Source organism: Lagopus muta, chromosome 1, assembly GCF_023343835.1.
Source record: "Lagopus muta isolate bLagMut1 chromosome 1, bLagMut1 primary, whole genome shotgun sequence".
Taxonomy (NCBI): domain Eukaryota; kingdom Metazoa; phylum Chordata; class Aves; order Galliformes; family Phasianidae; genus Lagopus; species Lagopus muta.
In genome coordinates this window covers 55,585,143-55,729,321 of record NC_064433.1, presented here as the reverse complement: position 1 = coordinate 55,729,321, position 144,179 = coordinate 55,585,143, and the positions used below count along the sequence as shown (strand labels likewise).

At 40.7% G+C, this 144,179-nt stretch overlaps 3 protein-coding genes across 8 annotated transcripts in view; 1 reads left to right on the top strand and 2 right to left on the bottom strand.

Annotated features, from left to right (window-relative positions):
* The first annotated feature begins 57,073 nt into the window (after positions 1-57,073).
* On the top strand, positions 57,074-114,292 carry TRIM24 (tripartite motif containing 24). Of its 2 annotated transcripts, none has more exons than XM_048946082.1 (19): positions 57,074-57,589; positions 78,044-78,162; positions 83,399-83,546; positions 85,586-85,718; positions 86,991-87,107; positions 89,005-89,119; positions 89,822-89,968; positions 92,566-92,683; positions 97,517-97,782; positions 98,759-98,923; positions 100,447-100,626; positions 102,311-102,449; positions 103,616-103,688; positions 105,436-105,604; positions 106,379-106,692; positions 109,394-109,526; positions 110,473-110,547; positions 111,850-111,999; positions 112,854-114,292. In XM_048946082.1, exons 1-19 carry the CDS (start codon positions 57,223-57,225, stop codon positions 113,061-113,063), a joined length of 3,138 nt encoding a protein of 1,045 aa, XP_048802039.1. In that variant the 5' UTR covers positions 57,074-57,222; the 3' UTR covers positions 113,064-114,292. The 2 variants fall into 2 exon arrangements, with proteins under 2 accessions (XP_048802039.1, XP_048802047.1); XM_048946090.1 differs by lacking the exon at positions 57,074-57,589 and adding an exon at positions 81,935-82,133 and having other exon boundaries at positions 78,064-78,162; positions 112,854-114,281.
* A 1,821-nt stretch (positions 114,293-116,113) lies between these two features.
* On the bottom strand, positions 116,114-136,639 carry SVOPL (SVOP like). 4 transcript variants are annotated; one of them, XM_048946117.1, is made up of 16 exons: positions 136,545-136,639; positions 133,086-133,191; positions 132,203-132,294; positions 130,855-130,953; positions 130,047-130,118; positions 129,528-129,652; positions 127,260-127,323; positions 125,616-125,741; positions 125,240-125,368; positions 124,100-124,173; positions 121,604-121,806; positions 121,411-121,522; positions 120,921-121,002; positions 118,749-118,838; positions 118,264-118,377; positions 116,114-116,428 (listed from the first exon to the last, which is right to left on the bottom strand). In XM_048946117.1, exons 2-16 carry the CDS (start codon positions 133,162-133,164, stop codon positions 116,417-116,419), a joined length of 1,473 nt encoding a protein of 490 aa, XP_048802074.1. In that variant the 5' UTR covers positions 133,165-133,191; positions 136,545-136,639; the 3' UTR covers positions 116,114-116,416. The 4 variants fall into 4 exon arrangements, with proteins under 4 accessions (XP_048802074.1, XP_048802091.1, XP_048802082.1 ...); XM_048946134.1 differs by lacking the exon at positions 133,086-133,191 and having other exon boundaries at positions 132,203-132,289; positions 136,545-136,626; XM_048946125.1 differs by lacking the exon at positions 133,086-133,191 and having other exon boundaries at positions 136,545-136,625.
* Positions 136,640-140,981: 4,342 nt separating this feature from the next.
* The window catches only part of ATP6V0A4 (ATPase H+ transporting V0 subunit a4), a 23,573-nt gene continuing 20,375 nt past the window's right edge, over positions 140,982-144,179 (bottom strand). The window contains exons 20-21 of one of the 2 annotated variants that reach the window (XM_048967417.1): positions 142,736-142,805; positions 140,982-141,941 (exon numbers count right to left, since the gene is read on the bottom strand). In XM_048967417.1, coding sequence (XP_048823374.1) covers positions 141,848-141,941; positions 142,736-142,805 — 164 coding nt within the window. In that variant the 3' untranslated portion in view covers positions 140,982-141,847. Of the gene's footprint in view, positions 141,942-142,735; positions 142,908-144,179 lie in introns of both variants that reach the window. The other variant, XM_048967408.1, reaches the window with a different exon arrangement.

The following is a 144,179-nucleotide window of genomic DNA, read 5'->3' as shown; positions in this document are numbered from 1 at the left end:
TCAGTGAATTTTAAGCAAAGAATGCATATTTTTCTTGCATCCTTTCGGTCTGTAGAAGGATTGAACTTGTTGCAGGGTACCATTTATATAATGCTGAATCAATCACAGGAAATACGCATGGTGACAGGATACCTCTTTTTGAACCTTTGAGATGTACTTAGGGATGTTTATCTGTTAATGTCCCTTGGCATCTTTTCTTACTTTAAAGATGTGAGCAGTCCTCGAGGAAGTGGCAGATTGCTATGGACTGGTCAGTATAGGATCTAGGCAACTAAAAGCCAGTGCGGAACACTAGCTGGGAATAAAGCAAGTTAATTCTCAGCATTCATTTTCCTTAAAGAAGACAGAACTAGTTGATAGCAGACTGGCCACTATAACAAAAGAATCCTCATTTAACTGTTATTCTTGTATCAGCCACTGCTCTTATCGTTCAGAATGGGTTAGGCTGACTTATGAGGACTCTGCTGGAGAGGAACACTTTGCAATACGTTTGTCTGCAAAGGCAGTGGGGGAAAGAGGGAATTAACCAGCAGAACAAATGTAGAAAGAGAAAAACAAACAAAAACCTCTGCAAAGTAGAAAAATGCATGTGTGCATTCAGACAACCTTATCATTGCATATTAAATATTCAGAATTCATTTGTGAATAATTTATGCAAAGGTATTCCAGCACTGACACCACTTCACTGGGTATTTGCTATTCCAGGGCATGTGGTTGCTGGCTTATTTCTGTGTGCTGGTTACCATTCTCTACACATATGACTCTTACGTGTAGCTCTTTGGAGTGAATATATTTATTTGCCAGGCTTTCCCTATGTGCAAATACATTTTGCTTTCAGCTGTGTGCAAAAACCAAACAGAGATAAGAGGCTGCAAATATTGTCAGGGGGAATGTTAGTACCAGAGAAATTGATACCTTTACGGTGGCTTTTGTCATACTGTGCTCTGGTTGTAATAAATTTATTTTCCAGGAGGACAGAGATGAAAACATGATAAAAGCAATGGTTTTCCTGATTTCTTCCCTTCCTTACTCCACCTTGATTTCTATGAGATTGGAGAGAAGGAAAAAGAAAAGATGGTATGGGCATGGCCCCTCATTTCCTCGTCGCATCATGCGCACTCACTGTGTTGGCAGTGAGAGGCTTCTCTGGGGCATCTTCTCATCATCCAGCATAAGGCACTAATGCTCCCTGTTAGGGCGGTGCAGTGCTGCAGATGAAAGGGACATTAATAAGCCTGGTGAATTTTCAGTTTTCTCTGAAGCAGAATTTAGCCATGTTCTCTCCCGCTGTGCAAAATGATAATGAGGCAATCGATTACAAACAGGTGCAGAAGGAGCTGCTTGGAGTACCACGAGCCTTTGCACTCAATTGCTGCACTCAGCATCTGAATCTTAATACCATTCCAGAAAGAGTGACAGAATAATAATTCCCATCTCATGTTAAGGTAGAAAGCTGTTAAATTCAGAACCTTCTGGAATTAACGCTGTTCTTTTCATAGCTCCACTGAATTTGCCAAGATTAATTTCAGGAAATCCTCCAGTAGCTTTTTCAGTATTTGTTTATGATTCTTTTTTTGTTTTTGTTTTTGTCACTGAAAATGGCATGGCACTTTCCTTTTTCCCTTTAAAAAGATTTTGTCTTATCTTTTTTATATGCTTTCTGCCTAGAAGCTTCCACATGTACCTCTTGCACTGAGAAACATATGTACACATGACTTGAAAACCATCTGCTTCTCTGTCACCTAAAAAGCTTTGCACAGGAAGCTAATGTATAATTTATAGTAGAGATATTTGTCACGTTTGAAATATGAACTTTAAAAAAAAAAAAAACCCGGCTACTGAACTAAAGATTCTTTTCTTGATGCACAGATGTTAACATCTCAGTACTGCAGATACTAACTTAAATACCTAACTTGGTCAGTAGTCAATACCTGCTCAGTACCAGTAAGATGATCCTTCTTGATTTGAAGAATATGTCACTCTGTAGCTCCAGCAATGAATGCTCATCTTTGTTACTCTTCTCTTTTTGATGGGGTGAGAGATAATGACCTCAAACTGCGCCAGGTAAGATTCAGGTAGAATATTGGAAAAAATTTCTTCTCTAAAAGAGAGGAGTAGTGATGACTTGGAACAGGCTGCCCAGCGAGGTTGTGGAGTCGCCATCCCTGGAGGTGTTCAAGAAGTGTGTGGATGTGGCACTGAGGGACGTGGTCAGTGGGCATGGTGGGGATGGGCTGGTGTTGGACTGGATGATCTTGGAAATTTTCTCCAACCTTTGTGATTCATTGATTCTTGCCTGCTCCATTTAAGCCCAAAACTTCATGTTTCACCTGCCTTTATGGGGTGCAGGCTAGTCTGCCTGATACCCTCACTGAAGAGCTGGTGGATTCAGAGAATCCACACAGCAAATGCATTCCAGGGGAGAGAGCAGGCTCTTAAAGCAAAAACTCCTGTCTTCTTCCTGGGACAAATACCAGGGATGCTTCTAGGCTCACTCAATATTGAATAAGACAACATGAATAGGAATATAAATTTCCTTTATGCCTGTTTTCAGGAATTCCATAAGCAGCAGTTTAAATGGAGCTCATTGCTGCTGCTCTCCAAGATGGGCTCTTCAAACCAAACACAGATAGTAGACAAGTTGTTGGGGTCATGGTGTGTGGCTTTATCCCTTGCAAGGTGGTCTTAAGAAAGTCCTAATACCATTGTCAAGGTGCTTGGATGCCATATGAGCTGCTTATAGTTTAATAACCACTGAAAATATTACATCTTATTACTTTAGTTACCTTTTTTCGTGCCAGTATAAAAATGATATTGCTCAGTTCTTGCATGAGCATCAAAATACAATGCTTCCTGCCCATGATTCATCATTTCTATTATTGCTCCTTCAGTTCTGTTGTTTACATTGTGTCAGGAAAACCATTTCTGCTTTGGCTATAACTCACACTGTGTTTTACTGAATTTTTCAGGAAGTAGGTTTGACTAGACGCTTTTTTGGTGCTTATTTATGAATGTATTTCTGTGTAAGATGGAACTGCTCTCTGAAGGAGTCGTAACAGGAATCCTGAAGGAGGCACAAAGCAGCTCTTTACCAGGGCTGAGAGCTCTCAGCCCCTTGAGGGCCTGGACACAGCTCATTGCCACAGCAGGGACAGGTTGTTGCTGGAAGAGGAGTGTTGTAACGACACTTGTTTCATTAATATCTTTCCTGCTATCTCCCATTCATTTTTCTTTCTGTGCTATGTGCCCATGTATTTTCTGGTGAAGATAACATGGGATTTTTCTTTCTGAGTAATGAGCCCTAAAATATAAGCTTTCCATATACATTAAAGAGACTGAAACTTTCCTCCTCTCATGCAGCTCCTCCTGATGCTGGCAGCAGCTCACTGGTCCCAGCGGTGGCCTCAGTGGTGGCAGGAACGGCCACAGGAGCTGTGCAAATGGGAGCAGCAGGATGCTGTGCCTGTCTTATGAGCCATCCCATCATGCCACCCATACATAAAGCATTAGAAGTGAGGGTAGACAGTTCTGAAAGGACTTCAGAAAACTTTACAGCTAAAATGACTTATGTCTTTTGAAATGAGGTATGTTGCTGGTTGCTGTGCTACACCAATAAATAACCTGTGAAGGCCAAGACAATATCTGGTGCTAGCAAAAGACAGATGCTGTTTGTCATTGAAGTCAGTTCTTTAAAAGAGTTTCAGGGAGTCTGGTCTGTCCAAGTTACTGTAGACCATTGGTCTGTGTGGCCAAGATCATAGGAAGAAGCAAAGGACAGAAGGACAGAAAACCTCCCGTCTTTGATGTCCAGACTGTACTGCAGAATTCTTTGTGTCTTTCTTACATTTCTGTCAGCAGTCAGCAAGCAGAAAACCAGCTCACAGCTGCTTTGGATTAAATGGATGCTTTAGCATCTTCATTTTGCTGTGATAAAATTATGTTACCTTGGCATAATGTCATTTCATAACCCCAGCAGATCCAGACAAATACTGTTTTGTTGTTAGTTTGGTTTTTTTTTTTTTTTTTTTTTTTTTTTTTTTGTTTCTTTAGAGGCTGAACAAACAAAAAAGAGCAAAATAAAAAATCTTGCTTTGGGTCAGAATATGCTCACATTTTCTTTGGCAAAACAAAACAAACAAACAAAAAATCTATTGTGCCCAAACCTTGAATGAACCAAAATGCCTCACTGGATCTAAGTGGAATGGTCTGCATTTCTGCAAACCAATTCCTTCTTTCTTTTCTTTTCTTTTCTTTTCTTTTCTTTTCTTTTCTTTTCTTTTCTTTTCTTTTCTTTTCTTTTCTTTTCTTTTCTTTTCTTTTCTTTTCTTTTCTTTTCTTTTCTTTTCTTTTCTTTTCTTTCCTTTCCTTTCCTTTCCTTTCCTTTCCTTTCCTTTCCTTTCCTTTCCTTTCCTTTCCTTTCCTTTCCTTTCCTTTCCTTTCCTTTCCTTTCCTTTCCTTTCCTTTCCTTTCCTTCCCTTCCCTTCCCTTCCCTTCCCTTCCCTTCCCTTCCCTTCCCTTCCCTTCCCCTTCCCCTTCCCCTTCCCCTTCCCCTTCCCCTTCCCCTTCCCCTTCCCCTTCCCCTTCCCCTTCCCCTTCCCCTTCCCCTTCCCCTTCCCCTTCCCCTTCCCCTTCCCCTTCCCCTTCCCCTTCCCCTTCCCCTTCCCCTTCCCCTTCCCCTTCCCCTTCCCCTTCCCCTTCCCCTTCCCCTTCCCCTTCCCCTTCCCCTTCCCCTTCCCCTTCCCCTTCCCCTTCCCTTTCCCCTTTCCCCTTTCCCCTTTCCCCTTTCCCCTTTCCCCTTTCCCCTTCCCTTTCCCCTTTCCCCTTTCCCCTTTCCCCTTTCCCCTTTCCCCTTTCCTTTCCTTTTTCCTTTCCTTTCCTTTCCCTTCCCTTCCCCTTCCCCTTCCTCTTCCTCTTCCTCTTCCTCTTCCTCTTCCTCTTCCTCTTCCTCTTCCTCTTCTTTTTTTTCTTTTCTTTTTCCAATTGAATGGCCCTCTGAATGGATAAATTGCAAAATTTGTTTTGTGAAATTTTGGAATAGAAGGCTTTGCCATCTTCAAAAATCTTTCCTGTCTTCAACTTTCAGCCAAGAATTTACTTGAATTGAATCAGAATTTTCTTACTGTTTCCATTTTTTTTTCTGTCAAATTTTACTGTATGTGGAAAAACATCCCTCAGATCTTTTCCTCTTCCCATTGAACTGATTCAGTGTTCTTCTTTGCCGCAGACACGCCACCATTTCAGGATCACTCACTGCAGGGGCTAGTGATCTCTCCTTGCTCTATCCCCAATTTCTCCTCGCTACGACCATTGCAACACAGACACCAACAGGAGGATGCTGCAAAATGGCATTTATTGAAATTCAACAGTATCTTATACACCCTCCAGAGCCCACTTGTCAGAATCTTATTAGTGGGTTTCAGTCGGGGCTGCCCAGCACCAGTCCTACCATTGGCCCTTCATGGTTACATTCCATGGCAGCTATCTCCAGGTGGTGTCCATCTTCTTATTCCTTATCTTCATCCTTGAGTTCCTTCTTCCTTGTTTATTTTCTTCCTCAAGGCCAATGGCTGCACTGTTCCAAGCACGTACCACAGTGCTGCACAACTCCCATATGTGCTTATCATGAGACAGTTCAGCTGCCTGCACCCTGACAGCCCGAATCCCCGGTTAGTCGCCTAACAACAAACCCTACACTTCTTGTCCTATCAATCAAATATTGTCCTATTTTTACACATTTTCTTTTTGTTTTTCTTCTTTTCTGATAAAGAACATTTCAGTTTTGGTCTCTCATAGTTTACAAAGTTCTTGTTGTTTGTTGTTGTTGAGATTCTTGGTTAGCTGTACTTTGGCCTTCCTCTGCTTCCTCTGTAATAAAGTTGTAGGCTAACGAGGAGTGAGACAAATTGTCTTTGTAGAGTGGGTGGTTCTCCCAGTGCACTTTCCTCATACACTTGCTTTGAGTTAATTTTGTAAAATGTGCCCTTTTTCTCCCCAGAAAACCTTTTCTTTTTACTCAGGAACACTCAGAGAAAGCATGAGTATGACTCTGATCAAGAAGAGATGAATCAAGGATTTGTGTTTAGACTGGCATGTTTGATGCTCTTGAAACACATCATGACTTGAGGATGCTTGGTTCTGCCAGGGGAGCCTGGAGTCTTCCAGGCTAGAGTCCATCTTTGTCTGGAAACACTTCTGTTGCTGTTTTTGTTTGTTCCTTGGCCCAGAAGCTTGGTAATCTGAGCTCTTCCCAAAGTAGATGTACTTGTGGGCATAGACTGCTGTAGAGCATCCAGTGCTTGGAAGGTGACTGTTTTCTAGTTTTATTACAGAAATAAGAATTCTCAGAAAGAATTTCCAGTGAACTCTCCAAAGCCAAAATCTGGGGTTGTTCCCTGAGTTCTGTACAGTTGATATCTTTCCATCCATCCATTGCTTGTGCATTGTAAGTATCCAGTAAACACAATTAAAATGAAGTTATTTTGAAAGGTTGAATGTTCTTTCCTTATAATCCTCTCATCTTGAGGAGTGACCTTTTATGCCTGCTTTGTCTACAAAAGTACATTTTAAATATTCCCATAAAAACTCTTCATGTGTCTTGTGCACGGAAAACACACTTCTAGATGAGTCGGTGGAAGTTGAAATATGAAAATAATGCTGTGCTTCTACATAGGGCTAAGTGAACTTGAAAATAATCCTTGCAAAAGTTTTATCTACAAGACTAAATTTAATCAAGACCTGATTGTCCAAAAGCTCCAAAATGACATGTCAATAACCCTTTAACAAGAAAACTGATCAACCATTCCAACTATCACCTAGAAATGATGAAAGAAAAAGATTCTTATTATTTCTACTTTTAAATGTTTAGGAGTCACGCAAATGCTCACTGGAGAGAGCCAAATGGGTCACTCAACAGCAAGAGTACTTTACACTCTTGTTCCTAGTTTGTTGCAAACACTTTCCTCCTAACAGATAGGTTGTCCCCATTGACCCTGTTGGGTACTGTGCACTAAGATTAGAACCAAACTCAGTGCTGCTGGAGATGGAACCTTCCCCTGTGTCTCATTCCAATTATCCGAGCTAGGGGAGATTCTTTGATATAACAGGAGTGATATCAAGACACAAGCACGATCAAATGTCGTCCAACCAGTTTATTATCAATTAAAGTGATGGGAAAGGGAAAGTCTGTCCATTCTTATTGTTGGAAATATCCAAGTAATTTTGTCAGGACGGTATCTCTGATAAAAGCAGATTTTATTCGCGATTGCAATGGCGGGTGTCCTGCAAGCAGAAGCGCAGCTATGGACACATCATGACAGCCTTTATACCCTGTTTTCTCCCCCTTGCCTTCCCCCTCCCCTGTTTCCCCAATGGCTGGGTACTCCAGGTTCACAATCTTATCAGAAGGTTTACATTTGCTATTTACTTGTTAATTTATTTGTTATCTGGTGTCAGTCAGCAGCCATCCTGTTGTTTCCAAGATGTCTGGGTGCTCTTCTTGTTGCATTGATACGGTGATTTTCTTTAAAGTCATTGTTAAACAAAGAGCACTGGGGGGGTGATGCTAGGCCTTCTCTTCAGGGGCTTCCTCGGGCTTGCCATGAATTGTTGTCTGGTTTGATCTTGTGCAGGATATTCTTGCAGTGTGTATGACAAAATATACATATATACACCTATATACAGAGTGTGCGTTCCTGGGAAGGTTCGTCTAGAGGATAAGTGATGTAAACTTATCAGAGATCTTCCCCAAGTTAAGTAGAACGACTCCCAAAAAGAACTGTGATAGTGGAGATCATAATGCAGAAACAACATTTGATTCCCACGTTATGAATAAACCAATGGAGAAGAGCAACAGGAAAGATAGGAAGAGAGCAAAAATTATGTAATGCAGGGATAGTCACCACCAAGGATCCAGCAGTGTCCCACTGTGAGCTTTTCTGATGGTCCAAGGCTGGTGCAGGAGTAAGGATGTAGGGGGAAGTGTGGTAGCAGAATGGCTGGCATTAGGCAGGAAGCAGGTAAACAGTACGCAACCAGCAGTGGATCCAGGAGAAACAGGCAGCAGGCGAATATCACACCACATGATATCAGGCACACCACATTCCTTGATTGTAGGTTCCTTTTTTATCCTCTTCTTCTGCCAATGCAGCATTCCTGGGCACTTAGGGTAGAGTCATATGCAGCTCCTGTGGGCATGCAAGTCCTCTAGATGGTTATCTCCCTCTAGATGTGCTCACAAAAGGATACCACTGGCAATTTCGCAGCTCCTTATCTCTGGTGGCAGCTTATCTCTCATTTCGCTGGGGCCTGCAAGTCTTCAGACAGAAGATACCTTGGACTTGTCCAGGACTTGCCTGGAGTTGTCCATCTGTTGAAGTTGTCCGACAAGAAGCTTTGAGACAAAGGTGCAGAAAGATTCTTACACCCTTGACCAAGGATCTAGGGTTGGGGATTCGTGGAGATTCATGATCGTTGAGGTCCCTTCCAACCCTTGCCATTCTGTGATTCTGTGATCTGGAGCTTGTCTAGAAAAAGGACAGCAGAGCTGTGAAGGATCTGGAGCACAAGCCTTATGGAGAGCAGCTGAGAGAACTGGGATTGCAGTTTGGAGAAGAGGAGGCTCAGGAGGAGCTTATCTCTCTCTACAATGACCAGAAAGGAGGTTGTAGTAAGATGGGGGTCAGCTGCTTCTCCCAAGTAACTAGTGGTAATGGCCTCAAGTTGTGCCAGGGAAGATTCAGGTTGGATATCAGGAAACATTTCTTCTCTGAAAGAACGGTGCTGCAGTGGCACAGGCTGTCCAGGGAGGTGGTGCAGTCACTGTCCCTGGAGGTGTTCAAGAACTGTGTGGATGTGGCACTGAGGGTCGTGGTCTAGAGTAGTCATAGGCATGAATTGATGGCTGGACAAGATGATATCGATAGTCTTTCCAACCTTAGTGATCCTATGATTTGAATGTCCTTTATTACCCTGACAATGAGTGTTCCTGTGCCCTGGTGCCAGAGAGGAGAGAAGGGAGCAGAGATGTACACTGCCAGTCCACTTACATATTATGGATATCTTCCTTATTACTGGTTATTCAAACTTATTGCCAGGGATCAGTAGCAGGGATGCAAGTCATAGTGCAGTCCTGGCAGAAGACAACATGATTCAGGAGGAGCTTTCCCATGTGTCTGGCTGGGATTGTCCTGCTGGGCCTCTCTGAACTCAGTCACTTGGCCAAGTAGGCTCTCTGTTGCAAGAAATCTGCCCCTTTAGCTTAACAAACCTAAAAGTTGCCTCATCTCTGATGCCTTTTGGGTGTAGCTACATCCTTTATGGCTTTTCATGTTTTGTTTTCAGGCAATTTCCTTCCCTCTATGTGTACATCCAGGATAAACGTGTCAGTGCTTTTTGGCAGCATCTTCTGCAAAGCTCAGCTTGGTCCCCCCAGACAGATTGCCAGAACCACTTCTTACAAATCCTCTTATCGAATAACCAGTTTTAAAAAACCTATACTTTAAATCCAAAATTCCCAAAGAATCCTTGAACAGAATCAGAACAGAATCCTTGATCCAGTACAGTTGGGATGATGTTGCAAGAGGGCAAGACAGTGTGAGATGGGCTACTAACTGCCTCTTGGGATCTTAGATCATCAAAACTCACTTCTTTTATTTGAGAAATTAATATTTCTACTTGGCTGCTTCTGTAGACCTTAGATTTGACAAATGAGCAGCCAAAGAAAGAGGTCAAGACCAGATATTATAGCTCAACTTGTGCAGGACCAGGAAAACATTTGGTGCCTGGAGAAAGCTGCTGTCCCTGAGAGTCAGTTGCCTCAGCTGCTTCAGATGCCCTCTTTTGCATTTGCCGTAGCACCATGCATGTTTCAAGCTAAATGTGTGTCTCCATTTGCTGACCTACATATGCTGAAAATGTTGCATTGTATGTCAGGAGCATCCCACGTGGAGAGTGGAGGAAACTGTAGGTGTTGGAGTTGTGCAGCTTCTTGGGTAGATAAGCAGAGCTCTAGCCAAGGTTTAAACAGGAATTGCTGAGGATGACATGACATTAGAAACTCAGTTCACCTCTGCCTTATCTTTCCAGTGTTTATTTGCTTTTCTTGTAATTAAGAAGGGGACCTGGGATGGGTTTGTAGAACAGGATATTTGTTATTGCCAGTCATATGACTGACCTGCTTGGTTTTATCTCATCACATTTCACCAGCTGCATTTACACGTGACTGAGTAGTGTGTTTGCAGTGCGGTTGCCAGATCTGGCATCTTCTGTTCGACTGCCTCTGTGCCATGACTCCTTCCCTTGCATGGGAAAGAACAGCCAATGCCCTGTGCCACACATTTGCTGCCAGTTTCTTGGCTGTCTTCACTAAGCTTGACAACACTTTTTCTACTCCAAGGCTAGCGCAGTACACAACAGCCTGCTAATTTTCAAGTCAGAGATTCACAGTTGTGGTTATTGGCACTGGTGTGTTTGCCCAGGGTTTCTGTGTAATTCTGCCTGTGCTGTATAGAAATACAAGAAGCTCAGAGGACTAGGACCTTTTTCTTCCCTGATGATGCAGTCCACTCTCTTCATCTGCCAGCAAGGTGTGTCTCAAGGCATCTCATAAACAACAAGGTGTATTGGCACAGTGTTGAAAAGGAAAGCATCCCAACTCTGCATCCACATGGTTCAGCATGCTCTGACTCTCTGGTAGCTCCTAGGAGCCATTTTAGTGTAAAAGTTCTATGATAGAGTACCAGTGAAACAAAGCCTGATTTTGTTTCCTCTCTCCTTTATCTTTTCAGGAAATTCACTCAACTGGTTAAACTCAGGGCTTTTTCCTCAAATGTTGCTTCACAGACTGTAGGCTGCCTGCCCAAGGAGAGACCACACAATCATCTGCAAACTCTTGATGTGAGACCATGCTTGAAAATAAATCACAAATGAAGGAAAGAGTACCTTTTTAAAAAAGCACTCCTAAAGTGTTGTAATAGTAATTATTGTGATCATAAAGGAAGCTGCTGAAAGGCTGATAGAGAAGTTCATTGAGATGGTTCATCGGATCAAGCAGTGCAAAGTAAGAAGTGGCAAAACTGAGTTAAAATTCTCTACAACTATCAGAACTATGTTGTATGAAGTTTCAAATCTCTATAAATACACAGCAGAACAGTCTGCTTACCTCACATCTGAAATCCTATAGTGAAAATTGAAGCAGAAATTATTAAAATCCCAGACTTCAAAAGCAAAATGTAGTGGTTTGGGAGAAAACAAAATAGCTATTCCAATCTATTTTCATATCAGCTTATTTGGAATCTGAATCTTTGTAGCCTCACTGATATAATTGGATAGTAAATATGGCTTTCTAGGCTTACCAGCCTGGCTAGCTATGGGCAAACTTTCCTACGTATCAGGTCTTCGCTGTGTAGAATTTTTTAGTTATTTACTTTTGCAAAATAAAACAGATTAATTCAACTTTTCATCTGATGATACATATGGAAAAAGACTAAGCCATGTTGTAATAACCTGAACTTCAGAAGACTGTTCATGTTACACTTTGCCTGGAATCCTCAGGCTGACAGGTCCCAAACTGTCATTAAAAAATAAACTGGTTTTCAGTCAGCTTTGGGAGAAAAGGGGACAATTTATTTCCCAGAAGTGAGACCAAAATTACCTCTGGGAAAACAGTGGCCACCATCTTGTGATTCCTTGATTAGACCAAAATAACTTTTGAAGTCATTGTTTCTATAGTCACTCTCAGGGTTGTAAAAAATAGCTCCAAGTGTTCATTTTAGATCTGAATAACACACAGTTTTTGAATTCTGTATACATTTACTGTGTGTGTGCAGAAATTAGTTGATAGCTGTGGCTATGTAATGCTAGAAAGCTGTTTTAGTATCACAAGTAGTTAAATCGGTGCTAGATTTGTGTAGACAGATCATTTGAGCAGCTGTTACCTAATGTTTACATTTTGTCAACCATTTCATAAGACTGGACCTTCTCCTGAATGTATTACCACAGGCCCTGGACTGCTTAGTTCTAAACCTATTCCATCTTAACAACCGCTATAAAGGACTCCACAGACTGCTACTGGAAGGCAACTCCCCAGGAATTTCTGTGCTAGGCTGTGTCTCCAAGCACCTTCACTTGCTGGTGGTGAGGATTTAAGAAGTTTTACTCTGTAGTTCTTTTTCCCACTATTTTTTTTTGCCAAGATGGTTGTTTGTGCAGTGAACCAGATCAGGGATTTAATTAGTCTGAAAAATAACAATTTAAGGTGTGCTGGACATGTGTAGCTGTTGCCTCAGATTGTTCTACTAATTTTACAGCTCTGCTGTGTAATGGCTTTGAGCAGGATTAACATTCCCATATGAGTCCCTTTGCACTGCTGAAGTGATGCAGAGAAAACAAACCAGCCCCATATTTTTACTTTACTGTTATTTATTTTCTCCCTTTGCCTAGAAAGATGGCAAGGAATAGTTTTACAGTAAAAGATGAGTTGTTAGAAGTAGAAAGTAACTTAATTTTATGTGAATGTTGACTATGTAACCAAGCATGTTTTCTGCAGATAGCCTCATAAAATCCTAGAATCATAAGGACTGGAAAAGACCTCCAAGATTATCCAGTCCAACCGTCCACTTACCACCAATATTTCTCCAATAAACCATGTCCCTCGGTACCACATCTAAATGTTTCTTGAATGGATCCAGGGATGGTGACTCCATCACCTCCCTTGGCAGCCTGTGCCACTGCAGCACCACTCTTTCAGAGAAGAAATGTTTCCTAATGTACAACCTGAACCTCCCCTGATGCAGCTTGAGGCCATTCCCTCTCATCCTATCACTCTTACTTGGCAGAAGGACTTGGAGGTGTTAGTGAATGGAAAACTCATCGTGAGCTGGCAACATGGACTTGAAGTCTGGAAGGCCAACTGCATTCTGGGCTATAGCGGCAGAGTGGTAGCAGCAGCATGTGAAAGGGATTGTTTGCCTCTGCTCTGTCCTTCTAAGGCCCCATCTGGAGTACTGTGACCAGGTCTGGGGCCTCCATCACAGGATGGATGTAGAGCTGTTTGAGTGGGACCAGAGGAGGACCACAAAGGTGGTTAAAGGGCTGGAGTACCTGTCACATGAAGATAGGCTGAGGGATTTGGACTTGTTCAGCAGGGAGACCTCACTGCAGCCTTCTAATAACAAAGGGAGCTTATAAGAAGGTGTAGAGGGACTTTTTTCCAGGGAGTGTAGCGATAGGATAATGAATTAAGTGGGTAGATTTAGATTAGACATGAGGAATAAAATCTTTACCCAGAAGATGCTGAGGCACTGGAACAGTTGCCCAGAGGGCTGTGGGTGCCCCATCCTTCAAGGTATCCAAGGCCAGGTTGGATGGGGCCCTGGGCAGCCAGAGCTGCTGGGTGGCAGCCCAGCCCATGAGATGGGATTGAGGCTAGATAGTCCTTAAGGTCCCTTCCAACCCAAGGCATTCTATGATTCTATATAGACCTAGTCCAAACTGAAAGATCACCTGTAAGGAAAGCAGAGTAGTGTATACAAGAGAATACACTGTGGGATATACTACTTATGTACATGTCAGCGGAGCTTCCTGTTGTGATGGCATGAGATGTAACCTGACTTTATGCTATCAGTACTGCACAGAAATGTAATAGATTTAATTTCTATGCAGCAGCTTCCTCTGCAAAGAGGATTCTTTACAGATTCATGCTTGTTTAGAGTGCTTTGAAAATTCAAATGCTGGCTGTGCTGAAGGTACAAGAATTACAACTTTTTATACACTTACGACATAATTGATATTAATTAAGTTTCTAGAATTAGATACAATTGCTTGCAAAATATTTTAGTGCTCTACCATGAATGATGAATGGGTGACTACCACAAGCTCGTAAAACATGTAAAGATGTGTACTCTGTCTGTACTCTGTCTATATGCTGTGGAAGTTTGCAAAGCCATTAACAGGCATAGGGGGAGTGACTCAGTTGTAAAGGCTGTGTTAGCTGTGGTATTTAAGATCTCCTCCCTTCTCTGTGAAGTTGAGTGAGGTAGGAGTGCTTGATAGCCTAAAACAGCCTTCTCTTGCAACAGAAGGGCGTGTAGCAGTGTAGATAGATAGCACCCTTCTATAGACAGCAGACACAGCTTCTTTGTGCTTACAGAGGACTGTGCCAGTGGGACAGTGGACAGGTGAGATCCTTTTCAGCAATCTGTGTAGTATTCCTACTGCAGTGCTCCAGTGCTGTACTCCAGAGGGCAGAGTACACTCAGTCCCTTGGTGAGAGCCAGTCACATTCGCCCTCAAAGCCTGTGCTGTGTGCTGCCCCTCATCAACTGGGGCTTAGAACTGATTTTCACCAGGAAATCACACCTGGGAACACGTGCTGCTTCTTGGCCAGCACAGCTGACCTGCAAGTAGAGGCCAAGAGCATGCAGGGGCCTGGCAGGAAAAGCTTTACTAACCTGGTGGGAGTATTGTCCAAAAGATGGATTCCTTGCCTGGTATGCGATGAGCCAGTCTCAAACACAGAGATGAAATACTGATTTATTGCAAAGTTGCACAAATTTATGTTCTAGGGATTTTCTGTGATGCTTTTAATACATACCCATATAACTTGACCACTGCTTGATACAGGCTCTGGCTCTATGAATGGTTACATAGTCTGCATGTTATAATACTCTTAGATATCGTGCATGCTCACTGGGGAGGATCTCCAGGTGGGATGGAGGCTTCAAGCCAATGGGTGTGATTTTTAGTATTATAATGAGGACAGTTCTATTAAATATAGGGGCTAATCTCCCTTTCTCCTGACTACTCTAGTCATACCGATTAAATTCATATTCACATACTCCCAAGATGTTCCCATCTTCAAGGGCAAGCTTAGTAGTCAAACTGTGATTAAGAATTCCCTTACTTAATCACTTTTAACAGTTTCAAAATGGACTTCTGTTGTAGATAAAAACACGTTTGCTGTATCTAAGAGTAGCCATATATCTTGTATGTAAGACTTGTAGAGAGATTAATTCTTACTTGATTGACAACAGGAGCAGTCCAACACCCAGAACTGTTCAGCCAAGCTCAAGTAGTGGAGCAAATCTCAGCAAGAGACAGTGTGGGAGGGAAAGGTGATTTTATTTTGTATTTTAACTCGATCACAGTCATTCTCTGATCGATTTTGCTCACTCACTCATACTAAGATTCTCAAAGATTTACTTGTGTATGGTCTGTCCACGATCCTTTATTGTGACACAGAGAATGAGTGAACGTTGTTACTTTGTTCTCACAGTGCCTTCTGGATTGTTGTCATTGATGATAACCATGTTGCTTTTCAAATGTGGGGGATTTTCTTGCACCTTTTGTACCAGTAGTCACAGACTGAGAATCATTTGTCTCTACAGCTGTCCTACCTTTGTGAGTCAAGCAAAAATAACTGATTAACTCATTGCTCTTTTGTCTCTCTTTCTGGGTGTAGGCTGTCCTATTTAGGTTGCCCTTTGTTTTGTCAATCTGGATGTTTAGAGAGATTAAAGGTAGTTATGCTGGGAACTTTACAACCTACTAACTTAAGTGCCATTACAATACTATCCTTTTTAACTCTTCTTCTACTTCTTCCTTTTCTTTCACGCAGAGGCATTCCTACTCAACTCCATCCATATCAAAGTTGAAAATTTTACTACAGTTTTTCACAAAAGTGGAGGAAATAAGTATAATGCTTCTACTTCTGATCATCCTCTGTTGATCTAGAACACTAAAGAATGGCATGGAGCTGCATCAGGGGAGAGTCAAGTTGAACAAGAGGTAAAGGTTCTTCACCAGAGGGCAATAGGCATGGAACAGACTTTCCAGGGCAGTGGCCATGGCCCCAAGTGCTGGAGTTCAAGGAGAGTTTGGACAACACTCTCAGACATAGTGTTGTCTATGAAGTGGATTCGTTACCAGTGTGCAATGAGCCAATTCCCACATGCTCAGGAGAGATGCCTGTTATTCAGGCCCGAGTGCTTGGTGGAAGTTTCCACAAAATAAGAACACCAATGCAAATTTCTTCACCATATTTAAACATTAAATTCGCAAGTACTCCACCCATCTAATACCTATTTATCCTCATCTACACTGCAGAATCATCTATCTTGGCCTCTTCAAGCAGTTAAGTGCATCTCCTCCTTTCTCTGGGGGGGTCTTCAGTGGTCTCTAGTGGTCCTTTTGAGTGGAGCACCCTTTCTCCTCTTATTCAAATATGGTCACACATTACCTAAGTACAAGCTGAAAGTTCTCCTTTTGTCAACTTCCCTCTATCCTTTCCATGAAGAACAATATTACTTGATTAATCAGATAACATCAGTGGCCAAGACATCCATGCTTCAGTATAAACAGTACTTGATCAAAGAATTCTACCTTCATGTTGATTAAACATAACCAATGCCCCTTATTTTTCAGTGGAAGATTAAACATTTAATCTGTTTCCATTAAAATGATGTTTGAATTTTGGGTAGTCCTGTGTGGAGCCAAGAGTTGATCCTTGATCAAAGCTGAGAGATGATCCAGAGATCTGTGCTCCTTGTGGATCTCTTCCAAGCTGGGATTCTCTGTGATTCCATGATCTTCCTAGGTTACAATCTATTGGGGCTGGGTAGGCAGAGGACATAGGAATGTGGCTGATGCCATTTCCTACAGGAATAACTTCCTATTGGCTACGGAAATAACTCATGTTTGTAACTCATTTACAGGGAATAAAGCCAGTATAAACTTGTAAATTTAAAGATAGCTTGTGTGAATTCACAGGACCTCAGTACACCTGTCTCTTTTGGGGTATTTGTGGTGAGGAGTCCATCAAAACAACTAGAGCTTCACATCTCTGTAATATCCAGGACAGCATTATAAGTTTTATGAGCTTGTACATACAGGCACTGGCGTGGCCAGGAATGTTAAAATGAGAGCCATGGGAGAGATCAAACTCTTTTCTGTGTACTGCTGCTTGTATTTCTAGAAGTGTGGGGAAATCAGATGGATTACCTGCATCTCTCCATGTCACAGGCAATATCCCAGTGAATACATCGGTATTGGTACTCTACCAGATTGGTGAAAGCCATAGTAAAGCCAGGAAAGCCATAGTAAACAGTCACTGCTGGAGGGACACGTTTTCCTTGGCACAGAGGTAAGTTTCCTTCTTAGCAGCAAGTTCAGTGCTAGGGCTATAAGCGCATGCCAAGTAAGCACAAGAGGCTTATTTCACTAGAAGGATGAGAATACTATTATGGCTACATGCAGCAGTCGTGCTCCATGCATGGAGAAAAGTGGGAAACTGGAGGAGCTGTGAGAGTGGCATCTCCCATGGCGCTGCTGGTTCATTTTGAAGGACCGCTTCACTGATGTTTGTCACAATGTGGTCCTCTCTCCTTCAAGCAGTAGGTTTGGATAGGTTGTTGTTGGCTGCCTATCCCCACTGCCCAGTGAAATATCAGAGTTCATACTGCAGGTAGCCCAGCATGATAGACTGGAGATTCAGTGGCATGTCAAAAAAGCCAGCATGGTATTCCTGCAGAATATATGGAAGGGACATGAGGACAGAAAGGGAAAATGGTGAACAATCCTTTCTTCAAGGAGATACACAGAGATGCAAGTTTCCTGAAAAAAACTTTACCCAAAGACTTTGTCATTTCATACTGTTCCCAACCATAAAACTAAGAAAAATGACCTGTCTGTGCCAGGAGTTTGGAGACATTAATTAACGTTTTGAAGCACTAAGTACTATAGCAATAAATTACATGGGAGATCCTGTGAGGATATTACTAATTGTGTATTCAGGGCAGAGGTTGAATACCATGTAGTAAATAAGGCATGAGGCCACACACTTAACAATGAGGATAAAACAAAGTAATAAATAGTTGCTCATTATTGTATGCCCTCTGTGCACAGACAAAGGCCAAAGGTCTTGTGTAAAAAGGTATATGTGATCCTGCAATTAAAGATTGTACAGTGCCTACATGAGTTACAAGTTTTAGTTGTTTGGGAAACTTTAAATCAGGCATTTTCCGTCTTCTGAGCTCTTAACTTTGCAACTCTAACACTTTTAAGGTAGGCTTTTCATGTAATTCAATAGAAATGATTTAAATATTATATATCTCCCACTTGTCTCACCACAGTTGGCAGTAAGCTCCTTCTCTCATGCTGCCTGGAGCAAACTAAATGGCTTCTTGAGTTACTTTCAGTTTCATCTCCAAATCCTGTCTCTTGGGCCTATAATTCCTGTCCACTTTTCTAATAAAAGAATTAGTACTTTTCTTAGTGCTTCTTCTTGACAACCTTGATTCTCTTAAACTTATGCTCCCGCTTGGTCTTGCCTTTCCTTCTCTTTTTTTATTTTCTGTTTTCACATCACAGAGGTGAATCTGTAACATACCAGTACATTGCTTCCATTTACTAGTGTAAAATGAGACCATGACAGATTTAATATTCTTCAATTTTCCATGTCATACTAATTAGTTCAGAGAAGTGTTTAGTTCAATTTAAATTAGGTTTTAATGAAATAGTAGCAAACTAACTTACTATATATAGAAACTCATAGTGACTGTTCTCTTCCTCAAGAAATCTGAAACTCGGCATGTTCTGTTTGAGACAAAAAATGTAAAGACTGGAAGAAAAAAGAGAACAAAACAGTATTGCAATTTACCTCTCTAGTCAGTATTTTGTATAATCACTTTTTAATGTGTAGGAGAAGTAACAAGTAGTGCAGGAGAAGTTTTGTCATGGGCATCAGTTGAATGTAAAGAAAGCATTGGGTATCTTTTGTCTCTTGCTCTTGCATCACAAAATATATGTAATTACACGTGTTGGTTGTTTTGGCCTCACTGAATTTTCCAGGTTGCCACCAACATGATATCTCTTTGTTTTGAATAGGAGTGCCATAGAGATGCCAGTATCTCTGCTATCCTGAGCCTTCATGGCTCTGCGGAGATCACAGATCAAATGCTCATATCCTTCTGTTCTTCTTGGGACCAGCGCACTACTGATTCTCCAGCCACAGTGAGCTCTCCTAATTGTGTTGCAGATGAGATTCTCAGCCTGAAAAAGGAGAGTCGCTCATGCATCATGCAAATTCAAAATTCAGCTGTATAGTATTCACTGTGTTCTGCAAAATCTTTTAAAAAGAAAACAACATTAAGACAGCATACAGATGAAATTTAAAGAAACCAACCCTTCCCTGCTGACAAACTAATTTGCATTGCTCCAAGAAATACAAAATGAAGTAAAATAATTTTATTGCCTTCTTTCCTCATTATGTCACAGTACTAATTATGCTTCTGGTTTTCTGAAGTCTGTAATGCTATTTCCTGCCACTGAGTTCTTATTTTTTTATTAACTTAATTCTCTAAACACGTTTTATGCCCCTCGTAAGGACTTGATAACAGTCTATCATGTTGCAGTGACACCAGTGGGTAAGTCTTCATCCACTGTGAAGATAGAAATGGCAGAACAATGACTCCTTAGAATTGAAACTGTAGAAAAATGATTAATATTTTCCAAGAGATCAGCATATGCTGCCACAGAGTGAACATGAAATCATTACATTTTAATATGGGAAACTGATGAGGTCTAAGAGCATAAATAATACAAGCCATGCAAGCGTATGTCTGCATGCATATAAGATGCTGGTGTTGCTTGGTATATGGAAGGTGCTTATGATATGAGGGATTTTATTTTGCAGCAATCACTGTTTCCTTTAGACTTCAGTAAGACTGAGCTCTCACTGCAGACACTATCTCCAGCACTCCTCAGAAAAAAGTAGGGAATTTCAACTAAGGAACAAGCACACATGCAATGGACTCATTACCATAGCTCTGACAAGCTCAAGGCTTAGCTTGAAACAAAAGGGTCTTTGCTGTCTGGTCTGAAAGGTGATAGCAAACAGGCAATACGGCACATAAGCACAGGCCTAATAGCCGCCAGCTTGAAGGTGCTTCCTAATCTCAGTTAGAAGGCTATATATACATATAAATAAAATATTACAGACATAGAGAGTACACCATCAAAGAATTAACAGCTACAGAGGATCAGTTCCTCACAGGTATCAAGTTTATGCTAGTAAACAGGGTGCCTTATGGCACTCCAGATCTCTGGCTCACTGCAACATGACTTCAGAAAAATGTTCATCTCATCTTTAAAATAATATTGTACCTTTGATAGAATGAGAGGAGATGGCTCTAAGTTGTGCCATGGGAAGTTCAGGTTGGATATTAGGAAACATTTATTCTCAGAGAGTGCTGCTGCAGTGCAGTGGCACAGGCTGCCCAGGGAGGTGGTGCAGTCCCCGTCCTGGAGGTGTTCCAGAGCCGTGTGGATGTGGCACTGAGGGACGTGGGCAGTGGGCATGGTGGGGATGGACTGACAGTTGGACTAGATGACCTTTATGGTCTTTTCCAATATTAATGATTCTATTTTTTTCTGCATGTAGCTGAGGACTTCTGTATAGATGCTGTCCCTGAAGTACTCCTTGGACAGGACTACAAAAAGTGATGGTAAATGATTTGGTACTACACTGAGTGTAATGCTTCTGGAGATGTGTTGGAGAGCAATTCTTGGCCATGGAGAAGTGCAGCCCATTTATTCTGTTTGAATGAAGGGAGACAATCTTGGGACCAGGTCTGGAGCCTAACAGATGCCAAACTGATAAGAAATGAAAACATTAAGACTAAAGCCTTCATATTAATAAATATTTATATGCCTTGAAGAAATCTCCAAACACAGGATGCTTGTCACCAGTACACTTGCATGGTAAAATTTAGTGGTGTGGTTTCCAGTCACACTTCAGCATTTGCCACAGGCTTACTTGAAGATGCTGAAAGACATGACTATGGAATTTCTATTTGCTATTGACATATTTTTCTCTCTATTAAATGATTACAGGTGTAATTCCCAATAAAACCATTGGAAATCATTCCCAAATATTTGGCAACAGAAACTCAGCCTTCTGTTCCCTTGAAGCCAATGCAGCAATTTCTCCATTGTCTTTTAATTGACTTATAACCAGGAAGTTGCTGCTTACATTCTCAATAAGTTGATAGTAGACACTTCTATTTTTAGGAAAAAAAATATTTCCTCTGTAAAATGTAGGACTTAGATATTGCTTCAGGCAGTACCAGAGGTGAGGAGGCACATCTCGGGGACATTTTGTTTGAAGGGCTTTGGCACCATCCTTCCTGTCCTAACTGACACCTGTGCAAGTGCTCAGCCTCTCCTGCCTGAAGATCACAACGTTAGATTAATTCTTGCAGTGATTTTGTCATTTGAGCGGATGATTTAGAAAGGTTAACTTAGAACATCTGAATATTTTCCCATTTTTCCTATATTTTGTATTTTACTTTGTCCCGTTGCTAATTATTTTAAAAGGGGCTTTGTGATAGAAAAAAGAGATCTGTCACTGAGGCAGTCATTTTTCTGGCAGACTGCTCTGCAAGTAATGCAATTGCTTAAATAAAAATGGCGCAGCTTTAATGTCATAATCTAATCACTCATTTCTCTGCCTTTCATTCTGATAAAGTAAGACATAATGAACTCTTGGTAGATATAGTAATACCCTATAAGTATTTCTGTAAGATTTATGTTATTATTGAATATTATTACAAAGAAAGCAGGACAAAACGTAATTCTTGCCTTTTTACTCAGTTACTCATTTTGTGATTTTAGGTTCTCCCACCGTCTCTGAAAAGAAAGGATCAAATTAACCATTTTAACAAGCACTGTCTAGTTGCACATATGTACCATTCATTTAAATGACTTGTGAAATCAAACAGAGCCTTTCAAATAATGGGGCCTGTCTCCTTTCCCTGAATAATAAATTCAAGGAAGATCCACCTCCCTCTCAGGGCAAGAATGGATGGCTGGCAATGCTCAGGGGAATGAAAGGGCTTAAAGCACAGCACATAAAAGGCTGAGTAGAGAAGTCTTTGAAAATAAATGCAGGCTTCAACAAAAGGTGAGAAAGAAAAGGATGTAAAGAGCATGGCAGACTTCGTTGTAGTTTTGGGTAGTACATGCAGAAGAGGTTGCTGAGGCAATGTGTAATACCCTGATTCGAAGGTGAATATACTGCAGGTGTGGGGTGGCACGAAGAGAAAATTGCATTTTGATGAGGGGCAAGATGTGCAGAGGTTGGCTGAGGTAAAAGGGAAATGAAGAGCCCTGAAAAGGAATCAGGCTGGGAAATGGCACTAATTTTCTCAGAGTGAAGTGTTTATATTTCCACTCATTCATAATCACAAAATGATAAAGGTGAGAGAAAGGCAGAGGAGGGACATATTAATATTCTTAAAATGTCACAAATGATAAACAAAAACCTCTTTTTCCTTTTCAAATGTCTCAGATTCTGATCTAGCTGAAAAATATCAATCTTCAGGAAAACAAAAATTGTCATTTTGCCTCAGTTACACATCTTCTGTGTATGTTGTTTGTATTTGTAGTAGCAGTTGAACTGGAAGGTTCACCTGAAGCGGGGCTGGAGTAGAGTGTAGCCTTTCCAGTGAATGTACACATCCATTTCTCCAGAGAAAGAAGCCACAAACAGATATAGAAGTGATCAAAGAAGACATTTGGTAAGCTGCTGTGTGCTGTCTTCTTAAATCAGCATCATCTGAGTTCAAAAGGCAAAAAATTAAAAAGCTTTAATGTAGCCATTTTCTCAGATTTTGTTAACAGTAAGCAGCTGATGGGTTAAATGTAATTAAAAAGGAAAACAGCAGAGCTTCAGTGCAATAACAGATTTGAGCTGTTGTAGCTGAAAGAATGATTTGGCATAACGTTGTTAATACTTTTAACTGTGTCAGAGCTAACAAGTTTACAGATGTGCGCTAAAACATCATTGCTGCCTGATTAATTTCCAAACATTATTCACCCACCTCCAGTTATCTAAGCGGCAGCTGAGTCACAAGACTCGCTCATGCATATTTGAACTCTCAGACCTACTGGACCAGATCAGTCATGGGTCTGATCCTGTCTTGTAATGACATCATTTTAAGTTCTATTTTTCTCAGAGAGTTTGTCTTGAGATCTCATTTGAACATTTGATCTGGAAAAATATAAAAATGTCTCTTTCCTTCCATGGTGCATTCTTGAGGACCAAATATTGCAGCATTTTATAAATTTAGGATAGGAATCTTCAAGTAAATTTAGCATGAGGGACTATGTTGACTGGCAGGTAGGATAACCAGTGGCATATGCAAGACCTTTGGATGCTGAAGGACAAGGCCCTCTTCTGCAAGTTGGTGCACCATATGAACCATCTCCACATGACAAGCCCATCGCCTTGCCCAAATGAGCAGCTGCCACTGACTCTTACTGCTTGCTCACTTTTTTCTTTGGGTAGGGCAAGTCCTCCACGGGCAAAGAGATGATGGAGATTTTATCTTCCAGACCTTCCCAAGATTCCAGATCTTTCCAAGCCTTTGGTTTTCTTGATTCCTAGACTGAGGGGTGACTGACAAATTTCATATTCTCCTTTTTCCAGCCTATTGCATATGCAAATACATACACTGTAAGGCTTTGATTGAGCTCTGAATACGTTTTATAGATTTCTCAGCAGAATTCAGCAAGTGGACTCATGATGTGGCATGTGGCATGGTGGGCATATGGTTACCTTGTTACCAAAAAGGGAAAGTTCACGGTGTTTGTTCTCTGTCGGAAAAAGCCCTACACTGTTTGATCATAAAGACATCATAAAGACATACTTTAATAGAAAGAGTGCTCCTTCAAGGTTTAACTTTGCTTTTTCTGCCCATAGACTGGAATTAGGTGGTGCTTTTGGGGACCTTGCTACCAGGTGATGAGCTTTGCACACCAAACAGATTTGATGCCATCACTCCTAATAATCTCCAGTTATGGCTGCTTTCTGAGCCTTGTATGAACTTCAGGTGAGTACAGGTGAGCCCTTCCATCTGAGCTGACCAGTGGAGACCAGTTTCCATGGTGGCTACATGCATGCCCCTTACATCCTGCATCTGTGATTACTGATCCACACTGCTCCAGGAAAGCAGTGGTGCCCTGGATATTCTTTTGCACTAGGCATGAGGAGACATAGAGTGGAACAAAGAGTGATCAAACAGTAAATCCTTTTTGCAATGCCTGTAATGAGAAGAATGAAAAAGAAAAGTTTCCCAAGACATTAACGTGCCATCTTACCCTCTTCTAAGGAGAGGGATGGAGAGCTACCCTGTTGTTGTGAAGCCAATTGCTAAGGTAGGCAGAATGATTGTGACTTAAAAGTGCATGAGCAGTATCTGCTCTTGAGTACGATCAAGAAATTTTATCAGAAGATGATTTTTTTTCCTTAATTAAAGGTATATCTTTAAGAAGGAACAACGTGATACTGCTTCTAGTGTTACATTTCTGGCTTTCTGCAAAATAGTGAAAAGGAAAAAACTGTTTTTGAAGGAGGGCGGTTTTGTGATAACATAACAAACTCCACTCATACTTAGCTTTTCTGCTGTGTTGTAAATATTTCAGGCTCAAATAAGTTTGTGTAGTAGCTGACAGATAAATTGATTTTGCAAATATAAATCTTTGAACAATGTCACTTGCTTTTTTATTTTTGAAAGACCAAACAATTTCAAAGATCTGCAGGTCTGAGGAAGGGAAGAAATGGTAACCATCTGTGAAATTTAATTTCCATAGATGCACCACAGTACTGAATTATTTGAATGTCTATTGCCTGAAGGTTAACTCCTGTTCATTTCCTAAACTCTAAAGAACAGAGTCTAAACCTTCAACTTTACTGATAGCTCAGGCTCTGCAGAACTGGTAGTCATGAATTCACTTTTTTGTAAACAAGCACTTTTGTAGCTTTCATAGAAGTTATTTTCTTTTGTGTTCCAACCTTGTAAAATTTATCTAGTGGTTGAATATCTCAAACCATGGTCTCATGGGCAGTTATGGGCAGAAGCAAGCTTCTCTGACCTTGCTCTGCACTCCATTCTGTACTCCAGACACGGTCTGGAGCCGTGTGACTGTTTAAGTGAAAACTAGTGAGTATCAGCAGCAATGAAGAGCAACTCTTACACATCTGTAGCTGCCAGTCTGGCCTGAATCCTGAGTGCACGCAGTTGAGTTTGGTTCTGTCAGTCCTTATCTATGTAGCTGAGTCTTTTGTTATGAAACTCCATCATGAAAGCTTCAAACATCATCTGCAGTGGATATCCTTCCATTTGTCAGGCATCTTAACTACTAGCCATATGGTAAAAATAAACAGAACAGATCTGGTTTAGTTCCACCTGTGATGTAGTACTCAGGAAGCCCCAGAATGCAGCAACATCAATCTCCCTTGCTAATCATCAGGAAGTTAACCTTCAAATTCAGAATTTGGATTGCTTGTTGATAATTACACCTATTTGCTAACTCATTCATAGAAAGTAGAGATGAGAAAGATGCATTAATATCTTTTGCTCCCTGAGTGCAGAACTATTATCTCTATTTGAATCTGAGCCTGGCTCAGTTTTCAGTGCTTTTCAAATTGTCCATATAAAAACGGCTCCAGTCTGGAAAGTTAACTGAATAAGTATTCTTTGTTGCAATATTTCATCACTGTATAATGGCTGAATCTATAGCTCATAGAATTATTTGGCTGTTAACAGGGCTGACTAAAGCAGAGCACAGGGACGAAATGAACATGCAAGACCTTACGTTTCCATTTTAAAATCTTTTGCCCTATACTGTTCCACAGCTGAACTTTTCTGAAAAGCTTCTAAGTTACTCAGTTATAGAGTAGTGTTTGTGATTTGGAGTCTTATCCAGCAGGGAAAGAGATAAGGCTACTACATTTATTCCACTTATTACCTTGTAATGGGTCAATAGAGTATGTGACTATAGATCTTTCAAGCTAGATATGATCCCAGAAGTCCATTCCTCTGCTGGCTATGACAGCTGGAAAAAGAGAGAGAACTATGCCCTGGAAAAATGACTGCAAGGTAAATTAAAAAAAGAAGAAAAAAAAACGAACACCAAAGCCCCAACAGCTATGTGGCTGAAGACCAAGGATTTAGACCTGTGTGTAAGAAACAAAGGATAAAGAGTGACAGAAAATGGTGGCATTTATGAAATATTCAAGGTATGGTCTCTAAAGTCCAGAACAATATTGAATAAAAACTATTTACATAATTGTTTTGGAAAGGGAATTATACCAGCCTAACATACTTTTGGGAGAATAAATTTAATCTACAAGATCTATAGTTTGCTACATCTTCTCAAAGCGTTTAATGTATCTGCTCGCTTTCTTTTTTCCCCTAGTGAGGAAATGGCTTTGTAACATATCCAGCAGAACTTCTTCCTTTTGTGGTATGACACCAGTCTGAATTTTTTTTCTAAGAACTCAAACATGAACACTACTAACTGGTAAAGATAACATAGCAAAACTGTAGACTGCGGAACAATGCTGTCATAATAAGATATCAACAGGAACAGAGTTTTGTTAGCAAGGTCCCTGACACACCAAGATAAGATGCGTTTTGGGGTACCTCTGAACCTCAGCTGCGTTTATCCCACAAGTTGGTACCAACATGGTTGTGTTGAGGCTGTGAAGATGTGCAAAGCCTGGTTGATACAGCTGTGCTGGTAGAAACTCTTAGTGTAACATCACTGCATCAGCAAAACTTCATGAAGTATATAGATATCACATACCTGTGTCACTTCACCCCTCTGCTGAAGAAATGCCTTGAACATTCAGCTTCTCTCAGCAGTCCTTTAGGCAGAGTCATGGGTGCTGGGAACAATTCTTGTACCAAGAAAGGGCAAGAGATGGAGGGTTATTGAATTAGAGTGATCTTCCATTTAGTGGGAAGCTTTCCCCAGCAAACCAGCAGTGAACTGTGCAAATTGCCAATGCCTCATTAGGCTGCCATAGTCTCCTTCCCCTGCCAGCTGTAAATTAACAAAAGATGAAGCCTGCTCTGACTGGTTGTACTTTAGTGGGCAAGGAAATAGAGTGGTATGAAGGAAGGAGAGGTGATAGAGAAGTATCCTTTGCTCCTGGGAAAGACATAGAAAGGGGCTGAGGAGGTGATCTGCAAAAGAGGTTCCCTACTGGTACAGTACTACATCTCTCTTCCTCCATGAGTCAGTTCCTCTCTATGTTACTGCTTCAATTATTTTCTATCCCACTAGGCTTAAATTCTGCATCTCAGCAGCCAAAATGTGTGGCTAATAAATCCCAAACACCGACAAAGGGTGTGTAGGATTGGGAATCTCAGCCCACAGGATGAACTGAGAAGTGGAAGGTGGAGATGGTGGCTGAAGTCTGCCAAGATTCAGAGGAGCACAGCAGCATGCCAGACCCTCTCTGGATGTGAGCGTATCAGCCTGGTAAGCATCCAGTAAGGGGCCCAACCAGGTCTGTAGTGCTGTTTCCATGCTGTAGTCTCACCAGTTATGTGACTTCTACTGCAGAACTCAGAAGCATATTGGTCTTCTGAGCCAACACAGGGCAGGGCCTTGGGGATAAATAGTAGTGTTTATGTACTGCACTTTTTTCCAGCAAGCGTGGAAAAAAAGCAGAGTGATTCCAGATCACGATGTCAGAGGTACACGAAGAGCATCTGTCACTATGACAGAATCGTAAATCATTGTGCTGAAATCCCAACGTGCCCTTTTTTCATTGGCAAAGTAGTTCTTTAAAATGAGACATAATTAAGTTGCTTAGGGCGCATTTTATCTATTTTAAAACTTTTTTTTTTTTTTTTTGTGAGTGAAAAGTGTAGGCAAAATGTACTCGTTTGTTTGCTTGTTTGTTTGTTTTGTTTTTTTTTCCTTAAAAGTTTTAAGACATCATTTAAAAAATAATGTCCATGATTTAACACAGTCATTGAGGGTGCTGCTAGGAATTGTCCCAAGTGAAGATGTTATTAGGAAAATAAATCTCTTTAGGGGAACTGTTGTTAATAACGGAAACAGTGCTGAAGGCACAACAGCAAACCATCCTGATGTGGAAGGAAGATAAGTGGTAAGAGGCCAGGATGCCTGCCTCGAGAATTCTCCAGTGACCTGAATATCAAAAAGGAAATCCTACAAAGAGTGAAAGCAAGGGCATACAAGTGAGATGAGTAATAAAGCAGTAGTATAAGCATCTAGGGATGAAACCGAGAAGACTAAGTCACAAAATGAGATACATCTCTCCTCCGGCATAAAATGGAAGAAAAAAAGGTTTTATAAATACCAAGAATTTAGAGGAAGAGAAGGGCAGAGGCACGAGTAATGGATACCCAGACTAGAGTAAAAATTTTTACTATTTATTTTGCTACGTTCTTTACATGCAAATAAACATTAATGATAAATGTTTAACAACACTGCTTTTTTGTTTTGTTTTGTTTTTCATGAGCACAATGCCAGAATGAAAAAAAAAACCAAACAAAAAACAAGTAAAAGGATTTTTGAATAAATGAGATATATGCAAGTCTCTAGAGCTTGTTGAAATTCATTCAATACATTCTGAACTCTCACTTATCTCTGAGAGTTCCTGGAAGAGCAGTGAAGTCACAGGAGCCTGCAGCAACAAAATAGCCCAATATGGCAATGTGCTTGTGATCACACTTGTGATTTTTTGGTAATGATGAGAGATCTGATATTGCAACACATGTTTTGCAAATTATGTTAAAGAAAACACCCATTCAGTTTAAAGCTTTGCTTTTCCTTATGTTTTTCTCCATTGTGGCACAAATTAATTAAAAAAGAAAAAGAGAAAAGTCTAATGGAAATTGTTCAATAAGGTTTCTTCAGTGTGACGCTCATTGCAGGCTCAGATTTGGGCACTATTGAGAGTCATTGGCTGCGGGCCATGGACTGCATGGTTATAACCATTTCTGCTTTTAAAAATGAGGAATGAGAAACCTAGGGAATTACAGAGAAGTCTACCTAATTTCAATACCTAGAAAAATAGTGAGATGAATTACCTAAAAATGAAAACGTACATGAGAATAATACAGTGATAAGAAACAGCCAATATGAATTTGTCAAAATAATCTAATTTTCTTCTTGAAAAAGACAACCAGTTCAGTAGATAAGGAAAAGCAAAAAGAAGTGACTGCATCTTGACTCCAGATGTATCTTGACCCAAGTAAAACTTTTGGTAGTGATTGGTGTGCTCATAAATGGACTGGAGAAAACTGTCCCGTTTATAATCACCTCTAAATCAGTCCACAGTTAAAGAGGAACCTGCACTCAATTGTTGGTACTTGCACTAGGAGGGTGTTGAAGAGAAGTCTTGTACTAATCCTAAAATAGGAAGACAGGAAATTAAAAGTTCCAATAAAAACCAAGAATATACCAGATTCCATCATTTAAGCCTCTAGATGACATCATGTAAAGATTTGTAAAATATGCTGGACAGAATTAAAGTTAAATTTTTTAAAAATATATTTAGAAAGGTTCTTGACATCCAGCATTGAAAAATTGAACAAAGACAGTTGCAGAGTACTACACTGAGGAGGACAAAAACAGAAGCACAACCACAAAATGCCACTGCAGATAAAGATCTAGTGATTAATGAGGGCCATGCATGAGTCAACAGTGTGATGTTGAGGAAAAGAGATAAATGTAATCCTAGCTTCTCTTGAGTTGTCTGCTAGCAACACTGTATGTAAGACAGGAGATAATTAACATGCTCTTTTTGTCACTGGACTCAGCTAGGATACTGTATTTTAATCTGAGGCAGCATAATTTAACAAGGATGTCGATACACTGGAAACAGAGAAAATCAACAGGGAAAATCAACAAGGACATCGTTTGGGATAACTGGATTCCTAAAGAAAAACTGAAAGATTATTTGTTTTAATATAGAAAGTTAAAGATTATGTGGGATTCAACAGTTTTCAAGTACATGAAAGACTATTAGAAAGGGAGTGATAATATCGTTTTCCACATTAAATATGTGGACAGAATATGAAGAGTATTTTTTTATATGCCATGATGTGTAGTAACTAGAAGAAAAGATTAGTACCAAAATATATTGCCCAAGAAGGTGTACATTCCATGTCACTAATGCATTTAAGTATAAATCAGAGGGACTGCCAACTACCATTATCAAGATAATTGTGGTTTTTTTTCATAAAGAGAAAATGGATGAGATGAATATTTCAGTTGGTGGGTGAGATACCTAGAACTACAATGGAGTGTTCAAGTTATTACAAGGTAATCCATAACAAGATTGGGCTTAGACAGCATTTGAAAATTCCACATTTAGTGCCAGATAGGATCATTAGGTGACTGCACAGATTGTTCTCCAGACTTTTTTTTCCTTAGATTTTTTGTTGCTGTTGATGTGTTCTAACTAACCTCAGGATGGATAGTTACAGTGTTGATTAAAAATTCTGAGGAATAACAGACTACACAGTCTCTTGAGTTCCCATCCAACTCTATATTTCTATGATTCATGTGTAATCTACAGTATTTTTTTCAGCTGCTGAAGAGCTTTGCAAGCACAAGTTAATTATTAATCTAGCTCTTTTCCCAGGGCAGTTATGACCTAATAATTTATGATAGTGGTAAAATGAGGAATTAAACAAACATATCCAATATAAACAGAGATTAAATTGTCTTTGCCAATGGAAAAGGACAAAATCTTGTTTTTGTGCCAGTGGGTCTGCAAAACAACAGCACAGATATAGAGCTCAGTAGAACTATCAAATGAGGACCTCTAAATATGTGAGAAATTCTGAATTTCAGTAATTGTTTTTATTCAAAATTTTAGAATTTCTTTTAATTTGAAAAATTAGACAAATGAGAATGAGAAAAAAAAATCTGAGCATTTTGGAAAGGTTGAGAATTGTGAAGTCTTGAATTGCGGCTAAACCCTTCAACATTCAAAAACCAAAATGTTGCAGCACACCACACATAAATCTTAGGCAGGGGAACATGATGAACATTATGTAAGCCACAGCCCTCCAAGGACCCTAGTATACACAGGAAAATGCCAAACAGAATTACAATGCAAATAAAGTAGCATCCTGCAGTATGATACATTTTGTGTTACCTCAAAATAAATCTGAAGATCGTACTCCCAGAGGAAAACTACATAGAACAAAGGCCTGCAGAAAATATGCAGAAAGCCAAACCCATGTAAAACTTCTGATAAACTCTAGTTACTGCTTCGTATTAAAACAAAAGCCACAAAAACAAGCAAACAAACAAAAAGGACAAAAAATCCCAACCACAAACAAACAAAAAAAACTACCAGAAAAGTGTTTTTCCAATGTACTATGGTGCTGATCCAAACATGGCTGTGAAAGCCCATAGCGCTTGCAGTTTTCATTGTTTTCATTGCTTCTGTCTAGTAGAAAGGCAGTCATTATCTCCAAATATAAGGTCAAGGTCTGGACAAACGCAACCTTCCAGACATTCAGAAATATTTGGGTTTAGTGTTCACTGGTTAGGCCATGCTTCAGCATATGTCTGCTTGCCCTTTTGTTCTTTGAAAAATAGATACGACTTTCAGACATCAGAATAACAATTTTACAGTGCACAAGAAGGTTATCTCTTAAGACAAACAGCAGAACTTGTGAATTTTGCTGTGTGAATGGGTAAATGCTGATCTAACAAATTTGGCTAGCTTCAGGTCTACCATTGCATCACGTGTGGAAGAGCAAAATTTTGCAGTAGTTCAAAGGTCCTCGGGCAAGCCTGTCAGGTGTCAAGGGCAGGCTAAGTCCTGAAGTGAAGAGAGACAAACAGACCTAAGTGAACCAATCTCATCTCAGCTGAGCATGCTTATGGCAGCCTCAGTGAAGTGGCCTCATTGCTCAGGCCTGAAAAACCAAAGCCAAATGGGCTGGTTAGTAGGCCAGGATGCTGTATTCAGTCCAAAGCACATGCCAGCAGCCTGAAGTGTCTTAAGCAGCTTAAATAGCTTTAAGCAGATTTGAAGACTTAGACACTTTAAGCTTATAAAGCAGTTTAAGCTGCTTAAACTGCTCTAGGAGTTTAACGAGTGCCCCATGGTACTGCTCCCTGCCAGCTGAGCAAAAAGGCTGTGTGCTGTGCCTCCTTCACCATTGCTGGGAAGGAAGGAGCTACAGGGCCACGGCAGGTCTTGCTGAGAATCTGCGTAAATACAGACAACTGATATTGACATGTTTTGGCAACAGTGTTGAATAAAATAATGGAAAGTGTACTCTCCCCTGATTAGTTCATTGTTTCTCTCTCTTCTGCTGCTATTTGTCTTCCCCAGCCACCTCCATCTCTTTTCCCATCAGGTAACCAAATGGGCTAGAATTGGATCTCCTGGCATTTCATAGTTTTCAGGAAGGCCATAGGAGAATGTCTGGGGATAGCTATCCAGAAAAGTGGGCAAATGTGTCTTCCTATGTTGGTGATCTCTCAGGGCTGAAATAACTATAGTACAGTAGCGTAGCAGTGAAGGGCTGCTCAATGTCTTCAGAGCTGTCACTATTTAGCGGTAATTCACTACCATCTTAATAACTAAGGCTGTGATGATGACATACTCAAGTACCTGTGCTGATGTGATGCTTGCTGCTGAGGATTCTGCTGAGGGATCTGAGCATGCGCCATCTTGTTTTCCTTATGCTGTAGTTCCCTTGTGAGCTTCTTCTCTAGGAACATTCTGCTTTTCTCTTTCATATCTTTCACTTGCACATCTCACTTTCTGGGGTCATACACTAATTTCTCCAGGGTTATCTGCCCAGAATCCTCAGTTTAACTGGTCCCATGTTTTTTCAAGGTCATGAAGTACCATTACGTGACTTATCACACACACACTAAACACAATTTAGCTGTGAAACGTAACTGTAAAACTTATACCCAAACAATATGTTCTACGGACTTGAGGACTTAAGCAGGAAGAGGGACCACAGTCAGTGTTACTCACTGGCCTATTTTTTGCTGGTTGTCTATGTCATACATTCCCAAATAATGATGTGTATTGCATTCATAGCATGTATTGCATTCATAGCATGACCAGTGTGCCATATTTATGCAAGCACCCTTTAATGTTTTCATTAAGGGTTGATGTACACCACCTGCTATTTTTTTTTCAAGCAACCTGAAATCACGTTTGTCTCCATTTTTTATCAAAGAAAGCAGTCTCCAACATGAGCTATTTTTAAATCATCAATGTATTAAAATCTCATTTTCCATTTATCTATCTTTGAGTTATTGCTTCCTTCAACACATCTTCTAGTACTCTAAATATGATGCCGGTGGGGCTCATTAGCTTGTGAGTGATAGAATTACTTCTGCTTCTTATGTATTGGTCTGAAATGTTCCTATCAGGTGACATTGCTGGCAGTCAATTTAACAGTTTATTAATCAGTTGGTTTGGGAGTAGCGGTCATGTTGGAGGGTGGTTTCCCTGAGTCCTTACCCTGTCTACAGCATCCTGTGTGAGTGATTTGAGACGCACTCTTCTCTAGACAAGCCACTCATTTGCATCAATGATTAATGATGGGAATTAATTAGGTTAATTAAGGTTAACGATGAGCACAGAAAAGTCATCTTGTTTGGATTCTGAAACACTATAGTGAATTCTGAAAAGCTGCACCTATTCATAACTCACACATTTTGTTCAGAAGACTTTTTTTAGCATCTGAGAAGATAAAAGTCCCCTTTGTGTTATGAGAGTTTGGGTAGCTTAGGTAGATCTGAAAGAATGTTTTAGTGGTTGAAAACAAGAAAACATGCAACACCAGGCATCAAGTCATGTGTACAAGTTCAGATTCACCGAAGACTTAAGCTTAATTTTCAATTGGAACATAGTTTCCTTTGACTTGATGATCTTGAGAGTCTTTTCCAACCTGAGAAATTCTATGATTCTATGACTTCTAGGAAACTTTCATGTGTATTAAAATTAACTTTGCTGATGTAAGGTAATAGTGGCATCGCACATTTTTATGCCTTGATAAGCAACTGTGCACATGCCAATAGAATATCCACTGATTTTGGATTAAGCTTAAATGAGCCCTCCCTTCCCCCCCCCATGCACGCATCTGTATAGATTCATCAGTGGAAGAAGACATTTTTCAGAAATGTGCTTGGGCTGAATCACCAAGTGCTGGCAAGCTGCTGGGGTCCTGTTACTGGACAGCTCACAAGTCACCAGGTGCTGGCCCATCACTGAGGGCTGCTGCTCCCATTACCAGCTGCTCACACAGTAAAAACGTGCAGGCCAGAGAGCTCATCTTTCCTTCCTTCCTTCCTTCCCCATACTCAGTATGACAGTCTCCTTGATGAGTATTTCAGTATTATAGCTGTGCTCACCATAGGAACCATAGGGTTTCATAAGCCAAGTGCCTCTTTCACTCTTCTTATCCCAAACCTTGACATTCCCAACCCTGTTTACATTCTTTCAATAATCTTGCTTATCTTAAATGAAATGGTAGTTTATTTCAACTTCAAAAACAAACTTTTATTTATGATTTTTCCTATTTCCTGTTTCCTGCTCAGCTTCAGTGACTAGCTTCTTTGGATGACACAGTGAGCTGCCTGAATCTGTTATATTTATGTGAAGAGTGTTTCCCTATAGAGCAATGTGAGCCCAGTTCTTTGCTCTGCTGCAAGGTGTCCTAAGGGGTGAGCAGAGTTTAAGATTTTAGGAAGAAATACAGCATTTGCACTCTACCAACATTAATTTCAGACATTCTCTCTTGCATTCTCGATTCTGTAATTGGGCTTCATTTCCATCACCGCCCATATCCTGCCTTTACACACATTCGTGTGCAGAGGACAGGGGAATGCAAGGTGAGCCAGCCTGACTGCAGGCTGAGTCATCCTGAGAAGGCAGATGTCATACGCCAATTAGGTTAGTAAAGAAGGAAGTGTGCCAGCAAAACAGGTGATCTAAGCAATGCATGGCACTCCACGTGCCAAAATGGATACTGCACAGTGCTGTGCTATAGCAAAGAAATGCAGAGAAGAGTACAAATATGCATATTCACAGTGGACTTCAAAACAAAAATTAAAGAGAGAACAAAACTCAGCCCATTTCTTTTCATGGATCCCTTTAACACCAAAGATGAATATATAATGACTCAGTAATGGATTCAGTGGTGGTATAGTATAAACCTCTCAGCATTTTGGTCACTTTTATTTGTGTGTCATTTCTTACGCATGGAGGCTTGAACGAAGGATCACAAACACAATTTATGAGTATGCAACAATTAATGCTGTTTGTTGGGTTATACATGCAGTAAATGTCAGGGACTAATATGCTATTAGCCTAAACACTAATGCACTTACTATCTCTGATGCAGGTACCTGCTGAGTTTCTGCCGGTCAGGCAGATGGTAATCGCATGGAGAAGTGTCAGTCTCCACGGCTCCTTGTAATAAGCTGATCCTCAGTTTTGCTGAGTTGTCTTCTGCATTTTTTTTCTTCTCAAGGTCTTATAGCTTTTTCAATTAATAATTTTTCTTCAGTCCCTGAGTGATTTCTACTGACTCAACAGTTTCACTACTATCCTCATTTCAGATCTTTTTTTAAATGTGATCTTGCTTGGTTTGAATTTATGTGCACTATCACTCAACGCTTAGCAACCATTTTGCTACTAATGCAGAGATAGGGTCATAAGGTTGATCTAGAATTCATGTTAAAATAGTTTGTGTGGGAAAGATCCGCCAGACTGGTGGGAAAGAGACTGGAGTGTTCTTGTTGTTTGACATGCTTCTAAGCACCTTGTTGGTTAAAAAATGTAGGCCTTATCAGATGGCAAAAAGACTTGGAGAAATAGATGCTGACATGAGCACCACCTGAGGTTAGGGTGTGCTGCACTGCTGGTAGTATCAGCGGCGGTCTTTGAAATGTCAAGCAGAAAAGTCAGAAAGTATGGACTTCAAAAGGAAAACAATTTCAAAATCAATGCTGTAGAGCTGAAAACCAAACAGTGCTGTGCAATATTCTGACTTTAGCCATGCACGGACTTATATGGAAAAAAAATTCACCATGAGGATAATTCACCACTGGCGCAGGTTGCTCAGAGCATTTTTGTCTGTCTCCATCCTTGGCAGTTTTCAAGATGCAACTGAGTGAAGCCCTGAGCAGCATGGCCTGCATGGCCTGTGGGTCCATGCTCTGCACTGACACTGTTTTGAGTAGGAGTTGTTGGACTGGAGACCTCCTAAGGCCCCGTGCATCTTACATGATTTGGTGATTCTGTGATTTAAGTTGCCCTTGGAGCCCAAGGAAGTGGAGAAATGATGTTGAGAGAATAGCCTGTGTAACATTTCCCACAACTTAGTCTCTATAAGATCTAGCTGCTGTTGCAAGGTGACCTTGCCCCTCAACCAGCCCTGTTCTGGCGGTGTTAACTTCTCTTCTGAGCTAGTAATGTTGGCCCTCATCCAGTCACCCTGTGAGCTGTTTCAGCTCAATAACCTGACAGAAGCTGATAAGTTTCTTTGGAACTGCTGGCTTTTTGCTGATTTAGTTAGCTGAATGATTTCACTGAGACAGATGAGCATCATAGCACAAGGAGGAGGTGGGAACGTGTGGCTAAGATTGGAAGGAGTTTAGGTTGGGCAGGGCCCTTTCAGTGGGAATGAGCCATTAAATTTTCCTTGCTGCCTCATGAGACAATGTGATATATCTGCAGCAGCTTCAGTTCAGGCATAACAACAAATTGAGTAAGTCCAAACAGGGATGTATCATCAAGTAAAGAACTCAGAAATGAAAACTCTTTAATTCTAAGATGGTGAAAAGTGTGGAACTGTGCAAAATGGAGCATGGAAACATAGCAATCAGTGAAAAATAATGTTCAAGGAAAGACGAACAGAAATATATGGGACCTAGCTCTTGAAGCTGAATCTTATGCCATGTTAGGAAACCACAGATCTTGTTTACCGAGTTACAAAAATCCTGTGTGGCTAGTTTAAACAGGAAATGGTCTGATCAGAAGCAAAGATAGGGAAATGCATACAACAGAGATAAAACAGGTGGGCAAAAAGTCTTCAATGGGACTCAGCCCAACCTTGACACTAGATTCTGCTGAAATGTGATTTCAAAGAACAGGAGATTGCTACTGGCTCAGCAGTAGTGTCAGTAAAGCAAGTCATAGTCCAATAGGTAGCAGAAACAATGCAATGACAGATTATGTGCTTGTAGCAGAAATGCTAAAAGCCCACAGTGTCACTGTCAAAATAAATTTTGTAAAAGATGTTGAATAAAATCTGAAGGAAAGACAATATTTGATGTGGGAGAACATGAAGTTTTTAGAATATTAAAAAAAAAAAAAAAAGACTGGAAAACTCTTTCTCTTCCCTATGCTATAGGGGAGGTCTATCACAGTGAAATGCCATACATGATGATGCAGATAATAGACGTAAAACTGGAGAACAGTCTCTGGACTTGGGCCCAGAAAACTGAACAATCACACAAAAGAGTATCCTCAAAGAATACATGCAAGGAGAGGCTTTGCTCATCACCAGTTTCATTGATTTTCTGAGGTTACTTAACAGTGGCCTTCAGAACACCGCATGGAACTAGAGCACTCAGCTCATTCTCCATCTTCACGCCCTTGTAGGGAGGGATGGATGGTTTGTTTGGGAGTTCAGCTAGGTGATAGACAGTTTCACTTTGAGGGCTGCACTTGCTTTCTGTTGTTGTTAAGCTTTTATGATACATAGCTAACATGTAGGCAGCAGAAGTAGCAGCAAACCATGGGCGGATTACACATATCTTGGAAGGATAAATTGTGCTAATAATGTTTTGTTACTGAGACATAGACCTAGGAAAAAGAAAAAAAAGAAGAAAAACAGCTGTGAAGATGTATAACCTAGCAAAAAGATAGTAAGCCAGGCAGGATTAAAAATCAGTTATCAAAGCAAGCATTCCTGGAAGCTTAGTTCTAAGCATCAAAGTCATATTAGAAAAATACAGATCCAGGAAAGTAGAACAGCTTGCCTGCCTTGTCCATATCCTACTCATGAATAATAAGGAAGGAACTGACAGCAAGGCTAGGAAGATCCTACACTGTTCACCTCGTTTCAACATGTGGAAGTCAAAGATACTGAGAACCAGAACAAAACCAAGACGTTTAGAATTATTACCTACATGTAATTCTAATGCTAAAATAGACCTTGAAAGGTGAAGACATCGTAAGTGCTAGGAAAATAGATGTCTCGAGACAAAAAGTGCCTATGCGAAAGTCTAAATATTGGGCTCTATTATCAGCTTAGGGAATTGAACAGCCTAACATCTTTCATTAGTCAGCAGGGAACACAGAATGTATTTGGTGTCCAGTCTCTGAATGGCAGTCCCCAAGAATGCCTCATAAAAAGATCAGCTGGAGACCAGTGTGTGTGAAGAAGACACTCATAAGAGATCTTAAAAAGTCCCACATTGCAGGAAGAACAGTGATCAATCATCTCAACTGCGTCCATTAGAAACACCAACAAGTGATAGATAGCAATGGAAGACACTAGCTTTCACTGTGTATTACAGTCTTGCTGTAGAAAGAAGACAGTAAGAGTAAGGTAAGAGCTGCTAGAAAATCAAATACATTCCCTCTAATTGCTTTGTTTTCTCCATGAAACTACTTGCGTTAGCTACCTTGTTTTATTAGCTGCCACTGTGGGTAGTAGTTGCAAACCTTACTGAAAGGAAGGAAAATAAAACTCTCACTCCAGAGAAGCAGAGGGCAGCTGACGTCCAGGCTGAAGCACTCTGCCAGGAGCCTGTTGTGTGATTGCTAGATCCATAATAATCTGGGGAGAAAGTCTACATGCCAAGAGGAGCTGGCAGGAGTAGGACTCAGGTAAGTCATACCACAGTGGAGATTACATGATGCTCAATTAAAGGGTTTTTTACTTTCATGTATCTTCAAGGGTACCTGATTCTTGCTGGCATCATAAGCATTGATGGTTGTTTTCTATTAAATAGGCTGAATGAGGGATCTTTAATCAAACTACCTTGCATCTCTCTATATTACCTGTTTTAGAGACAGTTCTGCTGTTTAATCATTAGTGTTTGGGTGTACAATCTGCTGCTTATCTAAAAGGTCACTAACATCTATAAAACAAGTAGTTCTTTTTTATTCGAGTTATCAGTCAGGTTGTATCAGTTGTTCCAGCTTCAGTTCAAGCTGAGATCTGAATATGTTTTTTGAGGTGTTGTCAGTGTAAGAGGGCACACAGATTCACCCAGAATCACACACAAAATGGACCAGGTTGGAAGGGACCTCAAGTATCATGAATCTCCAACCCCCCCACTACAGGCAGTGCCACCAACCTCCCTTTTAATACTAGACCAGGCTGCACAGAGCCCGATCCAACCTGGTCCTGAATACCTCCAGGGACAGGGGCTCCTGTTGCCCTGAATACAGGAAGATTCCAAAGTCAGAATATGCTACAATTCCTAGCCACATTCTAGCTAAGGTTTAACAGAAAAACACAATTTCAGTGCTCTTTTTCTTTTCTTTTCTTTTCTTTTTTTTTTTTAAAGCCAAACTTGGCAGTCTGTTCATGGCTTTTTAAATCTTTTCTCATAAAATCAGACCCACATATAGCCCAGATGCCTGAATTAGATCTGGGGAAATTTTTCCATTTTCTTGTACTATACATATATTTATGTCCTGAGCAGCAGCATGTGCTTATGTTTTGAGCACAGACTGCTGTTATATTAGGTATCTGCCTCCATAAAGGAGAATCAATGTTTCTTATATGTATTCATAAGGAGAATTTATTCACTATTTTCATAGAGGTTTAACCTCATTTTCAAAATGAAGTTGTTCATGTTCTCCAAGTTTAACAACTAAATATATGTATACACATATATATGTAAGTCTGGGAATCTGCCCACTAAAGCTCTTATGTATTTATACATATACAACAGTAGAAGTAAAGAGCCTTATGCCGGAGTGGCTTATAAATGTGCATCGTCCTTTGAAGCTCTTACCAAACTAAGTGTGCATTTAAAATCATAGAATCATTAAAGTTGGAAAAAACCTCCAAGATCATTCAGTCCAACCACCAGCCCATCCCACCATGCCCAGTGACCACATCCCTCAGTGCCACATCGACATGGTTCTGGAACACCTCTAGGGATGGTGACTCCACCACCACCATGTTTAGCCAATTCCAACTCCTCACTGCTCTTTTGGAGGAGATTTTCCTAATATCCAACACATTTTTCTGAATGGGAATGCCTGAAGAACAGGCTTCTAGAATCAAAGCCCTCTCTGAAATGTTACTGCCTGGATCTCTTGCTGCTAGCAAGGTTGACAGCAGCACTGAGGCATAAACCATAGCTCACACTTGCCTCACCTGTAATAAGCGTGCACTTCATCAGACAGCATTTGCACAGGTGAGATCATGCCATAAAGTACCCTGCCCTTCATACAGTGGAAATGTCAAGATGAAAGCTGCAGGTCAAAGAACACAGTGATGATGAGGCAGTATTTACATGATGGCTTTCAGTTTTGTTATATAATCAGAGAACTCCATAATAGACTAGAATACACACACTCTACTAGAACCTCCTCTGCTGCAAATGAGGTTGAGCTAATTCCCTAACAGCCCCAGCAGATAATAGTAGGAGATAAGAATCCCAGCAGTGGTTGGGGCTGCCTGCCCAGCCAGCCTCACTAACATGGCTCCCGTGTGGGGTGGAACAATAGACAGTTGGGCTTTTTGTTATTTCTTGTCAATAAACGCATCCTCCTTTGGATTCCCTCTGCTGCCCTGCTTTTGTGCCAGGTATTGACTGGGAGGAGTGGCTGCAGGCATTGGGAATGGATAAGGCTCTTCAACAGTTTCAGTCATTTTTTTGGGTTGATATTGGATTAATTTTATTTCTGGGAAAACAAAGAGTTTTGACACTAGACTCATCTCTCTAGGCTAATCTGGAAGGTTCAGCCATAGCTCATGAAAACTCACATTAAGGGTTATTTTGAAGAAAGAGAGAATGTGAGCCAAGGCACAAATATGGGCTCCTATTTTCTTTTGAAAAATATTATTAGTTTTTTATTTTCCTCTCAGGCAGTGTTAGGCTAATCCCCAGAGTGAGCAAAGGATCCTTTCTATTTTGTAGATATTTGGGGAAATTACTTCAATGTTATTGGTCCATAAGTCACTTTCAAAATGTTCTAGATACCTCACCACCAGGGAAAGACCCTGTTAGCAGAGCACAAAGCCTAGAAACAGCCAAGATTCAGTGCAAGGGCAGAGCCATGCTGCACACAACAGATAAATCAGGATGACGGCAGAGCTGCATTCTTATTTTTTGGCTGTGCTAACTCATAGAGAGCATGAAACAAGCCTGCTTAGTGTAGTGAAGACATATGAAAGAAGGCGTGCTGGAAGAAATATTTATGTTGTATTAGCATATTCTCTGCTGTAAATGAGCTTGAGCTAATTACTTATCAGACCACACAGGGATAAGAAGGGGCGATAAGCTCCTAACATCACATTAGGAAAAATTAATTAAACAGAATAAACATAATTTTTTTGATTCTGCTATTTCCTTATTTCAATTGCTTGACTTAGCAATCTTAGTAATGTTCTTTAGCAAATTATTTATTTTCTTAAGCAGAAAAAAAGCTGGAAGAATGACAACAAGCTGGAAAGGGACAAATTCCATCTCAATAACTCTTTTTCCTCAGCAGAATGAGAACTGCATAATAGCACAGATTTCTGCTAATGGAATTAATGGAGTGCCACTCCCAGTCATGGGTTGTCATCCTCTGAGTGAAACACTCCCAGAAGAGGTTTGCTGATGAGCACTGGTGAGAAACATGAACTGACGCTTTACTTCTTGGCTGGTGTGACAAGTAATCAGGTAGATGAATACTTCAGACATAAGTTCATCTGCCATGTCTCCTCCAGCCTCTAACCATCCGTGTTCTTCATCTCAGACCCAGTCTCTTCATGTAGCAAGTCACAGTGGATCGTAGTTTCTGATGTCGCAATCCAATTGTCTCTTCGCTCACTTCAAGTGTGAAATCCTTTGCTCTCAGTCTTTTTGGTTGGACCATCCGAACTCCTCAGTTTTTCCTCCATGCCTTATTCCTCATTCAACACAGCTCTGAGATACAGCATATCTGTGCGAGATTTTCTTTATGGTGTATTTGAACAACACCCTCCTCTGCAGTCTGGATTCCAACAGTGGGGCTGCTCACACCCAAGGAACAGCAGCCCCCAAGCTTTGTGCTTGTGTGCCTAGAGCTCATACGGCTCATGGTAGCAAATACTTATTCATAGTAAATGGAATCTTTGCGAAAGTTTGTTGTTAAACCCTAAATCTTTGTTAAACATGCAATATGCCTTCCTGTACACTTATTTAATGAGGATAAAATCAGCACACCCCTGACACAAATGCTATCTTTTGTCACTTTTTAAGTCCTAGCACCAAAGTAGAGAGATCTAGGTTTTGTCAAAGTAGTCACCAGAATGTTTAAGCATAGCATATTTTCCTCTACGGCCTGTCAGACATGTCAGATGTGTCTGAATTGTTTTGCACTAGCTCCCCTGAGAATATGTGTCAAACAGCAAGTCCTGAATTATACAGTTTTATATTATTTAGATAGGACAATAGAGTTGATACATTTAATCTTCTAAAAAAAGCATTCCAATATCTTTAATGACCACTATACAATCTTCTGTTCTATAGAGAAGATAAGAAATGTACTTGCAAACAAGAAAAATGAGATTCTGCTGTGCCAAGGTTTATGCTCTGCATAGTTCAAGGTTACCAGTGTACAGCTCTGCTTCAAACAAAGCATCTTCCCATCCTCTGCAGTCAGTACACCATGGCTCTTATGTACTGTGAAGTTATTGATACAAAAGATGGACAGACCTGACCATCAGGGGGAAAGAGGAATCCAAGCTGCCTCATACCTCCGCTTGTATTGGCTAAATCCTGAGCAATGCCTGGAATGGGATTAGGGTTTCGCTGTCACAGTCTCCCCACAGCAGTGTTTCTGCATTTCTTTCCCTATCTTGCTCTCTTTTTCACCTATACTTCATTTTATTTTCTATCTAAGAAGAGTCTGCTTGATATTCTGACATCTCTGACATTTGGAGAGCTGCCCTGAGCCCCCTAGTAGACAGTCTCAGAAAACCATAATAGCTGGGTGCTACTACAATTTCCTTGTTTCCATGTGACCAACAGACAGCTGGCTGTGCTTGAGGTTTTCTAGCAATGAACGTGTTATTTAGAGCAAACACCAGAACGAGATGATAAGTTCCCTTCCCTTGCAGCTCTTGTACCTTCTAGTTTGTAGGTCTGTCTGTTACGGGAAGGACTAGACTTTAACAGCATCTCCAGCAACAGTTCCAGCCCACCACAGTGAACTTAATAACCCTATTTTCCAAAGCAGCAACAACAGTAGATTTTCTTACTGTCTGTTTAACTGCCTGTTAAACAGTGGTGTTTCCTAGATTTTTTTCAATTGAAACCCTTAATGTTTGCATTCCAAATATTTCTATTCTTTGCTGTTGGTGGTTTTTTTTTTTTATCCTTTTGTATCCTTATTAAAGGATTTAGAAGATTGGTGCGGTTCGCATGAACCACATTGTGGTTCACATCATATTCATAGGAATAAATAAAGATTTATGCATCTGAAACCCCAAACACTATCCCAAAGCATGTTTAGCAATACAGTTTTGTACAGTGACACAGTTGCTCTAATACCACTGACGCTCCATTTATTTTACTGAAATTTGACTCAGCAAAGTTGAATCCCCCTACATTGTGCTTCAAGACAACTCATTTCATGTCTGGGTTATCATTTTCTTTTTCTCTTCTTTCCATTCATCTAAACCTATTCAGCCCCAAATACAGCAACCTTATTAGCTGAACATCTTACAGACAGAGCCCCAAAGCTCTCAAGATTCTTTGGTTCCAACACACCAGCTCTTGAGGTACATAAGACAGAGCTGCCCACCTACCGTGCTTCCCTCACACTGCCCTACTATAGGATTTCTATGCTGCATCAGGCTTGTGATGCTCACAGGACTGCAGCCTGAACAAGGAATGACTGAAATATTGCCTTTATGAAGACTGATATATGAGAGGTAATTGTTGGTTACTTGTAAGTCTGAATCACTGAACTGTCAGTGGCTTGCAATATCACTAACAACATTTATTTCTTCCTCTACCTTGTTGAAGAGGAGGAGAGTCTTCCCTTTTATTTGAAACATTGCTTTTTTTTCTGGCTTCTTACATTTTCTCTGAAATTCCTTAGGCATTTTTCTTAATATAACCCTGTGCCTTGGCTACAGTACATCACAAATAATTGTATCAGAACAGTGTGGTATATCTGATATGACTACTGCATGACTGTGATCTGACATGATCTTGCTGTAATGCTGTTGGGACTTGATTGCTATATTACAGTCAGTACAGGGCTGGCACGGTGTTAGCGGGAAAGCACAAAGACTGCTGTAGGATTGCACTAAATTGGAAAGAATGCAGTGAAGTGTGGCAAAAAAAAAGAAATGGAAGACTAAAATGGAAGGGAGTATTGACACTAAATACATTTAAGAAAAAATACTGATGGATGAAGACTGGTAATCTCTGGAACTACTAGAAATTAAGATATGACAAAGAGACAGTATATGTATTTTTTCCTATTAGAGAAGAATGTACGTAGGGAAAATGAGAAAAGAAAACAAAAGAAAAATATTAAAGAATTGAATCTAAAACTATGGAAGTAGTTGGACTGTGGCATCATATTCCAGGGGTGAAAAGTAGTAATTGTAACATCAGATATTTAGCATCTACATCTGGGCAAACCTGTAGAAAACTGCTGAAGGGAAAAATTCTTTACCGCCTTATTGGATAAGTATCAATAATTCAAAGCAAATTCTATCTTGCCCCCTATAATTGAGTGGACAGGTATCTCTGGCTTTATGTCATCTTTTTCATAGCTACCTTCTTTTACTAGATTTTCTTTTTTTTTTTAAGATAATACACATGCATCTTATTTAAGCACTCCTATTTTGTTTGTTTACTTATCTCAAAGGAAAAAGAGTTGTCATGCTTCCATACCAAGACTGATTCCACACAGGCATATTTTCACATTAATCCTTCTCAGATTGGCACTGTCCTGTGATTAGTCAAGTAGAAGCTAAGAAATAATATATTTTATACAGATGAACTAACATTTCAGTCTCTCTACAAAACCATGACCAGGGACATAAGGACAGACTGTCACGAAGCAACATGATCTAGTTCTGGCTACTTCAGTGGAGCTGTGATAGAATGAATTTTATATATTCTTATGTTCTTTTTAATATAGTATAATCTCTCAAATACATATAACTTGGAATAATTTTGATTTGGACTGTATTTGAAATGAAAATCATGTCATTAAGCTGTGAGGTTTTTTTTCCCAAGATGTAGTAAAATGCACACAATCATTATTTGAGAGCAAAAGCAAATTAGCAATATTCTTCCTTGCTTTAATCTTCTACTGAATGACAATAATGGCAAATTAGATATTACTTCTGAGTTCTAACTTCCCTTTATCATTTTGGATATCTGCCTGTGGAACATTTTACATGACTTCTAATTACAATGGTATGTGAGTCTTTGAGGTCCCTCACAACATGCCCATGGGACAGGAAAATTTTATTTTTGTGCAAATGCAAATGGAACTGCAGATTCACTAATTCGCTCAGAGAAGTAGGTGTTATATGAAAAAGTCTATCTGGTTGTCTTTAATTCCAGAGTATAATTGAGGAACCAACATCTTTGATCTGAGTTGTAAAATCAAATGGTATCTTCAAAAATACATTAACATTCAAGATACTATAGATTACTAAGATATTCCTTTGTGAGTTGGCTTGTTTAAAAAGAAGCCAAAGAAATAAATTAGACATGTAGATAGTTACATACTGCCCATGGTTCTATAGAACTGTACATCTGTGAAGAAAACTGATCCAAAGTGCTGCATTGCATAACTTCACAACACTGCAGTTAGATTTCTCCTTGTATTTACAGACTGGATTTATTTTAAAATCTATTGAAGCGTTGTAAAGTTATAAATATGCAGCTCCACAGATCTGGAGGTCAGATTTCTATGACTGTAATAGATAGCTTCTGCTTACAAAGCTCTTCAATTTATAGTCAAACTCTGCTATCTTTTTACTTGTATGTATGATCTACAATGAAATATGCATGTGAGTGAACAAGCAGTTTTTGTCGCAATATTATATGGCTTCACAGTACTGACAGTATTCCAAATTAAAAACATATATATGGACTGAAGTACTAATCTAAAAGGGACAAAATATGACAGTGTTCGGTAGGAACAATTCTAAGAGGTGTAACAGCACTTGCTTGGTTTCACAGGAAATATAATTGAATCAAGGCATAATGCTATTTTTCTCTCCTTGTCAGTATTTCTGAAGGTTTATATCAATATAAGTGAAATCTCATTTTGACTCCTCCATTAATATTATGAATGCTGATTAAAACAAGTCAACAAACACAAAAGCAGGCATTGGTCTTAACATCTTCAATTTTGCCAATATGTGAGCACGCAGCATCTTGGATTATTAAGCTTCCAGTTGTAATCTTCACCTCCTGAAAAGGAGCAGAAAATATGACTTTTTAGCATAGAGTCATACAATCATAGAATGGCCTGGGTTGAAAAGAACCATAATGGTCATCTAGTTTCAACCCCTCTGCCACGGCCAGGGTTGCCAACCATCAGACCAGGCTGCCCAGAGCCACATCCAGCATGTAAACTTTGCCCTCAGATCTGCCAGAAGGGCCTGCCTCAGAGTCATGTAACACTTAGATTCTAGTCTTGCACAAATCCATGTGAATCACAGGGCTTCTGATCCTGTGGCTGGTGCTTCATTAACTAGGTGGGACACTGCAGATCCCCTCCTGCAACAGCCACTCTATTGGGGTATTTAATAAGAGCAAGGCTAGGTGGAACCAGGATACACAGGTGGGCATTTGGAGCTTGTAATAATTAGGGGAATATTTCCATTACCGTATGAATTATTTTTTTTTATTTTGTAAAATACTGTTTGTAAGTATTAGTAAGAATAACTTATTTACATTAAAGCAAAAGCAGACTCACTTAGAAGCTGAAACAGTAGGCAGTAAGATATCATTAGCACTCCATAACTGTTGTAATGGAACAGTACAATTGCTGCTGGCATAGTCAATCAGAAAATCAATCACATAATCATTAGGGTTGGAAAAGACCTCCAAGATCTAGTCCAGTCATCAGCCCATCCCCCACAAGGTTGCCCACTAACCTTGTCCCTCAGTGTCACATCCACACGGTTCTTGAACACTTCCAGGGACTGTGACTCTACCACAGGGTAGCCTGTTTCAACACCTCACCACTATTTCTGAGAAGTTTTTCTTAACATCCAACCCGAACCTCCCCTGGTGCAACTTAAGGCCATTACCTCTTTTCCTATCACTGCTACCTGGGAGAAGAAGCTGGCCCCCGCCTCACTACAATCTCCTTTCAAGTAGCTGTAGAGAGCAATATACTCTCCCCTGAGCATCCTGTTCTTTATACTGAACAATCCCAGTTTCCTCAGCCACTCCTCATACAACTTGTGCTCCAGACCCCTCACCAGCTTCTTTGCCCTTTGTTGGACACAGTCCAGGGTCTTCAATCTCTTGGCATCCCTTGATTTCATATTGTAATGAGGAGAAATAAAGAATATTCTATATTTTAGTGCATGTTCTGACAGCACATTTGGAACATCCACTCTGGATTGATGAACTTTCTTGATTTTCTTTCCAGTTGTCAACAAAAGGAAAGAAAATTGGAAGACAAAAGGTTTCATAGTTCTCATTTAACATTCTATGTCTCTGCAGCCTCAGGTTGAACATTCGAGCAGCTATGGTGGCATCACTCAACAGCTGATACTACTGCCAAAAGAGATGTATATCAAACGCTAACCCAAGGAAGGAATTTGCCTATAGATGGAAATCTTGTGAGGAAATGTGAAGCAAAATCTATTTTCCATCCTTCTTCCTCAGATCCTAAGTATACACAAAAACTTTGAAAATGAAATAATCTTAGATTTTCAGTATTTGCCAAAGTCTATCAATGCCTCATGCTAGTCGAGAGTAAAATGTGTGAGTTTTAGATATTGTCTATATAAAGTTCCTATCTATACAATCTATGCCTTTAATTTCATTGCCATATAATCTTCTCACAATTAACACAATAACTCAGTGACAATAGAAAAAAAAAAATTGTACAGAGGACTGGGATTAGTCCTAGGACTTACACAAGTCAGACTGCAGTGTTTCCCCTAGCAAAGACAGCTTTCAGAGCCAAGAGGCCAGGTGAGAGCCTTGACCTACGCATGCAGCAGCACTGACTTCAGTCCAGATGGCTGAAGAGCTTAGAAGAGATTATTCCGAGGCTGACAATCTTGTGTCTATCTGCTGTGGCTTTTAGCCAGGTTTGTGACATGCTTATCCTGTATTTCATTGACCTGCCATCTATCCAGGGTTGTTCAGAGAAGTTGCGTAATAAAACCAATGAGCTGGCTCAGCTCCAGCTGATCCTGATGCTTTTCCAGTGCAGGTTGTGTTAGTTGTGTGAATGAGACCTGAGACACAATGAGAGGGAAACTAAGTAGCTCAGAAGCTTTTTAAGAAGTAAATTTTATTTGGTAGCTAATTGCTACTGCAAATAAAATTTTCAGTAAATGAGATAAGGTTGGCAATATCTGCTAGGAAATTTGCAACATGCTTCTTAGGCTTAAATTAACTGATTCTGCATTTTCTAATGAGCTTGGCTTCATTGAAAATCAACTCTGTGAGTAACAGCATGTATAAACCATCCAACCATTCTTACTTTCCCTGTGTGTGTATTCAGAACTCTATCTTCAAATAACCTTAGAGAAAGTTTTTGTTGCCTTTTTCTTCTTGTTAGTTCAGCACAGCTAACAGTAAGGGCCTTATTTCATAAAGCAAACGTGCAATGATGCAGCAAAATCAATTTAGTCACACTGATGCAAATTCCTCATACAGATATGATGGTTGTGTGCAAAGCAGGATGTTGCTGAATACACACAGTATTTAAAGCAAAGTAAAAGACAGAGATTTCAGTCTTTTCAACAGACTCCTCAGCATGATGGATACAGATGGTCCTGGAAGCCCATGATAAAAGAAAAGAGACTCACGGGTCAAAATAAGGGCTCAGTTTGACCAAGAGTGTTCATTAGCAATATCAGTGATGAGGAAGGAATATCTTTAGATTACATATTGCTGTAGATTAGCAGATTAATATTAAAACGAAAACAACCAGCACAAAACAAACAAACAAACAGACCACTCAACTTTTATATTTAAAAAGAGCACAATTGATCTTAAAATCATTGAGAAAATAAATATGAGATTGCATAGCTCCATTTTACAGTTACTTTTCAGAACCAAAGTGAAAATGGATGTATTTTTGGTGCTGTGCTGTTCTTAGTAATTTAGCATGATCTGTTTCCAACAAAAAGAACAAACCTCTCACACTCAGTGAGAATAAGAAGAGAACAAAATGTACCTTACTGAGGGTATTCAGCCAAAGATCTATGGGAAAAAAATCACACAGCTTGTGAAAGTATGCTGAAAATCAGGTGTGTCAGAAAGTGAGGTGATAATATGAGTACCAGTAATAAGAGTGAGCATTTTCCTTTGCAGTCTGCAAGGATGCGGGGAATTTGTTTTTTATTGTTATTACTATTACTTCAACTTTTTAATAGAAATGCTCCAGAAAATTGTGAAGTTGCTAAAAATTAACTTCAGCACAAAATTTCTGGAAATTTGATAAATGACTCTTAGGAACTTTTGAAACAAAAAGATTCCAAAGATTTTCCATTGCGATATAATGTTTACTTAACGTAATAATAAATGAAAGACCGAAATTCAAACCAAATTATTTCAGTGAAAGCGTAGCTTTTTAATTGATTCCAAATTATGTCTCAAAATCTTTTCTTTAGTAAGTATTTCAAAACTGGGAAAACTTCTTTTTCCTAATTAAAATGGAAGCATATTCTGATATTTAGGAATCTAGTGTTAAACAAAATATTTGTTCTCTGCATAAAGATGGCAGTACTGGAGGTGCTGCTTTCATTCTTCACATTAGAGTAGTGGAAAAAAGATTGTGCATGGAGTTCCCCTTCCACACACATTCACCCACTACTGTTGTTACTGATGTTAAAATGGTAGCTAAAGCAATGTTTTTTTCCTCCTTCTACCTCCTAAGAAAGAAATTTAGAATTTTCCATTTTAGGAATGAAATCAAGACAGTATCTCAACCTGGTAGATTGCAGTGTCCCAGTGGAATCAGATGACTTGAGATATATAACTGTGTTGTTGATCCAAATTCTCTTTGGAATGAATGCGCTTACACTTATTTATACTTACAGTAGGAAGTTAACAAAAGTTTACAACACTTTCTATCTTTCTAGCAACAAAAATAATGCTAACAAGAATCCTAGTAGGAATCCTCATCAGAGAAAGAGATGAAGACAAGGGAAGAGCTTAGACAGGTATGAAGCTAAGCACTCAATTATCACTGCATTTTGAATCCACAGGCACTACAACTATATATACCCCCTACCCTATAATTCCTGAGATTACGGAAATTTAATAAACAGAAGCTGTGGCCCCCACTGGATAATTCCCAAGTTCCTTGAAATGAGTCTTATACCCAACAGGATTACTTGTGCTGCAGCAGAAAGCTATTTCTGGCATTTTATGTGTCAGAAAAGAAACTGGATGTGATGGATTTGGAGCTGCCCTGTGATAATTTAGGAATGAGGTCTGTTGGCCTGATTATTTAGACGAATATCTAAAAACTCATTCGGGATGGACTTGCAAGTGAATTCTTAAATTCTCTCTGGGACAGTCTGTACTGGCAATGCTGGGATGCCCCATTTATGTAGAGGCTGCACAGACAGGGAGCACAGGGGCTTTAAGCAAGGGACAGATTTAGTTCTGTGCCACCACATCTCTGCACAGGCAATCCTAGCATCCTACTCATACCTCCAGAGGGCCACTGGGATTTAGAGATGGGACATGTCACTGGTTGATAAAGTAATTGCCTAAAGAGTTGCTAGGAGACATTAAACGGGTGTCTTCATGGTTAGCCAAGTTCATTCCATGTGTTCATGGAATTGTCATGGAAGGGGAGGTTAACCCTAAAAACACATTTTAGTGATTTTTACCTACTGGACATTCAGAATTGTCACATTGCCTTTCCTTTAGGAAAGAACCTTTTCTGTGAAGGGGATCATAATACCTAATCAGATGATCCAAGGGTTAATTTACAAAAGCACTGCAACATCTCTGAACATTAAACTAATATTAAACTGTGCAGTGACATCATTAATCCACAGCTTATGCTTACAGGATGTTGAATCGAGTGCTGGGAACATCTGGTTGGTGGTTGAACCCAGGTATGGAGAGCTTCCAACTGAGATGAAGTTGGACAAGCAATTCTTGAGTGCTGGTGCTTATTTTTCACACGCAAATTTGACTCAGGTAAATGGTGTATATAATAGGATGCAAAGAAGATTTCTAAGAAATCATTCCTTAACTAAGGGAAAAACATTTTTTGTGCGTGTGTACATTGGGTAATTGTAGTATGGAATATATAAAACTGAAAATCCTTAGAAAAAACACTGAGCCAGGTTTTTCAATGTTTTCTCATTTGTTCCTGATGGAGAGGACAAGTACATAGTTTACCGTAGCTTTATGGTTTTGTGATTGTGGAATTCAAAAAAGCAACCTACAGGCCTAAGCCGTTTTGTAGACGGATATCTAATTCAGCCATCTTAGCTAGTGAGGAATTATATTCATTCACTGCTTATTCTAGCTGCTCTGGTAAGTAAAGTTCTCCTTGATCACTGTTGCTGGGAAGACTATTATATTACATCTTCCTAAATTAATTTCTAATGTACTTATCTTGCCTCCAGTGAACATTTTTTTATATTTTGTGCTTTTCATTCATCAGTGAAAACAGCCATATATTAAAACACTCATTTACCACGAGAAGCTGGAATAGAAAATGCTGTATATTCTGAAGTAGGACTCCCCACCAACTGCTTTGTATTGCTATTTGTGGATTCTGGCCAAAAAGTTGCTATGTCCACCTCCTGGATGACCAGAATGGCAGAAGCATTTTTTAATGACATAGATTGAGTGCTGAGTCTTCTCTGCCACTTCCTTCCCTGTTGCCACAAAAAGGATGGAATTGTACTGATCACATTGCCAGCATCAGAGCTTTATTTTGGGCTATGAGAAAACTTTGGAAAGAGATTATTTACTGTCACATGGCTGTCTCAAGAGGAGGAAATGTACATGCCAACACTTGGTGGTAATCCAGGAAGGATTCATGACTGCTAGAAAATCTAGAAATGCAAGAAAGCAAACAGTGAACCAAAGACAAAAGGAAGAAACCAAAGTCAACAAATAAATTGTTTTTGTCTAAAAATAGTGAATGGAGCTCCTAATGATGAGCCCTTTCTTGAGAAGTCCTGATGGGTAGTCAATGGCTACGACATTCTGTAGCTGAAGCTCCAGAATATACTTTTTGTACAGTAATTTGCAGGAACCTACACTGAAAATGGCAAAGGCCTAGGCTATGGTGACAAAGTCTACATCTAAAGAGAAGACAAGATGCTGAGGGAATAACAGCTATTCTAAAATTTGCTTTAACTGGGGTGTCTGGAACAAGCAAAGGATATAACGAAACACTGTGAACAGAATAAGCAGCATAGCAAATTCTCAAATTCTTCTTTGAGTACGGAAGGTGGTACAAGAGATGAAGTAATCTGTTTCTGGATGTTTCCTCCACCTAGTCAGCATGACTTACACATTTTCTAAGCTGATTCTGTATCAGCTTGTCACAGTCCTCATTTTATCTCTATTGATTTGTCATCCCGGTGAAGCACTGAGGAGCCAAATGAGTCATGGCCTGCTCCTAGCAATGACTAGATCAAATTGTTCACTGCTTTAAGACCAAAGACATTTTTCAGACTTTTTCAAAGCAACACCAAGCAGCTCAGTCTGGGACATCTGTGTCACGGGAAAAAATACTGAAATGTGAAGTTCTGCATCAATTAAAAATTTTACTAGTTATATTTGGGGCCTGGCTGGGACAGAAATGTGAAAGCCATTTGTATTATCTCACTGACAAACTTCAGTTTTCCAGAAGGACAGCACAGCAGCCATTCAGGATTTCCTCCTTTTTTTTTTTTTTTTTTCCTGCAAAGTTGGGCATTCCTCCATAAGAGAGGTAAAAGGATTACTTGTGGGGCATTTCAGAGCAGAGGATTATTTGATTTTCTCTGAATTTTCCGGTAACCCTTGTTTATGAAAAGTATGGATTAGACTAAGTATAGTTCCAGGTGATCAGCCCTATACATCTATCTGAGGTAGGCTCGATGATAAGGATTTTCTCTACAGTTCACTACATCTATCCTAGAAATCCATTATTCTATTAGAGGATTTTTGAGATAGGATGCTGGGGATTCTGAGGAGTCTGTTGTACTTGTTTAGCCTATCTGCTGTCTACTTCAGTATGGGGTCGCCCAATTGAAGTGTTTTCCTATCACATTTCTCAACCATAATTAGCAGTGTTGTGCTTCAGTTCTGCCCAGGTCAGGGTTGGGTCAAAGGCAAGGCTAGTCGTTCCTGCATGTCACATGCTATGTTTTTCTTTATCTCATCTCTTTTTGCAATGATGTATAGTTTCAGGACAGTAGTGACTCCTCTTATTAGTGGTTTAATGTCTTAAAGGTCTGTAGGGTAATTGCCATGTGCACCTCTGTTGTTCATAACCTGGAAGCAGGTTGCCTTTGTCATGGCAGCAGATAATTTGCTTAATGATTGTATTTGTATACTGGTGGGCTCCTTTCATTCCTTATAATCTGTGCCCCCTGCTCAACATACCATCTATAGCACATGATCTAGTGTTAGGGCCTGATCCCTTGCTTAAAAACACTCCCGGTGCCCAGAAGCCATCTACCTCTTTTTGCTCTAACACAATACAATCTCCTCTGGTTAGACAGACATGCCACAGATATTTAATCACTTCTTCACCAGGCTTATGCCTACATTTTCTGCACAAATTAGCCAGCTGAAGGGAATCCCAAGGAATGGCCCTTTTGGTCACCTCCTTGGCGTCTGGCAGATAACTCAGTTTTAGTAATAGGAACTACCATAAATTCACTCAACACAAATGAGTTACATGAATTAGAGGCTGCTGAAAAATTCTGAAACATCCAATTCATCCTTGTCATTTTCTTGATCAGAGTCATCCCAAATATCCTCATCCTAACCTCCCAGGAACAGGATCTTTAAAGGATCTGACGGGTTGTGAATGCAAGTTATCATTATTTCTACCCTGCCCTCTACAGTTTGTTTTTCCTTTTCTTCCCTATTTGTTTCTGTAATTGTTCTATTTGCAGGAATAGTAGGATTTTTGTGTTGCTTTCTTTGTTCAACCTTATAGCATAACATTCTCACTTCATTTTCTTTACATTCCTTACCTGACTTGCTGTTTCCAAATGTGTTCCCAATATCTTGCATATGATTCCCTTTTTGTTAATGTCTTTCATTTTCCTTCTTGTGAGTTTTGTCCATTCCTCTACTTTATTCTAGCTATCCCAATGTTTATGTGCCCATTCTTCCAAGAATTTTGACAAAGGGTTAGCTCCATGCATCCCTAAGTGCTCAGCGACTGAATGTGCCATCTTGCCAGCTACACTGATCTTTGTCACAGGTGAATTATTGAAACAACTTCTCCTTGTGAAGTTAACCAGAAGAATTTATTAGCCACTATTTAAACAGAATTACTGATTAAACAAAAGTGGCAGTCAAACACTCTATGATGGATGGTTAATTGGCATTGAAATTTCTACTACTTACTACAGGCCTAATAATTAAGCTAGCCTGAAGTGTATGCAATGCCACTTAGGCTTGATATAAATGAATGTTGTATCGCATAGAAATGTCTCTTGCTTCACTGTAAGGATCAGATATGGGGTCTCTCAACACTGAGGAGTAACCTTGAAAGGTGTCTGTACTCAAGGAGAGATTGCCACCATGCAGCCCGTTGCCATGTGGGAGAGCTCCACCAACTCTATCAGCTGCAAATATTTATAATGTAAAATAGTTGGCTGGTAGTCCAACTTCTTCCTTTAATGGTCATACAGTATGTGCCACTTTTCTTTCTTATCAGTAGATTTCCAGCTACAACTCTTCTGCATTCACGTTCTTGGGCACTTGGTGTAGTTCCTGATATGGCACGTCTCTTCATGCTGACATAGAATGATTATGCACTATTTTGCAAATTTTCCATACTCGTTTAACTCCAATTAGGTCTGCTTATCAGCAGTACCTGAACCAAAAACCTGCCAGCATGAGGTAGAAAGAGTGTATCTCATACCCTGATGGCCAGAGGCAGTGTAGTGTGGCTGTGGTCTGAAAACCATGCAGCCAGGTTGGCATAAAGGGGTGCAGCATCTTAATAACTGCTCCCAGATTTTGTTTGAGAAATGCAGTTCTACACTCCAAGGCTTTTCTCTTCACTCTGTTGTCTTCCTATAGCGAATGGCTGCATATATTGGGATGCCTTTTCTTACCGCTTTTTGCTCCTGCCCTGAGTACTCCTAGTAAAATTCCCTCACTAACAGCAAAGAGAGCAGGGCTCTACATTCAAATCATAAAAGTTCAAACATTTATTTTATAACAGATGCTATTTGGATGTCATGAGATTACAGATTTTACAGCAGAGTTCAAGTGTGCTTTGCAAACATTCCAAGCAAACAAATTTTGCAGGAAACAAAATTGTATATATATTACTAATCACTGGGACACAAGTGGTTTGTGGGGATATGATTTCCAACAAAGCACCTGCTCAAATCCTCTGCAGGTGGCCTTTGTACCTTTAGATAATCTCTATTTTGCTGTCCAGCCTTCTACTGGATAAACAGCTAATTCTAGTTGCAGAAATGTTTGATTAACTTATGGCTTCCTGTCACTCATTAGAAATATATTATTCATTGACTTTCCAATCGTTTGCCATTAAAACTAATCAAATGCACTTCAGTGATCACCTGCCTATCCCAGTGGCAATTTTGTTGTTTTTCTTCACCTAACAGAACTCATGCTGTCATCATTAGTTTTACTTCCTGAACCTGTTTCATCATTCAGCATTTACACACTCTTGGCACATTAGCTCCTGTCACAAGGACCTAGCAGAACACCATCATACAGTGCTGGACAGCAAAGATGGCAGTGAGGAGAGGAGGACAGGATTTGAGCTGGGTCGGGAGGCAGAAGGTGCTCTGGAGAAGTGCTGCTGGTGTTGTGTGTTGGCAAGATAAGAGCTGAGAGGGTATAGCTGTATTGGTATTTGGAAGCAGGAATGACATTTATCTCTGATCTAGAAGGGATTGCCAGGAAGTGGGCTACTGAGTCATCTGGCATGAGCTTGAATCAGCCCATGACTGACCCATGACCAATATGTAGGTGATGTTTTATGTCTGCATGTGTACTTAAGTTCAAGGATTTGATTCAGCAAAACGGTGCGTCCAAACTAGAACTGTACTTTTAAAGTTTTACTGATTGCCTATTCAGTTGGGTGATGTGCCTGTGAACAGCGGCATTGATGCCATGGGCCAAACTGAACACAGGCTAAAATTTCCACAAGCATCCACACATCGACTGGGGTTGAAGTATGACCACCACAAGAATCTCTCTGATTGGACTGAGGCCCCTCTGGCCCGACCACTTGCCCCACATGAGCAGGCAGCCATTTGATCAGTAGCCGAGGAGACGTGGGCTGCAGCAGTCGAAAGTCTTTAACAAAGTGCACGTGGGCCGCTGGGGTGCAGGGCTTCTTTTGGGCGGCGAGGACCGCGCACAGAGCCGAGCCCCGGGGCAAAGCGGATGAGAGACATTGGGGGCGGGCCTACAGCGGGCGGGGCTTATGGGGGCGTGGCTTATGTGGCGCGGGGGGGGGGCTGTGGGGGCGGGGCCTGCGTGAGGGTGGGGGCTGGTTCGTGCGAGGGCGGGCCGGGAAAGCTCCAGCCGCACGTAGCCGGCGGGTGTGGCCTGGGGAGGGGCGTGTCGCGGAGGGGGAGAGGAGCGGGGCGGGGCGCGGGCGGCCGTTGGCCGTGTGGCGCGGCGGGGCAGCCTCCTCCCGGGGCAGGCACACAAACAGCGCGGGCCGCGCGCGGGTGGGGTGTCGGCGCGGGAAGGCGGGCGAACGGCGGCGGACAGCGGGGCCGCCCCGCATCTCTTCGGCGCTCCAGCGACCGGCTCGGGACAATGGAAGAAGCGACGGCTACGGTAGCGGCGACGGCGGCGACGGCGGCGGCGGCGGCCGGGGGGGGGCCGTGCCCGGTAGATCGGACGGGGGCGGCGACGCTGAGCGGGGAGAACGAGGCCGAGAGCCGCCAGGGCCCGGCGGAGCGGGGCGGGGAGGCGGCCCCGCTCAACCTGTTGGACACTTGCGGCGTGTGCGGGCAGCCCATCCAGAGCCGGCAGCCCAAGCTGCTGCCCTGCCTCCACTCCGTGTGCCAGCGCTGCCTGCCGCAGCCCGACCGCTACCTCATGCTGCCTCCCGCCGCCCCAACCAAGGAGCCGCCGCCTCCCCCTTCCTCGCCCGGCCCCTCGCCCCTGCACTGCACGCCAGGTAAGGCCGCTGGGGACGCGCGTGTCGCGATAGGCGACGGGGTGGTGCGAGGGGAGCATGGTGGGCGGGGAAGGAGGGGGGAGGGGGCTGGGGCGGCGTTCCTTTTCTTTCGTTCGAATTTCCCACCTCGACCCGGGGAAGTCCTGCGGATGTCAACCTTGTTGCGCCGCGCTCCGCCGGGCGGCGGGGTGGCACCTGTCCGCACCGCGCCGCGGGCGGCTCCCCCCGGCCGTAGGAAACTTGATTCGTGTCTCAGTGGACAGTGAATAAGTTTTGGGGAGCTCCTCTCCCGTTGTGGGAGCTCGTGTTACGAGTGCATTTGGAATGGTTGAGGAGCGCTCCGACCTGCGGCTGTATCCTAGGGAAGGGTACCCGCAAGCGTCCTCTAATCAGAGCGGGGAAGGTCCTGGAGAATGCTGCGTGCAGAGGGGGGGGCAGAAAGAAGCTTGGTTTTCATTATAGGAGTTAATAGGATAGATGTGGCTGTGCTTTTTGGGATATGCACTGTGAGCTCAAGTATAAAATTCTACCTGCAGAAGGCAGCAGGAACTCCAGACTGCTGTTATTAAGAAAGTATTGGCCTATTGTCCTTTTAAGTACCTGTACTTAAAGGCACAGTGGCTTCTGTCTCTACTATCCCGCTAGCACATCTGATACAAAGGAGTACAGCTTGAACCATTTCCGGTTGTATGCAAAAAAAAAACCTCTGAATGCTTGGGACAATTGGAGCCTTGCTCGAGTTTACTTGAGAAAGTCAGGCCTGGGATGTTTGTTAGCAGGGTGCGCTGAGCCTCTTCCTCGACGTGGATGTCTGCGTTAGTATGTTCATTCAACCTTTAATTTTAACATTTAATTTAGGTAAGAGTCAGGCTGTCTCATCAGAACTTCCAGAATTGGGGAAGTCGGTGAGACTCAAAGCTGGTGTATTTAAACTTGTCGGATCCAGGAGGTGCCGTTGCTTGTACATCTCAGAGCAGAGCCGTGAACTCCTGCATAGGAGGAACGTGAAAAGCTCAAACTTTGGTGGATGATGGAATATTTCAAGATGGGACTTGGAAATGAGAAATGGGGGCAGAGATGCTGCCAGTTCAGGAGTTGCAACATAGGTTGTGGGAGCGTGTAATCATCCTAGGAGTTTCGAGGTCATGAACAGCATAGCTCAATTCCCAGATGTTATGCTTAAATATAGCAGAAATTAAAGTATGTCGTTGAGCATAAAGTGAGCTGCATCTTAAGAATAAAAAGATGAGTGCCGTTCAAACGTCTGCTTACAGGAGGACAAAGAACAGCTAAAACAATGAATCGTAGCAGCAGTGAACTGATACCTCCATTCACTCTTTGATTATGTGAGTTGGTTCTGTGTGAATGAATAGCGCAATGTATACTCTCTGTTCTTCAAGTATACAGCCATACCGCATTTTTATCCTACTTTCTTTCTAGTTATTTATGTGCTTCCACCCTACTGTTAGTTGTCCAATGGGAAAAAGAAACCTGTATAGATCTCGCAGTCTTTGTCACATTCCTTAGGTCTTGTTGCTGTTTTGGTTACGTTAAAGTGAATGTATACCAGCTAATTACGTGTGTATTGGCTGCTTTGTTTTCCAACTGATGTAAAGCAGCTGTAAATTTATTTTAGGTTCTGAAAAAATAGTGTCACCTTAAAGCTGATTATGGTGAGGAATAATGTGTTATGGAGGAAGTCCTAGAGTCTCAGAATACAGAAGAAGGGACAAAACAGTGTAAATCTGTTACAACCAGTAGTATGTTGCACAAAATGTGTATGAGAAGTGATCTCGAGTAATAAACAGAAGAGTATAAGCTTAGAAAGCTGGAAGATAAATTCCTCATGTTATGTAAATTATAAGATACTGTGACTACACTGAAGAAATAAGCAGCAAGGAAGCTGTTCGCTAGAAGCAGTGTCCCATGTAAGAGCCACAACAGAATAACAAACTATGAAAAACTCCTGAAAGGTAAACAGAAAGGCTGCTTATGCACGTGTGCCGAGTAGTACCAGGCACAAAAAGATGCCTGGAGAAAGACTGGCAGGAGGGAGTCAGGCTTGAACAAAGGAAAGGCTCTGATTTGACAAATGCCTCAGTGCGCCAGCTCTGGGAAGGCGCGTCATGCTGTGCTAATATCCACATCAACTGAGAAACTGGGAGCTAAAAACAAACTGATTTTCGAGTATAGTCTGGATGTGTGGGCTCCTGTTTATCAGCGTTTTGTCTTCAGTTTACCACTTCCAAGCAGAAACACTCTTTTGCTTTACTAAAACTGGTCTTGAAAAACAACCTGGGAGATTGTTGGCTCACTCCCTGCAAAGGTATTAACAGCTAACAAGGGCGTGCTGAGGAAAAATCTTTCAAACCTGAGACTCTTGAGTGAGTTGAGTGCTGTGGTGTTGCACACTTGACGCACAGGTCAGTGTGCACAGCGGCAATGCCAGGTGTCGAGACACAAGGGGTTTTCTGTGGTATATGTAAGTCAGTGTTCCTCCTACAGGGGTAGCCTGGTGGTGAGGCCACCTGCAGCATAGATATGCTCTGTACTGTCACATGTGTTCCATTTGGAAATAAAATATTTTTTTTCTATAGAAAAGAATACTTGGGAGTTTCTGGTCTCTGGTATTTCTGAGGTATAGAGTGTTGCAAAGACAACTGTGTGATTTCAGGAATGTTAGTACCGGAAAACTCTCAGCTTGCTTTCTGAATTGCCACTGGCAACTTATTTGATGTAGTTGATGTATTTTGTGGTTGCACTGCCAAACTACAGGCTGCTGGGCACAAACATGAAGCAGGAGGAATGCTGCAAGAGTGAGTCTGCAAATGTGATGCTTGTCTGCTGTTAAGAGTCTTGGCTAACTTCTTGTATGTTTCCCTTTTGTTTCTCAAATGGCCCTTCTTCATTGTTTGATGGTGCAAATAATAATCAGTGTATACAAGGAAGCTGTGATTAGGAATCCACCATTTACCCAAATTTTGTGCTGAGTGGTGCTTAATGACTGGCCAAGTAGTAGAGTGTTCATAATGGAGTGTGTGAACAGCACTGGGCTTCTGTGGAACTTTTTGTGTGAGGGCTTGTCTCACTCCAGTTGTTGGAGTAAATGATTTGATACACACATATATACACGCATACCTGGAGCGAGATAAAGACATAAGCAGGGTCAAATGTTAACCAACTAGATAACTACAAAGTCTGAAGAGTTAAGGAATGTGGGGAAGATGGGGAAGTTAGCAATAGTGAAGAGAGGAATTCTAGTGAAGGGATCATGAGTTGGGGAGAGTCAGTACCATGGGTCCCGGAATGTCCTGATAGCCCCTGGGGGCTGCGGGTTGATCAGTGACGTCTTGTTGATCTTAACGGCTGGGTTGGGTGGCGAGAGACTACCTGTTCTACCTCTGAACTCTATGGGTTTTTGTGCTCTCTGTTCTGCTCTTGTGCACCTCTGGTTGGGGCAATGGCATGTGCTCCCCCATTAGGTGATCTGCCGTTGGGTGATTGCAGATCATGCGACAATCACACGCCTACCATCACCTGGCAGGCTGTTGAGCATGCATACTGGCTGCATGGTGGTCACTTACTACAAAGCAACTGCAGAAATCAGCGTGACTTGCAAATGTTAACTAAGAGCAGATTCTTTCTGGTCACTCAACCAGACAACTTCCTCTTGTTGTCTTGATCATAGCCTTGGGCAGGTCCTGCTGAACAAATCCTTGAGACAAGGATGCTTTCTTCCAAATTCTCTCAGAGGTCCATAATAAGCAAAGTTTGGTTGAGATTGTTTTTATTTAAGCCTATTAGTTTTGCTTCATGCTGTAAATACGTTTTGGTGTTTGTTTCTTGTTGTTGGCTCAGCCTGTACAAAAAAAAAAAAAAAAAAAAATCAAGACCTAATGTGTAGAAGAACTTGTGCATGGAAATACATATGAAATTTTATGTAGGTATTAAATTGTACTAATTAAATCTGCCTAGTGTCAATAACCAGAATAATAGAGGGGAGTGTTTCTTCTTTGCCTTATCTGTAGACAAACCAACTAGCAAACTAATCTAATGAAGCTGTTAAAGCATGTAATGCTTGGGCACTCCTAGGATATAAATTCTTGAGGAGTGTCCAGACTAACAACTCAAATACATTCAATGCTTGCTCTTAATTAAGGAATAAATACTTCAGGTAGTAAACAAGGATTTCAGTGTTGTTCGTGTTTTGTATTTTAGCTGATTAATGCCTAGAGATACTTGGTTACCGATACAAGTTGCAAGGTGTGGAATGAAGACCTAACCCTTGATATCCCATCATGTATGCAGATGGCATCCCATGTTCTGGTATGTGCCATGCTCAGTCTTTCTCTGGATAGATGTAAACCCTCAGACTCTCAGCTGATCTTGGCATCTGCTGTCATCTGGACTTTGAGATGCCATCACTTCATTTTATAATGAAGACATAGCTTTTGAAATATATTTTCTTAATTTTCTGTATGTAACATGATCTTTCCCTTTTTAGGTTTGATAGTTAGGATCCTTATTAGTGAGTTTGAAGGACATAATAGCTTCATTTGAGCTTTCTTATGGTGAAGCTCTATTGTTCTTCCAGCTCTTGATAGTCTAGGAAGACTTAAGACGTCTTGATCTGCCTGCTACATATGTTTATTTCCATTTCATCTCACATATTGCTGCTTGATTAAAGTGAATTCTCTCCATCTTTAGTGCTACAGAGAATACATATTTTATTTATATATACACATACTCCCACAGACATACACATATGTGGTTGCCTCTATGCATTCTTTTACAAGTGTTACTTCCATTGTGGCACCATCAGGAAATAAATTCTTTAACTCATAACAAAATTAAGGAGATTTAGGAGTAAGTCTTTTTGAAAAGAACATGTGTTATAGATGTGCATTTATACTCTTGCTTTTTTTCCTTAGCTATCCAATGGGTGACAGGAACACTGAAGCCACCAGATACATCAGAGGAGCATCAAAACCTCTGTAGTCGTGTAGCCACTCCAGTGGAGTTGGAAGTTGTCTAGAAGTTACTGTACCAAGTTCTGAATAGTCCAATTTGAGACACTTTTTTAAAAAAAGGTTTAAATCCTCAGGGACAAACCTAATTCAGTTCAGTTTATTCTTTACAGAAGCATACTGAAGAGCTGGCAGGTTGTGCAGTGGGTTTTTGAATTGGCCTGCTGACTTGCATCTATGCCATAGAACGGCCTTGTTCACTCCATTTTAACCAGCTTGTTACATGTAAGGAAGAAATTTCAGGGAAACTCTTCTGAATGTCGTATTGTCAAAGAAGACATTCTTCTGTGCAGGGAAAGCCAGTGGTGTCAAGCTTGTATTAAAATGCTCTATAAGGAATTTCCATGCTATTGAATGGAATTTCCCATCTCTAGTAAACTTGAGAGGCCGGTACTTTCCCTGTTATGCCTAATCTAAAAATGAGGCAGGGGAAAACCAAGACCAATTGAATTTCAAAGTAAGTTTCAATGTGACTGTATTTTTAATTTGGGCCCTGTAGTGTATATGCTGAACCTATGATCCAGCTGAATTATGAATAATACCATCATTTCTTAATGTTAATGAAGATTTGGTTACTGTGTAATTAATGGAAAAAGAAGTCAAAATGTAGAGTTCTAGTAGCTGCTTAGGCTTTGGTTATCAGCACTGTTGAATGAAGTGGGTTTGACAATGCAGCTGGAATTCCCGTGAAAATACAGAATAATGTGCAGGGAAGGAGGGAACAAGCCAAAGATTGTGTTGTTTCTGAGATCACAGTTATGTTAAAAGGCAGTTCCTCTGTGTAAGTTCTGATTTTAACTTTCCTTCCTGCAGTGTAGTGGTGAACCAAGTCTGCTCCAGTGGTGTGGAAGGAACTGCTGTCTGTGGATTTGGATGAACGAGGGGAGCAGGGAGTTGTTACATCCACTGTTAGTTCAGGAAAAGCAAATGGCAGTGTGATTTCTGCCAGCTTTTTGTGATCTGGAGTGAAAATACTTGCTGTTACTCCCTTGAGTAGTTTCCTACTGATGTTTCCCATAGTACTTAAAGCTGAACATTTGCCTATTAAAAATTCTTAATGGATTTATTGCCTCTTACTTAAATTTCATCTGCTGTAACAGCTTAAATGTGCTTTTGTGTGTATGTGTGCATGTGTGTCTCTTTGGCTAATTTAAAGGTCATAAAAATGTCCCAACGACGCTGTTGAAATTTACCTCAACAATTAGTTAGCTGTGGAGTCATTTACTGCTTAAAATACAAAGACTGCTCTGAAAGTAATGCCTTCTATTTTACGACGCTGGCCTGGGACACCAGAGGCAGATGCCGATGGGACGACAGTAGAGGTTGAACCTTCCCACTAATATCCCATTACATGTTGTACCCTTTGAACCTCACTGTTACAGCTGAGCTGACTGAATTTCTACTTAAACTCCTTTTTCTAAAGGATGGAAAGAGTATAAAACAAATGTTTCTCAACAAAGCAGGAAATAATTGTGTAAAGTAATGGAGAATAGGGATTTATATCAACAGTTATTTGAAGATTTTATGTGGCGAGACTGTATGCTGCCACACATTCATTGTTAACGTGATAGAGGATTGATGACAGACCAACTGTGTAGTTTTTGTTAGTTTGGGGGTCACGTTGTTTCTCAGGGAGCTTTGGAAAAAGCCAGACAGTGAGCATAGTTCAGCAGTTGGAACTGCACTCCTGGATTCTGGGGCCCTTGTTTCTCTGGACTTCGATCACAGGCACATCTTCATTTCAAAAACAGAATTCTGCAACTCCAGAGCTGAACTCTCCTTAAGCACGAGTGCACGGACAGGAGAGCTGAGCCATTTGCTTGATGATTGTAGGAAGATTCCCACTTCTGATAGTGAGTGAGTGGCACTTCACTACTTCTCCTTTTTAATGGTGCATTCCACTTTCTGCCTGGTCTCTTAGGTGAATCTAGTACTATTTAAATAAAATTCAACTGTAGCTGAAATACTATTTGAAATTAAAGGCTTACTTAATTTGAGATGTGGCTGGATGTTTTTCCCAGTGAGCTGAAACACAGCTCTGTACTGTACACAATAAGAATCAGGACTGTTTTTAAATATTTGCTTGGAAAAAACATCTGTATTTTCTAGAATACCTACTTTTAGTTCAGAAAGCACATAATAAACTTAAAAGTTCATTTTATCCTCCTCATTCACTTCTGGACATCTATTAGTGAGCCACTGTGGCTAAGGATATGCAGGGTTGATGTTGAAGCGATGCTGTGAGCCAACCCAACAGAAGATCAGATGACACTGCTGCTAAATTGCAGTACCAATACTTGCGACACTGATGCTCGTTAGGGACTGCTGTCAGCTGGGGAGTGAGTAGGGTGGAAGAAGGAAAAGCAGTAAGCTGTAGAACTGCTGGCAGAGGAAAATTGGGTTTATAAAGTGGGAGTAAGGTTCTGATTTTAAAGATAAGGTACAGTGCTTCTGTCAAACAGTCCAGTGCTGACAGGCCCAATCCTGGAAATGAATAGGGTGCAAGATCAGCCTATACAGCAATACTGTGATTTGAAATATCTGTATGTGTATGCAAATCTATCTATACTGGGATTTGAATCATCTTTATAGTGGACAGTGGGTCAGCTGAGATAAAGACGGCCTGTTTAGCAGACAAGCTCTGCCAAAAGAGCATACAGCTTTGTCACGATATGTAGTATCTAACAGCAAGACCTTGGTAATGTGCTACCTCCAGGCTTCCAGGAACACATTTCAAGGGCAGATACAGTGCTTTGGTGTGTTCATAATCCTGGTTCCAGGAACACCTTTGATTGCTTAAACAATTGAATTTTAGCCCTCAGTAGTTTAATTCCTTACTTCAGGGGGTCTTTCAACGTGTATTAGTAGCTATTGTTCTCACTCATGCCTGTGAACTGTTGGCCATACCAGCTGCCCAGTGCTTGGCCTTAACTACTTTTCTGTTTCCATCAGTGGGACCGTGAGGGTTATAACCCATTGGCTAGAAAGCTGTTCTCTGAACCAACACCCTGCTTGAACTGAATAGTTCAATCAAGTGTTAAAGAAACTTTTTCTCTTTTGAGAAGTTCTCTATTTAACTTTTCCTAAGTCCCTTCTCTATGCAAGAAGTGAAAAATGGATTAGCTTTAAAACTTACCGAGTGTTATCTCAAAAAAAAAAAAAAAAAAAAAAAAAAAAAATCAAAAATCTACATATGTGAAATTCCAGAAATAATTATTCTAGCAGCTCTTTTGGCAACATGGGGAAGACTTTATGGGCATTCCAAATGGCTTGAACTGACTGACTGTCCTCTTCCTTCCATTCCACCTTTTGTACAAGAGCTCTGTGTACTCTGGGTAGTCTTGGAAGTTTCTTTTTTTTTTTTTTTTTTTTTTTTTTTTTTTTTTTTTTTTTTTAAATGGTAATCCAAAATCCTTTTAAAGCTAATTTAACAACACTTAGGATTGTATTGTGTTCCAGTTTGTTGGTTTTTCTTGTGTTTTTTTTTTTTTCCTTGCCCCCAGTTCCATTCAGATGAGACCGGATTTAATAAGGCTTTTATTTGGCTGCCTTTCTACTGATTTAAATTACTGAGAATACAGTATAGGTGCTATCATTTGTATGATGTCTGACTTCAGATCTTTAACAGAATAGCTGTTCTGCTTTGTAAAGTATTTTGTTCATTTGCCATTATTCTTGTCAGGTAGGTTAAGGATCACAAAACTGTGGTGGAACTCTTGTGATTGTTAAAAACAGGAATAGTAGTGTATATACATACTCGTCATTCATTCCCAAACTGGTTTTGGAGGCAAAACTCTTATTTCCAGAACTTTATTGTTTAAACTAATAGGTGATGATTCCTATCAGGCAACACTGCATTAGAGGGTGGAAATAGATCAGGCTAAAGAATAGGTAAGTGATGTTTGTGAAGGCCACTTATGGTAGGAGATTCATTTCCCTAAGCTTTGTTCTTTGTACAGAGAGAACAATACGAAGGCTAGATTTCTGTAATGGCAATAGATGTTAACATCTGTCAGCACAATTTAGTTCATGCTTCAGTTCTGCATGGCAGGTTGCACCAAGAGAGGATATCAGGAGGTATGAAACAAGACCACAAGTAGTACCATGGGCTCTGAAGTCACTGTTCTTCCTTGATCAGTCAAGAGTGCCTCTGACTCAGAAGGGATCACTTTTATTAGTTCTTTCAATAACTTTCATATTAACGCACTATCCAAGTAGCAGGAGCATTGGTGCGTCATAATGCTGGTTCTTGGAGACTGCGTAGTCTGCATGAGGCTCTCAATGTATACACGTTATTTTTAGCTTCATCATTTTGAAGTGATGAGGGTGTGGGAAAAGGTGGTCATCTTGTTTTCTGAAGCCTTGAAGCAGTGCCATGGGACACTGCACACAAAGAAGTTAGCTTAGATTGAGTTGACTTTTTTTCCCCCTGTACATCTGCACCTGGAGAAGCAATGCTTAGTAAATATGCATAGTATTTTCCTCTATAGTTCCTGTTGGAGGGATTCTTGCTATTCATCTGGGTGCTCCATAGTGGATGGCTGTATTAGTATGCTTTGAGCCTGCTTTAACGGAGAGTTGGATTAGATGATCCCTAGAGGTCACTTCCAACCCTATGATACTGTAATTTTGTGATTATTTGAAAGAGGTAGAGCATTTCTAAGATACAATTCACTTGGCCGTATGTAGATACCTGCTTTTAGGATGAGACAAGTCATGACCTAACTACGTGCATTACTTAGGTCTACACTGACTACGAAGGGCTCTTCACGTAAACTGACACACAGATGGGTGAATCTCACCCAAGGTATTAAAATGTTGGCAACACTCTGAAGAAATGTTACACCTCTCTCAAGTGCAAAGCTAAACTTCATGAACTTAATCTGGTATAGTGAATTGATATTATTTCTGTGCTGCTATTAAGAGTTATTTTGTCATAGATGCAAAAATCCTGCTTGTGGCATTCAAGCTTTAATATGAAAAAGCTTTTGAATATGGGGAGTAGTCACAATAGACAGAAATTAGGAATCATAGTCATTTTGCTCTAATAAATAAATGGCTTGAATGTTTACTTTTTTATTCCAATACTGACTTCCTGCTGAGCTCTAATACCTCCCTGATGGTAACAACAGGAAGTAGCAAGTACCTTCTTTTTTCCTCTTACTAACTAAAATTGTCAGTGGGAATTTTCATCAGATGCTGTTTGTGTTTTCCATTGCCTCTGTCAACAGCAAGATTTTTTTGTTTTAAATTAATTTAGAAATCCTTAAAAGATTACCAGGTTAATAATGGCAGTGCTTGTTACATAATAGCATTAATTCCAGTGCAGGCTGGAAGTGTGCCTTTGTAAATACTCAGGATTTATTGGTAAGTACGTATTAAATCCTTCTTTTTCTCTGTTAGGAATCTGCTTCCTGGGCTTTGTGCTTTGGTGATAAGGAAGGAAACACAACGGAGAGGTGTTGAGGAGTTTTTGGACTGAGCAGAACTTTGCAACAGCTTTCAGTTTAGCAGAATACTACTGGATGCAGCAAGCACTGCAATGAAGTTGATAGCTCTGTGTTTTGAAATTAAAGTTATTTGAATTGTGTTTTGTTTTGGAGCTGCAGACTGCAGTTTGTTCGGAGCTATCTTCTGTATGCCTCGTGGCAGCCTTTTGTACTGGTGATTTGAAATGGGCTGCAGAAGCTGTAATAGCAAAGCAGTGTGAAATAGAGCAGACAGGGTGAGGTCCAGCTGTCCAAACTAGAATCACTTCTGCCACTTGTGAATTTCTAGAATCTCTGTAATATTCAAACCAGGGCCAGCAGATGTACTGCACAATCCACAGGAGGCTGGTTTCCTTTTGGAAGAGTATCTGGAAGCCAGGCAGGATATCCTTCCTCCTCGATCAGGTTACATCTGTTCAGGCACCTGAATTGCTTGCCGTAGGCTACTGGCTCAGAAAGTGAGGGCCGGGGAGCCTGGTCTCTCAAGTCTTGATCAGCAGCTTCCTGTTATTTGATGGTGATCCTATCCTGTTGAGATGGGGGGAAAGCTGTGAAAGAAAGAAGTGCATGGTTTCATCTGAGCATTCAAGAGAAAGTAAGATGAACTTGCTGAAGATCCCTAATTGTGTTAGTGTTTTTGCTTTTGATGACATTTCTCGCAAGTACTCTGACTGAAGACTTATATATTGTCCTCAGTACAGCTTCCAGCTTGGTTCCCTTAATTTGGTTCAGATTCTTCAAAGTTATTTTTAGGCTTACTTTTTAAAAAACATATCTGCTTAGCGTTTATGAGAATATTATGGTATTTTCTAAAACAGTAAATCAATGTTGGGACTAAATGGGGGAACTGAATGGAATAAGTTATGTCCTGTAATGAAGTAAAAGCTTTATCTTTTCAACAAAGGGTTAAAAGAGCCAATTTCTTCAGCGTCTTCCAAAAGGGCTTTGTGTGACTGGTTTCAACTGCCCAAATGATCATCTGTTTGTGCCTCCTTCTTTCTTAGTATTCTCTCTGATAGTAGAGGCATTGTTGTGCATCTACTGAACTGTCAACCAGTAGTAGATGAAAAATCTAAAAGATAAGATCAGACTGTATGAAATTTCTCTGTAAAAGCGAATGACTACTAGCAGTGTCACGCTCACAACTGCAGTGAGAGATACATCTTCTTTTCTGGCATTTACATTTTCTGGCAAAACAATTTTTCTTATTCCAATGTTTTTTTCTTTTTTGGATAGTAAAGGTATTTCAGTAGAATGTACCTATCTGGACTGCATTGAAGCCTCTTTCAACATGTTACTGTTAAGCTGCTGCGCTGCTCAGAGAGAGTGATAGGAGAATGTCTGAATATTAAAAATCCTTGCTTATAGCTTCATCTTGTGTACTTAGATTTAGGAGATACGTAATGAATTCAAGTTGGAAATACTTGACAATTTCAGAACTGGAAGGAATGTATTTTAATTTTGATGAAAGAAATGCTCGCCACAGCCAGCAATGAAAATTGGCATAATTGCTGGAAGCTTCTGCATCATTTAAGCGTGTTCATTGCAAGGCAGTGAGGTGTTTTTTGTTAATAATCTAGTACTTAAATACTGCCTATCCTGCAATAGCAGTATTTCCCTTTGTTACCATTATGACGCTTCTTATAATTACAATGTTGAAGAAAATGCGTTGGACAGCGTTGGATGTGAATGTGAACTCTCCATGCAGAATTTGTGAAGGTATTTTAAATTTGTGAAGGCTGATGTCCACTTCTACAATGAGATGAAATCCAGTATGTGATATCTGAAATGTTCGAAGCTTGGGCATGTACGGCAAAAACAATGAGCCATTTCACAGAGCAGCTGAAATATTTTAATTCAGCTCTGCAGTGCTTTCCAAGAAAGTCAATGCACTGCAGCATAAAAACTGGCCTGTAACACTTTCAGAGGGGGGATTACAGATAGTATTCTTCATCTGTTTTTCACTTATTTACATTTTAGAAGGTGGCATATAGAGCATTTGGATTTTGATAAACTCGCCTGCTAGATTTGTGGTTGCTTGGAATGTTTCTGTTTTGGCAGTAGGTGCTTGTTTCCCCTTGAGGACTGTTTGCTTGTTGGTTTAACCTACCTCCCTCCACTAGCAGCAGCAGGCTGTCACAACTAGATAGGAGCAGCTTTTTCTGGAACAAACTGGTTTGAAGAAGTTGCCAATTTTGCAGCACCAGGATTGGCTTAATGAGAAACAAGAGGAAAGCAGCAATTACCTTTAAAATTGATTCAGACGTTATTGCAAATGATACCGTCTCTCAAGTTTTAAATGCTTGTTTTTAACAGCAGAATCTAACCTGTGTATGTATATCCAGTTTCACCTCAACCCTGTGCATTTCTAATGAAAAACCTTGCAAATATGAATGGTGTGCATCCACACAATGAGAGGATAAGAAATCTGTGGGTTGTAACTGAAATGCCCAAATGTTTTGTGTGGTTATACAGTAAATCTTCTATCTGGCACTGTTTTCAGTCTCTAAAATACCTTAATATTAACTATTCTGCATGCTTGGGGGGGAAAAAAAAAAAAACAAACAAAAAACACCAAAACAAAAACCAACACAAAACTGCAAGTCACACTTAGTATTTTCTGTTCTAAAATCTCAGTAGTTAATATTTCAATAAAGACTTCTATACAATTGAGGAAAAACTGCCTTATGCAAACTTAATTAATTTATTCTGTAATGACTATGTCATTTTAGGCAAAACTAGCAACCAGTTGCTTGCAGGTCTTCTATTTATTACAGGGAGCTTCATGTCAAAAATTTGTATGCATTTGAGTAGGACTGATCAGTATTGAATAAAGGGAACTGTTAATTTTGCTCTACTTTTTGCTAAACACTTTGCATCTACAACCAAAACTACAGTTTTGTATCTGCAGCTGATTGTCCAGTGGCTTTATGAAATTGGCTCTGAAAACTGTTTGTTGCAGTAGAGATACAAACGAGCTGAAACTGGGTCAGAGCAGACCCGTCTCCTCCTATTGTCTCTGAATGCTTCGGTAGTCTCGAATTACTCCCAGGAAATTGAGAGTTGAGTTGGAAATAATGCAATGTATGTCTTAAATCCATTTTGCTGAATGGCTTGGGGTGGCTTTCCTATGGATGCAGTATACAGTTTGTGAAGAAGCACAAGAATGCTTTGCCTTACATGCATAAAACGTAGGCTAGTATTCCTTGAAGAGGCACACTGCACCAGGAATCTGTAGAGAGTGAGGGCTGGTACACTGGAAACTAACTTCTCTCCCCAAACGCCCAAATGAATCCATGTTGTATTCCCCAGTCCACCCATGTCAACATGAATCTCAGTGGTTGCTCAAGAGGGGTTGGTGTAGGGTAGAAATAAATGAGCAGGGCAGCCATTATTGTTACTTGTGTTAGGAGTGTGGTGTCCAGGCCTGGTTCAAGCAGGGTCTGAGTGTAAGGTTCCACAGTTTTAGTGGATGCTGCTACTAAAGAGTGCTCATCTCTACTTCACCACCTTGAAGAGTCATGTGCTCTTGATCCAGATCGCCGTGTAGCTGCACGAGCACCTCCTGGCACAGAGGACTGGATGGAAAATGCAGGTTATGATCACTTAACGTGATCCTCATAATAATCATAGTGGTGATTATGGAGCACCTCCCAAGTTAAGTAATATGCTTCCACCTGCCCATTTGAGCACTCTGCAAATGCTTGTTCCATTCAGTAAAAAAGATCACTGCCAACAAAAATCTTACAGGATTACTTTGACAAAAATAAAATCTGTCATGGGGCAACTTAATTTCTCCAAGCAAGAATAAACATGCATGTAGGTTTTAAACATCTTTCTCCCTGCAAAAATGTCATGGTAGACACAAGCAAATGAGTGCATTGAAAATAGTTTAGTTTGCCTCAATTCTCAGTGGCCTGCCTGTCTCCTTTTAGGATCTCCCTCTGCTTGTATTAATGTAAGGAGACAAGTGAAGAATCAGTTTGAAGCTTTTCTTTCCTGATAGGCAGTGAATTTCTTTGGTTTGCTTTCTATCTTTGACTATTCAATTCAGTCACAAGTATCTCAAAGCTCTTTAGAACTGGTTGGGTCAAGAATTAGTTTAGCATCAGAACTTCTGTATGGAATTTAAAAGATTTCTTCCTATCTCAAGTTTAATCAAGATAAATGGTAAAGCTGCACCATTCAGGAATGTGAGTTTCCACTTATCTGAAAAATTCTATTCCATGTTATGTGAGTTAATAATATGTAATGCTCCAGCTCTCCAGATTTTCCCTCTTTTGCCCTCATTGCCTTAATGAAAATTATGGGACTTTTAAAGCGAGAAGGAGCAGCAAAATAATTTGGGATTTTTTCCTTTAAAGCAGTGAAGTAGTTCCCATTTTTGTGGCGTAGTCTATTTCTCCTCTAGTTTCAATAGAGTTATTTTTCTTACTAATTTATAGAAGAAAATCAACTAAATAACTTTTAATATCCTACTACTCAGAACTTGAATCTTCTTGAACAGATTGTTGTATAAAGCTAGAGTTCCTGGCCTGAAAGTAATGAAGTAACTTATGGCACAGTTTAGGAAGTGTCTTGAAACAAGAGGAAGGAAGAATTGACACTAAAACTAAGCATGATTAGAAATCTGTTGTGTGATTACCTCAAAATGTTAACCCCCACACAAAAAAAATTGAATGGATTCACTTTAGTACTAGGAGAGTATCTTGCAGAGGGACTCAATGGAGGAAATGTTAATTATTTCAGAGGTTAATTTAGAAGTAGCATTCTGTGCAGCTTAAGAAAAAGCTTAAAATGTAATTAAATGCTTATGGGAAAATGATGCACCAATGACTGTGCATATGTGGAATGTGGCTTAAAAAAAAAAGGTTGGACTGTATCGGTGTGTCTTTATTTACTTTATTCCTTCTTAATGTATGTTATTGTGACTGATGAAATACAAGGCAGAGAGTCTCTGGAAAATGTCATTGCCTGTTTGCTTGTTCAGAAAGGCATTAGCTGCTTGGCACACCACCTGTTGGATTGTTAGCAAAGGGCTTGCATGGGCAATCCTATGTTTACTTCAGCCATCTGACTTAACACTGTTAAATTAATCTGCCTCTTTTTCATACACTAAAGTATGGCAGCAGGTGTATTAGTAGATGAAAGCAAGAATCATTGTCTGTGATGTCCTATTTTGTTCCTACTGTCAGGACTGGAAGGGAATACCTGTCCATCTTTTTAGTTAAGCCTCCATACTTGAAAGCTGGGTGAGGAAGGTGGTTTTCAAAGCATGTTTCCAATTTCTTCTATGGATCCTCGCTGTACATGCAGTATATATTATAATTTATAGAACAGAATCACAGAATGGTTTGGATTGGAAGGGACATTAAAGACTATCTCATTTCAATTCCCCTGCTGTTTGTGGGGACATCTTTCGTAGACCAAGTTGACCAAAGCTGCAGCCAACCTCACCTTGAATACTTTTCTGTGTAACGTGTTCCAGTGTCTCAGCAGCCTCTGTGAAGAATTTGTTCCTAATACCTAATCTAAGCCTACCCTCTTCTATCTTAAAGCCATTGCCACTTGTCCTGTGGCTATACTCCTGTAAAAAGTCACTCACCTTTTTTGTAAGTACTTTTTAAGTATTGAAAAGCAGCAATAAGGTCTCTCTAGAGCCTTCTCCAGGCTGAACAACCCCGGCTCTTTCAGCCTGTTTTTGTAGGAGAGGTGTCTCAGCCCTCTCATTGTCCTTGTGGCCCTCCTCTGCACCCCTTCTAACCTAATATGCACCTAATGAAGTTCAGCAAGGCCAAGTGCAAGGTGTTATACTTGGATCAGGGCAATTTCAGATGTGTCTACAGATTGGAGGCAGTCCTGCAGAGTACAACCTGAGGGTCCTGGTGGGTGAAAAGCTGGATGAGAGCCAGCAGCGTGCTCTTGCAGCCAGAAGGCCAACTGTATCCTAGGCTGCAACAAAAGAGGGATGGCAGTAGGGTTTGCCCTTGTGAAGCCACGTGACTGTTGTAATAGGCATGTTGTGTATTTTCCAAATCTCTGTAGGGCTGTGATAGTGTAAAGCAGTGTCTTCTCCATATAAAATCTGCTAAATTATGTATAGACCAGCATCTTTCTAGGTGCTGCTTCAGATTTCATATAAACTGAATTAGAATTCTAGTTTAAAGCATAAAATCAGCCAACAAGACTGTAAGACTCATGTGCAGTGGGTTAGCTGTGGCTGTCTGCCAAACACCTTGCTAACTACTTCCTCCTCCTCAACAGGATGGGGAAAGAAAATAAGACAAAAAATCTCATGGGTTGAGATGGGAGTAGGGAGATTTCTCACTGTTACCATCACAGGCAAAATGCAACTGACTTTGGGAAGATTAATTTTGTTTATTGCCAGTTAAGATAGCCTTTTTTTTTTCCTCCCTCTTTTAAAGCTGCCCTGCAGTGTTTTTTTGCTTTTTCTAAATTATGCCTACAGCTCGTGGGTTAGACAGCATAAGGGATTCAAGAAAAACTTCTCAGGAGGATTTTGAGAGGTTTGAGCAGTTTTTTTTCTCCTTCTCCCATCTCAGTCTAGTATCTGCACAGTCTCTCAGCCTTACTGTTGCCATATTCAGTCTGTGAAAAGACCAGTGGAATGTTTGGTTTCAGTGCTGAAGTGCATAGCGGGTGTCTCTCTGTGTCAAAAATGACAAATATTATATAGGTTACACTGAAAATAATACCTTATATTTATTTCCATGAGAACTAATACAGATAGAAAAAGCACAGTAACGCTATTTGATAGAGCAAATTCTCAGCTGCAAAACACTTTTTCAGGGTAGTCACCACCATTAGCTGTGCATTTTCACCAGTGATTAACATGGCCTGCATGCCATGCTCATAGAAGTGTGCCAGCGGAGGTGACCCACTGTTGCTGTCACCAGCGCTTAAACACACCACCCCACTGCCTCACTGTGCTCACAGCCACTGTTTGGAGTCTGTAAATGTTCAGTAAACATTGATGAACGTCAGTGGGTGCCCTTTTTCCAAACAGAGGAATGCAGTGGTGCACTTTTGCTTCATACACACGTCAGTGACAGACGCCATTTTGTCACTGTCCTTCTGCTGCTATTCTTTCTGTACCCCGCTCCCAAACACATGTATGGACCAGCTCAGTTGCTTGCGTTTTCCGAGAGAATTGTGTCTTGCTTGGACCAAGAATGAGCAATGAGGGAACACAGGGTTGTTTGTAACCCTCACTGTAATGAAATGTTCTTTTTTACAAAAAGTGTTTTCCAGCAAGTGTGTGGATTGAGTATTATTGTCTGTGGCAAATTGATTTGCTTAATAAGAGAAGAAAATAAGAACTGAAGAGTTGCATTACCTACCTGACATACCTGAATTGGATTTTTTTTTTTATTATCCTTCATGAAAATGGTGTAAAAAAGTTGCAGAAGTTTTAACCAAAATATAGAATGTGTCTATCAAAGGAAGCCGCAGAGATGTGTATTGAAACACAGACTTGCAAAATAGCAATTACAATTGAAGCAGGCTTAGTATCACAGCCTTACAGATGAAAGTGAAATGCCTTGCACACAAGGGGGAAGCTGTTGGCTAAATTTCAGGAATGAAGAGCTAATTGAGTATAATGTGCTTAGATCTCTAGCATGTTATTGGAATAACACTATGGAAAAGTTATCTAAATGTTGTGTGAAACATAAGGAATTCAGGTTTTTTTTTTTTATGGAAAGTAAAATATTTGAATGATTTCTGCACTTCTGCCTTTTAATTAAAAAGTGAAACAGGAACAAAATTAAGCACATACCAATTTAGTTAAATATTCAGGTGCTGAATTATTTACTGATTTTAAATTTGGTGCATTAAACTATACCTATAAGCTTCTCTTAATCCTTAAAATCATGCTTCTTTTGAAATAACAGCTGTAGGTCTAGAATCTGTCTTGGTTTGGTCTTGCATCACTATTGTGCTGTGGGATTTGCATGATCCTACATCCTAGATCAGAGAATGACAATATCCCAAGTTTGGTGGGGCCCACAGAGATCATTGAGTCCAATCCCTGGCTCCACACAGCACCAGCCAGAAAGAAACCTTATGTCTTACAGATTTGTCCGAACACTTCATGAACTCCAGCATCACGGGGCCATGACCATTGCCATGATGAGCCTGTTCCAGAGCCTGACCACCCTTTTGTGAAGAACCTGTTCCTAAAACCCAACCTAACCCTCTCCTGACACAGCTGCCTGCTGTTCTCTCAGACCCTGTTGCTGTCACAGCGAACAGAGCTCAGTGCTGCCCCTCTGTGAAGTGATTATTTCAACCTGACTTAGTTTTTATGCATTTCCTTTTGGTAGCTGTGAGTGTAGATAATTTCCTTAAAGCAATACATTAATGTCAGCATTTCAGAGATTTCTCGGAAGATAAAGAAACCTTGGTGTTAATAAGACATTCTGTTGTTTTGGCATGTAGAAGAGGTGTCTTTAAAAATGTTTCTGCAGGTTTTCTTTGCTTAAACCTGGTCTACTCACTGTTAAGCTCCAAGTCTTGAGAATGACTTTGTCTTTTTTTTTTTTTTTCTTGTGAGGGATAACTCAACTCTTTGTGTTACTGGTTGTCAGCTCTGTGTTCAACCTGGATTATGTTACTGCCGTGATCCAACTGGATCATGATTACCTCAGGCTAAATTAAGGTGAAATGACACCAAAAGATTGGTTAAATATTTATTTGCATCCCACTACAATACCTAGCACATGACATGGAGAATACATATATTTAAATTTCTATACTGCATTGGTGACAAGCCATGAATGTATGCCTTGTGTTACATTCTAATGTAACTTGAAAAGAGAGGAAAAAAAAATAAGAGGGGGAGAGAGAACAGAGGTGGGGAGAGGAAAAGAGGAAGTGGATAGGCATGGAAGGAAAATCCAAATTACCACCCTTGCTTCCAGTGTAGTCTCTGGTCTAGTAATACCCAGGTGGCAGGTGCACACCTGACCATTGTAGTCCTTTTTATTTGTAAGAGAAGTATATTGCATGCATATCTGTAGTTTGCATGTGAGGTGGGAGTAGTTGGAATTCAGCATTGACCCTTTACTCCAGCTGAAATCAGGGTCATTGAGACTCTTTCACATCACATTAGCACCTCTTGCAGCAGGGAACCTTGCCCATATTTGCATGGGAGAGTAGTGCCATCCATCCTCTATACATACTCTGCGTCCTCCTCAGCAGAGCACTTTTGGTTTCTGTTCCGGCTGCAAACTAAACACACTATTTCCCTTTCTTCTTCACTGCTAAGCAATCCTTCAGTGACTGAGACATTCAAACAGTTTTAGAGATTTTCCACAGGACTTTGCAGGTACTACCTTAGAATTGTTCTCCAGTGTGTCTTGCAGAACAGAGGGAGAAGACCTTGCTCATTTATTCCTTAACATATCAAGCAAGGGCTTTTTATGAAGGTAGTTGCTATTTTAATGCAGGTCTGTTCCTTTATACAATTTCTCTTAGAATTTATTGCATTTCAGTTTCTCTCATTACTGTAGTTAGAAGTCAGTCGTGTCATGCTACTGGTGTGTGTAGAACTGTTCACTCTCACTAATGAATACTCCACATTAATAAATGTTTGCTTTAATCAATTGTGTAACAACAATTTGTCAATGGAATACGTTGCTTTTAGAAGAAAAGGAATTTATTTTCTATAAGATTAAAGCAAATCTAAAGTAGGATTGAAACGGAGATACTTGACCTTGGTTAAGGGAACATATCATCAGGGAATAACAGGTAAAAGGTTTCTTCAGTGACGAATGAGAACAAGCTTCTTACTCAGACGTAATGGATAGAACAGTATTAATGTTGACTTTCAAAGTGTTTATCCTTACAAGCTGTCTTTGAAGTTGTTTGATAAATCCTAAGTTGCGCAAGCATAACTAGATTTTTTTCCCCCCCAGTTGGTGTTATCCGCTGTCCAATTTGTGGTCAGGAATGCGCAGAGAGACACATCATAGATAACTTTTTTGTGAAGGATACCACAGAGGTTCCTAGTAGCACAGTAGAAAAATCAAATCAGGTAAGTGCATTAACATGTAATCAAGTTAACGCGTGTTGGATGTGTATGCATGTCCTTGGCTTCTTGCTGCATGGCCTTTTTTGCTATTCATATACAGAAAAAGACCTGAAGTACTTAGTCATCATATGAAGTAGCTACTCTAGAAAATCAGTTGAAATATATGAAAGTGCATGTGAAGAAGAAGGTTGTTTAAGCTATTTTTAATTATCAATTTAAAATTGCATTGTGATAATAAAAACTAAATGCAAGAAATAGATATTAGAATGGAAATTTCTAGACTTTGGACAGGACACTTTCAGCACTCTTTGATCCAGAGACCTAAATGACACCATGTCAGGAGATCCCAATGTAAAATGCAATCCTCTGCTTCAGTCAGCTTTTATTTTTCATTATCACTGGCAAAACACAGCACTAAATAACATGTCTTCACTGTCAACTAATGAGAGAGACCAAGTATCTTTTCAAGATTTTATTAAACTCCAGGAACTTCTTGGAAATGATTCAGCTTCTTTATGTTGCTGCATTCTTGGTAATAACAATAAAAAAAAAGATTACTGTTTCAATGTGATGTCAATTTTAAGCTAATCCAATGTCACTTGTATTGTGGCCTTAAAGAACTTCTTGGAAATTGCCTTTCATCTTGTTCTAGGGAAATGTATTATTGGCTTTCGATCTATTTGTTTTGAGGATGTCTTCTTAGAAGTCCTTTATTGTTTAGTCCGCTTGTTTGAAAGCTTAGCTGGAATTTGTGCTTACCTGTGTGAATGGGTATGTCAAGAGTCAATGGAAGTACCAATCAGGTTTGTAATGCTGACTCACTGGCTACTAAAGGCATATGTTCTGTCCTCATCCCCAAGAAGGAGGACTTAGACTTATGTCTCCAAAAGCCATTTAGCTGTCTTCAGAGAGTTGGACATTTTGCAGCTCTGATTCTTAGAAATTATATACCCTACCTGAAACTGGAATTTAGTTGGAAGTCTCTGAAGTACAAGCAATATGTCAGTGTTCTGTTGATGTAGGATTGTTTGAAGGTGTTTTTTGGGGTTTTTCTTTTTTTTTTTTTCCTTTGGTTTCCTTTGATTACTCTGCCAGTAAAAAAAAATAGTCCTTGTTGCCTCAGTTAGGAAGAAAAGCAAGATAACAAATTGCTTTGCTAGGCAAAAGCAGTCCTGACATTTTCCAGTTTTCCTTTTTTTCTTTTTCTTTTTTACCTTTGGAGCCTGTGTCATAACCTCTGGGTAAGTTATATAACGTGTCCTGTGACGTACTGCTCTGGGGAGTTGGATAGAAACAGAATTCTTTCTACTGGTTTTGATGGCAAAGAAGAGTTTTTGTTTTCATTCTTCTTCCTCTAGATTTTTCTTAAACTTTAAGGTGGGGGGTAATTGAGACCTTTGTGTCTTAGATAAGGAATGGAAAATTCAAGGGTTCGTTATTCTTGGAAGTTGATGGTAACCATGCAAAACTGGGCATACTCCTTTGAGCTATGGGGTATCAACAGCTGGAGTATCCACCAAACTCAGTGCTGTCAGGGTGAAGTCAGGAACTTGTATGATACCAAAGTAGCTACCGTGTATTCTTCCAAAGAAGAACTAGTATGCTAAACACCTTAACAAAGCTGTAGCCATGGTGAAAACATCTTTGAAAGCTGCTAGTTTAGAACAGTGGATAATAGGCTGTCTTGATATAGTTGTGATGTGCTTAGTAGCAAGGTGGCCAGTAATGGAATGTTGCAGAAAGGATATGTTCCTTAGGGTTTGTGATTTAAGATGTCAGGATATGATTCATATTTAGAAGTACAGATGGGTGAGTATCTCCCAAAAGGCAGATGTTGTCCTTGCTGCTTTTGTATGTGCCAAGAAATATCACTTTTGGCACCGGTGTTTTTTAAAATAAAGGTTACTATTACATTTAATTTAGCCTGGAGTAATTTTTATTCAGAATATTAGTTGAACAAATATTTCTCTGGAATGCTACTGAGTTCCTTCAAAACTCAAAAATTTTGCTTATTTAATGTCTCTGATACTTAAAGCTAATTGGAAGAGTAGGTAGTACAGAGTAGCAGCTGAGAAGACAGCTCTATTACCTCAGCTCATGCATACAAATCTGTCTTTAAGTAAACAAACAAGCTTTTAGAACAGAAAATATCGTAACCTTCCTGGAACATGCTGAGTAATTTCAGCTTACATTAAAATTGAATGAAGGCTGAGTGAACACTTCCCAGGGTTATAAATACTAAAACTAGTAACTGAATTAGACATACTTGTAAGGAAAAGTAAATTAAAAATAAATCTATCTAACCAGAATAAAGACTTACAAGTTAACTAGGGAGAATTTTCTTTGAAATTACTAAAGGAATGCTTGTATGAGTCAAAATAAGTGTGACATAGTTTTAGATTTTGTAAGAATATAGCTTATATTTCCGGTAATTATGTTTCCATGTACTTTAGGTATGCAATTTCTTCTAATAAGTCAGAGCTCTAGCAAAATCTAATCTCGATCTGAAAATGCATTTTTCAAATAAGAACTGGGTGGAAGCAAATTTAGTTTTTACCTACAGAGCAGAACTATTTTGACAGCATGAGTTATAATGTCTCTGAAGAAGTTTATAAATCTGTCTGTCTTCTACTTGGTGGATTTGAGGAGTATAAAGTTGCAATACATGTATTTTTGGACTACAAAGAAAGAGTTTCAGTTCATTTCACACCACCTGACTGGTTATTGAATCACAGTCATCTTTCTAACAATAACAGGTCAAAACAGACAGAAAAAAGTTAAAACGCATTGCAAAAAGAAAGTAGACAAAGATCTTGGAATCTAGGAAGAGTGATTACTTTCTGAAATCTTTTGAACTCATTTGAATGGTCTGACACATATCAAGCTTACCTGCCTGAGATTGCTAAAGGTGACCTGGGAAGAGCATAATATATTTATTAATTTTTTAATACTAACTGGGTTTTCACCTTTTCTGTTTTGTTTTGCTTTTTTGATTTAATAATAATAATGAAAAGGCCTGAAAGATTGGTGTTCTTTTTTTTCTGTTTTCTTCTCCTGCTTATCTTCTTTTCACTTCTTTTATCTTTCTAGTTTAAAGAAAAATCTTACTTCTCATTCTGTGTATTTGCAAAACCTCTTCCTAGTCAATCTGGGAGCATAGTATGACAATACTTCTCTGCCAACAAGTTCTTTAAAAGCTTCTTGGCCTGCAGAAGTTCTCTGCTCAGTCAGCAGTGCTCATGTAACTGATCACTGGGCAGCAGTGATGCAATCAATCTGGTTTTACACCAGCCTGGCAAAGGATTGCATCAGTACTTTTACGGAGAAGAAACTGGAAAAGGAGGCAGAGAATTTCCTTCATGGGTTTTGCAGCCAGAGCAAATGTAACACTGAATTGACGCCTCAGCGATGCTTATTTACTTGTTTTACATTCTTATCTAAGGATTCAGTATGGCTTTATGATTCTCCCCCCACCCCCGAAGTGTCATAGAAATTAAAATTTAAGGGCAAGTACAATTTTTAACTTCCTAGTTATAATTAACTTCCTTTAATTGTTTTCATTTTCTTGGACATTTTTTATGCCTTTTATATTTTTCCCTAATTAACTGGTCTAGATAGCAATAGAATTTTTGTTGTTGAAGAGATGATGGGGAAAAAAACATAAAAACAAGCAGAACATATTTTTTAAGAAGGTTTTTTAGTAAGACTTTCAGGCCTCCTTTTTGTAAAGAAACAGAAAAAGGGGCACAAGCCCAGTTTTTGTTTTCCTTTTCAGGTCACCTTTATGAACGTGAACTGCCTCATACTCCAATTGAGAACAAGAAGGGTCTCCCACTCTTGTGTTGTAACATAATTTCTCAGAAGATATTTACAGTGAGAGGCAACACGATCCAGAAGAATAAGCACAGCGTTGGGAATCTGGGACTCGTATTTTCAAATTCCAGTTCTGTCAGTAACTTGCTATGTGGCCTAAGGCAAGTCAGTTCACCTCATCAGCTAATATTCTTCATTTTCTGGAAGGGGCAAACTGGGACGTAGTTGTACATATCTGCTTAGGATAAAAATTGTTGCTTCTGCTTTAATCTCTTTATCTTGTGTGGGTGCAGAAGCTGAATTTTTTAAAAATGAAACTAAAAGGAAAACCAAGATCTAAAGTTTTGTCCCTTGTATCCTGTTAGCATAACTCTGTTGGTGGGATCTCTAGGATAGAGGTGATCATCAGGCAGCTTGAATCTTTTGTTTGCAGCAGTGCTAAACCTTGATAGAAATGGATGATAGTTGCCTAAAAGCTTCAAGGTATGACTGGAGAGGGGAATGTGAAGGATGAGCTATGTGACTGTAAAGGAGGACTTAAAAATGAAATAATTTTATGAGCATGTAAATTGTTGTTGTCTATCACTCTTAGTTTTCAACCTGTTGCTGAAATTGTTGGTCGAAAGGAAAACTTTTTTACGGAGATACTAACTTTATGCAGGGATATTTTGATTGCTATCACAGACTCATAGAATGACCAGGGTTGGAAGGGACCTCAAGGGTCATGAATCTCAAGGATCATGAATTTCCAACCCCCCTGCCACATGCAGGGCCACCAACCTCCTCATTTAATACTAGACCAGGCTGCCCAGGGCTGTCAGGTGTTATCCTAAATTACTTTTTTTTTTCTAGATCTCTTGGGTTTAGTCCAGAGGCCACAGTTTGAAAAATGTTACAGATTCCCTGAAAATATCTTGAAGAGTAGCTTTACTAATAAGCTGTAATCTGTCTCAAAGTAGCAATGCAGAGTTTCTTGAGAGGGACCCTGCTATTTTTTACTTTGTGTGTTTCCTGTAACTTTGTGTAGATGAACAGAAACTAAAACTAAAGCTTCTGTCTTCTAAAATCAGAGCAGTGCTGATTGTGTTCTGTCCTTACAATATGCTCTTGTGAAATATTTACTATATAGTAAACATCATACAACTCCTAAGTGTGCAGTGTCAGGTGGAAAGTAATGGATTGACTTCTGTGATGTCAGGTAAATGTTCTAGAGTAGCACTGATAAAATGACCATTTTCTTTGACAAGTCACATTCAATTACTTTTATATAGTTATTTATAGTGTTCCTGTACCTCAGGCAGTTTTCCGTTCCCATTTTACTCTTGTAGGGAAACTACAGAAGTACATTGATTATATATGAATAATAGCTTGTATGCATATGCTATATTTATTTTCATAGCTGCCATTTTTTTTCTCTTCGTGTCAGGTCTGCACAAGTTGTGAAGACAATGCAGAAGCTCATGGGTTTTGTGTGGAATGTGTGGAATGGTTGTGCAAGACCTGCATCAGAGCTCACCAGAGGGTTAAATTCACAAAGGATCATACTGTAAGACAGAAAGAGGAAGTATCTCCAGGTAACATACTTGATTTGTAATTTTGCAAAGGATGTGTGTTAATCACAAAGAATGCATCAGAAAACCAAATGAAGTCAACACATTTAATTTTTAAAATGATGCATTTCAAAAATACTGTCCCTTAATCTTAGTAAATGTAAAAGGACAGATTCAGTGTGGTGTAAACTCTTGCTACGTATGAATACTAACAAAATAAGTTTTACTTTCTGATTGGAACAGGAAGTGTTGGTTCCTGCCTCCCATTCACTTATTTCAGTTCCATTCTGAAGGCTGCAACCATTTGAACTAATTCTGGTGTTTCTTTGGAAGCACTTTAAACTCTTTAAGAGAATCTCTGAAATGGCTCAGCTAACAAAAGAAAACTGTTGGGTTTTTTTTGTTGTTATTGTTTAGAATTAGAATGAATTAGATTCATTAGAATGTAGCTACTGAAAAGACAAATTTTTGTCATGGCTGCAAGTATAATAGTCAATTTCTTCTATCAGATATGATACATAGTGGTGAGAAAACTTACAGATTAGTATTTAATTACAATTTTTATGTTGAAATGTTTTAAACATTATACATACCAATATGAGTATAAAGCCAGTATAAATATAAAAGTGATGTTTCATCTGGAGTGATTGCACTTTATTGTCTTGGCTTACAGATTAACCACAGAAAATACTTCTTCATGTATTTGGCTCCTCTAGCTTTTCTAGAGATCTACTAAATAGTTATGTTAATTTACTGTAATATCACAGCAAAGGGAGAATTAATAAATTAAATTCTTTCTGCACTGATAATAAGGACATGTTTTTTTAGCAACGGAGTGTGCCAGAATTCACATTTTAGCTAAGTATATTTTAAGTTTGAAATGTTCTGCTTTAGAAACTCAAGGAAAACATGTTATGAATTTAGGAGTTTTTCCTCAGTAGGATCTGGGAAACTTGAGGTTGAAAGGAACATCAGGAGAATATCTAGTCCAGCCTCCTGCCTAAAGCAATTCAGCTGTGAGGTCACATCAGGTTGTTCAGGCTTTATCCTTTTGGGCCTTGAAAACAAGGATTGTTGCAGTGTACAGTACAGCCTATAAGAAATGTTGAGTGTTCTCATTGTGAATGCCTGACTCTTCTCATGGTGAGAAAGGTTGTACTTTTATTTACAGAGAACCATCTTTGTTTCAGTTTATGCTCATTTTGTCTCGTCTTCGAGCAACATTAGGACACTTACAAAAGTAATAGGGTGCTGACAAATGTTCTACTCAGGCTAAGTTCTAGTAAGTCCTTTGGACATAGATGATCTTGTAATTATGTATTTTATTGTGAACTATTTTCTGTTATTATAAATACATGTATGTATTTTTCACTCCTCAATGTCAGTTTCTGTGGATTTTATATGTGGCAGGATTTATCATTTCTGTAATCTACTTCTCAAAGGGTAGTTTCCAATATAGTATATTTTGGGTGCTATATTTACATCCCACTTTCATACTAGTTAATCAGAAGTGACTGCTGAATGTATGTGGAAAGGACAAGAGTAGTGTATGACTTACTTTGAGTGTAATTTGCTGAGAAATATGCCAGAGGAAGGGAATGAATGGGAATATTCAGTCCTCCTCTGAGTGATAGTCATTTTCAAATAATTTTGGTGAAATATAGATCAGAAAATCACGCTGCAGATTTTTTATTAAGATAAGCAAATGTATGGGTACAGGAAAGTGGCCTTCTTGGTCTGCAGTGAAGAAAGGGCTGTGTCATTACAAGCTGTATAATCCTCACAAACTCAGTATACAGCCCAAGTCATAAGAAAAGTATTTTTTCTTCTCGTTACATTGCATAGGAGAACAGGTATCATTTTTAATATGTGATGATGTTTCCTATACTCATTTGTATTTACTTCAAGAACTGAGACTTCCAACCCGTTTAGACTGGGCTCCTGAAGAAACATAAGTAACTTCTGGTTAGCATATAGATGAGGAGCATAATAAGGAAATACATGATAATGCAAATCTATAACAATTTCAAGAGTCTGGACTGACATCTTCCTATAATCAATAGAGGCAGTTGGTGTGACCAGTCAGCGACCTGTGTTTTGCCCTTTCCACAAAAAGGAGCAGCTGAAGCTGTACTGTGAAACGTGTGACAAGTTGACCTGCCGAGATTGTCAGTTACTAGAACACAAAGAGCACAGGTATGAAAACAAAGTCAGTGTTTTATACAGCTTGCGTGCAGGAAGACAACTTGAAGTTAATTGTGGCTGTAGCAGTATACAATTCAATTGGGTGAAAAATTAAATTTTCTGATCAGGGAAAAAAATTGAGATTGTGTCAAAAAGAACGTGGCTGGCAAATGCGTGATAGTTTGGAGTTAAACCTAATTCTTTCAGTTTTTACTCTGGTGGTTTAAGAATAAGACCTTTATTTACTGACAATTTATTTGGATGGAATTTGTTGCTGTGCAGTTTTTCAGAGAGACCTTAGCACAGAGGCTGTTATGTAACTGTATGCTTATGTGTAATTTTTCCATTTGTCCTTCAACAAGATGTTTATATAACCAAACAATACCCAAGAAATTTAGAATGGAGCAAATGGACAATTTTTCTATGAAGAGCTCTTCAGAAAAGAAAAGTAAATCTGAAATTTAACTATACTGTACTTTGAGAATGCTATTTAATAACATTCAAATTTTAGGTTTCTGTTCTTTGGCCATTTCCTACTGGCTGTAGAAGATGAAAAGAGGAATAATATACAACTCCTGGGTACAGGACAGTAATTTTCTGTTAACAAATAACAGTATTGGCCTGGGACAGATGTGCTCATAGGTTAAACATTAATATGTTCACTGTTCTAAATGTAACCACCCAATGAACTTGCTTGGCTGACAAGGCAGACAGACATCAGTAGGTGGAGGAGTGTTGTCCAGTTTTGCTTCTTGGAACCAACTAAATGTTGATCTTGCTGAATTGCTGTCTTCCTCTTAAATTCTCCTTCTCTTACAATTTATATCCTGTTCAGAATGTCTCCTCTTTTTTTTTTCCCACAAATTTTTGCTGATTTCAATTCCTTGATTTAGTGTTACTGACTTTACTGACTCAGCAATCTCTTCTGCTTCTACATCCTTATCTTGCATGAAGTAATAGCTTATGTGCTCTTTCACTTGGAGTAATAGCTACAGCACAACATTAATTTTTCTTTCAATAGAATTGTGACAAGGTCACACAGTATCCCTTCAATTTTATGAAAAACATAATTCTAAAAACTTAAAGTCAAAATTAAAAGGAATAAAGGAATATGCTGTAAATAAAATAGGTCAGCATTTCCTGACGTATACCTCCATAATGGCAGTTAAATTTTTGACCTGAACAGCATCTTTCTTCATGTTACAAAGCCTTTTGTAGGGCAGTCTGCTTTTTATTATATCCTACCTTTGGCGTGTATAAATACTCACCGGTTCTTTACTTCAGGTACCAGTTCATAGAAGAAGCTTTTCAGAACCAGAAAGTGATCATTGAGACTCTAATCACTAAACTGATGGAGAAGACTAAATATATAAAATGTACAGGGAAGCAGATCCAGAACAGGTATGTATTGGATTTTGAGGTTGAAACTGACAGATTGCAACTTTAATATACACTGTAATTTGATGAAATGTTTAGATTAGTAGATTTTGCACCTCAGTCCTTATATGCTTCCAGAAAGAAAAATTGTAAGATTTTCTTGGCCTTCCAAAAGCTTCAGTTTTTTATTTCGTTGGGTGTCTTTCTAATGTGCTTGCTTATGTTAAGTAACTCTTCTGCTCAAACCCGTGGGAACAATAACTTGGGTGCAGTGAAACAAGTTATGCAATAAACTGTGCAGGAGGCGGTCTTATATTCATCATCAGTGTGCTCTTTTTGTTAGTGTAGATCCCTTAGAAAGTGAGAGATAATGACTCATGTTTTCATAATGCTTGTGACACACATTTGAAGATTTATGTAATACTTTTGTTCTTTGGGCTTGAATTCACTCTACTGCAAATCTAGCAGAGGAATAAATCTGTAAAACTCATGCAGCAGTAGTCCTTTGTATCTGCTTCTTCAGCACTTACAGGAAGATTCAACACAGTAGAAGATGCTGAGTGTAACTTGAAGTCTTCCTCTCTTTGCCTGTCTTTAAGATAGCAGAGCAGAAACCATTCTCCTCTATTGCAGCATCTTAGTGTTATTATCCCCTGTCTTTTAGCAGTGCTTTTCACGATGTAAGAGTATGCCCTGTTACCAATTTGAGCATTACTACTGAAATAACTAAATGTAACTAACTAAATAACTATAATAACCCTTGTTTTACCATAGAATCATAGAATGGCCTGGTTGAAAATGACCATAATGATCACTTAGTTTCAACCCCCCTGCTATGTGCAGGGTCACCAACCACCAGACCAGGCTGCCCAGAGCCACATCCAGCCTGGCCTTGAATGCCTCCAGGGATTGGGCATCCACAGCCTCCTTGGGCAACCTGTCACCACCCTCTGTGTGGAAAAACTTCCTCCTAGTATATAACCTAAGCCTTGCCTGTCTCAGTTTAAAACCATTTTTCTTGTCCTATCACTATCCACCCTTGTAAACAATTGTACCCCCTCCTGTTGATACTCATCCTTCAAGTACTGGAAGGCCGCAATGAGGTGTTCCAAGAGCCTTCTTTTCTCCAAGCTAAACAAGCCCAGTTCCCTCAACTTTTCCTCATAGGAGAGGTGCTCTGATCATCTTAGTGGACCCATTCCAAGAGTTCCACGTCTTTCTGGTTCTGGGGGCCCCAGGCCTGGACGCAGTGCTCCAGATGGGCCTCACAAGAGCCAAGTAAAGGGGGACAATCACCTCCCTCTCCCTACTGGCCAGCCCTTTTTTAATGCAGCCCAGGATGTAGTTGGCCTTCTGAACTGCAAACACACACTGCTGGCTCACATCCAGCTTCTCGTCCACCAGGAATGCCAAGTCCTTCTCCGCAGGGCTGCTCTCAAGGAGCTCTTCCCCCACTTGGTATAAATACCTGGGATTGCCCCAACCTAAGTGCAGCACCCTGCACTTGGCCTTATTGAACCTCATTAGGTTTTCATGGGCCCACTTCTCCAGCCTGTCCAGATCCCTCTGCATGGCTTCCCATCCCTCCAGTGTATCGACTGCACTGCTCAGCTTGGTGTTGCCTGCAAACTTGCTGAGGGTGCACTTGATGCCATTATCTGTGTCATTGATAAAGGTTTTACAGACTTAGGTCTTTAGAACTTGTCACCAGTGGATTAATTTTATTGTAGTTCACTGGTACTTGTTCTTTCTGTTTCTTCTAGTAATTTTCCTGACTAAAAGTGTCTGATTGTTTATGTATTAATTGGTGCATATAATCAAGGAATATTCTAGTCCCAGTAGCACAGAAGTATAAAATTCTGTGTTTGAAGGGTGGGTTTGTGACATAAAGAATATAATTTTCTATACTATTTACTTGCAGAATTCTTGAGATGAATCAGAATCAAAAGCAGGTGGAACAGGATATTAAAGTTGCCATATTTACACTGATGGTAGAAATAAACAAAAAGGGAAAAGCTCTGCTGCATCAGTTGGAGGTAATTTCATTTCTGTCACAAGAAAAAAAAAGCCAGTTTTCTTTTTTTTTTTTTTTTTTTTTTCTTCTGGTGATGGTTGAAATCAATTTCTAGCATTACCTGTTTGTACATGTCCTATTGCAGTTCCAAAGCAGAGGGAAGTCCCACACAAGCCATTTGAGCAAGCGTATTTGTTTACTTATTTATTCGTGTTCCTTTTGTAAATCGTGTCTTTTATATATATATACGTGTGTGTGTGTGTGTGTGTGTGTGTATGTATATATGCATATATATATATTAATAATCAAAGTTGTCTCTGAACCTGTTTTTTTTCCTCCGTGCTTTTGTAGGTCATTATTTTGTGCACCGTGCATGAAAAGTCTTTCCATCAGAACTCCATAAATTCTGCAATCTAATAGAAAATCAAAGGAGGTTGTTTGAAATTGATGCCTAGAAAATGAGTTCTTAAAAAACTGTGTATATATAGGCATATATATATATGAAAATGTGTCATAAGAAAAAATGAAAATCTACATGCAAAACCTTGATATCTTGAATAAATATTATGACTTTTTTGACTGATAGCTATAGTCAAGATGTAGGGGAGTATTTTTTTAGAAGAGTTAAGAGAGATCTCTCGATCATTGAGTCACAAACATGTAAGTTAAATGTATCTCAGCTGTAAGTTGAATGCTTTGACTATAACTAATTTTCTGCTTACAGACTCTGGCAAAAGAGCATCGAATGAAACTTATGCAACAACAACTGGAAGTGGCAGGTCTCTCTAAACAGCTGGAACATGCCATGAATTTTTCCAAATGGGCAGTTTCTAGTGGAAGCAGCACAGCTCTACTCTACAGTAAACGCTTGGTAAGACGAGGACGATAGATTTCTTTTTTTCCTTAAATATTATAGTTAGGTCATATGGGTGCACACATTTGTCTTTGACACCAAGGGATTAGGCATTTTAATGACTTCATACTACTTGGAATATTTGTATATCAGTTTTTCTTGGTTTTCTCTCAAAAACATAAGTGTATTTATTATAATTTAGCTTAACTTGTCACGATTCTCTCCTTTTGTGCTACCATAGTATTGTTGTAGATGTTCAGAATTTGCCTTAAACTCCTTTTTTCTGAAGTGAAAACCTTGAAGTCATGAAAGACTGGGCAAAATTACTGTATGTCCTAAATTATTAATGAGATTCTTATTAGTATATTTTACAGCTTCTGAGTTTAGATAAAGAAGGTATTTATATAACTTAAAGCCTGATATCCAGCATTTAATGTAGAGTATTGCTTTGTTATGTTAGAGTCATCTTCTGTGAAAAGTCTTCAAAAATTGATTTGTTAAGCTGATAAAAATGAAGATGTGGCTTGTGCTTTCTTATGCAAACTGCTATGGAACTAAGTATTTCAGTGTTGTAAGGACACGTGTGTGATCTCATTGACTGCTTGTGATGAAGAAGAATCCTGAAAAACAGTAACAACCAACCAGTCAAAGAGAAGATTGCCCATGAAATTAAAAATGAAGAAAAAAGATGACAATCAATCATTTATCCAGGGATTTCTAGATTGTACTTTCCAGATTAAGAAAATATGTGGTAATGTTGAGGAGAGATGACCATCTCCCAATTTCTTATAATTGGAACGCAAGTTTTCTTTTTGTCTTTGTTGCCTCACTGCCTAGTTGAGAATCTGTTGGTGTGTGTATGAGTTTGTTTGTTTGCTTGATACCCATTAAAATGCTGCAGGCTGTTTTCTCAACCTATTTCAAGTGGTTAAATTCACTGAGCCTGTCTTATACAGCCTTAGCAAGTAACTTTTTTTAGCTGAATGGAAAAAAAGGGCAGCACACTAAGTAATGTTGTTTAGAATTGCCTAGTGTTGCCACATAGACTTCTGCTATATGGGTGAGAAAACATTTTATGTTGCAGGTGTCTTAAGATTGTAAATGTTACAAATCCTAAGAAAAAGACCATCCTAGCCCATAAAGCCTCTGCAAATGAGAGTGAATTTTCAAAGGAACAGATGAAACATCAGCTTCAGATTTTTGCTGGAGGTCAGAGTTATTTGGGGTCTGAATAGCTATGTCCATGGACATCTGAAATATGTGTTCCTGAACAGTTACTCATGGAGGAGCGTATGAGGCCTCTACTGAGGGATATCCAACCACATGTAACACATAGGAGCAATATCCAGCAGACTTAAATTCAGCATTATAATTTGGAGATAATACCTGTACTTCAAGGGAATAACACACCTAAACAGTTCAGTAAGGTGTCAATTTCCTTGTCTAGCCCTCTGTCATAAACAAAACATTTTTGACTACTGTCATTACTGATAGGAGATAACCTAACTCTGAGTTTATTTGTAATATATGTTTGCACACAAATAATATATGGAATAAGCTATGATAAAATTTTTCTGCAACTAGTATTTGTGATGAGTGAAGAGAGTAGAAATTTTCAAGCGTATTATAATTGTTTCTGGCAGTGTACAGAAGTACTAGGAGGTCTATATTCAAAGTGCACTTTAAATTTTCCATAGTGATTTAAAAACAAGCATACAGAAAGATGTGTAAGTCTTGCTAAATGTTCTGCATCTGGTCTAAAATCAACCTGCCTAAGTGAAACAAAATGTAGGAGCAAAGTGGAAACTCATATAAAATTCATATGTGAAAGGTAGCTGGTGTCCTTTTAGGTAATATGGTCAAATGTATCTCTTGTAATGATTTCCTGGAAAAGTCCGTAAGAAAAATATTTGAAAGGAAAATGAAATTTTGACAAAAGAAACATGGAACTTGATAAGCTTTTTCTGTATCTGCTGTGTGTTACTCTAACATTTGTGTTAGATATTTCTAGGAAATATCTGCAAAAAAAAAAATCTTCTTTCTAGCAGCTAGATAAACTCAGATTTGTTCCAGCATTCTGCCTGTGTATCCCAATCATAGTCTAGTCTTTTGGAACCAAGAAGTCTGAAGAATGTGAAAATATCTGAGAATTTTCAAAGAAATATATGAAAAAAAATATGATAAGCCTGTAATGGACAAAGCTCTCTGAAAAGACCTTGTATCTGCTACTAAGGAAAATTCTTTTTTGATGATGCTTGTCATCAAGAGGATGGAATACTTTTTTTTTTTTTTTTTTTTTTTAAATGAATGGGTTAGCTTAGATTTGGAGGAAAAAAAGAAGCAATTAATTCATTATTTGTCTGCAAGTAAATTTTATGTAATAGCTGAATTTGTGGAAAGATATGCATTTATGGAGGGGAAAAAAATACTTGCCTTTATGCAGTAATTGATTACTTTGTTTTTTTTTTTAATCCTTTTAAATTTTTGTTTGGACAAACTTCTCTTTTACCTCAGTTCTCTGGGGGATTGTTGAAGATTTTTTTGTTTGCTTGTTTTCAGTAGTTCATATTAATGTTATTTTAACTGAAGAGGAAAATGTTTTGTTCTTGTTCTAGATTACATATCGACTACGCTATCTTCTCCGAGCGAGGTGTGATGCTTCACCAGTGACTAACAATACCATCCAGTTTCATTGTGATCCTAGCTTCTGGGCTCAAAATATTTTCAATCTAGGTGTGATAAAGTTTTGTCAGTTCTTTGTTTTTATTTTATTTTTTTTAGAATCATCTACTTAACTGCAGAAGACATTTAAGATGTTGTGTGGAAAAAGTATTATATATGAATACTTTTGATAAAACGTTAACAAACGTCCCTTGCTTGAATGTGATATGTGATGATGATTGATGCTGAGAATGTCAGTAGGTTAACCTGGCTGTGAGTTGTAGCAAGCAGGTATTTCTTTATTGCATCACTGGGCACCTAGGGGATGGCTCTGACCAATATGTGTACCTTGGCTTATGTGCAGATTACATTCATTGGTCGTGCTCATGCATACTCATATTTATCCCCAGAATTTCATGCATATGCTAAATATTTTCTTATTTAGTCATTGTTTTCTTAGAGCTGATTAACATATGACCCTCTCCCTTAGAGCATTGGGGTCCTTTTGGTGGTTGTCTGAGGACTGAGGGAGGAAGGCTGACAGTCTTCATTGCTCCTAAACTTTTGACCCTAGTCGTGCTCAGTTAGGTGCTTACTTCCTCTCTAAATGTGGTTTCTTTGGTATGACCTGATAGGGCCCATCCATCTTCAATTTAACTTTATTTTCCTGCCTTATCTTCAGGGTAATACATATGGTCCCTCCAAATACTGATGCTTGCAATATTCGAGGTCCTTACTCCATCATTGATGAAAGTAGCAACTTGCAGTTTGTTGGACAGTGCATATGCTATCTAGGTTCTGAAGCCAAAAACGCATTATATAAGCTTGATTTATAACCTAAGGAAGAGTTCCCAAAGACAGTCTCATCCTGCATCTTACAGCACATTCTTTTAATTAAATCCAATCTTCCTAAACTGATACCCTTAGCAGCAGCATAACATGTTCAAAAACCCATATTCCTTGTCATTATAAGCAATAAGCCTTTCAGAAGGGGTGAATGCAACAGAAAAATAGAACAGGAAAGAGGACAATACTTCTGGCAAGTTGTCTATTTTTAAGATATTCTTTCCTGAAGTTAGGAATGCACTTCAGAAGAAAGCATGTTTTTATCAGAATTGCAATGTAGGAATTTAGCATCTGTACTCCTAATACCTTCTGGGAAGTTTTCTCTGATCTCCAAATCAGTATTTTTATTTTTGTCTTATAACCATAAACTGTTAGGGTTTTGTGACTGTACTGAACACCAGAATCTGGAAGCTTTGCAGGTAGTCCATATATGTGATTACCTGAAAGCCTCTATGTTTAATGGAAATAAGCATCCTAGGAACTCATCAGATTGGGAACAGGAATTGAAGCTCAAAGATCTCCCTAGGTTTTTTTTTTTTGTTTTTTTTTTTTACTCCTGTTGTCTGCCATTTCTTTCTCTACTGCTGTCTTAGTGGCCACCTTTTATTTTTCTGTTATGTGTAGAATTCTTTGGGAGATACCTATTGAACCTTTTCTGCCTTTCATCAGCTCTATCAGCTCTACAGATGTATAAAGGTTCAAACAGTAGTGATAGGAAAATTTCTGTTCTGCTCTTTATTCCAATAAGAGACAAAGGAGAGTCTTCAGCTTTCTTTATTCGAATAAAGGGAGAGTCCACTGGGGCAAACCCTTGTGGAGTCTCACAAAGTACTGGGGTACCCTTTTATCTGGGTACCCCAATGCTTGTGAGCCCTTCCCCCATTTCCCATTGGTTAAGGTAATCAAGGTTCACATTTTTCTCCATTTGCCTATCATCCACTCATCCCCCCAGTGTGTAGCCCCTGGATCCAGAGTTTGTTGTTTTGCCCAGCTAGAACTATCTTTGTATCCTATGAAGTATATCTCTCTTTGTTCTGTCCAGAACACAAGATTTAGGTGCTAAGCTAGCATCTCCTGCCATATTCCTGCAAGATAAATTTGTTTAACCAGATCCTTGTGACCAAAACCCTTTTTCTCAACTTTATCTTGTTTTGTGGGGATCCCCTATCCTTCCTTTGTTCTTCTGAAATTTCTCCTTATTTTTCCTTCAGTAGGCAGCTGAGCACCGCATAGCTTCTTACTCACTCCCTCCTAGTGGGATGGGGAGAATCCAAAAGGTGAAAGTGAGGAAACTTGTGGGTTGAGATAAAGACAGTTTACTTGAAGGCAAATTTAGATAATGGCTACTAAAGAAAAGCGAGTAAAAGAAGATTGAGAGGAAAGAGAAGAAGAGAAAGAAAGAAAGAAAGAGAGATTTAAAGATAGATATCTTTCACTACCCCTTGGTTCAGCATTATCTTGAGACTAGTGTCTTGTTCCATGGGTGGTGAGTTGACAGACACTAATGCACATGTTTGTGGTGATGTAGTCTAGTTGGTCCATCTGAGACCACCCTTGGGGTGGCAACCCCTTTGTGTCTAGAAGCTTCAGGAGTTTTCCAAGAGGATCTCTGGTGGTTATGCATCCCCGCTTTCCTTTTCTGATGTTTATCAGAGATGAGGGACCATGAGAGGAAGTGAAGATAAGCATCCCATCAATCTGCCTCCATAAAGTGAGTGTCTATAGATATTACAGCTTCCAATTTGAGTCATGAAGGGGTCTGCTCTTTCGATCTCAGACAGCCCTTAAGACTAATTGAGTCAGCAACTTCTTTGTACAGTCATGAAGGCTCCATCTTGTAAGGTGCCTTTTTGTTTGTTTGAGCCATCAAACACTTTTTCAGTCTCATACAGCAGCATATGATATGGAATATCCCTTTGGCCAGTTTGGGTCAGCTGTCCTGGCTGGGTCCCTCCCAGCTCCTTGTACACTCTGAGCTACTCACTGGCAGGGCAGCATGAGAAGCAGAAGAATTCTTGACTGTGTAAGCACTGTTCAGTAACAAGTATATAATCTTTGTATTATTAAGTTATTTTCATCAAAAATCCAAAACACAGCACCAAACAAGCCTTTATGAAAAAGATTATCTCAGCTGAAACAAGGACGGTAAATAAATTACTCCAGGAATGGCTTGAATTCTAGTCAGGCTGCATGCTACTGACAGTGTGATGACATCTGTGCACTAAGTATTTTGGAGGGTAATTAAAAAATGAAATATTTTTTAATTCCACAAGTTGCCTGCTTTATGGGAAATTAATTGCCTAAAGCTGTTATAGGCTTAATAAGGGGTATTACTCAATAGGTTGGTAAGGTTTTTCATTTTCATTAATATTTTTGTTAATGATTCTGATGTGGTTGAAGCATAATTAAAGTGTATGCAATACTAAATTTACTAAGTGTTAATACAAAAACAGTATGACTGATCTTAATTTTCTGTCCTGTTCTCCACTACAGTGTTTTGGCTAGCCTAGACTGATTCTGTGTGTATGCACATCTTTTTTCCTTTACGTGCCTGGCTAGGGAATCAGAATGATGCTTTTTTCATAGTTGCTGGTCCTTAGGATGAAAAATGGAATATATAATACACAATGCATTTCTTCCTCGTTTGGATAACCGTTTCAAAAATGAGCCAGGCTAGACCGCACAGGATCTGTAGAGATGTGCAGATATGGGGAGAGAAGTGGCAGAGGGTGATGTCAAATACTACCATGATGGGGATTATCAGACTGCTACCATGAATCAGTCCCTCACGAAACTCTCAAGTTGAAATGTTAGAAGGCAGCCATTCTTTATTCTCAGCACCGGATGCAGAAGGGGACCCTTCCACTAAATTGTGCTTGCCTTGAACAAAAGATCTTCAGCTAATATACATTACTTGTGTTACGTGTGCAAAGGTTTTCCCTGGCAGTACATGTGTATCCAGTACTTCCCCCAAAATCATTAATTTTAGGTTCAGCCTCCCTGCACTTGCTGAGTCTTTTTTGTGATGGTGGTCCCAGGACCCTTCCTCACTGTGTTCACTGGCTGAAGCCAATCTTCACACATGCTCAGTTAGCTTCTTACCTTGATTGCACAATACTTGCTTTTACAAAATTAGCTGATTCAAAGCAGAACTTCCCTAATCTACTTGATGCAAGGACTTTACAAAACTTCCTTTATCTGCTTTGTACAAGGACGTAGATTCTTCCTGTTTTCTAAACAAACTACAGGACTATCCGCTAACAGGACTTAGCAAGCTCAACAATGTCCCTTTTTTTAAACTAAGTAACTTTTTTTTTCCCCACCCCCCCGTATAATCAGCATGCTCTTCCCTTGACTGTAAAGCAAACTCAATTTTTGTTGAAATTCATCTTTTGTGGTTGTGGTAGCCAGCTTTTGACCCAAGAGCTTTTTAGAATTGCCCTGTTGGTCTCTTTGGGTAAAGCCTTTCAACCAGCATTAGTGTCTAGAAGTTTCCTCTCTAGTTACATTTCCTTCTAAATCAACAGAGAGGAAACATATCCTGGAGGTGCCATTACATCCTAAAATTGGTGGTTTGTGTATCACTTGCATATTTTATTGTGGTGATTCAGAGGCAAAAAAAAAAAACACAAAACAACAACAAAACAAAAAAAAACACAAAAATTTTAAGTATTATAATACTTAAAAATAAAAATACTTATGATTTTTTTTTTTTTTTTTTAATCAAATGATTGGATCACAATGCTCTCATCTCTATGAATGAAATTTTGTTTCCTTGCTCTTTTGGAGGGGCCAGGGCAGCTGTCTAGAATTCACCTCTTAGAGCGTGCTATAGCATAAGACAGTTTGCTAATATCTCCTTCTCTTTCATTTTAAAATACAGCCATGTTTTTGCAGGGAAACAATATGAAGTGAGTACTTTGTCTCATGTTTACCCATCCTTTGCATTATAATAATTAATGATAGCCTCATGGTATCAAAAAATCTAAAACTGTAAAAATAGCATTTCTGCTAACTGCAGTATTTTAGTATTCATTTAATTTATGTTTTTTAAACCAGGTTCTCTGGTAATTGAAGATAAAGAAACCCCTCCACACATGCCCAAGAACCCTGGGACAGAAACAAGTTTGCAGCCACCAGGCAGCTTACCTTCAAATCAGCTATCTAAGTTCCCAATGCAAATAAACTTGGCTCAGCTCCGTCTCCAGCACATGCAGCAACAAGTCATGGCGCAGAGACAGCAAGCTCAGCGCAGAGCAGGTCCAGTAGGTTTACCAAATCCAAGAATGCCAGGAAGTGTGCAGCAGCCTCCTGCTTCCCATCAGGTAAGCTATGACAATTTCCAGAGAAGATTTTTCTTTCCCATGTATGGTGGTTTCGCCCTGGTGGGCAGCTGAACTCCACCACAACCACTCTCTCTACTCAAAGGAAGAAGGGAAACTGCATGAAAATGCTTTTGAAGGTATTGGGGTCCGTCAGTGCTGGTCACTTTCAAGTACCACCTCCTCTAAAGATCACAGGAACAGTCAATCCCAAAATGCTGGAAGTTGTGTTGATGGGGCAGAAGATTGGCTGGGCTGTGCAGGGATCTTCTTCTGGAGCTTAGGAGGAAAAAGAAGGTGTATGGTCACTGGACGTGAGGTTGGATGACATGGAAGGACTATGGAGATGCTGTTCACCATTGCAGGGAGAAAATCTGTGTGGCCAGAGCTTAATTAGAGTTGAAGCCTTAAGCAGCCTTTCACTGATGAGGGAGAAAGTGAAGAAAGAGGAAAAAAAAATTAAAAACAGTGATGTTTAAATATAGAATTTCAGATTTTCATCTTTAGCTGATGGTTATATTGAAGGGTTAGAGAACGTTTTCTTTACTGAGAATTGAATGGACATTCTATACTTGACTGGCAGAATGTATGGTAATACTCAGCCTGTTATTGTTGAGAAAAATATATGACGTGGTATGTGATGATATACAGTACTGAGCTATATATATTGAATTTCTTTCAAATGCTTATAAAATGAATCTGTCATTTTTTTTTTTTTTTTTGCATGATACTGTGATTGCCCTATATAACTTCCAAAGTTGAAATACTCTCACTAGCTGTTTCAGTGCATCTGCACTTGTTACATCAGAGTAACTCAAAACCACGTGCTAGGTCTTGTTTTTAGCATTAATTTTCGGGTAAATTAGGTGATACTCTTTGTTTGCATTAAATATAAGAGTTAAGTGCAGTAAAAAAAAAAAAAATCTGGAACATTGAATCAGTATCATCTAACTTACAGAACTGTTTTTTCTTCATGCAGGCACCTCCACGTTTGATTCATTTTCAGAATCATAGCTCCAAGTCCAATGGTGCAGCTCCTCCTGCGCAACAGATGAGATTTCCCCAAAATCAGAGCCTACCAAGGCAAGCAATAAAGCTCAACCCATTGCAGATGGCATTCTTGGCACAGCAAGCTATGAAGCAGGTAGAGTTTCTTTCCCGTTTCACTTACTGTGTAAAAATAAAAGCATCAAATGTGCTTTATATCATCATTTATGTTATGTTTCAAGAGTGATTTTCAATTGGAACAGAGAACGTTTTCTTCTCTGTGACAAGATATCCACAGTTTTCTTAATGAGAACTGTCAAGTTTCTTTCATTCTGACGGTTCTAAGCAGCTGAGCTGTTACAGAAGTGAGCCATTGTGTGTAATACGTAGATGTTTCATTAAGTTATTTGCTATTACTGTGCTTTCTGGCCACTTACGTATATGAGAACGTAGTCTACACACCACAGTGAATAAACAGATTGGCAAATCCTCCTGTTCATCTTAATGTTAGTGACTTTACTACCAGGTAAAAGCTTGACTGAAAAGTTGTAGCTGCCAGCATCTCTGGAGTATGCCAAACCTTACTGATTTTTTTTTTTTTAAAAAAAAAAAAAGCCCCACAGTCAGGTGACCTTTGCTGAGTAAAAATGGTTGATGCCCACCTGATCAACAGTTGAACTGGGGCAGGAATGAATATTTCAGAAGCTTTCTGTCTATTTGGGAAGCCAAGTCCTTATTAAAAAGTACATTAACGTGTTCTTTGGTATTTTAAAGGAAAGAGGGCATCATAGTTCCAGAGACAAGCAGGGTAGAATCAAATGAATCTGTTCTACCATTTGAAAAGTGGAGTAGTACCATTAATGTCTGCAATGCTTATGAAGTCAGAGAACTAATTTTAACTGAATTGAAGAAGGCTGCATGATATCGCAGAGAATCTGTAACAAGAACTATATCAGTTCCATTTGAGCATTTCAAAAGAAGATTGACCTGTCTGCAGGCCTTTCTTTCAACTATTTTTATTATCTACTAGCATCTTTCTCAAAGCAGAAACCAGGGAATAGAGTGACTGACCAAAGGAATTGAGCAGAATCAAATTTTGCCTAGAGTTGCCATGAAATTCCATTTTACTTCTTGAAAACTGCATATGTCTAAATGAGAATTAAATTTAATTTGACTTGACTGTACACTTTATATCATGGTGTTAAATGTATAGGTAGGTGGAAATCTATTCAGCATTTCAAATTCTTAATCACCTTAAGTTGTTAAAGAAAGCATTAAATTATTGATTGCATCCAAGTACAATGTAGATATTTAATAGAAGTACTGGATAGCTGTATATTCATCATATTATAATGCTTTAATTTCACTAAAATCATTACATTCCTCCTACAACGCTGTCAGTGCAGCATGAAATATTAATAGATACTCAACATCTTTGAATTTAGGAATTCACATTCATTTCTTCTTTTCATGGTTTTTAAACACTTGTCATCTTTCCTCATCTTGTAATACTGGTTGTTGAAAGTAGATAACTTCAGAGTAAATTGGGATTTTAAATTTGAATTCAACTTACTGTACTAGATTGCTTGTTTAGCTGATGAGTTAGAGCAAGGACATGTAGTGTATGTATTCTGTAGAGTGAAAAAGAGTGACTTGTGGATTATCATCTTATCTTTTTAGTGGCAGGTCGGTAATGGACAAAGTTCAACTGCCATTTCAACAGCAAGCAGCATAACTTCTACTCCATCCAGCCCCACAGTCACTAGTGCTGCAGGATGTGATGGGAAGACATACGGTCCTCCTGTGATAGATTTGAGTTCTCCAGTGGGTAGCTCCTACAATCTGCCATCTCTTCCTGATGTAAGTGTACCATCCGTACCAATCTTTTACAGATTCTATTTTGAAGCGTGCTTTAATGGTTTTGAAAAGTAGAAATCCTTTTTGTTTTGAAATTCTGCTGGTTATCAAAATGAGATAATTCCAGAAAGCAATGCAGGATTGCCTACATATTTGTGGCAGTATTCAGAACTGTTTTTGGGAAACAGCCATTAAGAATGCTAAGAAAAATAAAATTCCAGGTTGTAACAGTAATTGGGCTTGTTTTTGTGCTTGCTTCATATTGCACTCTTTACCGCCATCCACTGCTCAATGAATTCATTATAACTCGTTGAAAGTGCTATTGTGGGTGGTTATTGTTGATGTAGTGGAGTCAAATTTTCCTTATAGTACTTCCTTTTGGTACTTCTTTCCTTCACACTGCCTCTAACATGCATGTGAGCAGGTGTTGGAGGAGTATCGTAAGTTCTTCATTTTTCTTCTGATTGGTCCTTATTTGTTAGAACTCTATATTAGAGATGCTGAGCTTTGTTTGGTTGATTTTCTTCTTTCAAATAACTGCTGAGCCTATATATGTTTATAGAGAACTGAAACGTCACAGTTTTCAAATCATAACTTGCTGTCTACCTCCTGTCTTTTGATCTCCCCAAAAAACTCTTAGATAAAAATGTTGTTTTTTTTTTAAAATAAGAATACATTGATATTACAGTGTCTGTGAGTAAAAAGGTAGAGTGCACAACACTCATAATCATAAAACCACAGAATCGGAGACATTTCAGCACACTGATTTTTGTGCACACCACTGTTAGAAACTCTTCTACTTGCACATGGTTAAGTTTGTATTATGAAGATGTGTTGCCGAAATCACTGCATGTATGCTGACCTAGCAGAGACTTCTGCATCCAATGCTGAGAAGTGTAGCATGTAAAGAGAAATTTCAGTGGCCAATGGAGTTGCTACCTGTAGATTTGTTACTTGGCTGGATAGTTGAGAAAACTGACACCAAAGTGACCTGTTTTCTGATCAAACATGATCTCACGTATTATTAAACAAACAAAACAAATCCAGCATCTAACTAACATCTCAAAATGTTATCTCTCTTTACCAAATCAGGATATATAGTTCGTACAGAAAGCTAGACTGATAAATTTGCAGTTCCTAAAAAAAAGTTTTGCTGTCTGGCCTGGACCATGAATAAAAAGAACAAATGTCTTGTTGTCTGTGTTTTGAGTGAATATGTGTGCCTCCTACCTGGAAGATGTGTGAGGCAGATGGAGTTAAGTGTCTTTTGAGGTTCTTCCAGTTCCATTCAAAATTAATGGTTTAGTGGATAGTTTGTCTATTGCTTATTTGTTTTAGATTATGTAATGTAAACGTGTTGAAAGAGGGGGAAGAGAAAAAATTTCATATCCTCTTCAGTGTATGAAAGCTATGTGTCTGATGTAAGCTATCTTAATAGATGATGGGAAAAAATGGCAATTCTATAATCACTTCAGCATAAACTAATGATGTGGAACACTGGGTTTGGCCATTTCTCTCTTTAGAGAAAGTGAAATGACCTGTTTTAAAGTAACCACTTTACTTTTACTTTTTGGTTGGCTAAAGTTAGATGGTCTTCATCTCAGTCTTCATCTCCAAAAACAGAAAGTATGGCAGAGGCATTATATTTTAACTTTTAACTGCTTTTCCTCTGTTAACCATCTTGTAGATTGATTGTTCAGGAAACATCACACTGGATACTGTTGCGAGGAAGGATGATGTCACTGCAGAGCAGAACCACCCAAAGCCCCCTTCAAACAGAACTGTGCAGTCACCAAATTCATCGGTACCATCACCAGGCATTTCAGGTAATTGGGCTGTGATATGATTGTCTATTTAAGTAGCGTAATGGTAGAATGTAACATGGCAACGTTAACATGGATATCAGAATGAATTGCTTCTATTTTATATCGACAGTAAGAAATATTAAAGGCAAAGAGGTAGAAAGCCTAGTAAGAGGTAAAGTTGAGACTGTTTTAGCATTGTAAACAAAGTTGGCAGACTTTTAAAACATAAGTAAATGTAAATACATAGTAGACACAAGAAAACTGCAAATGCAAGTGTATCTGTGGAAAACTCCAGGTATACCAGATAACATCCTAGAAGCTTTAGTAAGAGACAAGTATTTGATAAAGCAAGATAGTATGTAACAGGAGACAGTGGCTGCAAGTGGTCACTCGTGAAGCTCAATTTGAACATTACAAAATCTTTTTTACCAGCAGAGTAATGTAGTACTGACAGAAATTGACCAGAAAGTTTATTGGTATAGGTAGCTAAATCTGGTAGAATTGGAAGACCCAGGGAATTCCTGACACCATGCCTGGTAGAATCAGTGGCTGCTCCTTACTCTTACCTTATGGGCCATTTCCTGATTTGGCCTGTAATGAGGCTCTGTGAGCATGAATTCCCAGTATGTTCTTACTTGATGTTCATACACTTGGACAAACTAGCTCAGAAAGGAGGACGGTGAGTACACATGCTCTCATAAACAGAGACAGTGCAAACAGCCTGATACTTTTGCTCAGGAAAATTACCCTTCACAAGTCTTTTCCTGTCTGACCACCAGAAGCTTTGCAGGGATCTCTCTCATATCTGCACCCTGTCCTGAGTCCTCATATTACTGACCAGCTAACATGGCTTGAAGTTTTATAGTAAATCACAGAAATAGAAGCTAGAAATAGACTTTAATAAGGTTTAGACTTTAATAACAAAACAAACTGCAGTGATCAGGTGCAGGCATCAACCAGGCAAAAGTACCAAATCATCAGCCTGCATGCAAGCAATGGGGTTCTAAAAATAGTTCTTTACTCTGTTATTCTTTTCTTGTTCTCTCATGATTTTTACTAAATGAGATATCAATTAAGTAAATAACAAGGCAAGAGGAATTTGAACAAAGACCTACATACTTCTCCAAATAATGGATCAGACTTGTCATAGATATACATTACATTCTAATCTGATTCTTCTGTCCTAGGAGGTGTCAGTGTAACAAACATACATCCTCCAATACGTTCACCCAGTGCCTCCAGTGTTGGGAGCAGAGAGAGGTAAGGAAGGTGTGGGAGAGAAAGAATGTATGACTTCCACATCCATAGAACATGCCTCAGACTCTTCCATCGTTAGTGCAGAGAGATGTTAATGTACTTAAGCTTCTCTCTTAACAGGTATGGCAGCTATTATAGTACTTAGTGCAGTCTGAAAGTATGAGGGCTGCTCTGAAAGTAAGATCTCCTGTGTTATTCTGTTGGCCCAATATGTCAGAGGCATGGTGGTATGGCAATAGTGGTTGAACCTTCCCACCAGTATTCCATTCCATTTTGTTGCCATGCGAGAGATAGCAGCAGAGAGGCACTCTGACACAATGGTCTGACATGCAGGTGCATATAAAGCAAAGGTGTGGCACTGAATTCCCCCATGTTGAAAAAAATGGCACCCAATGACATTCAGTGATGAACGTTTACAAAGACCAAACAGTGGATGTGAGTACAGTCAGGTGGTGGGTGGTGTGTTCTACAGTTCGTAGCTGAGAATTTGTTCTATCAGAAAGTGTTATTTTGCTCTTTGTATCTGTTGTCGTTTTCATGGAAATAAATAGGAGGCATCACATTCAGAGCAATCTACTGAATTTCATTTGTAATGTTTTGATAGCACATCTAATAATGTATCTGCCCTTTGAATGATATATAGATTGATATTATTAAAAGAATGGTGTTTTAAATTCAAAAAATCAGCTAAAGGAACTGATTGTGTGCTAGAAGTTCCTTGTAGAACTATAAATGAGTTCAGATTTAAGGAACTGATGTTACAAAGTAATTACTAAGAATTTTCTGATACTAAACAGTTAGTTAAATGAGCACTAGATGTCTACTGAGAGTCTAGAAAAAAATGTTTTTATTCCTTAGTGATGGAATATAAATGAACAAATAGGCTTGAGACAATGTTGTTTGAAGACAGCAGCTCCATTAGCATGTTCCAATAAATTAGAGAACACATCCGACATGAGATTAATTTTTCATGCAGAGAGGAATCAGATGACATTGATCCTACTTGAACTGAAAATGAAATTGCTTTTTTAAAATATACAATATATTTTGCTCTAGCAAATATTTTGAAGTACGTAGCAAATATTTTGAAGGACTCAAAATGTACAAATATGAGAGCTATTTAAATGCTTTTCAGAAAAGTGTATTGCTTTAAAATATGTTTCTATCTGCTGTTATTTGAATTCATTTGTTAGATATCAAATTATTATACAATAAAAAAAACAGCAGGCTGGTATTTTTTAATTTGATTATCCACTCTCTTTCTACTATGACTAACCGCGTGAATAAAAACAGAGTCCAGTGTGTGCTTTGTCTCCCTTATCTGCTGCTGTGCTTTACAATGATGAGTTCAGCTCCAGAGACACACTTCCCTTCCCCAAGACATACCTGCATCTCCTCCAAGGTGGGATGATGCTCAGTGAAAGTGCTTTTGTGACTGACCTAAAAGAGACAGAGATCATTTGCAAACCTTTTACTAACAGGAAATAAAGTTGGAAGTAATTCTGTAGTTCTGAAACCAAGCTATTACAAGTTTTCCGTTTTTGTAATGTCACTTCAAAACACACAAAAAAATGAACTTGGATGTTGTATTCTATCAAATTAGTACTGCACTGCTCATAGCTCAAAGAAGCAAAATGGATTAGCATTCAGAAGTCTCAGAAGGCATCAACATACAGTAAGTTTTCAGTTTTGACTTTGTATTTCCTGTTTTGTTTTTTTTTTTTTTTTTGCCTTTTTCTGTCATTTACAGTTCTAGCTCTTCCAGCCGGCCTCCGGGAGCTGATTCTACACACAAAGTCCCAGTTGTTATGTTGGAGCCTATCAGAATTAAGCAGGAGTCAAGTACACCAAATGAGAACTTTGATTTCCCAATTGTTATTGTGAAGCAAGAAGCAGAGGAGGAATCCCGGCCTCGGAATGTAATAAAAATCACCTTTGCCTTTGGAGGGTGTTTTGTGTTACGGGGAATAAAATAATTTACATATGTTTTGTTGGGGACTTTTTTCAGAAAAGAACTGAAAAGCTGAAGGTAGTGATTTAAAATGAAGAAGTAAAAGTCGGCATCAAACTATTTCTTTCACTAGTTTAGTTAGTTGGTGCACTCAAACTGTTATCTGTTGAAAACCTGGGAAAGCAGGAAATAGCTTACAAATACAAATTTCTTTACTAGGAAAGTGGTGAGGTGTTGGAACAGGCTGCCCAGAGAGGCCGTGGATGCCCTGTCCCTGGAGTGTTCTAGGCCAAGTTGAATGAGGCCCTGGGCAGCCTGGTCTAGTATTGAATGGGGAGGTTGGTGGCTCTGTATGTGGCAGGGAGGTTGGAGATTCATGATCCTTGAGGTCCTTTCCAACCCTGGCCTTTCTGTGATTCTGTGATGATACAAACATCGAATTTTCATGTGGTGCTAAGAAGTTCTTCTAATCATAGTGTAGTAATAAGGTTGCTAGACTTTGGGGTGTCAAAAATTTGTTTTATTAGTGGAGTGGTATTTAAAATGCCAGAAATGCCTCTCATAGCTAATTTCTTGTGGTTATGTACTTGATGTTATAGAACAGTTGTAATTTTTGCATACATGTTACGTGTTGTATGGCTGCCTGCATATGAGTGTGCTATTCTGGTCAGTTTAGTCATTGCTGGGGACACCTAAATTCAAATAAGCAGTATAATCAAATTTCCCTTGTTTCTTCTTACAGACCAGCTTTTCAAGAAGCATACTGACTTCATTGCTGTTAGATGGTAATCATAACTCAACTTCTGATGAAGCCGTTTTAAGAACAGATGCCCCAGACAGCACAGATGATCGGCCAAGGATACTGCAGGAGAATACCACCAGTGCCAAGATAGGATGGATAGGCCCCTCACACACTGGAGAGGGCAGAAAAGAGGACGATCCCAATGAAGACTGGTGTGCAGTATGTCAAAATGGTGGGGAGCTCCTTTGCTGTGAGAAATGTCCGAAAGTATTCCATCTTTCCTGTCATGTCCCTTCATTGATGAACTTTCCAAGGTAATTAAGATCCCTTTAATTTCAACTAAACTTGCATTAAGAGATGTGAGTTCTGCATTGTGAAACTCCGTAGAAGTTTGAGCCTCAAAGGAATCTCTGTCGTCTTTGAAGTCTTGAATTCTGCAGCTTTATTAATTGGTGAAAACTGGAATTTGCATTGAAACTTCAATTTAACTTAATTGCAGCCACAAAATCTGTAATAAAACTTTTCAGTTGTTTGGCAATCACTTACATCTAGGGCACCCATTATTATTAGCTGTGGTCTTATAAGTGGGCCTTGAAATTACTGGTCTATCATAGAATCTTTTAAGGGCAACAGGAAAAATTGTGTTAAATATATCATTTACTATAATGCTAAATATGGCTACAATCCAAGCATGGGATGTAGTGCCTGACATCTTCTAGTAACATTGCACTCTGTGTTGAAATAAGCAGTAGGGTTTCTTGAGTGGACGATAGAAAACAACTCTCGGCTCCTTGAGTTTCAAAATTCGGTCTTACATAAGATATCATTATAAACATTACTGACATTTGCTTCTTGAGTTTGTGTCTTTGATAGGATAAATAGCATTTTGCAATGTTGCAGCTTGGAAATGCCATGCAATAAGTTTATTAAAGGACAGGACATCTGTCATAACATGCTCACTGTTTAATGCTTTTATGTAAATATTGGGTTTTCTTCTTAAATACCAGCACAGTTTGCTGGGATAAAACATTTGGATAACAAGTTCGGTTTGTATGCTGCTCATCTCTGCTTATGTGCATATTTCTACAAGCATGTCTTCTAAGTGTCTCTAAAATTGGCACATAAAAATGTTTCTCTTACCTTGTGAAACTTCAAATTATAGGGCTTTTTCTTTAAATAAAATGATGTTATATTGCAGCTTTGTGCCGTAAGCAAAACTCGGCAAAGTTACAGTATGCACTTAAGCTAATAAACATTTGTGCCTCTCTGGAAGGAAGAAAAAAATCTGTGAGGATGTAGGTAGGCAGATTGCTACTTATTCACAAGACTTAGCTTCTATTAAAATAAAAGCTTCAAAAATAGATCTTTATAAGTTCTCATTTTCACTGGATTGTTCAATGGAAAATGGAAATGTCCAGGGCACAACAGAGCCAGAAACAACTTTTCTGAGAAGTGTTCAGTTTTGTAAAGGTGCATATTAATGTAAGTGCATTATGTTTCTGGATTTCAGAACCATAGTTAGCTTAAATTTCCTCCTGGCTTCAGAATGTATCACGTTTTTGTTCTCATCTTCATGGTGTTTTGTTTGTTTATTTTGGTTTGGTTTTGGGTTTTTTTTTTTTTCTGCAGCAATGGGCTAGGTCACAAACGTTGGTCTCTAACCATTAGTTCCTTCAAAAGCACACACAAAAAAATCCTTAATTATTACTTCAGTGGTCTCAACAACTTCTTTCGTGATTGCTTTCTGTTCTTGCTTCGGGTGGACAGAACACTTTCCCCTGTAGATTCACAAGGTCACTGCATCTTTTCTTTCCTTCGCTGTAGCCCGTCGTACTTTCCCTTACTCTCATATATTTGAATGTGCCTTTCCTCCATCTTCTGCCTTTCCTGTATTGTGAGATCTTCAGGTCATGACTTTTATCTATTTTTGTCTGCGTCACATAACACCTTTGATGCTGGTCCATGCACAGAAATGTCAGTATCGTGTAAATAGCTCGTTAAGCTGAACTGTTTGAAAGTTAAGTCTCTTTGAAAGGAAACACTCATTATTCATTACCATATGTTAAAACTAGCAGAGGATGGAAATCTTTGAATTACACTGAGAACCAGTAAGACAGGCTTGTTTTATTAACTTTGAAAGTCTCTGCTTTACTATCAAAATGCACTGAAAGCTGCTGTGGAAACTGATTTTCATTTGTGAAGATTTTATTATAAGATTTTGGAGTAAATGCATGCAGTTGGCTTCCCATAAACAGTTATTGCTGAATTGTGTCTGCTATTTGAAGTACAACTCAGCCCTCTTGTGGTTATCTGCAGGGGTGCAAGTTCCCCAGAAGTCTTTACTATTCATAGCTTTTCTAAAACCTACAGAAGCTCACAAATTGAATGAGAGTTGATAAATGTAGTCAGCTTCCAGAACTTGCTTGGTCTTCTGCTTCTTCCTTTGTCAATTAAATCTACAGGGTTTTCCTAGATAAAATATGGAACAGCTCAAAAAAATCTTGTCCAGAGTTATCTGTATAGAGCAGAAATATCTTGCAGTCAAGCATGTAAAGAAAAAATACAGTTTCTACTATGTAACTCTAACACTTTTCCTTCTCTTGGACCAATGTCTGCAAATGAATCCTTCATTCTCTCTGTAGCTAGGAAGCAGAGCTCTTAATGCTACAGTTGAATTCTATGAGGTCAAGAGAGAAGTTTTAACACTAACCAAAGTAGTCACTGTTGGTCTGCTATGACAAGCCGTTTTCCTACTGTAACACCACTAATAATACCAAGGCCATTAAAAGGAAAGAAAGTTCTAAGGAAACATTTTTGCCAGCAGTGCCTGTCTCTGCTTTTTGTAGTTTTAACAGGCAAACAAAAAAAATAGCAAATAAACAAAAGCAACAAAACAAGGCATGGCGCAGCAAAAATACCAACCCATACATGAAAAACTTCTCCAGAAGTCTGTGGAAAGTTTTCTGTCGAGTGTGCTTCTTCACTGAGGTTAATATATCTGTCTGTCTTGTTTAGTGGAGAGTGGATTTGTACGTTCTGTCGGGATTTGTCTAAGCCAGAAGTTGAATATGATTGTGATAAACCAACTCACAACCCTGAAAAAAGAAAACTGGAAGACACTGTGGGCTTGGCACCAATAGACCGTAGGGTAAGGATGAGTCCTGTTGTTTCTTTTACTGAGAAATGTATGCATTTAAAAAAAAAAAAAAAAAAAAAAAAAAGATGGTAAAAATGGAGAAGTAACTTTCTCAGTAGACTCTGAGATGTTAGCAGCCTTCATATAGAAATGCTGAGCACCACATTCTGGAAGACTGAGAAGTGGTTGTCCCATGCTGTGGACTGGGAATGTGTTCTAGGAATTACCAAGCACTGTTTCCAACATTGACCTCATACAGAGTGACCTTGCCTTGAGAAATTTTTTTTCTTTCTTTCTGCTTTCCAGATGTAGTATAGATTGGCTCTGACTATATTTGGGGGCATAGTCTACGTATAGAGCTGTTATTTGTATTTGATACGCTCTAAAAGGGAATAACTTACTGGGTTAGTATTTGGCTTTAAATGCAAATTATAATTCCCATAAATATCCCGGTGGAGGATCATCAAGCATAAAATCAGAAAAACTATTTTCTGAATCTCTTTTAAGGTTCAAAATTCCATTCAGTATGCTCAGGTACACACAGAACTGATTTCTCCCCACTGCTAACAAAAAGCACAGTGGGCTTTGCACAGAGCCAATCAGGAAAAATATTACTAATTTCTCTGAATGTTTATAATAAACTAACAGCTACATATGCTATTTCTATCCCATTGAATGTTTGTTGCACTTGGCAAATGCTAAATAATACTATTAGTAACTGTATGAGGTTTGTAACATGTATTTGAGTGTTAATAAAAATACGGAGTATCTATTGCAGAAAATGAATGCTGTAGACCATTAGTTATGACAGGCTTGTTTCCAAATACAGTTTCTGTGCTCACTTTTTCTGCTTAGAAGACTGGAGGAGTACTGAGCATCTGTTCAGTGTTTTATATAGTCATTATTTTAGAATAGATTGTATAGCTTTTTATTTGTGTATCTGTTTTTCTTGACACAGAAGTGTGAAAGACTGCTGCTATACCTCTACTGTCATGAAATGAGTCTTGCTTTTCAGGATCCAGTTCCTCCTACAGTATGTACTCTACTCCTTTGCATTTTCTATTAATCAGTTGCATAATTGGCACGGTCCTAATGGCATTGTTATGCTCATGATCAGAAGTCAAGTTTTGTGGACATTAAGTGTATTGAACGTATTTAATTTTATTAAAACTGTCTGAAGGGCAGTTGGACAACTCTGGCACAGTCTGCATGGAGAAGCTGTGAATGTCCCATCCCTGGAGGTGTTCAGGGCCAGGTTTGTTGGGGCCCTGGGCAGCCTGAGCTGGTGCCTGATGTAGAGGTTTGGTAACTCTGTCTGTTGCAGCGGGGTTGGATGATGTCAGAGTTCCCTTTCAGCCCAAGCCATTCTAAGATTCTATGAAAGATGAAGCACTGGGTTGGAAGGAAGTTAATAGCAAAATTTCCCAAGATCTGTTTTGTCTTACTTTGAGAAGTACTTCAAAAATAGACACAAGAAATATATTTAACACTGTCAGCTGTTTTCACAATGCTGAGTGTTATCACTAAAAAATGAATTGGGAGACATATTTATTTCTTTAAAAAGTATCCGATTTTGAAGATCGTCTTAGAAATGAAGTCTTTAGAACGTCTTAAACGAGGTCTTGCTTAGAAACAGAATTCCTTATTATTAGCTGTAAGTTTATGAATTTAAAATGCTAAAAACAACTTGAGTTCATCAGGCAGTGGAATAAAAAAGCAAACTGTAGTTCAAGGATGCACAGAAATGCTACTAGTGTGGTCCAATGAACGTGCCTCTTTTATGTTCCTCAAGACATGTCAGTGGAAAAAGATTTCATCAATAAGTAATAATGCCCCAATGCATCCTTCTTATTCCATTTGAGTAAGAAAGTACATCTGAAATGCCAAAATAATTCTCTGTAGTTTACCACCATTTCTAAGGATATATTTCATCACTGAATGGCTCTTTAAGCAATAAATTTACTGCCTCTGAATGGGTTGCCAGATTTGTTATATGACAGTCTTGAGAGTGAGATTTAATGGATGGTTCACCTGACATACAATGTCAACATCACTTGCTTTATTCTATGTAGTAAATGCAGTTGGTTTTATTATTTATTTTGCTTTTCTTTTAAAAGAGATGTTGGGAGAGGTGTATGTATTTTAGCCAGTAAAACTAGCATGTGTCACTGCTACTCCAGTAACTGTATTTGTAAAAGGTACCGTTTTTGTATGTTAGAATCATATTTCAAAAGATGAGGCTACATTTTCCCCTCTCCCTCAGATGTAAAGGTCTGTAAAAACAACATGCAACGAACGTGACTGCATTATGGTAAAACTTTTCATCTTTGTTTAGGTTCCTGATTACTACAAAATAATCAAAAAGCCTATGGACTTGTCAACCATCAAGAATAGACTTCAAGTGAACGATTCGTTCTACACAAAGCCAGAAGATTTTGTGGCCGACTTCAGACTGATTTTCCAAAACTGTGCTGAATTTAATGAGGTTAGAGAAGTAGACACTTGATCTATTTTTGTAGGCTTATATACTTTCAGGAAAACTACAGTGGGGTTAGAATTTACTTATTTAATTAAATTACATTGATGATAAGAGCCCAGAGAAAATGTAGATCACATTTAAGACCACATTGATGTTAGATGAGTATGCAAATGAGATCCTCCTATTGAAGGGAGGAGAGCTGTAACAAACATGCTAACTGAAATGGCAGGAAAACAGGTAAGGAGAAAATGATTGTTCATCATAGATATTAGTGGTGAGCATTTGATTGAAAACTTGGTTTCATACTTATTGCATTATATCTCAAATACGTTGGAATTTTCATTCTTAGAAGTCTTACCCTTATTTACCCTGAGACTAAATGACTTAGACTGTTGTCTAAACCCTCACTGTTTGTAAGGAAACATTTGCTGAAAAGGGGGTGCAGATACTGAGTTGACAAAAAGAGAGAGAATTAACAATGAAAATTAGGTTTCTCTAAGTGTCTTCACTTAGGTTCTCATCCAGGGCAGTTGCTGGGTATACTTACTGCTATGGTGACCTCCACTTCAGGAGACAGGTCAGCCATGGTGGGTATGAATGACTTCAGGACTGCCTGGTCTTCTGAGATGCAGTCATTGTCCATTACTAGTAATATTTTTGCCATAATTAGAGCTAGGTCTGTAACCTAGAAAAATTGCAGCATTTCGTGTAGCCGTTCTCTTAGCAGCCTTGAGACATACCTATATATATTCTCTATATATTCTCAATGCTGTTTGACTTTTGTAGCTTGTAAGAGCACCTGAAGAACACGAATATAAAGCTATTTCATGATGTGTTGATGTTGTTAATTCACCCAACAGCCTGATTCAGAAGTGGCTGATGCCGGCATGAAGCTTGAAGCATACTTTGAAGAACTACTAAAGAGCCTTTATCCTGGGAGGAAGTTCCCTGTACAATCTAACTGCCAGAGTGAAAAAGATAATGCAGAACTTAGTGATGACTCAGATGATGACATTGTACAGCCTCGGAAAAAACGTCTCAAAGGAGAAGACCGTCAGTTGCTTAAATGAGTCGCATGTGGAACATTTTTTGAAAACTAAGGGTATTTATCACTGACAGTTGTTGCAAGGGGAAGAGTCGTGACTGCTTTGACCTGGAGGTCTGTGGACATTCACTTGACTTTCTACCCCTTATCTGAAACACAATTCCAGGGGAGATCCAGAGCTGCAGAGAGCTTCCTTGAAGTTCCAAGTTTGCAGCATACTTCTGGAACTGCGCAGAAACTGTGATTTGTATGGGATGACAGCTGTTTAACTTTACTTTGAAGAAGAAAAGAAGTTTGTATAGAACTGAACTTTGAGATGTTACATAGGTTCAACATATGGTTTTCTGAGTTTGAAGAAAATGTGATCTCACCAGACATTTAATTTTACCAAAGGCATGTGGCTGGCCATGATTTGGTTTCTTTGTACTGTATTTAACACAAGCCATGAAAACAGATGTTGTAATATTGTTGTCCTGCAATACTGACTGATACAATGAAAGTGTAGTTGCCCCTAAAGAAGTTATTGGTTAATTTTAAAATGTGAGGGAGAGTGTATTAAAAATAACTTAAAGAAAAAAAGGAATTTGAGAGTTTTTAATAGAGAAAGGAAAGGATGTGGTGCTTCGTTTTGTGTACCACTTTCCCACAGTCAGCAAGAAACAGTGCTGTTCCTATACACTATGTTGTTTAAAAGGTGCCTCACAAGTTTGATGTACTTCTGTTTAATGGACTTCAATGTTAGAGGGGAAGACTCAAGGGAAAGAGCATTTGTTTGCAACTATCAAGCTTTTTGGTAAGCTTAGGGGGGAAAGAAAAGTGTCTTTTCTGTCCACAAGATCTTATTGTTTTTCCAGATTTCTAAATATTATTGTGGGAATGCAGCCAGTGTTAAATAAACAAGTGTAAAGGAGAGGGGAGGGCTTTAGGAAAAAAAAAAGATCCAGTTCCTTGAACCCTCATCTGTCCTTGTTAAAATCACCAGAAACTAAAGACAAACGATGTTGGGATTTACTTTTTTTTCTGCTTTCCAGAGGTGGTGATAACAATGTAGATGGCTGTTTCTGCATTCAGCAATGGCAGATTGAAAGTACCTGTCTATGATTGCCTCAGCTATTGGTTTATACTCTTCACGTATGTCATCTGAAGTGAAAACTGTCTTTTTTTTTTTAGGAAGAGCAGACAATCTCTTGGCTAAATTGAGCTGATTTGCACCAGAGTTTTGCAGATGGATTTATGAAGACATCTGTGTTTACACAGACCTGCTTTTTACTTGTTATGTAGCACTAATATGGGTGCTACGGATAGATCCTCGCAAGCCTAAACAGAAGTGCTGCTTGTTCTTCCCTGCTGTGTACATATACCCTCAGCAAAAGGGCACATCTTGTTCTTTTACCTTCTGAAGCTGTTCACCTGCCTTTATCCTAGAGTGGCCCTGCTTATTTAAATGCTGTGGACATTTCAAAAGAACACTCAGCTGTGCTTGCAGCTGGCCTTTGACGGTCAGTACAGCTTTTGAAGTGCTGTGATGGTTTGACTGGGTGCTGAGCTTCCTACAGTAACTATTAATTTATCCTTTTAAAATTATTATTTTTAATTGCCTGAAGGGAGTTGCTTGCAGCAGGAGCTCTACCATCCCAGAGTTCCAGGAAAAAACGAGAAGTGAAAGTGAAGGAGCTGAACAGGATGGTAAGGGAGACCATTTTAACATAACAGGCACAACACTGTGCTGCAGAAGCACAGAGTTAAGAAATGAGAGACTCTGTCACTGCAGCATCTAATGTTACAGAAGTCCTTGATACCCAAGTCAAGTTAGCTATGCTTCCAGAGAAAGCTGATGAATGTTTCTCTAGACCTGAAGCTGCAAGCAGAAGTTTCATAGAGTGCTTGGTGCAGTTAGAGGTGAAGTTTGACATCTATGTAGCTTCATCTACAAGTTGTTCTCTCAGTGAGAGATACTGGAGAGGAATGTTAATGTACTCTTGCAGTCCAGTTGCTGCTTTCTCTTCTTTTGATTCTCCCCTCATAACAGTGAAAACTTTTTGAAATAATTGTACAGCAACAGTGGAACAAATTGAAAATGGTTTATTCAGAAAGAACCCCCCCTCACAAGTCACAGTATGTTTTGTTGGGGAATGTGGTTAAGAGTATAAGACTATTCTGCGGTCTGTTTTTCATTCAGACATTTTTCTTCTAGTACTGCAACAGTTCATAGAATCCGCAGCACTATAGATCAAAACAGACATCTCCCGTGATGGAGGTGGGACAGAAGCTAAAAGGAATTACCTTACATCAGTCCATTTCCTGTTGTCATTGAGAACCAGTTGTGTATACATAGGAAAAATGTAAAAAGAGGAGGAAAAAAAAAAAAAGACTTGTTTTACACAGTTCTTTACTAGGTTGGAGGAAGAGATTGTGATAAACAATGCAGGTGCCACTTGCCCAATAATAATCATCAGTAATACTGATGGCCAGCCAACTACTTGGCTGAGTCTTGCATGAGCTGTGGAGACATGGAAGCTGACAATTGAAACGGTTAGATTTGAATGGGCAAGTGATGTGTGTGCTTTAAGATGGCAAGCCAGAGCAAACAAGATGGATCGGGATAGCACTGTCAGCCTGCGACATCACAAATGCCTCAGTACAGAAAGTGATTAAAACAGGTCACCAAAGAACTTCAATTTGCTAACCTGTTCACCAGATGCTTCCTCATTTGGATGCTACCGTCAGGCACAAGGACAAGACAACTTTTTCAGTGATCTGTTTGATCTTGTCTCTGTTTAAATAATCCGTGGGGAAAAAATCTGACTCAGCTTTCATCTTGTGGTTTTAAATGTCACCCTAAGGACCTTCTGAAATTACCACTGCAGTGACATTTGAGATGTTAAACTTAGCTTTTGATGCAGGTGAGATAATAGCATTCCTCAAACATTTGTTCTTTTGTTTTTTAAAAGTAAGTACTGCATCCTCCCAAGCTGCTATGGCAAAAATCCTGTTGTCCTTGTGTATTTTTTTCTTCTTTGTCCATTTAATCAATTAGGGATGATGTTTTTCATTCCTTTTTTTTTTTTTTTTTTTTTTTTTTGTGTGTGTGTGTGTGTGTGTGTGTGTGTGTGTGTGTGTGGCATAACATTAGAAATAGCACTAGCAAAGAGTCTTCATGACATGGATAGAAAACATTTTTATTGAATCATAAGAAGGGGAACCTACTTGAGGAAGCTACCCTTGGTCTATGCAAATCATAGCTCTTACGCTGATCGGTTCCATTTTTATATAATGGAAATAGTATGGAGAAGCAATCAACATCAAATGTGGCTCACAGGAAATGATGGATTCCAAAGGTTTCTTTTTCTTTTGTACCCAATCCAACATCAAACGCTTTCATTTTACTTGCTAAGAGAGGGGGGAAAAAAAGCAACACAAAAACCATAAAAATTAACAGAATGCACATGAAAAACAGCAGAAATGAATACAGAGGGAAAATAATATCCATTTGAATATGTGTCCAAAATATTTTACCTCTGATTGACAATTCCTGTAGCTACTTTAAGAGTAAACTGATGCTGTCCTAATAAACTGAAATAGGTGTAGATAAGGGATTAGAATCAAGGAATGGTTTGGGTTGGAAGGGGATTTAAAGATCAGCTGGTTGCAAGGGCAGAGATGCCTTGTGCTAGATCAGGTTGCCCAGGGCCCCATCCACCCTGACTGAATGCTTTCAAAGAGGGGGCATCCACAGCTTTTGAATCTTCCATTTTTCTTTTCTCACCCTGCTGGCCACTCATCTTTTGGTGCAACCCAGGATATGGTTGGTTTCCTGGGCTGCAAGCACACCTGGTCCAGTGTCGCCAGTGAATCGTATCTGTCCCAATACGGAACCCTGATGGTCACAGCTCCTCACTCATTGAGGACACTGCCAGCCAGACTGTGGGTCTGTATGCTTTTTACATTTCATTTTAGATTCCACAAGATTCATTCAGTTGTTTTGTTTGAACCTGATATTGAGGCATGCATCAATTGTCTGGAGCCATAGGACTGAATGTTGCCATGTTATGCATTTAAATTATGACATGAATTGAATGACTGCTGTGTGACACCCTTGGACAATATGTCCAATAGCCACAGTTCAGCAGTGCCTGTATGGCTTTGCACGCACAGTGATCTCTGAAAGGCAGACTAGAGGATCATTTGCAAGTTGAATATTAGATCTGATGCCAGCTTTTCCTGGTATACAAATAGTTCTGCACGAAGGAAGAAGTTGCTTTTTCCACTTCCTTTCTTAAATTTATGTATTTTTTCCAATCTTTTACAGATTTTCATATAGATGTTTTAAAGCATCATAAACGGTAGTCCTTATTTTTAGAAAGGCACTCATTTAAAGAAGCTGTCGATTATTAATAAATTGCTTTCTCAAAAACCCTAAGGGTAACTGTCCCATGCACCTGGTGGAAACCTAAGATGTGGCCCAATGAACTTGTGTGTGTGTATACATATATGATGTATGTATGCACGTGTTTGTATACAATTTTTTTAGTCTGGTCCTGAATCTGATATCAGGTTAATCAAACATCTGTCTGGCCCTAGGCTGCTGAAGAGTCTGGATTACCAATCCTATGATTTTATGGCTTCTATGGGTGAGACTGCAGAAGAACATGCAGGAAGAGGACATGCATCTTCTATGACACGAAAATTCCCATGGCCTTACAGCTAAATTGCCTATAACTGACTTTCCTTCTTGATCTTTGGGCTTGTTTTGTCTCATTGCCTCTAGAGCCTTATAGGAAACACTAGCCATAGGGTTTAGGTTAATGGGCTGATGGAGCAAGGGCTTTTGAATTGAATTTGGTGTCAAAGTGGCTTTAGTACTTTAAGGTGTTAATTGTTAGCTGTTATCTTCTCTGCATGCAGCAGAGGAGAATAGGTGCAGCAACTTCAGATGGAGACTAGAGATAGCAAAGAAGGGCTTGCACTAATTTAAGCTAACATGCTGTAGTGAGGGAGCTAGGGCTAGGGCAGGCATTCCTGTTCTTCTATGAGAAATGAATTTAGGCAACTGGGGTAACAGTGCTTTCAGTTGTTATGACAGCACCTTCCTCTGTTTATCTCTCAGTTCTTGTTTTGGCTTATGAGCCCTGAGAAAATTTTGGTTTCCTTTCTGGCTGAATCAAGATTTACTGTTTCTAGGTAGCCTGTAGATAGGGAGAAGCTCCTGAAGAGTCCATACAAACCTGCAGTGCCCTGCCCTTGGTCTCAATGGGTAGCGTGAAGGCAGAGATTGCACACACAACACACACAGATGAGAAAAGACACAGGGCCCCCAGGAAAGATGCACTCATAAGAACCTGCAGATTAAAAGAAAGAAAGAAACAGTTCAAACGTCTGTTCAATGCTGTGGGAGCCCACCAGTTAATTAGAAATTAGAGAGTGGGCAATGGGTTGCAAATGCCTGGGGGACTCAGCAACATCCAGAAAATGCCACTCATGAAATCTGTAAGTTTTCAGAAAGCAGCAAATAATAGCAAGATCCACGTCTGGCAAAGACTGTCCAAGTGCTCTGCATAAATATCAGATAAAGAACAAATCAGTTTGAAAAAGCAAACCAGACACCGAGATTGAATGCCTCCCCCTTTTCTATTAACTTCATGGACATCCCTGTGTATTTGATGGTAATGTTAGACTCAAGGCTTACTGGCATTGTCGACAGTGCTCTTACTTGTGATATGAATGGTGCCACCATAGCTCCAACACGGCACAGTGACCCACTGGTTCCCATCCCCAAGGCTCGCATTGTGGTGGGATAAACCTGTCGCAGGTTAGAAAGAAATCAGATTAGTGTAACAATAATCAGTGATATGTGTTCTCATTCCACCCCCCTTTTTTTTATTTTCCTCTTTTCCTCATGTAGACCCTTGCATTATCAAAAGCAGTCAGTGGGAGAAGATGCAAAAAGATTTAAAGATTCCTTTGCATGTCATTCATTCCATTGCAATTCTGCCATTTCATGTCCAAAGTAGAAGTTGAAGGCAACATATACACAGATGCCTTTCCTTCATCTGCACTGGGCTGCTCAGGCCAAAGTCACAGACCATAGGCTTGGTGCTAAAGAGAGAATTCAATTTATATTGCCTGACTATGTGTCTGGAAAGCAGGAGAAAAAGAGATTGTCTGCAGCCTTCAAGACAGCCTACTTACTTACATCAACAGCACCTTTGTTTAGAAGGAGGAAAAAGAAAGGGAAATCCTGGTAGGAAACATCCAGGCTTAGAGAAATAGAATTATAGATTCATTTGAGTTGGAAGGGAATTTTAAAGTTCATCTAGTCCAACTCCCCTGCCATGAATCTACAGCTTGATCAGGGTGCTCAGAGGCCCTCCAGCCTGGCTCTGACTGGATATCTACCACCTCTCCAGGCAACCTGTTCTAGTGTCTCACTTACTGTAAAAAAACTTCTTATGTCCAATCTAAGTCTCTCCTCTTTTAGTTTGAAATCATTTCCCTTTGTCCTGTCACAACAGATGTTGTAGGGCTGTGCTCTATCCTTACATCCCCCAGCTTGTACTGGTAGTGAGGGTTTCCATGACCCTGGTGCAAGACACTGATTGCACTTGCCTTTGTTGAACCTCATGAGGTTCAGCTGGGCCCACTGCTCAAGTCTGTCTAGGTCACATTGAATGGCATCTTGTCCCCCGGGCATGCCAGCCACGTCACACAGCTTGGTGTCCTAATGTGCTTTGTGTATTTTTCACATCTCCCTGACACCCATGTCGGTAAAACACTTGAGTATATGCTTTGCTTCAGTGCTGTGGGAAAATCCTGATAGAAAACATCCTAACCCTATGCTTTGCTTAATTTAAGTCCCATTCATGTCAGTAGATTTTAGCAAGTGTTGTCATTTAAGCGTTTGTTTAAAGAAGGCTGGGCCAAGCCAGAGGATGTGATGTAGTTCCAGAAAAGTCTGGGATGTGTCTGGAAAGAGTTTTTTCCGAGTTTGGTTTTGATCATTGATTAAATCTTGTGTATTTGTGGTTTACAGTATGGCTATTTCAGCAGTAGTTTTCACATCAACAGCATCCAATTCTGGACTATTTAAAAGCTGGTATTTAGTAAAGTCTGGTACATGCTTAAAAATAGTGTGCTATAAATGAAGTATGGCACACTATCAGGTCAATCAAGCTAACTACTGCTATCAGCTCCTTACCACTTACCACTCAGTCTTAAAAGGAAGAAACTAATTTCCATGCAACTCTGGTTTTATACAAAAGCAACGTGTAAGTAACCCACAGGACTAATCATTCTGAAGATGTGTGAAGGAGATGCTCTCTGATTGGTTAAAACTATTTGCAGACACAACACAACAATTTCCATTAGTTGAGCATATACATGTAAAAAACTTTTATACTAGCTACAATAGCCAGCCTTAAGTGCTGGAAAAGGTTCCTTTTAGTGGTAGTCTGTTGTCTAACTTCAACGGGACTGAGAGAGAACAGAGATTTTTGGAAGGTGATAGTGTATAACATCCTCAGAAATAACATTTAGTAGTAGTGACCAACAAGTGACCCAGAAGGGCACTCCTTTCCTGGCTGCTCTTGTCACCTCCAGCTAGTTTTCTGATCTCACTTATGAAAACAGAGTGGTTAGGAAGCCAGAGATACTCAGTTCAGGGAAGCTGACTCTTAGCTGGTCAATGCATACAACAGCATTCCTGGCTAATGGGCTTCCATGCCCCAGAGCAGGCTCAAGTGCTGTGGCACTTCAAGTACATGGCACTGAGGGACATGGTTAGTGAGCATGGTGTGATGGGCTGGTGTTAGGATTTTCAGTTATCTTAGAGGTCTTTTCCAATCTTAATGCTGCTGTGATTCCAAGTACCTTCAGCAGGACCCACCTCTGCAGTGTAAATGTAGATGGTGTTGAAGTTTGCTGAAACCAAGGCTCGCAGCATGAAGAGAAAGCCGGTCACGCCTGCACTAAAAGAAGCAGTGTGAAGCAAAGCATTAGTGCCACTGAACAGTGACAGAGACTCAGCCTGGTAGGCTTTCACTATGCTAAGGCTTTTACAAGCTTGAAGTAAGGGAAAGTTGGTTGTTGGCAAGTGTAGTGGTTTTTTTTTTAGTCCATTGACAGTGCATGTTTGCTACTGCTATAAAGAAACTGCTAGCCATGCTCAGGCTAGACATAAGGCAGAAAAAACTGGAGATTATGATAATAACAGCAACAAAGCAGTTGGTACCTAAGTGAGCAGCTATAACCCTCCTGATGGGCTCATTTACAGGGCTACAGGAGATGTCTACCTCTGCCATCTTGAATGGGGCCCTTCTTAGGAATTTCCCCAGGTTAGTTCAATGACTACGGCTCTGGTGGAAGCAAGCAGTTACCTGGATGTGCAGATGTTGAGGAGAAGAAAGAACAGTGCCGTACATCCCATGGTGATGCACAGGCTCAGGCGCCTGCCGAGGAAGTTGATGCCGAGAATGTTCAGGGGATTTACTGAGACACAAAAGAGATCATAACATTAGGTGTCAGGGCTCTCAGTCCTGCAGTGAGCACAAGAAGGGGAGAGGAGGTTACATGCGATCTCCCCCGCGGTGCTGATGATCATGGTGCGGTAGGCAGAAGGGCCAAAGGGGCGGCAGTAGCAGGGGCTGCGGCTCTCCTCTGAGACAGGGCCAGGGTTCTCGCTCAGAGGTGTCCTTGAGGTGCAGCCCAGGTCCCGCTCCAGCAGCTCAGCACTGGCCAAGATGACTCCGTAGTAAGCAAAAGCTATGCCAAGCCTGTAGGGAGGAGTGTGGTGTGGGTGGGGAAGGCAAGGAAAATGGCACTGGAATGCAGCAGGTTTGGGGTGCCCTAGGAACCCCCTGTACACACCAGTGCCACGGTGATGCACGATTGGCACCCTCATCTATCACCTTGAGCCTGATGACACCCACCAAATCAGCAGTCACCCAGCACACAGCAAAGCACTGCCACCTCTGTCCATGCACTTCTTCCATGGAGGAGCCCATCCCAGCTCCCAGCTCGCTGTGTGCTTGGCCATTAAGACTGGTTTGTGCTGTGCAGCAGGAGACAGGACTGCTAAGCCCTCTGATGAGGAGCCACTGATGGAACTGATATTGTTCAGTCTGGAGAAGAGGAGCCTCAGGGCAGACCTTACTGCTCTCTGCAACTATCTGAAAGGAGGTTGTGGTGAGGTGAAGGTTGGCCTCTTCCCCCAGGTCACAGCAACAAAACAAAAGTTAATAGCCTCAAGTTGCACCAGTGGAGGTTCACAATGGATATTAAAAATATTTCTTCTCAGAAAGGGTGGTACTGCAGTGTCACAGGCTGCCCAGGGAGGTGCTGGAGCCAGTGTCACAAGAGCCGTGTGGATGTGGCACTGAGAGACGTGGTCAGTGGGCATGGTGGGGATAAGCTGATGGTTGAACTAGATGATCTTAACAAGTCTTAACACACTGACATCCTTTCTGACAATAACACTGCTGCACTGGCCAGATGCTCACTGCTGACACGGCCTCCTTCTCACTCCAGTTTTAATAGAGGAAAATGCTCATGCATGCCTCAGCTCCTCCTTCAGAGCTGGTTGTAGACTGTTGCACCACTAAGCACTGCTGCCTCTGGGCAAGAAATGCAGTGATCTAGCTGGGAATAGGCTGGAGCACCTCTCCTATGAGGAAAGGTTGAGGGAACTGGGCTTGTTTAGCTTGGAGAAAAGAAGGCACCGGGGAGACCTCATTGTGGCCTTCCAGTACTTGAAGGGAGCTTATAAACAGGAAGGGGAACAGCTGTTTACGGGGGTGGATAGTGATAGGATGAGGAGGAATGGTCTTAAATGGAGACAGGGGAGGTTTAGGTTAGATATTAGAAGGAAGTTTTTCACACAGAGGGTGGTGACGCACTGGAACAGGTTGCCCAAGGAGGCTGTGGATGCCCCATCCCTGGAGGCATTCAAGGCCAGGCTGGATGTGGCTCTGGGCAGCCAGGTCTGCTGGTTGGCGACCCTGAACACAGCATGGAGGTTGAAACTAAACGATCATTGTGGTCCTTTTCAACCCAGGCCATTGTATGCTTCTATGTGCTGTCCAGCATTCACCCAACCTCCTGATACTTCCAGACTGGGAAGTAGCAGTGCTGTATCGTGCAGAAGACAGCCCCTTTGATCACTTGTATGTAGGTGGAGGCATTTCCATATTGCCCTTTCCTGCAGCAAGCCACTAACCCAGACCCCAGTTCTTACAGCTCAAATGTAGGAGCTGTCTGGGTGTCTTATTCCCCATTCTTTCTGTACAGCAATTTTCCAAAGGAGTTCTCACCAGCTGGAGAGGCTCACACCGCACCCAGGCTTGCTGCCAACAACAGGGCACTGGTAGTGGCAGCCTCACTGTGTCATTATCAAGTAATTCAGCATTCGCCTCATCATAAGCAGGCTGAGAAGTAATTTTCACTTTTTTTTTTTTTTTTTTAATCCCCGCTGGCAGTTTCGGAAACCAGTTGCAGAGTGTGGGCTGCAAAATGAGCTGCCTGTGGACATGGGGATGCTGAGGGCACAAAGAGACAGGGACACAAACCTGAGAACACACCAGTGCCTCCTGGGTGAGCAGGAGAGAAAGGAGGATTAAGAAACAAGAAGAGATTTCATAATAGTCCTGCAAGTTGATGGGAAAAACATAAAATATTCAAGGCCTGGTTTAGCAAGATTTTGGTCAATGAGTTCCCACGGACCCATTATTCATACATATCCATTCCAGCCAGCAAAGTCAATGAAACATATATTACCCGTGCATACATCTACAGGGAACAAGGCAAATGAAGCTCATCTCTCTGCAATCTTACATTTTCCCAGCCATTGGCACCGGTACCAGTCATTGGTTTTCTGTGTGAGCCCTCTATCACTGAGGGCAGTGCATGTATCTTCTCTCAGAATGAACAAACTGGCAACAAGGAGTGAAAGCAAACCGAGGGCACCACCGTGTTCACAGTGGGTAGACCAAGCCAACCAGTCCTGAGGGAATGATAAACAAGATGAATAAATAAACAAATAAATAAATATATAGATGAAATACTCTTTACCATATGATCCATATCTGTAGAGTGGTTCTTAAGTACTTGGGGTGGAGGAGGTCTCTGAATCTTCCTCTTCTTTCCTGCAAATAATTTGGTAGAAAGGCACCTTTCACATCAGGGCAAACGCTTTGTGGCAGCAGCAGGTGCCCAGGCCTCAGTGCATTTGCTCTGGCCATCTCCTGGCATGGATGGATGGATAGATAGCACTGCACCCTTCAGAAAGGAAGCCCCTTTTCAGAAGATGGCTGTGGGAGGTCATGCTGCAAAGCATAGAGGGGGGAGAAGAGAGCACCCCACACACCCCTTCAAGTTCACAGGGACAGGTATGGGATTGCCTTTCTATGTTTTATTCATTATTGGTGAAGCCTGGAAGGGTGCATGTCTAAGCAAAACCCTGTGTGTAGCCAATGTGGTTCCTTTACATAATTTCAATTAAAAGACAGGGAAGCCTTAATCCTAATTAATTCCAGTACAATGGCACCATCTTGCATGAATTGCTGAGGACAATGCTTGGTGCCTGTGGGACTGAATAAGCAGCAAAAAGGTCCAGGAAAGGGACTTAAAAGAGCTGGGCCCTGGACAATGTAAGTGTTCAGCTCCCAAGCTGCTTGGAAGAGGTGGAACTGGTGGTTGGGGAAGGCACTGGGACCAGCAGAAGGGTCTTGTCCTATGGCCACAGCCCTCAGGTACACCCCAATGGGCAGGACCAGGGTCCTGTGGTGCTGCAGACATCCTGAGAGCAGGCAGTGGTGGAAAGAAGCACTTTTTCTGGAGCCCTTTTTGTGTTAAAAGCAGCAAATCTTTTCTCAGCATGATATTCATCCTGTGAAAATGAAGATCATGGGGAAAAAAAAAAGTGGAAAATCTGATTCCTTTTTGGAAGCCAAGATTATTGTCTTTCCCAGAGTAAAATGGCCTCTTCATAACCACTGCCAATAGCTGGGAAGGAAGCCAGGCGTGGTGAGGGAGAGATGTGGAGTGAGATGTGCTTGATGACCTTGCTCACATCCTTGTGCCCGGTGGACCAGGGGCGGGACGGGATGAGTCAAGATGGGATGGGATAAGAGGGGCCGAGCCAAGATGAGATGAGGTGGGATGGGATGGGACAGGATAATGGAGCGAGGCAATGCTGCAGGCTGAGCTTACCTTGGGAGGTTCCTGCAGCACTCCCTCTGGCATCGCTGCCCGGTTCATCTTGGCTATCCTCTGCAGCGTGGCCAGGGCAGCCGCGTTATTCCCCGTGGACACATTGTAACGTGCTGACTCAGGTATGAACTGAAAGTGGAGCAGTATTAGAAAGCCCTCCTGCCTCTTGCCTAGCAGCCTGTGCTGTCCACATCCCCTATCCTGCCCAGGAGCCTGACAAGATCAGTGCAAGGTTACGAGTCATTCCTTGGGATGTTCTCTCCAGCTGTCCCCCAGGGAAGCTGCAGTTGGCTGAGAAGATGAAGGGTGATGCCTCTTGGTGACTGGGGAGATGCCAGGTCAGTGGCTGTGGGAAGCGAGGAGAGGCTCTCCCTACCTTGAAAACCATGATGAGAATGATGCCAGGAATGGAGGCGATTCTGATCAGCCACCGCCAGCCAACGGTTGGGTTCACCACTGATGCCAGGCCAATGATCAACAAGGATCCTGCCAACCAGAACACCTTTCCAAGGGAAACAAAAGGGTTAAAAGGCTTGAACACATGTCAAAAATTTGTTTATTTTCATCCCTTCCCTTGCTGTCTGCAAAGATGAGTTTGGGATGAAGGAAAGAGAAAAGTACAGATCAGAGTCTGGGGAGGGATGTCTGAGAACAGTCTTAATTAGCTCTGGACAAAAACAGGTAACGTGTAGTTGCCATTGTACTTAAAGCCTCTTTTGTCCTTCCAGTCACATCTCTGCTAACACTCATGCCTATGAATTTTCTCATTTGAACTTCTTTGGGGATGCAGCAGATGTATAAGTACCAAAGGCAAAACAGGGACAGATTTCCACTGTTGGATGTTGGTGGGCTTCCAGTGGACTCAATTCCAAGTTGTACCAATGGGGAACCTGGCCCCAAATCTGCAGGTTCCCTTCAAATCTGCAGGTTACCATCAGGAGAAGAGCCCTTTTCGGGGCACCATACAAAGAAGCTCCAGCAGCACAAGCCACAAGCCACAGCAAGTTCATGAGTAATCTACGGGCAGAAACAATACATTCGTGGAGAGAGATGCAAGACTGTGCCTTTTTATATATCTCTGATCTTCTGGAGGCACTTTGGTAATAAATCCCTGGGATCATATACACTAATGAAAAGCAAATTACCCCTTCCACCAAGACTGTATACCAACATTTTCGTTTCAACAGCCAGATGCATTAATGATTTCAGTGAGGCCTTCACAGATCATCTGTGCACGCATAAAGTTCTCCTGGTAGAAATTAGAGGAAGGGCCCACCCCAGTCACGTTGGAAGGATGGTCACGGCCCTTCCAGCACATCTCAGGCCTAAGTGAGGCCTGCAAGGCAAGGCACAGCCCAGGACCTCATCCAGGAGCCACCTCATTAATCACACGTAATTACCACAATTCAGTCCCAATGGCTTGCATTTACCTTATGTGAGATCCCAACACAACCCAGCTGGAGATGTTGAGTTGCCCTGATCAGAGACCCCTCCTCAGCCCACTTTCCTTTTGGCTCATGCTTGCACAAACATTTTTCTTGCTGTGAATGCTGGAGAGAGCCTGATGCACTCCAATGGAAGATGAGATGAGTGCAGGAGAAGCCATAAGCACTCTTTGCCTCGAGTAGCCCCCAACTGACTACTGCATTCCACTTCCCAGTGGAGAAAACAGACACTCTTGCTGCAGCCTGAGTGACAGCCCACTGGCACCGACCCCATTAAGGCAGGCAGCACAGTTATCAGAAGGTAACAAAAAGGGCAGATGTCAGCTGTCACTCAAAGTCCCCCCACAGTGTTGGGATGATCCAATTAAGAGAGAAGAAATAGCTTCTCTTCTGCACACAGCTGTCTGTGTGGATCCTTAATAATGCACAGCACGTGCTCCATGGTACAGGAGGCACTCACTCAACCCATGATAAATGCGGATATTCTGGCTTGCTGGAGATCTGCCTTCCAAACAGCAGCACAGCAATTCGGTGGGAATACAAATGAGAAGAAACAGTAATATGCCCATTCTTACCTGAGATAAGGGCAGCATGTATCCTCGGTACTTGGTAGGCAGAAATTCCGTTTTTATGATAAGCCTAACGAAAAGAAGAGCAAGGCAAATGACAGAGACAACAACGATTTCTGTACCAATCAAAGAACAATTTGTCCGGCTCAGCCATCATCCAGCGTGGATGCCTGGAGACAGAGGGACCACCCTTTTTACACTGATGTATCAAAACTAATTATTTGATATTTCTCTCTGATTGAGGTATTTCTTGAAGGTTAAAGTTCTGCTTTTAGGTTGCAGATGTCCTGCTTATCTATGGTGAACATCCCTCCTGAGACTTGATGTTCCTCTTCAAGATTTTCACAAATAAGAACAGTAAGAACAGACATCCTTGAAATAGAGGCACACGTCCAAGACAGTAACAGTTCAGTAGAGACTGGTCCTTAGAAAACCCAGCCATGTATAAAGTCAGTAGTGGGATACCTCTTAAACAACAACTAAAGACTTCTGCACAAGCACAGAAAACTCAAATATGTTAATATAAACTTGTAGTTGCATAATACCATTGAATAAGTGGGTGGTGAAGCACTGGCACAGATTGTCAAGAAAGCTAGTGGATGTCCACCTGTGGAAACCCTCAAGGTCAGGTTGAATGGGGCTCTGAGCACCCTGATTGAGCTGTAGATGTTCATTGCAGGACGGTTGGACTAGATGACCTTTAAGGGTCCCTTCCAACTCACATGATTCTAACATTCTATAATAACATGCAATGGGTAGGTGTGACTTATGTACAAGGTAGGCATATAATGAAAACTCGTGACTTAAATAGAAGCCAATGTGAAGACTTGGGGAACTTGATTTGTGGGGATACCTCACCTTGCGCTCTGCACAGAAATAAAGCAATGTCTCCTCTCTAAACACTTAGTTTTTTGAATGTGTTTTGGGAAATTTAAAATCAGCAACACCATCACTGGTGTAGAGACCCACACTGACCTTTTCCATCATCTCAGCAGTTGAGGTGCCTTATAAAATATGCAACACCAATAAGGGGAGGAACTGCAAGTTCCTCCTGCCTGCTTTGCCCTGTCCTGGCCTCTAGCAGTACCAGCCTCCCATACTCTGCTTTGATAAAGGGCTTTTTCAGTCAGTGCAAGCTGATTTGTGCTGTCCTGCACAGGCAGTGGGTTTGAAAAAGAATTGTGCATTCAAACAAGTCTTCACAGGGTCTCAAAGGGAGGTGAAGAAGAGGCCACCAGAGGTTTGCTACAGGAGGTCACTGTCTCACTTCCTGGAGAGCGCACAGCCTCTTGCCCTGAATTTCAACACAGGCTATGAGGAACTACAGAATATGCTGAAATATTGCATGTGTTTCCCTGACAGAGTCAAAAGAAATCACTTATTTTGTCAGCCTTCTAGTGAGGTGGCATTTAGTACAGTGATCTTCTCCTTCCCTCCCACATCTCCACAGTTTCACCCTGACAAGGCAAAAAGTTTAATTTAAGTGGGAAGGTTTTACATCAGTTCAAGAAGAATTTGCTACTCTAAGCAGAATTGTTGTGACCTTTTTACAAGGAAGCAGTCTTTGCTCATCTGTTACCTGTCTAATTGTTTTTATAATATATGTGCTTAATAAGACCTCTGACATTGGCTTAATGCAAACCAGCCCATTCTACTATCCCAGGGCTGAGGAGTTCTTGGGAACTGCAATTTAGGTAGACGGACAACAACCCAATGAAAGAACAGGACAGCATTTTGCTTTAAGGCAATGTGAGAATTTGCTCTCCCTTGCACTTCCAGCCCCCTCAGAGGCCCCTTCCTGGCTGTCTCCTCCAGGTTTCTGCGCAGCCTCAGCTTATCAGGCTCAGTGCACGAGGCACTGGGCGCTCTGCCAAGGTCAGCCAAAATGAGCTGTGGGATCTCTGGGCCCCTGGATGCCTCCTTGGAGGAAGAAAAGCAGAGCCATGCTCTCACTTTATAGAAACAGTCTTAAATAAAGACGATCTAGGATAAGCAGTGGGGAACCAAGCACCAAATATTGCCTGCCTGTTCCCTCCCTTTGACTGCAGATGATTCAGAATAATTTGCTTTCATTACATTTCCCCCTTATCCGCAAAGAAAATAACACATTCAAAAACCTGACTTTCTGTGCTTCAGGACTCTCCCCTCCTCCCCTCCTACTTTGTGCTCTTCTGACCCCCAACAGCTCCCACCAGAGTAGGAAAAAGCTGCTAACCTCCCCATGAAGGCTAGTTTGTCCTTGTCCTTGCCATAAGGCATGAAGCGTGGCCTTACCCTTGTGCGTGGCCTGATACACCACCTCCCACCATGGTCCTCAGGAAGACAAACCAGATGTAGGAGGGGGCAAATGAGGTCAGCAGGGAGAAATAGGCTCCCCAGAGGAAGGAGAGCAGCAGAATCTGCAAAGGACAAAATTAGGGTAATATAGTCTAGGGTCCTCTCTGTATGGGACAGCACAACAAATATTTTGAAGGTTTTCAGAGGCCAGGGTGCAAGGTAAGAGAGAGACTGGCTCAGCCCTGAGCTCAAGGGGAAAGAAAAGTGCCATGAATGGGCACCATGAAGTTCGTTTTTGTGCAGCCCATCATTCTTTCATGGGAGGAGCAGCTTCCTGGCTTCTAGAAGCTCAGGTATATTGGAAGGGTTTTGTGCCCCACGTGCCAACTCCTCCCGGCAGCAGTGTTACTAGGGCACTGCACAGCAAAGAGATAAAGGGGACAGACAATAGCAGGTCCTGTATTTGTCTTGTCAGAGGGCTCAGGAAGAATACATACAGCCCCTGAGCCCACTTACCTTCCAGCGGCCATATCGGTCAGCCAGGAGCCCAAGCACTATGCTGAAGACCATGTAGCCAAAAAACACCATCTATGGATATAGTAGAAATGCTAAGTCACAACCTGAAACAATGATTGAGCATCTGGTGGGAAGGCAGAGCTAACCCAGGGGGAACTCAGGTACATGCAGTGCACCTGAGTGACCTGAGAGGGTAGAGTCAGGATCCATCCCTTCCCAGACCTCATTTAAGGGTTGTCAGAGGCAATGAGGGTGTCTTGCTGGAGATCCTTGCATACTAGAGGCCTTTTAGTGGTAAGTAGTTTTTCTTCACTTGTTTCTGAATCTACAGCTGCTGCATTTGGGCTTGTTCCTTTTTGCAGCAGCCTAGGATTGTGCCACTCTGCTATTATTGCTGTACTTTCCATCACATTATAGCATTACAATGGAGAACTGGAAGCAGCTGTGGGGTACTCATTCCCAGCAGCATCAGGCTGCTTTGCTCTTCAAATCAAGTGTCTGTTAAATGCTTCGTAAACAAGAAGATAAATTGCACTGCCAGAGCCATGCATGGTCCTCAAAGGGTTATAGGGATTTCCAAAGAATCAGGAAATAGGAGCCTGTACTGGCATTATAGTTCTTGTTGTGGCTGTGTGCTCATGTCATATTGTTCTCTTGGTTTCTACAGTTGTGTCACTGCTCTTGTCCCTGAGAGGAGGTCTTGGAATTTATTTGGCCCTTTGGGAAATGTACATTGTTAAGCCTGGGGTGGTGCCATGTACAGTCCCCATGCGATGGATGACCTGCATGGTGAGGAGGAGTCACTCACTGTTGTCACAAGAGCCACCTGCCAGTCTTGAAGCTGCCACTCACATCGGATGAGAGGGGACACAACAGCTATCAGCATGATCTCCATGGCTTCGGCCACCTTTAGGGACAAGTATATACATTAACAAGAGGGAAGCTGTGAGGATCCCATGAGAGAAAGGCCCCTAGCTATGCCAAGCCTGCAGTCATGGAGGTGTCACATGCTGCAACAGGCTCTGTGAAGCTGTGGTGCCTTGGTGGTCTCAGCCCTGAGCGTGGTCTGCAAGACATTCCCACTTGGGGATGGGGAGAGGAGACAGGATGGAAGGAAGCTGCACCTAGAGAGTGGATATCTAGGTACAGTACAGAATCATATAATCATTAAGGTTGGAAAAGACCTCTAAGATCATCCAGTTCAACCACCAACCCATCTCCACCATGCCCACTAGTCGTGTCCCCTCAGTGCCATGTCTACATGATTCTTAAATACCTCCAGGCATGGCAAATCCACCACCTCCCTGGCAGCCTGTGATGGTGCAGCACCACTCTTTTGGAGAAAAACTACTTCCTAGTACCCAACCTGAATCTCCCCTGATGCAACTTAAGGCCGTTATTTCTCATGCTATTTCTATGACTTGATAGAAGAGGCTGACACCTACCTACTATAACCTCCTTTCTGGTCACTGTCAAGAGCAAGCTTGTACCCAGAAAGTCTGGAAGGATTTTCAACCAGATGTGCTGATGGAAAGTACTGGAAAGCAAGCTGCTTTTATTTTAAGTACCTGTCTGTGAATCTGGGCACCTAGAACAATCTCTTAAAATTACTGTTATTAAAAAAATAATAATAAAATTACTGACTGTTTGTTCCTGGCAGCTGGCTTTGGTTAAGAAGTAAGCCCATCATTCATAGTCACAGACCTTCCTGCCTCAGCTGTGGTGATCCTGTGGCTATGTCCCCATCACAGCTTCACCCTAGCCTGGCTCCAGTTTCCAAACCAGGTGTTTTACCACTGTTTTACTGTTAACTCAGCACCCTTGCACGTCATTAGTTGGGAAGTAACCCTGGTTACTTGGTCCAGGTAACCCTGAACCTCTGTGGTTGAGGGATGGAACTCCAGGGCAGGGGACAGGCCAGGATGCCCTGGGTCAACCTGTTTGCTTTTGCCTTGAAACAGGTTCAATATGAGAGTTGGCCAATGCTGATTTTGGTCAAAGTTGACACAAGCAGGAATCCTGCTTGAGAAGGTATATGTGGGAAAAAAATGTGCTGCAATATGTTTTTGTGGTGATTTGTAGTTGTTATTACAAAGTAATAAAGAAAATGAGGGGAGTGTTTCATCAGGCTGGTGGTGTTGGTTGCAAACACTTACCCCAGTGCTTCCCATGATGAGAAAAAGTGCAATGTGGAACCTCCCAAACCCAATGGTTTCCACAGCTTCTTCCACTGTAAATGTCTTCTGCCCTGAACACAAATGGGAAAGAAAGACACCAAAAATATATATATCAGTTATTAAATAGTACACCCTCAGGTTTTATGAAATGGGAATGTTTTACATGCAACCATGGGGCTGTGCCAGGAGAAAGGCTGGAAACTCTCGCTTGCCCTGGTGAGGGTGGTGTGGGCTATGGCTTGGCGCTTCCCCAGACCCACAAGAGTCACTGCCACTGCAGTAAGCACAGCCATGGGCTCTGGGCTCAGTGTTGTCTCTTCCTAAATTTTTTCTCCCATTAAAGGGACAAAGCAAGTCCAGTGCTGGGATGGATTTATAAATAGAGCTGCCAGAAAGCTTTCAGTGTCTACTTTCAACATCATATTTAAGTAAAGTCAGACCTATGTAAATTTTTCCATCAGAACACTTATCTCCCAACTAACTCAGGACAAATCCTGAGACTGCACAGATTTTCAGGAGAAAATCTTTAATTTTTCCCCAGCGTTTTCTGTTTTGATGCTTCTCCACTGAAGTTTTTATTTTAAAATGCTTTTGGGACTGAATAATATACATATATTTTTCCCAAGAATAAGCTAAAATGAAAGAATTACCAGAGGAATACGTCGCTTACACAAAACAGTGGCTGAAAAAAAAACCAAAACAAGCAGCTCTTCCACTGCCACTGCTAGCAGCCTAGCAGCTATAGTGGGAGAGAGGAAGTATGAAGCTGATGTCTGAGGTCCAGGTAACTGGAGTGCCAGAACCTTCCCTCTACCCTGCTTCATGAGGGCCAGCATTTCTGATCCAGTCAACACAAACACACCTTTGGGGGGTTCTTGTCCCTCCATGTGGATTTCCTCCAAGGCAATAACGTTTGCTGCCTCTTTTGGTGCAGCGGCCATCTCAGCTGTTACTGCGATTCACCGTAACTGTTGGAGAAGGACAGGATTTAATCATGAAACCCCTGGACCCCTGGAGGGTCATAAAGCCACCTTAGTAACTGTACAGCAAAGGAGTTTTCTGGGCTGGTGTGGAAGCAATCAGATACACTCTTACACAGATTTGTTTCAGAGAACTAGAATGAAATGACCTTTACTCAAAGTTGGTTGTTTTTTGTTTGTTTTTTGTTTTCTTTGTTTGGTTTTGGTAGGAAATACACAGAATCACAGAATCATCAAGGTTGGAAAAGACCTCTAAAATGACCTTGACCAACCATCAGCCCATGCCTGCTGACCATGTCCCTCAGTGCCACATGGTTCTGGAACACCTCCAGGTGATTCTACCACTTCCCTGGGCAGCCTGTGCCACTGCAGCACCACTCTTTCTCAGAATAAATTGTTTCCTAATATCCAACCTGAGCCTCCTCTGGCACAACATTCCTTCTTGTCCTATCACTGTTACCTGGGAGGAGAGGCTAACCCTCACCTTGCCACAACCTCCTTTCAGGTTACTGTAGAGAGCAGCAAGGTCTGCCCTGAGCTTCTCTTCAGACTGAACAACCCCAACTCCCTCAGCTGCTTGCCATCAGACTTGTGCTCCAGACCCTTCACAGCTTTGTTGTCTTTCTCTGGACACACTCCAGGCCTCCGTGTCTTTCTTGTAGTGAGGTGCCTAAAACTGAGCACAGCACTGGAGGTGCAGATTCACCAGTGCTGAGTACAGGGGGATGATCACCTCCCTGCTCCTGCTGGCTGCAATATTTCTGACACAGGCCAGGATGCCATTTGGCATACCTGGGCACACTGCTGGCTCACGTTCAGACAGCTGACCACTACACCCCCAGATTCCTTTTCCTCCATGCAGCTTTCCAGCCACTCTGTCCCAAGCCTGTAGAGTTGCCTAAGGGTTGCTGGCATCACGAGGCAGCTTAGCTGATCTGACAAATCAGTCATTGCATTGCTCTGGCTGTTTTCATGCAAAGTCCAGAGAATGAGAGAAGATGCAAGAGCTTATGTAACGGCTTCCCCATCCTGGACATGCAAAGAAAGTCAAAAGAAGCTTCACAATCTCCAAGAGCTGAGAATTGACAGTGATCAACAGTAAGTTGTCCCTCTCAAAGGTGGAAGTGTCTCTTTTAGGAGCTGAGGCCCAGTGAGCTGTAGAGGTGCTGCACTCTGTAATTGCTCATGTTTTTGAGAGCATGCAAGAGCATGAAGCAGAGCCAGTGGCAAGAGCAGGGCTGCCCAGCCTGCTCCCCTAGCCCTGGCTTCCCAAGGATAGTACACCTGGCAAGTACGCACCTAGCTCCTTCTTGCCCAGCCCAGCCTTGCCAGCCTTGCTTCCCACAGGACATATGGCCCTCTGCCTCACCCCACTGCATCAATCCCCATTCACTTATGGCAGCAAGAAACAACAACAAGCTCTGCATTGCTACTGGCTTGCTCCTGCAGAGGGTCTGGTTTCCAATGCTACGTCTTTAAGTCTGATCATAGATTTTTTTCCTGATAAGAAAATCTTATCTTAATCCCATGGGAGGGATTAAGCACACAGCAAGCTTTATCCCCCAAGCTTTCCTGCTGAGAACATGCAGTGACTCTTGCAGGGGGGGGCTCAACTCATCTTTAGTTTAAAACCTCTTCTTCAGTGATCTCCATCCAGAGCTGCTGGACTTGGTGAGAAAGTGTTCGGTGCTGCCCCACAGGAGTCATGGGGCTGGAGAAGGGCAAGGAATGCACCTAGTCATAGAACCATAGAATTGCTCAGTTTGGAAATGACCAAGAGCATTGGTGATGAAAGGTACAAAATCTCATCTGAGACAGAGGGCAGCATAAGCATAAAAAGCACAGAGTTACAGTGCTCCCAGCTGGGCACATTGTATGGAGGTGCAGTTAGAAGGAGGTCATTAAGGGCTAATAGCAGTTTAGTTGGGTAGGTCAGATACACTGACCTTACTTGTTATAGATCATTACAGCCCAGGATCCCAGAGGACATGCACAATATTGCTCACTACTTCCTCTCAGCACCATACTCACAGGCAGTGGTAGCTGCCAGCAGCACATGGTGCCAGCAGCTGATCATGCTGGACATCATCTGCAGATCATTTCTAACTGGAACCAGCTCAACAGCAACCATGTAAGGTGTCTGGAAGAGCCCACAGGAAGACATAATGGTTCATTGTGTGGCTGAAACACAAAGGGCTTCACAGAAATGAAACCTGGGGTCCAGTTTTGCTCCTTGCCTGATCCTTTATGATTAGATCCTGCAAATATAACCTTCTGTAAGTCTCTTTATCACGACTCTGCCTGGTTCAACAACTGTACCTCTCCAGAGCCCACAGCATGCACAGCTCTGGGCCCCAGAAGGCCAGGCTGGGACATGCCTGGGACAAAGGGAAAGCATTGGGCTCTGATCCACCTCCATGCATGCCAGATGGACTATAACTGCAAGCCATAGCACCGTGGAAGTCTCAAGCTAGAGTATTCTGCTAACATTTGCTGAGAGGCACTCAAGCATTTGATTGGTGCTCACTGCTCTGGATTACGTGCCACCAGGATGGGAAGCACTGAAGTTCTTCCAAAAATAGGGAGGAAATGGTGAACCTCATGCTATCACACAGGATCCATCAGCAAGGGTCAGGTGCTCGAGCACAAGGGTGCACAGCTACCTCCAACACTCTGTAGTGGCTGAGACCCCTGGAGGTGTCAGGATGACATCTATGGGATACCTCCACAGCTCTCAAACAGCAGTGGGTGAGCAAGTGGGACACCTGCTGTAGCACCTCAGGTACTACCAGAAATAGGTCCATGTATCTTCATCTGCCTCATGGCCAGACTACTGGGGCAGCCTGAGCAAAATTCACTTGCACATAAGCAGGTGAGAAGCCAGTGTTCAGGTGAGTCCTTGACACTGTATGCTCTGCTCTAGCATTTGTCTCCAAAAGACAGGTTTACACATAAGACTTCAGTAAATCTCCTGAGAGTTCCTACAAAGAGCATAGGTTAGTCATTGCAAACACCTGCAGACCTACTTGCCCTTATGAAGCTTCTCATGTCTGTCAGAGCTCTGTGGGGAGTCACGAGGAAGAATTTCCTGCTATTTGTAAATCACACTGAAAATACTAAACGGTAACTACACGAGCCAAAAAACAGCAGTGCCAAAGCTGTTGCTGGCAAGGAAAATAGCAGTCCTCCACCAGAAGGGAGTAAAGTGAAACCACTGCAGGGTCCTAGCAGCAAGATGACATGATGTATGAATGATCAGATACTCCCAATCTTAAATCAAGGCTCAACTAGATTTCTTGTTTTTCTCAGGTTTTGGGTTTTTCTGAGTGAAGTTTTCTTACCTCTGAAATGTCTTGGTCACAGAGGAGCAGAACTTTCCTCCCTTACTTCTGCCTCTTTCTCTTCTGTTTTCTTTCCTCATTGTGCTGGCATCGCTGTGTGTTTGGAATCCAGCTGTAGGGAGTCAGATTTCTTCCTTACTGGGTACAGTCAGGTCCCTCCCCAGCAGTAGGTTGTACAAGGAGGGGTGCCCTGTGTCACAGGGAGTGTGAATTCAGCTGGTTCCTCTGCACCTACAGGTGCCTCTGTGGGAGTAGCCCACTATGGGTGATGGTGCTCACTCATGTTTTTGGTGGGGAGGAGGGAGATCATGGAGTCATTAAAATTGGAAAAGACCTATAAGATCTCTTGTCTCATCATCAACCCATCTCCACCATACCCACTGACCACATCCCTCAGTGCCACATCCACCTGGTCCTTGAACACATCCAGGGATGGTGACTGTCTCAGCAGCAGGAGATGGAGAGTGGACGGTGAAGATATGACCCCGTCACAACACTGGTGAGATTGTAGGGGACAAGTTTCAGAGAGCAGATCCCACAGTGCTAACACCCAGGTAAAGGGGTTTTGCTGCCCTGTGCAAAGCCATGAGCTGAGCCCAGCCGCTGTTGTAGATACTAGCTGCCCTAGGCCAGCTGAAGCCAGGTGCCATTATCACAAAGAAAACAGGGCCTGTTCATTAGCTTCATCTCTCTAAACTTCCTAACCAATGAGTACCCATGGCTAGCAATGATTCTGACCTTGACACAGCAAATATCAATACTGCAGGTTGTGCCGACCAGTAAAACCAAGCTATGATATACAAGTGCTCTTGACTAGGAGTATGCGTGCTGATCTTTATTTCTCAAATATGTTGGCTTGTGTGGAGTTGATGGTGTTTTTTGTCTCCTTCCCATGAGAGTTCCCCAAATCCTTCTCTTTTGAAATATGTTCACCATGCTGACAGCAATGCTGTAGGAGTTTTATCAAAGCATGGAACTTTCATGCTGAGTTTCACACTTCCAAGCATCAGGAATGCATTTGCTGTCAGCTAACATATGCCATTTCACAGCCCTATTTTACATCTTCCTTTTAATAAGATCTGATATTCAGTCACAGCCATTATTGACAACTGCTAAACTAAATGCAGGATGCAGGCTGCTAAATCCATACCTTACACTTTCATTTGCAAGAACTCAGACACTATGCACACAATCACAGAAGGGTACTGAAGTGTTGGCGTTTCAACTTCTCATTGCAGGAGGGAAAGGATGGCCAAAATTCCAGTAAAAGTCTCAGCTGCAGAGATATGCTTTCAGATGTTTGGGATTGAACAAAGGCACGCTATCTATTACTTTTTTTTTTTTTAATCCACCTCATGATATTTTAATTACTTGTAAAAGAAATGCAAATAAACTGGTCATAGTGGAACGTGAATGGGAACATCCACATGTATGAAAGTTCCAGGAGAAACAAGAGAGTGAAGGGGAGAAGAAAGACCTTCACAGCTGGCCAGGGACACGACAGACAGCTATCACATAGGTGAATACTGAGGAAGGTGCTGTCTGCTGCAGGAGCCAGAGGCTCCAAGAAATTCCTGAAGACTATAAAAACTTTCTCCACAAACCAGTCCATCATTACTGATCCAGCATACATAAGGGACTGGACAAGAACATGGGACCTGGCTATCTTTATTCCCCATGTCACAGGTCATCTTGGCGGGAGGGCCCGGCCACACACAGCTCTGGCTCTCATAAGGAGGAATCATAGAATCATACAATGGTCTGGGTTGAAAAGGACCACAATGATTATCTAGTTTCAACCTCCATGCTGTGTTCAGGGTCACCAACCACCAGACCAGACTGCCCAGAGCCACATCCAGCCTGGCCTTGAATGCCAGGGAAAAAGGGATGGGGCATCTACAACCTCCCTGGGCAACCTGTTCCAGTGTGTCACCACCCTCTGTGTGGAAAAATTCCTCCTAGTGTCTAACCTAAACCACCCCTGTCTCCATTTAAGACCATTCCTCCTCGTCCTATCACTATCCAACCTCCGTAAACAGCCATTCCCTCTCCTGTTGACAAGCTCCCTTCAAGTACTGGAAGGCCACAATGAGGTCTCCCCGGTGCCTTCTTTTCTCCAAGATAAACAAGCCCAGTTCCCTCAACCTTTTCTCACAGGAGAAGAGCTCCAGCCCTCTGATCATCTTAATGGCTCTCCTCTGGACCTGCTCCAAGACTCTATGTGTTTCCTGTACTGGGTTCCCCAGGCCTGGAATGCTCCAGTTGAGGCCTCCAGATGGGGCCTCACATCTTGTAGAGGTCTTGCTGAGTAGAGGGAGACAACCACCTCCCTCTCCCTGCTGGCCACCCCTTTTTATTGCAGCCCAGAACACCGTTGGCCTTCTGAACTGCAAACACACACTGCTGGCTCACATCCAGCTTCTCGTCCACCAGGAATGCCAAGTCCTTCTCCGCAGGGCTGCTCTCAAGGAGCTCTTCCCCCACTTGGTATAAATACCTGGGATTGCCCCAACCTAAGTGCAGCACCCTGCACTTGGCCTTATTGAACCTCATTAGGTTTCCATGGGCCCACTTCTCCAGCCTGCCCAGATCCCTCTGCATGGCTTCCCATCCCTCCAATGTATCGACTGCACTGCTCAGCTTGGTGTCGTCTGCAGACTCCCTGAGGGTGCACTTGATGCCATCGTCTGTGTCATTGATGAAGATGTTGAAGAGCACTGGCCCCAAGACCGACCCCTGAGGGACACTGCTTGTGACCGGCCTCCACCCTGACACAGAACCATTGATCACAACATTTGGCTGCATCCAGCCAGCCAATTCCTAATCCATTGAAAAAAAACAGGAAAAAAACAATCCAAAAAGAGTGAGTGTGAGTGACTGAAATCAGTTTGACTTTGTTACCACGTTCTTCTCCTATGCGGCCATTCACTGAGGTTTTTTTGTATTAATTTTCTACAAAATTATGTAGCTCATGTCATCAGCCCTCAGAAATAAACACCCTCCTAGCAATGGATGCAGAGGCAGCGCTTTCTCTTAGGTTAAAAATTCCCAGTAAAGTTCTGGAAGTCACACGTCTTCCATCAGTGGGTAAAGTCCAAACAATGACAACAGGGTGTTGTACCCAGGTCCACCAGTCTGTAATGGCGACCTCTTCTGGATCTGACTACATCTGGTGCCCGTGTTCACAGCACCAACTAGAAAATCTGATCTCATTCAGCCTAGCAGCTGTGCTGGGGAATGGGCAGTCACTGCTCTGCCCAAAAGTACCTAAATACCAGCATTCCTAATACTCAACCTGAACCTCTCCTGGCACAACTTGATGCCATCACCTCCAGTCCTATCACTGTTAGCCAGCCCTCCCCCATCTCGCTACAACAATCACTGTTCAGTGCAGTAAACAACAGACAATTTTGACACCTGCAGCGTTCATGGGATAACTTGTTTTTCTTGCTTTAAGTATAAACCCAAGACAAAAAGTATAACACCCGGAAACTCCAACAGAAATAGGTATTCTGTTTCAGGTAATGGTTTCAGGTAATCACCTTCTCAGTTACACTGCAATCACATGGAAAGGTGCAATAAGGATAAAATATGCACTTGTGCAGAAAATCCCCCCACTGTTTCACAAAGCAAACTTTTATCTGTTTGATAATGCATCCAACTATCTTGGCCTTTCTTGCTTCAAAACATCTTTTCTCTCAAACCTCTACAGAATAGGAATAAACTAATTAGATTGGAGTGAGGAAACAAAGGCGATGTCCATACACTGAGCCACTGTGAGACCAGCTGAAATGACAAGAACCACAAGTTACCCAGTCCTGAAGAGCCAGAGCCATGAAACCACATGTACCCTGGACACACGCCTGTACCCACTCTTTCTTCTCTCAGCTCTAACTCCAGCTCCAAGTCTAAGCTGCTCTTAGAGTGAAAAATATTGCTGACTGTTGGCAGCCAGTGTCCAATGCCACTACAGTTTCTTGGCAATTCAACAGAAAAACAGAACAGAACAACTGCTTTGCCTGAGGATGTGTGTTCTGTCAACACAGCTGGAAGGTGACTCTCAAGGCTGACCACTGCAGTCTCATGGCCCATGAAAACTCCTCCGATGCACTTGCTGCTGGGAACCCTCAACAGTTCTTAAGTGGAGTTGAGTATTAGGAATCATAGAATCATAAAATGGCTTGGGTTGGAAGGGAGCTTAAAACCCAAGCAGTTCCAACCCCCTGCCATAGGTAAGGCTGTGAACCAGCAGTTCAGGCTGCCCAGGGCTCTGTCCAACCCAGCCTTGAATGCCTTCATGGATGGGGCACCCACAACCTCTTTGGAGGGAAGCAAAACATTCCATGTCCAAAACATTCCACGTGTCATGTTGGGGTTTTACATCCTCCAGGCTTGAAAAAATAGCCTGTCTTGATTAATACTATTCAGTTTGAAAAACCGGCAGTTCATGAACATTTAAAAAAGATCATGGTACATCAACACTGTGAATTCATCTCAAATGTATTGATTTCCCTCTTCTCTCTGTTCATTAAGTATTAGCTTTACTACACGATCTGCTTTAGCAACCCATCTTGAGAAATACAGCACAGGAGGAGTCATTTTAAGCTTCCAGTGTGAAACAAGTCCATAGAGAGAAATAAATTGGCTGCCAGTGTGGAAACTACTGCACTTTTTTGGTTTACACAGCTCAAAACCAATGCTTTTGTTAAGTGATGACGTGTGCAAACTTCTATAATCTCACATTGTCAAGACCTGGTGCAAATCAGATAATAGGAGGGTTCTTGTAGTAAAGCATGTAGAAAATTGCCTGCCTGCAATATCATCTGTCCATGAGTAGTTTTGCATTGTTTGTGCAATGAAGGGCAGCAGTCTTCTAAGAGAATTAATCATTGTGAAATGGTCAACCACAGCTTCAAACAACAGCTGAAACATGTTTTCCTTGTAGAGAAATAAGCCACAAAGACAAGTGGAGCAAAACACATGCAAGTTGATTATTAATAACCAATTTAATTCAAAAGAAGTGCATTGCTTCTTTTTAACCAAGCACTGGGCAGCTGATCTGATCAAATGCTGAGGACCAGGTACTCGGCAAATTAGTGGAGATACGCAGCTCAGGGTCCAGCCAACCCAGCTGATGAAGCATCTGTGTTATTACTGGGACATTTAGGACATTTCCATGTACAGCTGATCTTCTTCCAATGTCTATGTCCCATTCTATATCATTGTATATAACCAACTCTGTGGGCAACCAATGGCAAGGAAATAGGGCCTGGTCTGATAAATGAAGAATCAATGCACTGGCTTTAGTCTTCTGCAGTGCCATCTATGATCTGCTTGAAGGAGAACGGGCAAAATTTGTATCCAGCTCCCACATAGAACTTGTTCTGGAACTCCACCCTGGGGAGGAAGCAGAGAGAGGCGTCAGTGCCACTTGGGGTGGACAGCATCTGCATCCAGATGAGAAGCCAAAACATAGTGCCTGTGGAAAAAAGGAGCCACGAGAGCTGGTTGCCTCCAAGACAAGAATGCAGTATCCTTCCAGAGCCAAATGGGAGACACAGGCGGCCCTGGAGAGCAACTCAGCACTCATTAACTCTGACTTTCCTTAAGTCAGCCTGGAAATGCTCCTCTAGAGACTAGCTGGCAGGACCTTGTATGCCTGCTAAACTTCTTGAAGCTCTGAAAGCTGGATAACCACATGCTGTAGCTGGGATCTCTGGTGTGAAAGCAGCGCAGTGCTGCCTAGCATACTTCTTACCCTCCCTGCACAATAAGAAGCAAATCCACCACAATTTGCTGTAGCAGCCACAGATCAGGCTCATGGAGTACACCAAGTTTTGGTGATGGTGGGGGAGAATTTGTTACCTCGGCCTTATTTTACATGTTATCATGCAGGTCAGTGTGGCCTAGGAGGCACTGCTCATTGACTGGGAAAAGCTGAAGGCTCCCATTTGCTATGTGTGCCTACCACCCTCACAGCCTCACAAGGATGGGTCACTCCACAGTGTAGCCTAGAAATGTAGCAGGCTGCCTGTGTCTCCCTTCCAGGCAAGACCTGCCACTCTGTTGGTCAAAGGTGTACAAACACATATGTATCAACATGGCACAGTTGGTGCAGCCACCACTGTTCCTCCAGCCCCATCCCTCCCAGGAAGAGCTTAGGAAAAAATCTCCAGAGCAGAGCAACCTACCAATGCAGGCGCAAGGCATGCAGAAAGGCTGACAAACCCTCCATGACGAGCAGGATGGCTACAGTCAGCACTGCAAAAACAGCAAAGATGATGAAGACAACAATGAGGCCTACATAGCTGCTGTTGTTTAACCCATTGTGCATTACCATCGTCCAGAGAACTTCTGACAATTCTGCGAAAGGAAATAACGAGAAAACAGTTCTGAGAAACAGCCATGGACAGACACAGCACTCAGTGTGCTCCATTTTTTCCATCTAGGTGAGCTGGCTTAAAATGTCAGCCCTGCTGAGAGTAGTTGTACATGGCCTCCCCTTGATGAGAGGGGAAGGAAAATGCATGCAGGTTATTTTCCATTGCTTCTCTTCACTGTGTTGGAAGATAAGTGTGCTGCTTTGGCTTGGCTTTATGTCACCAAGACCACACAAGCACACTACCAGGTCCATTGTTACCCTGATACAATAAAGTAATCAATTTAATTTGCACATCTTTAACATGACAGCTGGGCTCTATGCAGAGCTTTATAGAACTGCTTGCTGCTAAATCCCAGTGAAAGTGATCGATTGACATAGTCAATACATTTGCAGATGAGGTTTCAAGCTGTACTGATTGATGCCAGCAGACCCACAAGACACAGAGACAAGTAATTCCCATTTGTTCCCCAGACCATTTCTTCTGGAGTGTCACAGGGAAGTTATGGTGGGGTGGGATGGAGAAAATTGGTTGGTCTCACCAAGCCAAGACAGGCTGTTTTAAACGTTTAGGTAGCCTGCATGCTTGTTAAAGATTTTTTTCCCTACACAATTGTAAATCAACATTCTCATTACTGGCATATCTGATGTGCTTGGCCATCAGGAGATCATATTCCTATCCTAGTTACTCCAGTTACCCAGGATAGATTCGGAACCAAGAAATTTTTGTCTTCTGATACAGGCAAAGAAAGGACTTAGCCCAGCTCTTCTCCATCCAAATACTTCAGCCACCACTCCAGCCTTGTTTTCCATTTCATCAGTCCTTGCATGATGGGTTCTCAGGCCATATCCAGACTACAAGTTCAAAAACCTGTTATTTTAGGTGACATGGTGAGGGATCTCTTTGTAACTGATGCCCTCAGGAAAAACAGTCCCTTCAATATCCCTTTGCAAGGCTGCAAAGGAACACAATGATTTTCCAGGCAGATTTCTGACAACACTTACGACTGCCCTTGTCTCAGCTCTTTAGCTAGTTTATTTTATTTAGATACCTGTCCTCCATGTGAAGCTTATGCATGTTAGCTTCCATTCAACTTCTACTATGTTTATTTCTGTGCCAAGAACTACTGCTCCCTCCATCAATCCATGGTGTACCCCCTCCCTTCTGTTTTATCCTTCTATGTCTGTACCCAGCTCTTCAGGACAGGCACAACTCCTAGCCATAGGTAGTACAGCAATATTAAAAAAAACATTTC

What these genes read in the sequence shown, in the direction of transcription:
- TRIM24 (XM_048946082.1), top strand. Translation starts at nt 57,223, where the DNA reads ATGGAAGAAGCGACGGCTACGGTAGCGGCGACGGCGGCGACGGCGGCG. An exon ending in TACTCTACAGTAAACGCTTG is followed by an intron (nt 89,969 to 92,565) that starts GTAAGACGAGGA and finishes TTCTTGTTCTAG; the next exon opens with ATTACATATCGACTACGCTA. An exon ending in TGGCACCAATAGACCGTAGG is followed by an intron (nt 109,527 to 110,472) that starts GTAAGGATGAGT and finishes TTCTTGACACAG; the next exon opens with AAGTGTGAAAGACTGCTGCT.
- SVOPL (XM_048946106.1), bottom strand. Translation starts at nt 133,164, where the DNA reads ATGGCCGCTGCACCAAAAGAGGCAGCAAACGTTATTGCCTTGGAGGAA. An exon ending in AGGTGGCTCTTGTGACAACA is followed by an intron (nt 130,119 to 130,854) that starts GTGAGTGACTCC and finishes CTATATCCATAG; the next exon opens with ATGGTGTTTTTTGGCTACAT. An exon ending in GTATCAGGCCACGCACAAGG is followed by an intron (nt 127,324 to 129,527) that starts GTAAGGCCACGC and finishes TCTTTTCGTTAG; the next exon opens with GCTTATCATAAAAACGGAAT.